We start from the raw sequence: 144,179 nt of genomic DNA on the forward strand, positions 1-144,179 counted from the left end.
CTTCTGGGTTAGCAGTGGTTTTCACCTCACCACTCTTCCATGGATGCCATTATTGCCCAGTGTCTGATAGTGGAGTCATGAACAGTGACCTTTATTGATGCAAGAGAGGCCTGTAGCTCCTTTGATGTTGTCCTTGGCTCTTTTGCGACTTCCTGGATGAGTCGTTGCTGTGCTCTTGGAGGAATTTTGGAAGGTTTTCAACTTCTGGGAAGGTTCACTACTGTGCAGTTTTTCCATTTGGAGATAATGGCTCTCACTGTGGTTCTTTGGAGTCTCAGGGCCCTTGAAATAGCTTTGTAACCCTTCCCAGACTGACGTATCTCAAGTAGAGATGCACCGATGTATCGGCCACAAAGGGAATTTGTCACGCTTTCGGCCATTAGCCAATAGTTTAAAAACATCTGATGACCAGGTCTGATTATATCCCGTCAATCAAAAGAGGGCGGGAAAACACATCGAATTCGTGCTGTGAGTAAAGATATCTCTTGTGTGGAATTACTCAGAATTGGACGACAATGACAAAACTGCCGTTTGTAAGCGCTACTAAAATTTTACACCGCATGGTGCAACAGAACAGAAGCAGTGCGTATTTATTTCAGTGTGCACGTTAATGAATGAGTGCTTTTACACCGGATGCTGCAGCAGTGAAGCAGGAGGTTCGGCGTCGAGTCTAATTTTTATTTTGCCGAGCTGCTCACGCTGAATAAAAGAGCCAGTACACCGTTCAAACATTTAAATCAAGAGGAGTTGACCAAAAAAAAAAGTGTGTGTGTGTGTATTATATTTTATATATATATATATATTATATAGCACAGAAAAATATATTTGTAGAGTAGTAGGTTTCAAATCTAGTTAATGTTAACATGAGTTAATATAAAAAAGAAAGTTTATATAATATATTACTAGTTTGATGTTAATGATGAAGTAGAAATGCTTGTGTTTATGGAGAGTGAATGTGAGACTAACAGGAGGATTTTTACACTTCAGTCGATGTTAATATGAATTACTAACATTCAATAACTTAATAATCTTACATTAATCTTCAGAATCTAGTTCATGTGTTAATGTTAGAGTAATGTGTTAATGTTTATGAGACCAGTTACTGTGAAACAACGTGTTGAAATGGAGAGAATAAAGTTTTCATTTGCATTTCCTTCAGAATTGTGGAATAAATTAATTTAAAAGAAGGTATAAAAGGCAGAACTATTGGTATCAGTCGATATAACTCAATTTAGTATAAGTGCATCTCTAATTTCAATCACCTTCTTCCTCATCATTTCTGGAGTTTCTTTTCAATTTTGGCATAGCGTGTTACTGGGTAAGCCCTTTTAACCAACTTCATGCTGTTGAAAAAGTTCTATTCAAGTGTTGATTTGATGCACTAATCAGACCTGGTTGCATCTAGTCCAGCTGAACCCCCATTATGAATGCAGTTTCACAGATTTGGGGAATTAGTAACTACGGGGGCAAATACATTTTCACACAGTTGGTATTGGATAAATGTTATTTATTGAAGTAAAAAAGTTATTATTTAAAAACTGCATTTTGTGTTTACTCAGGTTGCCTTTGTTTTATCTTAGATTTTGTTTTAATTTCTGAAACTATTCAGTATGAGATACAGACAGAAACAGATTAAATTACACAAAATATATTTATTATATAAATAACAGCAAATCTGTTCAGATATTCTTTTCAGACAACACTGGTCTGAGATACACCTTAATTTTCTCAGTACCCTGGATGGTACCCCAGTATGCACGGACTATGGACCCTATCCTCGCCTTGCACATCTATTGCACTGGAAAGCTAAGCGGTGAGAATTGTATGCAAATTATGTTAAAGCAGGTATTTATGTAAACAAACGACAGAAATGACTTCTTTCTCTCAATAATCTGTCGATCTGACAGAAATTAATCCTGGTAACGAGAACTTTCAATCCTTAAAATCTTACCTTTTGACTCTCCTCCATTTTGTGTTCGAACATGGCATTGAATACTGGTGACCTCGCTGCAAACCAAAGTTAAAAAATATTAGCAGTGGCCAGTTCAAAACTAAAAAACACAACAGAATTATTCAATTTGTACTATCAGCCACACCTGCCAGGATGGATTTGTGCGCTTTAAACTCCTGTCCTCCGACAAACAGACTGCAGTCAGTAAACCTGGAGCCCTCCCACAGGCTGCCCAGGTCGTCAGCCAGCTGACACTCGGGCACCTTCAGCATGTTCATGTTGGACTGACCGGAAATGTTCACCGAGTCCTGCACCACACTCACCTGTGAGCAACAATGAAGCGTGCAAACCCAACATCAGTCATTACAGAACAACAGGACATGCACACTAAATCCTGTTCTAGCTTTAATTAGTGTTGCTGCTGCACTGTTACTTATAACTGACTACAGTACCATCAACAGCAGTTGCCATGGTTTCGTTATTGCTAAGATTTTAGGAAGGACATAGAGTTGCAATCAAAATTATCCAACCCCAACTGCAAATCAGGTTTATTGTCAAAATTGACAGACTTTCAGCTGTTTGCAATGAACAAATCAAACAAAAGCAATTGAAATAGTTAAAAACAAATGCTTCAAGCGGTTTCCCCAAATTCAACTGAAAATGCAACTTACAATGACTTCTCCAGTTTCAAAGTTATTCAACCCCTTGAATAAAATCCCTCACAACAGCACAAATATAAAAAGAGGTGTTTCTCAAGCACACCTGATGCAACTAATCAAGGGCTTCATTAGATGCACAGGTGTGCTTGAGCTGGAACACATGAAATACCTGAACTGGTTAGGGGTAGAAAATGCATGAAATACCTGGATGGGACAGAAAAAGGAAGCTATCAGCGGCTGCACACAGATTTCTGAGAAGGCAGGTTGTGAAAAACCCTCGAGTGACTGCAGAAGACCTGCAGCAAGACTTGGTGTAACAGACACTCAGGTTTCAGTGAGCACAGTAATGTACGTACTAAATGCAGAAGGTTTCCATGACAGAACTCCAAGACATACACCACTACTGACCCAAAAGCACAAGAAACGTCGTGTCAATATCATATAAATAAGCCACAGAAGTTTTGGGATTCTGTTCTGTGGAGTGATGAAACAAAACTGGAACTTTTCGGCACGATGGATCAGCGGTATGTCTGGAGGAAGAAGAATGAAGAAAGAACACTCTGTCCACAGTCAGGCCTGGTGGTGGCTCGGTGATGCTCTGGGGCTGCTTTTCATCCTCTGGCACTGGAAACCTGCAGCATGTGGAAGGCAAGATGGATTCATTGAAGTATCAGGAAATCCTAGGAGAAAACGTCATGCCGTCTGTGAGGAAGCTGAAGCTTTGGCGTCACTGGACCTTCCAACAGGACAATGATCCCAAGCATACATCAAATTCCACCAAGGCTTGGTTGCAGAAGAAGTCCTGGAAGATTCTACAGGGCCGTCACAGTCACCTGACTTGAACTGCATCAAAAATCTCTGGTGGGATTTGAAGAAGGCGGTTGCAGCACGCAAACCCAAGAATATTACTGAACTGGAGGCCATTGCTCATGAGGAATTGGCTAAGATTCCTCAGGAATGCTGCCAGAAGATATGCATCTCGATTGCAGCAGGTCATAACAGTAGAGCACGCTTTTGCTAAGTACTAAAGATGATTGCCACGAAGGGGTTGAATAATTTTGAAACTGCAACTGAAGTTGCATTTTCAGTTGAATTTGGGGAAACCACTTGAAGCATTTGTTGTATTGAACTATTTCGATCGCTTTTGTTTGAATTGTTCATTGCAAACAGCTGGAAGTCTGTACATTTCGACAATAAACCTGATTTGCAATGGGAGTTGAATAACTTTGATTGCAAGTGTAGGCCCGTCACGATAACTACTTTTGTTGATGTACTGTCCCAGAAATAATCGCAATAAACGATATTGTCATTTTAAGACCATTTTATGCCACTGCTATAATGATAATATAATAGCATAATAATGCAAGTACACCCTTTCAAAGAGCAATGAAATTTTAATTCTTAGGAATATACAGGATGTGTTTGGGCGAGTTAAATAACCCGCTAGTAAAGTGCTTCAAATTTACCGTTGTTCATTCAGTCAATCCCTTACATTATTGACTATGACTGGATTATTTGAAACACTACATCTATTCTGTCTAGATTTTTCTTCTTCAAAAAACATTTCACGTGTCATTTTCCCCCCCCAACAGTATGCACAGTTTTTGCATGCTAATGTGCATTTTTATATTAAATTTGACGAATATTTGAAGTTCGAATTAAATTTGATTTATTTATTTAATTGACAGTCCTAGAACAGACGAGAGGACAGAAGCAGCACAAACAGCTACAATGTTGGAGAGATTAACTCTTATGTATACAAACACACATGTAAACACAATGGGGGATATTGAGACCAGCAAAAATGATCGAAGACATGACCATATATTGTATGATAAGTCGAACGTAATTATCATGACGGGTCTACATATAGTCGTATTGGGCTGCAAAGAACATCACCTATTGCATATATTTTCATACAGAAATCACAATACCTCACAGAAAAGTGTTAGCTTGTCATCTGGTAGAAGTCCATTCGCTTCGTCAAGTAAGAAGTCCCGCCTAATAAACTTTTTGAAGCCCCAATCCTTTCCCTGGACAAATCGATATGCTCTTTGACTTTCTAAAGAACAATAAAGCATACGCGATTAGAAAGTACACATACACTACAGACCCCACACTGAATTATTATTTTGTGTGTGTGTGTGAGGGCTCACCCATGGCTTTAGTTTCTTCTCTTTTGGCATTCAGCAGGGAAAACTTGAACTTTGCTCGCACTTCACTTTTTGGACAGTTTACGAGCAGTAAGTAGAGGGACAAATAATCTTTACTCTCGTCATCTAGCCCTTTTGGATTCACTCTTAAACACCTACAGAGAAAGAGAGAAAAAAAAAACAAACAAACAAAAAAAAGACATGTGGATATGGACATTGGATATGGAAATGAATTTAAGGGGAAACAACTGCTTGATGGAAACTTAACCTCACCACTTCATTTTGTCGTTTGGGCCAGAAGAGAAGGTGGAACTTTTCAGCACCTCTCCCATCTCCTCTCGGCAGAAACTGAAGTTGTTTATCGTCCACATGTAGGAGAACTTCACAACCTTGACCTGCCAGGCAAGATACGTTGTGCATCAACAATTAAACGTACGTGATACATTTCTTCTAAACAGGAAATGGGTTCAGAAATTCAAGTTGCTACAGTTTCAAATACTGCGACCAGATCTGTATGCTTCCTACAAGACCAAGCCACTCATCAGAAATACCTGGTCTTTCATGGCGAGTAAACGTTGGGAGTCAAAGCATGTCTGTGTATTGGTGTTATGATGAAGAGAGGTGGTTTCTGGGTAAGTGTAACACTAAAAAAAAGTGCACAGTCACCCCAATACTAATCTGCTCTTTTTGAATGCAATAAAAATCGTACATCCCATTGTAGCAAAATGTTTTTGCATAATTTAAAAAAAACAGCCTTTTACAAATTGCACACTGTCTCTCATTTCAATCCAATATAACAGATTCATCTAATTGCAAAGAGGCCACTATAATGAGCAGTTTTGTTGTGCGGGGCTGCAGCTGGATATTACTTCATATAATAATAATAATAATAATAATTCGTATTACTAGAAATGTAAAGTCTGAAAGTGAACATGCTCAAAGTTGAATTTTAATACGTGATAGCATTGCTTGTCTTTGACTCACAACACAGCATGAAACATCTCTCGGCTGTCTGAACAGCTGAGTCACTGGCTGTCTTCAATTGATGACTAATGACCTTCCTCTTCACCAAGAACTTGAGTTAGCACTTTGTTTTTCCTATTGTTAAAAACTCCTTGTCTTGTTTCCTTTCCATGCTGTACTAACCTCCCCAACAGGGTTTTTAGACTGGTGGTTTTCATAGTCCTGGACTGAATGAACTAGCATGAGGATATGTTTTTGATTTTTAGGTTAAGGATGTCTACTGTGAACCCCAGAAGTACGTAGTGACCCTCAGCATGATCACATGCTGGTACTTTCTTCTTCTCTCATAAAATGTTTCTACAGAACACCACAAGATACTTATTCAATTTTTCATTTTCCGCACCCTAGTAGGCACATTCACATTCGAGAATAATGGTGCACATATGCTATACGGGCAAAGGTTTATGGACACCTGACCATCTCGGCCATATCTGCTTGTTGAACATCCCGTGTTCGTTTAGCCAACAGCGGCATTAGTGAGGTCAGTGTTCCAGTTAATCCCAAAGGCGTTCAGTCGGGTTGAGGTCAGTGAGTTCTTCCACTCCAACCTTGACAAACCATGTCTTCCTGAACCTCGCTTTGTGCACAGGGACATACTGGAACATGTTCGGGCCTCTTCGTTCCAGTGAAGGAAAATCATCATGCTACAGCATAAACAGACAATCTATACAATCGTGTGCTTCGAGCTTTGTGGCAATAGTTTGGGGATGATGGTCAGGTGTTCACATATTGGTGAATATGTGGATACAGATGTATAAACCAGGGGTCTCTCCTTTTTTCTCACCTGTGTGTAACACCAGCTCTCTGCCACAGGTCCTGATGTCATCTCCCCTGGAGGAGGGGGGGTTGGGACCCGTGACATGGCCAGCTTTATCCTCTCACTTCCCTTATGAAGCTTGACCTGCACACATGAATAAAAAAAAAAATGTTATGCTGCAACAGACAGAGAAAATGCATCAATAGATCAAGTCTATAACATCAAGGAATATGAAAACTAATCCCATCTCTAAGAATGGCATTAAATACACAACACTTAATTTTTAATGAAGACGTGGAAAGTTTCTTAGTTAGAACCAGGACAAAATATCAATAGAGCAGGCAACGTAAAACAGGTAAACGCCTAGGCTAATGCCTCAGGTTATTCTGACTTGCTAGTGGTTATTTATTGTATTTATCCCTTACCTTGTGCTCAGAGAGGGACAGGTTGCTCATGCCATCCCTGGGAGCATGCTAATAAAACACAGCACTCCGCACACTGCTCTGATACAGCTTCAACACTGCATGCTGCCTTCAGACTCCTCATAGCCCATCCTACACACATGAAAAATAAGATCATTTTTACCCACAGCCTCTGTAAGCCAGTCCCTTTCTGTGTTAATGATCATCACATGAAAACAAAACATGGACATTATTACTTTCATTTAATAATAATTAAAAAAAAAACCCACAATTAACACCAACTGGCCATGTCTCTGAAAAAGCGATCAATGTGAAAATCAATTCGGTTACAACGATCCAGAATAGGCAACTCCAGAAGTATTGGCACCCTTCAAGAGAATAAGGAAAATGACTATAAAATAAACATGAGGCTTGTATGTACACTAGGCTGGTGTGATATGACTTTCATTGTCTGTACACATGATATATATACACTACACTGGCAAAAATATCCAGTAACGTTTACTTCATCCATATTATATTATATAACCAGACCTGTCATTCTGAACACAATTTACATAGGAGCTCAGCAAATTAATACTGGAGTATGCTAGTACGCGTTATCACTCAAAAATCTACCAAAAGAGCGGTCTGTTTCTCCCAGATAAAATGAACTGACATGTGAATCTGCAATTTGTACAGGTGCATAAAAAACTCTCCATTATTAACGGACCCCTCCTGGAAGCCCCGCCCCTGTCCCCCAATCTCACATGCTATTGACTGGACTCGTTATGAGTTTGTTAGTATAAAATAAATCTATCCATGTAAATCTATCAACTTAGCTAACATTAGACAAGTATAACATTAACAGCAGTTAACTATATTTAAATGGTTAAAATTTAAATGGCACTCCAGGCGTGTTCAAAAAACTGAAAGCAGAGCAGAGAACATACCGGCTATATCGACGTTCAACACCCGATCTGTAAAACGATCATAGAGGAAAATGTACTGCTATGTTTTTGTTGTTTAAAAAAAAACAAAACAAAAAAACAAACAAACAAAAAACAATTCAAAAAAACAAAAACTATTGTGCAGTAATGCAGAATCACCTTAAAATCCACTATCTAGCCGAGTTTTTCTGACTGCTGTTCCCGAATGCACAGCTAGTAATATTATTACTCCCTCCCATACTCTCCAATAAACCTGAAATGGTGGAAATGCTCATTTGTCTTTTTTAAGGCCATCAGCTCTGGAAGATTAAACACTTTATTGCGAGCAGAGAGAGAAAAAATAAATCGCAGTGATTATTTTCAACCACTCAACCAACTGGACAAACTAAACAAAACATTCTCATAAGCGCAGCTTTTTAAATGGTGGTATTAGCCGTAAAACGACTTTTTTTTTTTTTTTTTTTTAAGCGAACATGAAAAGATTCCTTTAGTTTCCTTTCTCCAAATATGAGGCTGCAAGCACGATATCATGGGGGGTGGGGGGTCTACCTATAAAACTCAGGTAAAAGATCTATAAACATCAAGCAGTTAAAACAAAAACAAAACAATGAAATAAAAATATTCCAAATGTCTATGACAGACTAAGAAGATGTATTACTGTATTAATGTACGTACTGCTATTCCACACACACAGAAGGACCCTGGGGTTGTCAAGTTTCAAAGTCAGATATTCGAGGTTAAATTCATAAGAAGCGTTTCAGAAAGAAAACTCTCTCTCTCAAAAAAAAAAAAAAAAGTGAGTGAATGAACTTGCAGCTAGATAAGACTTTACACTAACAGCATGTTTGGCTAAAAAAAAAAAAAAACCAAACCTAATACCAAAAGGAAAAAAAAAACAAAAAAACACCACCACCACCACCACCACCGCATAGCGCTGAAATATGTTGGTGGATTATTGACTGCTTGGGGCGGTTTTGTGGTTAGTGGTTGAGGGTCTTTTGTAAAGATTGATTGCATCATGAATACATGAGACGATACGAGACATATCAGGCGTCACGAGTAAAAAAAAGATACACGTTTAATATATTTATTTTGTAAAGAGAACAAAAACCACCGTAGAAATCAATACATTGTATTGTAAGAAAAGTAGATTTTTATTTAAGGTGCAATTTTCCCCTATTATTATTATTATTAACATGTTATATTAATCCTTTTCCACCATCATAAATGTACTTGATGGCAACATTATTAATATGGAAAGTTTGTCTGGCAGCAGATTGTGCTTTGAATGATTACACTAAATAACACATTAGTGTCATCACCACCGCTCCGACTGCACTCTGACATCCTCCTGAAATGCATGGGCACGTCACACTTACCAGTTGAACTGCTCAGATCAGAAGAACAAACGTGATCGTTATTATACTTTGCATCTTTTCTCATCCCACCCAAGATGAGTTTCTGGTTATGTGCTTCTCAAACGTGAGTGTGACACGAGTCACTAGCGCAGCATACATGCATTGATCTTAAACCGCGTTTCAGACAGCAAAACAAACCAGCCACGATAGAAACCAGAGCGCGTGCGTAAACAATGATTTACGGTAACGGCCCTCGGACGGCTACGCTACAGATCCGCTGTGCATGCTGGATAGCCTGGAAAAGTTGAGCATTAGTGTACTGCGTTCCGTTTCAATAGGGCTGGGCGATATGACAAAAAGATCATATCACGATACTTGAGGACATTTCTGCGATACACGATGCGCATCACGAGATATAATAATAAAGTCAAATCAACGACATCCATTTAATTTGTACTTATTAAAAACGTAAAATAAATAAATACATCAATATACCAACGATATTTCTCCCAGATATACGTTTCAATATACGTTCACGAGGGCCAAACGAAATGAGGATGAGAGCCTTGTGCTTGTAACATGTGCCATAAGGCATTCTTCTGAACTTATCTTTTTGGACTATTAAGTAAGCAAGCTTCAAGGCAGTTAGGTTCCCACCTGCAAACTTCACACGCTGTATGCTACTACCTCTGGTGCTGTGTCCAATGTGTAAGAAGAGGTAGCGCTCATAATATATATTAAACAGGGACAATGTGAGACGTCACAGAAGCAACATTGGTTTCGCAAGTACTTGACGTTCGAGATAACAAAATTCTGCCTTATACCTAATCGTAAATTATGTGAAACAGGATATTTTAGCCCAAAGCATACTTGCATCTTGTGTGAGCTGAAGCCACAGATACATCTTTCACAAAGATAATGGTCGTAGACTTGCATCCAAATCAACACAAGAATGGCTGGAGAAAAAATAATAATCACACCCCCATCCCCCTACCCAATCACCCACAATGTTTTAGAAGGACCGTATCAGTTGGAGTTGGACTACTGAAAATCTCTCTCGTGCAACACTTTGTGCAGATTCCTCATCATGTGCCTTGTTAACACATTACAAAAGATCAGTGCTATTAATCTCTCCATGAACTGCCTCACCAAATATCTTGTGCGTGCCATTGGATTACGCAACTTACAGCATTCAAATAAAAACTATACAATGTGTATACCAAATGTTTTGGCTCAAAAGATCACTCCTTGCATGCATCATTAATATTTGATCATTTTCATGAAGGGTGCCAATTAGAACCCAGTGACTGAATACAGCCAGGCTTGCTTTATCTTATTCACGTACACCGAGCTAACAGGGAGGGGGAAAAAAAAGAGAGAGAGAGAGAGAGAGAGAGAGATAAACGTTTTTTCTTCGTTTTTTAAAGAGTCTCGAAAGAGGTACAAAAGCATTTCCGAGCCTCGCATTTCACTAAAGCACATTAAGAGCCAAATGGAGAACACTTGGAACAGTAATGAATCTTCCAGCCTGCCAAAATGTCTCGAAGGGTACAGCTCAATTATCCAGGAAAATTACAAAGCATCCTAAGAAAACATGCAAAGAATGCTTGGCTTTTCTTGCCTCTGCTAGGTTTCAGTGTTCAGGATTCCACAACCAGAAATAAATTTGGCAACAATGAGTTTCATGGGCAAGCAACAAGAAATGATAATAAAAATAAATAAAAACCACCACTACCAAGAATATAATAGATGCTTGTCTTTTTAGCTAAGATGAATCTGGATGATACCCAAGCCATGCGGGAGAATGTTCTGTGGTCAGATGAGTCTAAAGCAGATTTTCTGGATGCCACGAGTCTTATTATGTCTGGTGGAAAGCAAACAGCATTCCACAGTAAAAGCATCATAGCACCAGACCTGCTGGTGTTACTGCGATGAACGAGACGCTTTGGATAATCCGTGTAGAACACCAGCATGATTTAAACAAAACAAAAAAAAATTATATTATATATATATATATATATATATATATATATATATATATATATATATATATATATATATATATATATATATATATATATATATATATGCGCAAAACTTTTAATTGGTTGAGGCAATGTTCAAAAAACTTAGCATTCCCCAAAGAAGCAATGTGAGGGGAAACAGCTACAGTGATGTGAAAGACTGATATTCATTTAGAGGAAGTGTTATTTCTATATTCAGGTTCCCTTTAGCTAATATTAGATTGTGTATCAACAGATCTGAAAACCTCCAATATGCTAGAACAGCAAATATGCTTGAACAGAGGACTGTATGCAAGCACAAATTGTTTTATAAAATAAATAAATAAATGAACGGAATGGTGAGGTTAAAAGAGATCACTTCTGATTAATCGCAGTGATGGAAGCACCATTCAAACTTGGTCCAGTTTAACTCTGACTACGTTTACATGGACAGCAGTAATCTAATTATTGCCCTTATTCCTGAGTAAGACAATATTCTGATTAAGGTGTTTACATGAGTCGCTTTTATAATATTCCTTTCATGTTCCTGTTTTGCGTGTTACAGAACATAGATCGATTAACGTCACACGTCATTACGTCCCCACGTCATGCCATCTGACGTTCCTCTAGAATTTCACGTATCGACATACAGTTGGTCTTCGTTATGGGACCGTATACAGTTTTGGCGGTTTCATTTTTAATTTTACGAAAGCTTCAAGTGCAGTTAATTATTTGTCGTGCTCTATGTGCAAACAGACGACTGCTTGAAGCCATGGGCTGCGTCCGAAAGCACGTACTTACCTACTATATAGTAGCTGAATTACATGTATTTCACCTACTATATAGTAGTTAAGTACACGGTTTCGGACGCAGCCGTGCTCTCGTTTACCGTCAAACGGTTGAGCGCTGCCGTGTGTGTACGTGTCCTGTCACAAAATGCGGTGAAAACTCCCACACAACGTTAACAGTGTGATTAAGGTGTGTACATGTCTGTAACGCGATTAAAACAGGAATACTCCACACGTCTTCATTCGATTTGTGTTTACTTCGAGTATGACTTCAATCGGATTAAGGTAATCAATAATCGCTGTTTACATGCTAGTTTCTTAATCGGGTTAATATCGGATTATTGTTGTCCATGTAAACGTACCGACTGTGTAATTAGTCTTTTAAAAATGACGTGTCTCACTACACGAGATGACCAATAAAAGCTTTTATTCTATAACAGACTGTCCTCCATACAGTGACGCTCCTCTTATGATAGATCTATGATAAAAGAAAATGTCCACGTTCTGCTTGTGTCATCAGTCAGCGTGATCTGGGCTTGTGCAGAAAATGGGCTTGTATAAACAAAGCCCTCTGGGTAATAGTGATACGAGACGATAACTGTCATGTTACGAGAAAACACATTTTAAAAAGGTAATAGTTTGGAGTCGTACATGGCCGGGTAAAAGAGACACGTCACGTGCGTATTTGTCTCAATAGTTTAAACGAATCCGACGCTGCCCTCCTATTGTTGGCACTGTAGTAGCGTTCGCGTTCTAAAAGGCCAATTCACACTGGATGCGTCGTGAGGTGTAAATTCCACAGAAACCCACTGAAATCCCAAAACCACACTTTCTAATCCCTGTGAACTTTATTTAAAATCACAGTCTATGAAAAAAAGTCCTGACAGCAGCATAGCAAACTGTTTCTACACTACGATACTCATTTTACAGCAACATGTGGAAACAAAATCAACCAAAATATACCCATTGTTCACTGTCCCATTGTGTCATGCCATGTTTGTAGGCGAACGGTTTTGTAATTACAGCTGGCCGACTGCTACAGAAAAAACAAAAACAAAAAAAAAAACAAAACACAGGCTTAGTAATGAAGGCTCGAGGGCAAACTGCATTTCTGCTGCAACCCACTGTACTCTGACCTCACAGGGGAAACAACAACGACCTCCAACACGGAAAAATGCACCGGGACAGACATTCAACTAGGCATTCCCAGTCAGGACATAAACGCTCCTGACATCACAACAACATGGCGGCTCACAGCCAATGATAAAAAGACTTTCTTTTGCATCATTTTCTACTTTATACTTGATGTGTTGTGAAACAAAGTGATGTTTTTCTCTGCGACAACACTGTACAGCCAGGTTAACTGTTTAAATCCCAAGTAGCAGAAGATATTACTCAAAGTTATCAACTTCTGTAACTTCACCAATTAAACATCAGTTATATATGGCTAATTTTTTTGTTATATATATTATATATATAAACACACACACACACACACACACACACACACACATACATATGTACAGGGCTTTGCAGAGGGATTTTTTGTGGTTGTTGCTTGATTTTGCTGCGGCCTTTTTCAAAATTTGCGAGTTTTTTGTGCTTTTTTGCGGAAAACTACTTGAATCGGCAAAAACCACAATCGCGCGAAATTGTTTCACATTTGCTCGGTCTTTCGCAGTGATGCTTGTTGGTAAACGAGACCTTCTTTAGCTGTACATGTTCGACACGTGAATTGTAGAGGGTTTTGTCTGAATGCACGTTGTGATGATGTCACATGGCGCGTCTTGGCCCAAATCCGCATCAATTAAAAAAAAAATAAAATAAAATAAAATAAATAAAAAAATTAAAAAATCGCAAGCTCTTGCGAATATTGCGTCGCTTGCTTGATTTTGCGTTCATTTCCGTGATCGCAAAATCCTGGAGGGACTGATATATTAGTCATCATGTACACATCACTGATTAGTACCACTCCTTAGATATTCACGAAGCCTTCAAGCACATCTTTCTTATTAGTTTGGGGAGACTACCACATCAGTCGGATTTAACGTAACTGCAACGATGACCGTATATGATGCCGTTCTTACAGGAAGGAAGCATCTGAGTTTGTTCGGATCAGTAATTTGCAGGATTTAAGAAAACAAAATGCTTCGATTTGCTGCAAGTCACCAACATCAAAACCACCGGTAATGATTAGAAATAAGGACCAACAGCCGGTAAGGACGGTAATAATTACACTACGAATCATTTACAATGTAAAATGCAACCAAATTACTGTCATATTATACCAGCTCGTAATTTTTTCTCCCAGCAAAAATCGAATCCCTTTTGTGTCTAATACATTTAAAAGGTGTGACCGCTCTGAAACCCTGAAACTCTTAGAGCACACGCTCACTGCATTTGGTGTGCTGATATTAATTAGACTAGGCACCACGATGAGGATTTGCAGACCACAACACTTGGCAGACGAGTGGAATTCTGAGAAAGGCCACTGCCAACAATATGCGAAAGTGAAGCCTGTAATGTAAACACAAAACTACAAAAACTAGATCTTCTGAAGTGTCTTAGGCTTACAGTAAGTATTAGAAAAATCTCAATCAATTACCATTTTAAAATAGGTCAAGACGTAGACAGACATTTAAGTAATGAAGACGCATCAAACGTAACCACACTACACACATTTGACTGAACTGGAGATGTTGTGAATCATGTTAGTATTTTTTATTTATTTATTTATTCCAAAGCACTGAAAGCTCTATTCTTGACACGTAAAGGTGAGAGAAAGCAATCCCGGAACACTCAACACTGGTGATTCATTTGACTAATAATATTAGGCAGAACTGGAAGCTGCCTGAAACACAGCTGTAAGTTTTCCGGAAGCCTCCAAAAAATTACTTTTCCACAATACTTTCAAATATCTGTACTTATAAAACAAGTGATACAGACAAGATGGCTGTAATGCACCACTGAATCAAGTGCTCCGCACCCACGTTCTTATGCAAGCAAGTTGCAAACATCCACAAATACCTCAAAATGTAGATAACAGTTACAAACCAAACACCGTCAGACATCTGACTGGCACTTTTCTTGCTGTTCAAACATGTAAATAACTTCATGATAACAGCAAAACGATCACCCGCAAATCCTAAACACACGCATTTGAGACAGACTGGAAAAATAAAAACAAAAAAAAAGTCAAACAACCAGTCATGCCAACTTAAGAGACTTTGTTACTTGATTTGGACTTTTTAGACCCCTTCATAAAAAAAAAAAAAACATAAAATAAAAAAAGCCTAACATCAAACTTGACTTTTAGCAGATGGTAATGAGTGTCTTCAACTGGATAAGGCTCCCAGCACGCCACAGTTCCCAACAACCAATCACAGCCCGCCACAGTTCCCAACAACCAATCACTGTTCCCAATCACTAATAACCATTGTTCCAACAACCAATTATGACCACCATTCCAATGACCAATCACATGTTACCATTATTTCCACCGACCTATCACAAATCACCACTGCTCCCAACAACCAATCATTGATCACCACTGTCTGTCCCACACTCCAAGTACTAATATTTAAACTGTTTGTTTTTTGGTAATGGTTAATACTTTCTATTAGAAATAAATTAAGGACAAATGCAAGTCTATTCTTTTCTGTTCTACTCGAAGGGAAAACATTCCTCCTTCATGTACCATAACTGATATGCCACTGACCAAGATGAACAGATTCATATGCAAATTAGTCTACGGCGACTTGAGCATACTTTAGCTAACTTTCCTCAAGAGGTGACAACAACTAAACGTAAAGGTAAATTAACTAGATTACCAAATTCACAGCTAAAACAAAAGTTTATTTATGACTTAGATAAACTCTGAACAAACAAGGCAAAAACAGATTAAAAAAAAAAACCCCGAAAAAAACCAAAAACAAAAACCGGTCGTTCATGAAAATATTTCTGGTAAATATTGCTCAGATTCTGTTCAATTCTAATCCATGTCGTGCCAAAGCAATTTAAAAACAAATTACAACAACAACAACTAGAGAAAACCCCAGTCACTGCAAGCTAAAACGAGGTAAAATCTTGGATAACGACGTGCTAGTTAGCGACAGTTTTACTAACCGAGACTAGTTTGTCAGCAGCAAGTTTGAACTTTTATGCAGCGCTAATGGCAGACAAATTATCCTCCAAGCTAAGGTGCTAAATTCAATTAGCTCCATCCGAGTGAGTTTACAAAGCTTTAAAAAAAAATAAACACAAACACAAGAACTGTACAGAATAATAACAGGTCGTTGTTACACTCATAAGGTTAATCCGTGTTTAGGTTTGCTGTGTGGATAATGAGTCAGAGTTAGAGAGTAGAGGAAAAGAACCTAGCCAGCCGAGCTAGCTACCTTGGCCTAGATTTCATGCACGGCCCAAAACAAGTACTCAACCGAAGACAAAAGCGAACCAATCATTTCTATTTGAAATAAAAAAAAACAACAACAAAAAATCTCATCGAACAATTTTTTAAAAAACATTCCCTTTTAATAAGCAGGAAAGCGGTATAGCCTCGCTTTTGTTTCTCTTTTTTTTTTTAATAAAGAAACCGAGAATGCTTTCTGTCTTTGTGTCAGCGAAGAGAGCGGCGTTAAGATGAAAATGTTTTTACAAACCTCTCGGTCAATCCTCACAATTGGTCACGCTAACTCTTTTACAATTATACATATATTCGTGCGCAAACGGGGGACTTTTTGGTCCTTTTCTAGGATAAGGAGTGCTTTTCTGCCTTTCAAAACAGCTCAGCGCGAGCACATAGCGGCGTCTGCGATTCTACCGGAGCTCACTGCGCATGCGCGTCAGCAGCTCAGAACTTCCTCCTGAAACCGTCCGTCCCGCACAATCAGTACCTAAACCAGTAGTGTTCAAACTTTATTCCGCACAGCTGGGGCATTTTCTTACAACCAAATGATCCAAAAGAATTTTCCCTGCAGCGAATTTATATTCTAAAGAAAGAAAGAAAGTCAAGTTTTCTTGTCTTGCTGGCTTTTGTTATGCCTTTTACAGCTGAACCAGAGGGAGGGCGTGGGAAGTTTTTGTTTTTGTTTCTTTTTTCTTCTTCTCCCAAGCAGCTGAATATGAAACTCAGTACTTGATACTGAAAAGAAGATACAAATCGTAAAAGAAAAGCATTCTGTGGAAAGGAAAAGTGAATATATAATACACAAACAGGATCAATTTTCATTAGGGCATGCCAACGTGTCACACTGAAAAGAAAGAAACATTCACCCCACTGCTTTTTTTTTTTTTGCTTGATTTCTACAGTCAAAACCAATCAGCAAGTTTTATTTTAAGCAATAAAAGCTGAATGTGTGTCAGAAGTAAATGTAAACCATCTTTAAAAGTAATTCATGCTTTTTTTCTTTTTTTTTTGCATTTCATTTCACTGTGCAGATTGAAAAGTGTTCACACCGCCATTTGACCCTATAATGATAATAAGTCTTTATTGATCACATATACATATGTACCATGAAATTCTTTTCTTTGCATACCCCAGCATGTCAGGAAGCTGGGGTCAGCCATGATACAGCATCCCTGGAGCAGAGAGGGTTAAGGGCCTTGCTCAAGGGCCCAACAGCGGCAGCTTGGCAGTGCCAGGGCTTGAACCCCTGACCTTCCAATGAGTAACCCAGAGCCTTAACCACCATCACCATTCAATTTAATTCAGTTTTATTTGTATAGCACTTTTATCAATGGACATTGTCACAAAGCAGCTTTACAGAAATATACACATTCAGGATATAAATTTGAAATGCATAAATTTATCTCTAATGAGCTAGGCAGAGGCGACAGTGGCAAGGAAAACCTTCCTGAGACGATATGAAGAAAAAACCTCGAGAGGAACCAGACTCAAAAGGGAACCCATCCTCAGAATGGATAGTGCAGTTATTAATAATTCCCTTCTATAACCGGGTACTACATGGTCAAAAAGTGCAATTGTGTAGCCAGGAAATTCATAACCAAGAGACTTGAGTTCAGAACTGTTCATGCCAACTGCAGCCCTAAAGCTATTGTAGCACTTGTAGTGCTAAGCCATCGCAGCAAAACTGTTCATATCAGTTGGAGTTCAAAGCCATCTCTATGGTTTGTTAAGTTTCCCATCCTCAGTAATCTCATTCACCTTAAGGCTGTCCATGCTGGGTCATCCTCAGCAACAGCGAGTGATTTCCAAGTGATGAGAACTCCAACCAGAAGTATGGCATCAGGATGGATAGGCAGGTCCAAAAGCAGAAGGGGTCAGGATCACTGGTATCTCAGGATTAGCATGTGACAGAGACGCACACATAGAGAGAAAGAGAGAGATCATTAGGTATACTTATTGTAACATAATGATTAAGGACAACGTACTGTGTGTATTGTGTGCAGAGTGCAAGCAGGAACTCTGGCAAGACTTGCTATGACAGCATAACTAAAAGGGAGAGCCAGAAGGTGACATGGGGAGGTCGGAGGTTGGTGGGCGACAGCATCCAAACATCCCAGTTCACCACAACACTCTATGCCCATGATCCCTCCAAATCTGTTCCTTTACCTAAGGAAAAACTATTCATAAAAGGCCTGACTAAACAAATATGTTTTCAGCCTGGACTTAAACACTGAGACTGTGTCTGAGTCCCGAACACTAATTGGAAGGCTTTTCCATAACTGTGGGGCTTTGTAAGAGAAAGTGCTGGAGACTTCATTATTCGAAGTACCAGCAAATAGCCTACACCTTTTGATGCATGGTGCACAGTAGGTATGGACTAACTAAAGCTTGTTTGTGCACCTATTGGAACATTCAGACAGTAAGGCATTACAATAATCCAACCTAGAGGTAACAAAAGCATCGTGTAGTGACATTATAATTCTTATCTTAGCAACATTTCTTAGGTGGTAATGTGTTTGGGTTCATTGTCTTGCTGCATGATGAAGTTCCTCCAAGTTAGATTGGATGCATTTTTGGCTTTTGGCCTTTCCATCACATCAGTAGAGGTTCATCTTGGTTACAGAACCTTTGTGGCTCATCTCTGTATTTCTTTGCAAATTCCAATCCAGCCTTCTGATTGTTACTACTGATGTGTGGTTTGCATCTTGTGGTATGGCCTCTATATTTCTGCTCTTGAAGTCTTCTTCAAACGGTGGATTGTGATGCTTTCACCCCTGCCCTGTGTTGGTTGTAGGTAGTCACAAACTGCTGTTTTTGGGCTTTTCTTCAAAGCTTTCACAATGTTTCTGTCATCGGCTGTTGTTGTTTTCCTTGGCCGACCCATTCTGTGTCTGGTGCTCAGTACACAAGTGGTTTCACAGGAGTGATCAGACTTTGATGAATCCCTGTTCTTTAAATTAAACAGCACGCTCACTCACACCTGATTGTCATCCCAGTGATTGCAAACACCTATCTTTTAATTTCACCTTCAAATTAAACTGCTAATCCTAGAAATTCACATACTTTTGCCACTCACAGATATGTAAAATTGGATCATTTTCCTCAATAAATGACCAAGTATAATATTTTTCTCTCATTTGTTTAATTGAGATCTACTTGGTCTACTTTTAGGACCTGTGTAAAAATCTTATGTTGTTTTGGGTCATATTTATTCAGATATATAGAACATTTTAAAAGATTCACAAACTTTCAAGCACCACTGTACGTCAATGGTTTCATGCTCAGAACTAATTTTTTTAAGCAGGATGTATCTCAGTGAGGTCATATGACATTGTTCGATATATCTGTCTCAGTGGTAGGATGTTAGGAAATGTTAGGATTCCCCAACCCTGAATCAAACCCCCAACCCTGGAGGTGTGGGGCGAACGTGCTAACCACTAAGTCACCATGCGCCCCGCAAATGAAATCCATAAAACCAAATTTAGGCCCTTACCTTTTTAAAAGTTATGTTGATTTCTAAGCAGGGAAGTCCTTGCTCAGGTCAGTAAAAAATGCCTTTCCAAAGTTTTTTCTTCTTCTTTTTTTGTTCTCCACTATAATATTTTCTTTTATCTGACATTATGGCAGTGAAGTAGCTAATATCAAATGCCCAAGTGACTGCACTTGCGTGAGCTCATAACCCTCCCATTATCAAAACATAAACCAATACAACAAAGAGATGTAAAACTAAGCAAATCAAAGCACACGTTTCAACAAAGTATTATACTTGGACGCGCCAGATTCAGATTGCTTGACTGAATTTTTTTTTTTTCATTCTTGTTTTTAATTAATTTGAGGGCCCCCTTTCACCTGGGGCCTTAACTATAACTCAGGTTAACCTGTGCATGAGTTTGGCCCTGTACACCAGTGAAAACATATCAAATGCAATACACAAACAGCATTGCTTTTCATTAATAACATGCAAAAACATGACACAATAAAAATTGCTCTTACATTGCTTTGCTCTTACATTACGTAATCTCTTTAATGAAAAGAAAAGGAAAAAAAACCCAAACAAAACAATCAGCAGGCATTGGCTTTCTAAGAAATGAATGTTGAACTTGTGTCAGAAGTGAATGTATTTATTCTGCTGCATTATATTTCACTTCCATCAGTTTGTAGGAACTGTTACCCATTGAACTACCCACTATAAATGTGATCGGATATTCCTCTGTCATGCCTTCAGCATTTCATTGTTAAAAAAACAATCCCCTGCTGACTGGTTTTCAGCGAAGAGATCACGCAACAAAAGAGCAATGCAATAAAGGTTTTGCTTTTCAGTATCGCATGTTGTCCAAATGTCACTAATGAAAAGCAATGACATTTCACTTTTTTCCCCCCACCATTGTGATTCCTTTTGAATCTATCACTAAATCCTCTGGGTGAGATCTCCAACAAAAACTTTGCATATGCTTGAAATATAACTAAAATGTTTTAAAAATGTGGCCCCGGGTTACAATTTCTGACACCTGTTCTAAAACGTTGGAAGGCAGACCCGCTAGTGACAAGAAATATGCAACGTTTTAACAAAATGAACACATTGCAAACTAATACTACTCCAACACTCTCAATAGAAGCAGTGTTCCAACATAGCATTTCATTGTTCTTTCTCTTTTTGCACTGCTGTGTTAGCTATAGCTGTGCATGCTACAACGACAACAACGGCAAAACAACAATACTAACAACAATACACTTGCTGCCCCACTCTATCAATTTTCAGGCCAAAATGGCATGCACAGAAATCCTCTGATGTTTTCAATTATCACTCCAACACTGAATCAATCACAATGTAAAGAGCTGACTGATCTCATCATCTGGAAGGTGTCTGGAGCAGATTTAGTTGAATAGATAACAGAAGCAGAGAGAGAAGTGAAGAAACAACTGGAGGGCATTACTTAGAAGACATCTTTGATCAACACAGTGCATGATTAAAGTTGGGGAAAGAAATTCTTAAGACATACCATTTTTATAAAAATGTTTGGCAAAGTTCTGCTTTGTTCCGTTGACCTAGAATGCATTTTACACCTGCACACTAGGTGGCGCAACCCACTGTTCAGCTGATCGGCCTATCGTCTTTGACCACCGAGAAGAAGAATCACTTACATGTTGGCGCATAGCAAATTCTTAATATTTAATACATATTTTAGCCTACGGAGGCCACCATTACATGACATGGGCAATGTAAAATGGTTGCACTTGAGCACTCAAAAGAATTAGCTACTAGCCCCGCAGCAGGAAAAGAACGCCAAACTGTGCTGCTTTTGGTTGTAGTTTTCTAGTTCTTGTGTGCTGTGATACAGGGGACATCTGTAAATATAATCAAACCCGTAAGCATCTTGTTAGTGCTTTTTTCTGTATATTCTCATAACATAAAGCTCCTGTAAACTGAGCTTAAAACGCCTAGCCAAGGCATACCCAAAGTAAAATTAAAGCTCTTCTTGAATCATTTGGAGTACATGCATGGTTTTGGTCTCTTCTGAAAGGTGGACTAAATATTTTTACATAATTGGATTGTTTGGACTGTTTTTGTTGGGATGTTATGGATCAGTGGACTAATATGAGGCTTCATAGGTGAGTTGCGTGCGTGTTTGTTTGTATATCTGTGGTCTGACAGAGATGTGAGTACCTTCCTACACACAGGTGTAGATAAGCTGTGTAGATAGTATAGATTTGCTCATAACATGGCGACAGTGCACTGGCAGGCCAGTGGAATTTTAACAGGATAAAGTACACGACAGCGAGATAATAGCTGATAATCTCTAAAATGATTGATATTAGAATATGTTTAATCATAAAACGGTAGTTTAATCCATATTCTTATCATGAACAACAAACGTTCTCGGTTGGCATAGACGTGCAGTTGCTACACCGACGCTATGGAGCGGCTGTGGGTCAGGTAGTAGAGTGGGATGTCCACTGATTGTAGGGTTGGCGGTTCGATTCCCGGCCCACGTGACTCCACATGCCGAAGTGTCATTGGGCAAGACGCTGAACCCCAAATTGCTCCCGATGGCAAGCTAGCACCTTGCATGGCAGCTCTGCTACCATTGGTGTGTGTGAATGGGTGAATGAGACACAGTGTAAAGTGCTTTGGATAAAAGCGCTATATAAGTACAGACCATTTACCATGGATTTTGCCCCCCTCGCCTCCTCACCTCTCTGACCATCTTCATTTTGATGTACATTTTGTGTACTGTGCATGCTGAAGACATGTTTATATCCATTTGAAGTCACTAACCAGAATGCACTGCGACGTAAACAGCAATGGTGGCATTAATCTAATAAGCCATACACGTCTTCATAATCGGGGTTCCCTTTAAAGAATTTTTTGAGTAAATGCAAAGACATTGTCATGCGTTTATATATATGCTCAGCAAAAAAAGAAATGTCCTCTCACATTCAACTGCTTTTATTTCCAGAAAATTTCGAAATATGTATAAATGTTTTAACATAAAACATAAAATGTATTATCATAAAAATATTAAATAACTGAGACATAAACTGAACAAGACATTTGATGAACAGAAAAGGAATAATGAGTCCCTGAACAAAGGGGGGTAGACCGGGGGAGGGGGGGGGGTCGATATTAAAAGTAACAGTCAGTATGTGGTGGCCTCCAGCTGCTTTAAGTACTACAGTGCATCTCATCCTCATGGACTCCAGATTTGTCAGTTCTTGCTGTGAGATGTTACTCCACTCTTCCACCAAGGCATTTGAAAGTTCTCCATCACGTCTGGAGAGACACGGTTACATGTAATTTTCCACTGCAAGGACGATCAGCTGTCCTTCCTGTCTCCCTGTAGCGCTGTCTTAGACGTCTTACATTACAGTTTATTGCTCAATTGTCTCCAGCTTTGTTTATACATAACAGGAAGAGGCTCAGTGCTGTTATTCTTTTCAGGGCTGGCTTCACCAAGTGTCAACTGTAAGTATTCGTTTTAAAATCAATGTTTAGAAGAAAAAAAATGGGCTACTTAAAAAAAGTTTTTGTGTTTGAAATTTTGCCTTTACAGAATGCCCATATGTTTAAGTCTAAAATATAACTCATTGCATATGTTTTTCTTTTTATATATTATTATTATTGCTCAGATTCATGAAGGGTACAAATAATTCTGGAGGGCACTTTTTTGTGGTTTTGTGAGATAGCAGAGAAAGTCTTTTTTTTTTTTTTTTTTTTTTTTTTTTTGCTATTACATTCGTACGGTCATGCAATGTACTTTAATCCATCCATAGTTTTATCACACTGTGCCCAAACCATGTAGGCAGACCCACTTGAATAGGGTTACCTAACATGTTGAGGTATGTTTGCATGATGGTAATTGGTGGTTATAATTGCATTACATGTTGGAAGTTACAATGCAAAATTAAGCACCCCAAATGTGGACACCCTGAATAAACACAGCTTGGGACTTAACCATATAAGTACCTGTTTATTATATTGGTGAAGTCAGATTCCATTATAGCTTGAGCTAAAATTAGTTCAGGCTTTTTTTTTTTTTTTTTTTAATTCCATATCAAGATGACTATGCGATTATTAGCGTTACTTTTTATTTTTTTATTTAATAAATGGTTTCTAAAGACAGATATAATAGAGGACAGAACTGAATGAGTGACCCAAGTAGAGCTGAATGGCCTAAAAATTGATATATTATTTCTTATTGAAGGCCGATTAACAGAACTTTCATAATTCTCCATTCCCTTGACAAAACCTTAAGGATTATAAACTAACTGAAAAAATGATAGCACATAAAAGTACATATTTATGGAACTATTTTACTTAATCACAATATTATTTTATTATTTTCTAGCAAGCAAGTCTTGGTATACCATTCTGTTGGTTATATTTGCCTTGTATGGGCTATCTGAGATTATCTTGTGGGAGAAAGAGATAAAGAGAGAGAGTTCTTGGTTGCATTTTCCCCTCTGGTTTTGAGTAACCCAATTAGGGATAGGAGTTTAATGTCAGGAAAGTTATCTGCATAGAACTTCCTCCAGACTCAGACTGACAGGTCAGTGTACGATCTCATTTTTACAGTGATGCTGTAAATACAACAGTAACATGGAAATTGAATATATATATATATATATATATATATATATATATATATATATTTTTTTTTTTACATAATTTCTGATTTCTTAATCCATGGTTTACTCCTTAATGTGTGTTTGCAGGATAATCTGAAATGTTTGCAGCAATACTTGTAATCTACTTAACGCATGCTCATTTTATGGGTGGCACAATGGGTTGCAATGCCACCTGACAGTTCCAGGGTCACTGGTTTTCCCCCATTACCTGCATTAGGTTTCCTCCAGGTTCTCTGATTTCCTCCCACATCCCAAAAACATAGCCTGTAGCTAGGCTGGTTCTAGATTAGACCCCTAGATGTGAATGACTGTGTGAATGTATGTGCGATGGTGCCCTGAAATGGAGCAGTGTCCCATTCTGGGTGTGTTCCAAGCTTGTGCTCCGTGATCCAGGTTAGATCGGTTACTGGCCAGCAGCTACAGAAGATGTACTTATTTTATAAGAGTAAAATCATTCTGCAATTTGCATGTACTGTATACAGCGGGGGAAATAAGTACTGAACGCATCAACATTTTTTTCAGTAAATATATTTCCAATGGGGTTATTTACATGAAATTTTCACCAGACTTTATTAACTCAAGAAATCCACACATATAAAGAAATCCAAACATTAAAGTCCATAAATAAAGTTATGTGTAATAAAGAGGAATGACACGGGAAAAAAGTATTGAACATGCTAACTGAAATGTATTTAATACTTAGTGGAGAAACCTTTGTTTGTAATGACAGCTTCAACACACTTCCTGTATGAAGAAATTAATGGGCCGTAGTATTCAGGTGTGATTTTGGTCCATTCTTCTAAACATATTGTCTTTAAATCTTGTTCAATTGGACTCACGTCAGGTGATTGACTGGGCCATTCAAACACCTTGATTTTTTTTCTCTCAAACCAATTGAGAGTTTCCTTTGCTGTATGCTTTGGATTGTTGTCCTGCTGGAAGGTCCACCCACATCTCATCTTCATCATTCTAGTGGATGGCAGCAGATTCTTCTCAAGAATCTCCCGGTAAAGGGCTCCATTGATCGTTCCTTCAATTACATGAAGTATGCCAGTACCATGTGATGAAAAACAGCCCCACACCATGATGCTTCCACCTCCAAACTTCACTGTTGGTATAGTGTTTTTAGGGTGATGTGCAGTGCCATTACTTTTCCAAACATGGTGTGTAGTATGTAGTATGTAGTATAATTGCTCTCGTCTGACCAGACTACACTCTCCCAATATTTCATAGGCTTGTCCAAATGAGTTCTTAAATAATGGATTTCTTTAGTAATGGAGTCTTGCGGGGTGAGCGTGAGCAGTGGAGTGCATTGCCTATTGTTTTCTCTGCGACGATGGTACCTGCTGCCTCCAAGTGTTTCTGGAGCTCTTTCCGAGTGGTCATTGGCTCTTGGGTCAGAAATCTTGCGAGGAGCTCCTGTGCATGGCCGGGTGATGACGGAATGATGACGCTTCCACTTGCGGATAATGGCTCCAATGGTACTTACTGGAGGATTCAGAAGTTTTGAAATACGACTGTATCGGATTCCATCAGTATGTTTTGCAGCAATAAGGTTGCGAAGGTCTTGGGAGAGCTTTTTGCTTTTACCCATCATGAGATATTTCTTGTGTGATACCTTGATCGACCATCAATTTACAAACCCAGATGATATTAATTTGCACAGATAGGAGGTATAATTACTTACGTATTTCAGCTGGTTCCTTGTCTTACCCTGCCTTGGAGAACTGCTTTTTCTTAGCGTGTTCAATACTTTTTTACTGTGTCATTCCACTTTATTACACATAACTTTATTTATGGACTTTAATGTTGTGAATTCTTTATATTTCCAGATTTCTTGAGTTAATACTGATGTCTGGTGAAAATTTCATGTGAATAGCCTCATTGGAAATATATTTACTGAATTTTTTTTTGGCACATTCAATACTTATTTCCCCCGCTGTAACTCTAAGGAACTTCAAGTTTTTCCTCTAAAACCTTCGGCTGAGGAACATTTTTGCGCCTGTCAGAGTAAAAAAAGCATCAGCTTAGCTGCGTGGCTCCAGTTGGTGTGTCAGATTTCCCCCATCGCCCTGCCTTATAATTATCAGTCTTAATTAACTTTATTGTTTGCGTTCTGGAGTCTAATCTGGGAAATGGTAATGAGTTTTAAAACCTGTGTGTGAAAGAGAGGGAAAGAGTGTGAGCGAGAGAAAACTGAAAGAGTGAAAGAGAGCTGGCAGTGAATAACCTCCAGATTTTAATGTCAAATTATGCAAGGAATATATAGAAAGACAAAATGCAGACATACAGTGGCATCTTCTATATTTGTATACTCATTTCTAATCTCTTCCTTGTCTCTCCAATCATCTAATCTATTCTAGGGTCACCTAATGTGATACTCATCCAGTACTCAGTTTTAATCCCTAGACTAGACTCGTGCTCGTTTGTAGTCTTTTAACTTTTTCATAGTGATGAGTATTGGGTGTATGTGGGTGTATGAGTGAAAGCAGGACCAAGGGAAAGAAAGTGTTCCCGTTTGTCTATGGGGGTATGCATCTCTCTCTCTCTCTCTCTCTCTCTCTCTCTCTCTCTCTCTCTCTCTCTCTGTGCATATGTAATCTTATTAGACAGAGCATGGGGTTGAGCATGCAGCAGAACCAAGAGCTGGGTACAACAGAGAGTTAAGAGCTGAGTGAAAATCCTGCCTGGAGTAGCTGTCTCTTATGGATAAGTCGCAGTGGTGCTGTGGTGCTACTTCATTAATGACCCTGTTACAGAGAAAACTGCAGAAAAATGGTACAGATGAAAAAGCATGAATCAAAAGGCATAAATCAATACTTTGTGTAATGTTAATTTTGTCATTTAAATAATGGCAAAGTTCGGATGCTATCGTCTGACTGCTCACTCCAAATCACCATCATACTCATTAATTATGGCAAGAAAATACAATTGAGCAATGGAGGGTTAAGGTGCATACGAGGTCAACAGTTTGGCAGTGAACTCTTAACCTTCCAACCAGTAAACCAGAGCCTTAACCACTGAACCACCACTGCCCTTGTCAGCCTAGATCAGATAGCACAGTTGATGTTAACAGCCTTTTTCAATTAAAAAACTTAAGCAGTCTGTTTTACCCCTTGTAATTAAACTGGTCTAAACACAAGATAACATTTAGTTATACAGGCACAGTATAGCACAGGGCAGTAATATGTAATATATGATGTAACATATACAGTACAGTGGGCATAAAAAAAGTCTACACACCCCTGTTAATATGGAACGTTTTTGTGTTGCTAAAATAAAATTAAACCAAGATAAATCATGTCAGATATTTTTTAAACTTTTAATGTGAATAGCAACCAACAGAATTCTAGGTTAAAAACAAATAGAAGCATTTGGGGGGGGGGGGGGGGGTGGTTCAAAAGTATGCTTACCCTTTAACTATTCATCCATCCATCTTCTATACTGCTTATCCTTCCTTCAGGGTCACAGGAACCTGGAGCCTATCCCAGGGAGCCTATCCCAGGGAGCCTATCCCAGGGAGCCTATCCCAGGGAGCCTATCCCAGGGAGCCAATCCATCGCAGAGCACAATCACATAGCCATTCATACACTACGGACACTTTTGGACATGCCAATCAGCCTACCATGCATGTCTTTGGACTGGGGGAGGAAACCCCCGCAGCACAGGGAGAACATGCAAACTCCACACACACAGGGTCATGGTGGGATTCGAACCCCCGACCCTGGAGGTGTGAGGCGAACGTGTAACCACTAAGCCCTACCCCTTAACTAATATTTAATTAAAGCACCTTTTGCTTGTAATACAGCACTCAGTCTTTCTGGATATGAGTCTAACAACAGCAAGATGTTATTGGTATTGGTGCATGATCATGCTGCCACCACCATGCTTCACAGTGGGTATGGTGTTTTGTGCCAAATATATCTTTTAGAATTATGCCCAAAAAGTTCTTATCAGACCTTAATATACTTTGCCACAGTGTTTGAGGTGATTTAGGATGTTTTGTTTTTTTTGTTATGGGAAAGGGCTTCCGTCTAGCCACCCTATACCATAGTCCAGACATGTGAAGAAGACGAGAGATTGTTGACAGATGCAGGGAGTGACCAGTACTTGCCAGATATTCTTGCAGCTCCTTTAATGTAGCAGTAGGTCTTTGGTAGCCTCCCTGAAAAGTTTTCTTCTTGTCATTTTGTCTACTTTAGAGGGACATCCTGTTCTTGGTAATGTCACTGGTGCCCCATTTGCTCCACTTGCTTGATGATGACCTTTACAGTATTCCATGGCACATTGGTTAATTTTGAGTACAGTCACATGCCCCATTATAAGAGTGTGCACACTTGTGCAAATTATGTCATTTCTTTTTTACACCACAAAAACATGCGATTTCGACAGGGGTGTGTAGAATTTTATATCCACTGTCAATTTACAAAATACTGCTCAAGAAGGCAGAAACTGCAATGCTTTGTGAGAGATCATTTGGTCCTGATGTCTCATCCAAATTTGGTGTAGCCTGGGCACACTGTCTGGATAAAATGGGACCTCTGCCAACTTGCTGGACTTCCGTGCACTAATAGATTGGTTAGCTATTTATGGACAGGAAAGACTGCCTTTACTAAACTGCCTTTACAACTTCCTAGCAAGCTGGGATATGTGAGGAAAAGAATTTCACTGTGCTGTAATGTATATGTGACAAATAAAGGCTTCTTCTGGACTGAAACCACACATGTTAGTATGTTCCCATAATTAGTAGCTATATGCATGAACAGGGCTAAAGTGTGTAATGATGTAACAGTTTAAGGAGTTGGACTTATTTTTATATTTTCATCTTTTTGTGGCCCTGCACCAGCATTCTGGCTTACAGGATGTGTGGCTGAAATAGAGAGGGAGATGGGGGAGTATATCCCTTTATGTCTCAGGACAGAACTCTGGCGTACTTCTCTTCTAAAAACAAGTATTTATTAACGCTAGCAGAAAGTTTGGTGGGCATGAATAATTAAGAAACATTAACTGGAGAATACCTGCAGAGTTTGTTAAAGAGAAAATGCTCCATAAGTTAATTACCATTTTGCTGTTAAAGATAAGGCAGCAGAGAAAAACAGCAACATTTGGCTTTATACATATATGGATATAGCTCTGTGCTTGCATGTTTCCTGAAGAACAACCTTCATCTGCATTTCATCACATATTTATATATTCATATTTCCTCATCTCTCCTGCTGCAGCTATCTGTCAGGAAAAAAAGCAGAGCCTTGTGATTGGCGGGAAAAGAGAAGACGCACAAAGCGGAGACAGGAGGGGTGCTTGTGCGATTCTTGCGCCGCCACTGATAACATGCGCACACCATGGTGAAGGCAGCAGTTTTTGACAGGCCTCTGCTGCTTCTGCCCTTTCATCTCAGGAGCTGACTATAGGTAGGGGGAAGTTGCTGAGGTAGTTCATATGTTTTTGCGTTCTCTTGGGGTATGGGAAGACAAGGAATGAAGATAAAAATAAAAATCTCTATGTGAGCTGTCTTACTTATAGCTACTTTCCAAACCCATTACTACTGCCACTATAGATGGGATTATGATTATATGAGTGAAATCTGCCGTACACTGAGAGAACTGGCCAGCAAGTTATGTGTATTGTGTTGCATTAGTGGTACAGTCACACAGTGGGAACTGATCATGCAGAACATGAAATATGAAAAGGTTGAAAGAAATCCAGTTGATGGCATGTTCAAACTAGTTTTGTGGTGGTATGAGGCATGCAGGGGTGGTAGTATGGGACAAGGCTAGTACAGAATTATACATGGGGGCTATACATGAATACCATAACCTGACTTTCACATTAGAAATATGAGATTACATACTATAACATTACTAATATACCTACTTCTTCAGGTAATTCTAGACCCTAACGTTTCAACTCCATAAAATGTTCAATATTTCTAGAGCTCAAGTAAATTGCTTTAATTTTATAGGCTTTTAACGAAGTGCGAAAGTTGACAATCAATCTGTAAACTGTACCCAAATTCCTGTCTTTCATTTTGTGCTTACTTGGTTTAAACTGAAGCATCTAGTGCAAAGCTTTCCAGAATCACACCAAGAGTCTGTTCTCTGCATGCTGCCATACAAGCTTTTAACCACCAGGGCCAAGACATTTCAATAAAGCCACAAAGTGCCATAGCTTTTGTGATAAATACTTTTCTCATATAACTATCTTTCCCTTTCTTTATATACCAAAGTATAATATGTAATTACACTAACGTTTGTGTTTTATTTTGATTGGTGTTAACAATATGGTCAGAAATGATAGCAAAGCTGTCCACAAGATAACACCTCTCTTCAGCTGTGACCAGTTGTTCTAGATTTGAAAACCAACAAACATGTTGATTGTTGACAACCCAAGAAGTAATTATTTTTCACTCTGGAAGGATCTATTATAGTGATTTTGTTAATTTAGTTTCTGCAGGCTAAGGAATGAAAGAAAAAAATAAAAAATAAAAAATAAAAATATATATATATATATATATATATATATATATATATATATATATATATATATATATATATATATATATTAACTGTTTCATCTGTTGAGCTGGCCTCTTAATTCTCAGTCTCGATCCTCATAAGTAAGAGGATCAAACGCTTTTTTCAAAATCAGGTCAACAACATTAGTAGAGTCTGCCATGTCACACTAATAAGCAACTAAGAAATTTACCTAGCTAAATTTCACTTTTCATGTAGTGACGGTTAGCTAGACCGAGAATTTCACCTAGTAGTAGTAGTAGTTGCCATTACAGTCACAGAACACAAACTTTGCAGTTAATCTATCACTGATCAAACAACTTGAAACTAAAGGTATTACAACAAAAACAAAAACATTCTGATGTAAAAAAAAAATATGGGTCCTGGCCCAGGGTGGACTTGTGCATTTGAAAAATGAAAGAAGAGACACGTACACTAAAACACTGGTATACTAATATTTGAATCACTATATTTATATTACCTAACTATAACCAGCCCTTTGCTCAGAGCAGGGGTTCTTTTTTTTCTAATTTGGTTGAAGTAGATTTTAATAAATCGACATAATAAAAAATGTACTAAGTAGATAATTAATGCCCACTTGACACCTGCTGAAACCCCCCACGGGAAAGCAGCTTCCAGTTTGAGGATTGAGGATTAGGCATTTATTCCTGCAATACTAAAGAGCATCTTATGGAGTTTGTAAATGCTAGAGGAAGATGTATTAGATTAATATTGTAGCTAGTGCTGGAGTAGTATGAGAAAGCCAAGGTGTATTCATATAAGGTTTTTGGTTTTCACATCTTCAGAATTTACAGAGGTAGTGTTTAAAAAAAAAAAAAAAAAAAGATATTAGTGTATTAGAGATTCAGTATTTTATACTTAGGGGCACTCGTAGATTGTTTTATGGAGCTTGCTATTAGGATTGAGTAATTTATAAAGAAATTGACTCTCTGATATTTACCTGTTATGACCTTTAAGTAGGCTACCTTGTATTAAAAAGCTAGCATAATAAATACATTAGGAACAGATGTATAGCATACCTTCAAAGATGTACGGCACCTGTGAATAATTTTATGATGTGACATTATTATCTATATTGGTTGAGCATAATTTTAAAGGTATAACTACACTGGTCATCACACCCATATGTGCTTGTTGAACATCTCTTTCCAGATTTAATGCTGTTAGGATAACCTCCACTTTTCTGCAAAGGCTGTCCGCTAGGTTTTGGAGCATGGCTGTGGGGATTTGTGTTCATTCAGCTACAAGAGCATTACTGAGGTCAGGCAGTGATGTCAGGTGAGGAGGTCTGGGGTGCAGTGGACCATGTTTGGGCCTCTTAGTTCCAGTGAAAGGAAACTGTAATGCTTCAGCATATAACAGCATCCTATGCACTTGCATGCTTCCAACTTTGTGGCAACAGTTTGGGGAAGAACCACATATAAGTGTGATTATCGGGTGTCCACATACTTTTGGCCATGTAGTGTATTTCACGCTAGAGTGGACACCTCACAGTATACACTCACTAAACCACCGATGTAAAAGTTCCTTCAATTACCCAGAAATATTGTGGGGTTTTTTTTGTCCATTAGTCTACATGAGATACAAAATACTATTTGTCCCCAAAAATATTAATATGGCCATTACAATAATGGGTTAATTAACACTGACTGATAGGAACATGGCCAAGAAAAGGAGAAAAGAAGCCCTTTAACCCATTATAGTATTAAAGGTATATAATAAATGGCAAATCTGTATTTTCTGCTTCTTTTTCTGCCGCCTCCACATCCACCACTCTTATTTAATCAGTACTTACTGACCTTGTCACCTGTCCGAACCTCCAGTGTATTGGTAGGAGTCTGCATTAAAATTCAACCCTCTGGTGAAAATAAAAGCCTTTTAATTTCCCTGTGACATTAAAACTGCATGGCTGCAGGGCATTCTCTGGAGTGCATGCAGTGCTATGCAAATTCTGAGCAAGTAGCAGTGGCAGTGCATGGCTCTCTTTCAAGACTCAGTGTTGTGCTGAGAAAAATGTCATACTGTGAAAGTTTGCAAGATATAATCTCCTTAAAATTGCTTGTAAAAAAATCAAGGCCTGTCACACAGTTTATAATCTTATTCCCTGTTTCTTCTGTTAGGAGGACAAGCGCACGCATGCGCGCGCACACACACACACACACACACACACATGTGCACACACACACACACACACACACACACACACACACACACACACACACATTTATTCAGTATCATCTCAGGAATCTCTTCACCATCCCTCAATCACATGAGCTTATAATTCAATTGGTGCTGTCACTATGCATGAATGGGCTGCTTGAAAGTAAAGTTCATAACTGACAATCATTTAATTACAATCTAAAAATCAAATGAACTGGAGATAGATTAATTAAGTGACATTTGCATGATGATCTGTGATTGATTGCAGTCCCAGTAAACATACATACACTTGACTTTATAACAGTACAGTATGCAGACAGTGTAATCACTCAAGAGGTTAAACTTTAAATAAATGGCTATATTAGAATACTTTCTTTGTAGAAGAACTTATCTGATAATGTCTCTCCTTTTTCAATTTTTAAGTGTCTGCCTGATCATGGGTTCCTTTATTTCCTTACGTAATATTATTATTTTTTTTTATGTGTTTATTTTATGGACCAGCAAATATACTAGTAAAAAAAAAAAAAGAAACAAATTTTCTTAACACGTGTAAAAATTTGTATGAACATAAAAACATTCAACAACTGAGACATTAACTGAACAAGTTTCACAGAAATGGGATAATGAGTCCTTGAACAAGGGGGGGGGGGGGGGTCAATATTAAAAGTAACAGTCAGTATGTGGTGGCCTCCAGCTGCTTTAAGTACTACAGAGCATCTCATCCTCATGGACTGCACAAGATTTGTTAGTTCTTCCTGTGAGATGTTTCTCCACTCTTCCACCAAGGCATTTGCAAGTTTTCGATCACGTCTGGGGGGACACACGGTTACATGTAATTTTCCACTGCAAGGATGATCAGCTGTCCTTCCTGTCTCCCTGTAGCGCTGTCTTAGGCGTCTTACATTACAGACATTACAGTTTATTGCTCTGGACACATCTGCAGTCCTCATGCCTCCCTGCAGCAAATCTATCGCATGTTCACGCAGGTGAGCAGAAACCCTAGACATCTTTCTTCTGGTGTTTTTCAGAGTCAGTAGAAAGGTCTCTTTAGTGTCCTAAGTTATTGTAACTGTGACCGTAATTGCCCGTAAACTGTTCGTGTCTTAAGGACTTTTCCAGAGGTGCATGTGCAATAATTGTTTATGGTTCATTGAACAAGCATGAAAAACATCGTTTAAACCCTTTCCAATAAAGATCTGTAAAGCTTATTTGGATTTTAAAACATTATCTTTAAAAACCCTTTTTTTCTTTTTGTGCAGCACAGACAGAGTTTGTGTATGCTCTGAGGGCTTACAAAGTTTTTCCATCTACCAGTATATATTTTTTTTATTGTTTTGGATTGACCAGAAGTAAATTTACAATTACCAGAAATACAAAAATAAAAGTTTAAATATCATAAAACCCATTTATGTTTGGTTCACGTGGAAATGATTTTCCATCTTAAGGAAGCTCCGATAAAGGGTGAAGGAAATCAATTTTACAAATAAGAATTAAGAAGTATTTTAGGCCATTTTTATTTTCTATTTTAGTCTCTGTGTGTGTGCGTGTGTGTGTGTGTGTGTGTGTGTGTTTGGCTGTCGGTGTTTTAATTATATCATCTTGTTCCAGTTTATATTTGTGCACTGAGTAGCTAATGGAAAAAAAGAATTCGCACATCTTTTTAACGTGAAATTCACTTAAAATTTTGCCAAAAAAAAAAAAAAGTTTGAATGGGAACAAAGTTGGAGTATATAAGTATATAGCACTTGCAGACTGTACTGCCAGAGGCATTCTTGCTCTGATGTGCCTTTTCACTGAGGGAAAAAAAGAGAGTTTAGCATAATGCCTGACAAACAGGAATAATAGCTAGCACCTTATCTGTGCAATCAGGAGAGAATAGATGGTGTTGTCAAATTCCAGCCAGAGAAGTACACAAGGACTTTTACCCAGTGGAAAACAGCCTGTGCTTATTAACTCTGGTTCATACAGTCAAAGCACCGATACATGAGGCTGAAGCACTTGGTCCTAATCAGTGAGAAATAAATACAGTGAAATAATGTCAAACTGTGGAGAGCTGGGAATCTATTCAGCCTGGAATTACTCAATACTGATTATGAAGCACACTGGATGGAGATTACAGTGTGTGCTCCAGTACATTAACCTATACAGACCTATTGTAAGAATGACGATACTTATATCCATTATGAAACAGCACTCATACTCAAGTACTCGAATCAGTATTCGTTTAAAAAAAATCTTCCATGCAATGTTACATACTGACTCTTAGTCATTTCCTGTCTAGGATGCTGGTATATTTAGCACCCAGGTCACGGTGCATCACGACAGCCGTTTGGAGTGGTAGTTCTGGAGACGAGGAGCCGAGTGACATTGATGTACGATCTCTGTTAAAGCAGTGTCTTAGTCTGTTGATTACCATGGACTGGGACTCCTCAGCTGTTTTTGCACTTGGGAAACACTGATAGTTTTTTTCTAATTAGCCTTAGGAGCATTTTCTGCTCACTGGCAATACAGAAGAAGAAGTTTATTTAATATATGCATTGCTTTCTATTGCATGGCTTTTCAGAGGACTTCACTGATGGCTCCAATGGCTGTTACAACATAAACGGATTTTTATATCAAAGGTTAGATTGTCTCATTCTGGTCAATGGGCTCAGACGTTCACTTCGTTCTAAAGGTTATCACCCTTTGCAGAGGACATTTGAGAACGTCCTGCATCATAAACTCAACATTGCTATAAAGATGTCTTCGCATGACACGGAGACCCACAGATCAGCAGTCCAAGCTGGCCGTTTCCAGGTTTTTATCGGAGCTCACAGCAAGCCCAGCGAGGACGTGTCAGGATGTGCTTCTGCACTCAGTGCATTTACAGCGTGGTATTAAAAGAGAAATGTTCAACCACTGAACATCACCCAGAGCAAAACCATCAAATCTCTCAGGAAAGAAATGGATCAAGTGAAATATAATGTGGTCGCAGCCTCCCTCCAGGCAGTTGCACTTAAAGCCTCGCATTACAAAGTGGATTGCAGCATGGTGCTGAATTGTGTCTGGGTTAGGGAGATGATGAGGTGCTGTGCCAGGCCAGGCCCTGAGCACCGAATGTGACATAGAGAGAGAGCGAGAGAGAGAGAGAGGGGACCAGAGTAATTCTGCCTGCTGGAACGAGTTTTCTCTGCCTGAAGAGCCTGGGCATGTGTCCATCGTCTATCTCACAAAACAGCATTTACACACTCAATTTTTACCCAGAAGTCCCATATTTCGGAGAAGTGTTTCTTTTTCACTGACTAAATGAACGAGTATAGGGAGAACGGGAGATAGAGAAGGAGAGGGAGTTAGAGTGTGCATTTGGCAGTGGTGATAAGACGTCAGAAGTGGGTCAAGGACTTTCGCGGCTCGACAATTCTCTTTAATTACAGAACTCCCAGCACCATAAGCGGGAAGATCAAATCCGACATGCGATTTGGGAATCCATTGTGTTGCTCCCCCTTCTCTCTGTTTCGCTCGTTAGCCGGGCTTTTTTGCTGGATTTATTTGCATAGCCATTTGTAGCCAGTTTGTGTAATTTAGACTGTGCAATGTTCTAAATATAATAAACAAGTCTTCAGTTTTGCAGGGACAATATAAATTCATGGAACCATCCTTTTCAAAAATAAGGGATGAATTTGAAGAATAGTCTTTTTATTTGTATTTTTTTTGTTTTTAAATGGCCATCAGCAAACAGTTCAATTTTATGAGCCACCTAATTCCCACTATTTGAAGCTGAATAGCAATGGCACTAAAGCTCAATGACGGAACACTGTTCCACAGGTAGGACAGCATTAGCTACTGTAATGCTTGCCTCTGGCTCCAATGCAAGGTTGTTGCCTTGACAACACTATTGGCAGGTGGAATTGACAAAGAGGCGTTCAAGCATTAAATGTTACACGTGCAACACTTCAGAAGTTATTGAATATAATACCTGCACGTGATGTGCTGCCTGGGGCTTTAATTACCACTGTGCTTCCTTCAGAAAGCATTTGCAGACAGCTTCGTTATTTTTTTCCCAGCCACAGTCCATTGTTCCGACCTTTGTGGTAGGGGATTTGAACGACAGTCACATTTGTGAGTGTGGATATTCAAGCTGGTGATTTATTATATATATATATATATATATATATATATATATGTATATTCACTCCCTGGCCAATTTAATAGGAACACATGCACTCCTGCTCATTCATGCAATAATCCAATCAGCCAGTCATGTGGAGGAAGTGCAACATATAAAATCATGCAGATACAGGACATGAGTTTCATTTAATGTTCACATCAAACATTAGAATGGTGGAAAATGATCTCAATCATTCTGACCGTAGCAGAGTTGTTGGCACCAGACTGGCTGCTTTGAGTATTTTATAAACTGCTGATCCTAATGGGATTTTCCATACACGACAGCCTACACAGAATGGTGCGAAAACCAGAAACATTCAGTGAGTGTCAGTGATGTGGCTTGAGTGTCAGAAATGGCTTGTTGATGACACTGGCCAGAGGAAAATGGCCAGAGTGGTATGAGCTTATAGGAAAGCTACAGTATCGGAAATAACCACTCTTTATAACTGTGTTGAGCAGAATAAATTGCACTGCTGCCACATGACTGACTGATTGGATAATTGCATGAATGAGCACGTGTAAAGGTACTCTTATTAAAGTGGCTACAGGAAATCTTTGGAGGAGATTTCTACTGCAAAAGAGAGTTCTAACAATTATTTAGGTCCCTAACATTTTTTTTCTTAATGTTTCCCCTCAGCTACAGTAGGATTCTCAAACACTCCGAATCAACGTGTTTGATAAAGATATAAAAATTGTGTTATTATTTGAAATCCAGGTAGATTCACTGTTTTTCTTGCAGCTGAATATACAGAGAGACGCAATGGGCGTTATGTTTTGAGGAAACAGTAAGGCTTGAAAGTGCAGTAACTGGAAAGGTATAAAGAGACAAAAGCATATTTATCAGTCCCTCCAGGATTTTGCTATTTTCTGAACGCAGAAATTAACGCAAGATCAAGATAACCCCGCAATATTTGGAGGAGCTTGCAATTGATCAAAATTTCAGCAGATTTTCCGCAGATTTGGCCCAAGACGCTTCATGTGATGTCATCACAACGCGTATTCAGCCAAAGCCCTCTTTGATTCCCATGCATCGAACATGAGTACAGCTAAAAGGTATCATTTACTAACAAACATCACTGTGAAAGACCGTGCAAAACGATTTCGTGCGTTTGCGATTTCGCAGTAGTTTTCCGCAAAAAAAGCGCACAAAAATCGAAATCGTGTATCGACTCATTTATTAAATAAAAGGATGAATTTTGTTTACCTTCTCACAGGTGATCGGACCATCATGAATGGGAGCAGGAAACATTTCTGTAGAGTCTACTAGAAGTTTCCAATACAAGAAAATGTGTTCATTCCCTATGAAGGTGAGAGGTAGCAGAGATAACAATGAATGAGCAAAGGATCTAAAAGGTTAACTTTTGCATGTTTGTACCTTCCATAAATATGCTTTAACAATCAGCAAAAACCTAAAGTGTTCTACAGTATATATTGGAAAGGGCTCTGAAGCAGAAGTGTAACCAAGGTTTAAAAAAAAAACAACAAACCTTCATTATGAGGATGACAGAAAGCAGCTGTCAACATCTGTGTGAAACATACTCCAGCAAGTGCCATCATTTCCATGACCTGTCCTGGTTGGACAGAAAACCCACTCATAGCCAGTGCTGGCTATCCTCCACGCTGGATTGATAATGCCTGTCTGACTCTGCATGAAATTCAAAAGGTGCCCGGCCGCCTCCTGGTGCAGATGGATTCAGAGAAAATGAAATCGATTGGGTTGTGCAGAGACAAGTCGCTCCAATGGCCTCTATCGCACTTTTGTCAATAGGCCTCTACCTTTATTGATCCTGAGCGGGAAAACTTCTGCTGGCACGCTCACCAGTCTAGCTGATTAAACTGCTGCTGAAAACAAATGAGAGATTTGATTAGAAGAGAAAAAAATGCTGAGGTTTTAAAGCAACCAGTCACTGAGATAAGAGATCTCTTATTTATGATTCATGGGCAAGAGTGGTTCAGAGAAGTTCTTCTGATGCCAAAGATGTAAATTCGGGGACAGACTCACTTTTGCGACAGAAATGGCACTGCAGAAGCACAGGTCACTTCCAAGGGCAGCTATTTTCTCTGATGCCTCTTAGTTATTTTAATATCTCTCCACTAATATTAGGCAATTAATTATTCCAGTTATTACAGAATTGTGTTCATAATGTCCAGGATGGAGACTCTCCAGGACCAGGATTGAGAAATTTAACATGTTCAAAATTCTAAATGATGAGGGTTTTTTTTTCTCAGTGCTGGCAACTATACATTAGGGAAAGTTATTCATGTTCAGACTTAAAGTTACGGAGGTGCTTAACTTGATTGTCTAGTGGACCATTCAGATTCACTGCACCTGGACAGATCACGCTTCCAAGATTGGCAGCGTCACATTGTACAGATAACATGCTGGTAGGTGAATTGAATATCTACCAATGCTGCAAAGGATATGCTTGTTCTTCAATAGAAACAGAGTTTTATGCACATAAGCTAACTCTCCAAAAGTTATAATTTTCCTCAACAACAGCAAAAAGAATCATGGTTAAAACCTTTGCTTAACTCTGAGTAAGAATGAAAGCTGGTGATCGCATGTGAAAAAGAAAACAGCATGTTTGTATGTGTCCCGTGTGCGTAGAACGAGTACGTTGTTATTAGGTGAAGAAGGCGACTCGTCTTCCCTGTGGGTGAGTACTTTAAATAGTGTAGGAAGTGGCAGACTTAATTTCCCATGCACAATTACACACACCACCTCTCACTGGAGCCATCAGGCAAAAACAGAGGAGGTAGAAAAGAGGCTTAATAAAACTTTTTTTTGTTGTTTTTTAATCCCCCATCGTTTTTCTTTGTTAGTTTACGCTGCATGGTGGTCAGAGTAGAGTTATGTTGGTTTAATGTAGCTCAGGAGGTGAGTTGAAATCTTTTACAATGTACTTCTCACAAAGAATAAAACACATTTGCAGTTTCTGAACAGTATTTAATAGATTTTGGTTCTGGTTGTGCCCAGCAGTGGCTCATTTGAAGCAGTTTTAGAGGTGCCTTTATTCGTTCAATGAAGATTTGCCATTTTGTTCAGAAAACTTTGTAGCTGAACTACATCCATGCCACAACCCCACAACTGAAAAGTTGTAAAAAAAAAAAAAAAAAAAATCAGGCATGAGACACAAATTCACCATGGTACAGACGTATTTCTGATGTACGTGTGTACAGACAGTATCCACTCCATAATCCCCCTTTCCCTCTCCTAATCTTTGCAATAGACTGTACATTAGAAATGTTTATTTACGTCATAGACACTTACACTTTGCCTTTGTTTGCAGAAATTTATTTTGATTTAATTTGTGACTGTTTGTTATAAAACAAGATCTTAGTGAGAGCAGAGTATTTTTTTTAATAGTGTAATTTGGAGTAAAAACTGCAACCCTGTCATTAACTCTCTTATCTTCTGCTTCCCCTCACAAAGGCCGCATGATTCCTGCCCAAATGAGCTTGCTGCGGTTTCCATTTGTACGGAATTATATGGGGGCATGCTGCCCCATGATTGTGCAACATCTAGAAAGGCAAGCAAATGACTGGAACACCTGCTATTATCTTATCTTATATCTGTCAAATAGCAGTAAAAAAATTTTTGCCAATCAATAGTATTAATATTTCAACAGAATTTAAAATGAGTTTATGACTTTATGAAGATTAACATTTGTTGAAAGGTTGATATACAGTGTCCTCCACTAATATTGGCACCCTTGGTAAATATGAGCAAAGAAGGCTGTGAAAAATTGTCTTTATTGTCTCTATCAAACAATTGCAAACACAATAAAGGTTTATAAAAAAAAACACTTACAAACCTCAATTATTGGCACCCCTATGAATTCATATGAGAAAAATATATTGGAAGTATATTCCCATTGATGTTTTAATTTTTTTCCCCCTAAACCTGTGGTGACTAGGAACAGGAAATTTTTCAACCACAACTTCCTGTTTCACAGTGTATAAATATAAGGTAACACATAGGCCAAATTCCCTTAGTCATTCATAACAATGGGTAAGACCAAGGAATATAGCTGGGATGTGTGGCAAAAGGTTGTTGAGCTTCACAAAATGGGAAGTGTCTATACGAAAATAGCACAAGCATTGAAAATGCCCATTTCTACCATCAGGGCAATAATTAAGAAATTCCAGTCAACTGGAAATGTTATGAATCAACCTGGAATTAGATGTGTGTCTATATTGTCTCAACGCACTGTGAAGAGGATGGTTTGAGTGGCCAAAAGATTTCAGAGTATCACAGCTGGAGAATTACAGAAGTTAGTTGCATCTTGGGATAAGAAAGTTTCCAAAACTACAAGTGACCTACATCACCACAAGATGTTTGGAAGGGTTTCAAGAAAAAAGCCTCTACTCTCATCCAAAAACCAACTCAAGTGTCTTCAGTTTGCCAGACACTACTGGAACTTCAAATGGGATCGGGTTCTATGGTCAGATGAAACCAAAATAGAGCTTTTTGGCAATAAACACCAGAGGTGGTTTTGGCACACACAGAGAGGTAGCCATATGGAAAAATACCTCATGTGCACGGTTAAATATGGTGGTGGCTCTTTAATGTTTTGGGGCTGTTTTTCTGCCAGAGGACCTGGACATTTTGTTAGGATACCTGGCATCATGGACTCTATCAAATATCAACAGATATTAAATGAAAACCTGACTGCCTCTGCCAGAAAGCTTAAAATGGGCTGTGGTTGGATCTTCCAGCAGGACCAAAACATACATCAAAATCAACACAAAATGGTTTACTGGCCACAAAATCAAGGTCCTGCCATGGCCATCCCAGTCCCCTGACTTGAAACCAATAGAAAACCTGTGGGGTGAACTGAAGAGGAGAGTCCACCAGCGTGGACCTCAAAATTTGAAGAATCTGGAGAGATTCTGTATGGAGGAATGTTCTCAGATCCCTTGCCATGTATTCTCAAACCTCATCAGGCATTATAGGAGAAGACTCAGAGGTGTTATCTTGGCAAAGGGAGGTAGCACAAAGTATTGACTAAAGGGTGCCAAGATTTTTTTTTTTTGGATAATCCTGTGTTTTGTTTGCAATTGTTTGATATCCATAAGAGCAGAGTATTTTTTTTTATGAATTTTCTGAACGAAAGACAATTTTTCACAGACTTCTTTGCTCATATTTACCAAGGTTGCCAATATTAGTGGAGGGCATTATATATACACCAATTAGCCATATCATTAAAACCACCTACCTAATATTGTATCGGTCCCCCTTGTGCAACAAAACAACTCTGACCCGTTTAGATATGGACTCCACAAGACCTCTGAAAGTGTGCTGTGGTATCTGGCACCAAGACGTTAGCAGCAAATCCTTTAAGTCCTGTAAGCTGCAAGTTTGGGCCTCCATGGATCAGACTTTTTTGTCTAGCACATCCCACAGATCTGAATCTGGGGAATTTGGAGGCCAAGTCAACACCTTGAACTCTTTGACATGTTCCACAAACGGTTCCTCAACAATTATTGCAGTGTGTCAGGGTACATTATCCTGCTGAAAGAGACCACTGCCATTAGGGAAGACTGTTGCTGTAAAGAGGTCTACTTGGACTGTAACAATGTTTAGGTAGGTGGTACGTGTCAAAGTAACATCCACATGAATGCCAGGACACAAGGGTTTCCCAACAGAACATTGCCAGAGTATCACACTGCCTCTGTCGGATTGCCTTCTTCCCATAGTGCATCCTGGTGCCGTCTCTTCCCCAGGTACGCGACATACACGCATGATGTCCACATGATGTAAAAGAAAACGTGATCCATCAGACCAGGCCACCTTCTTCCATTGCTCAATGGAACAGTTCTGATATTCACGTTCACAATGTAGGCACTTTTGGCAGTGGACAGAGGTCAGCATGGGCACTCTGATCGGTCTGTGGCTATGCAGCCCCATATGCAACAAGCTGCAATGCACTGTGTGTTCTCATACCTTTCTATCATAGCCAGCATTAACTTTTTCAGCAGTTTGTGCTACAGTAGCTCTTCTGTGGGATCGGAACAAACTGGCTAGCCTTTACTCTCCATGTGCATCAGTGAGCCTTGGGTGCCCATGACCCTGTTCACCGGTTGCCCTTCCTTGGACCACTTTTGGTAGGTACTAACCACTGCATACTGGGAACTCCCTACAAGACCTGCTTTTTTGGAGATGCTCTGACCCAGTTGTCTAGCCATCATAATTTGGAGGATCTGGAGAGATTCCGTATGGAAGAATGGTCTCAAAGTTTCTCAGATCCTTGTGTTTGCCCATTTTTCCTGGTTCTAACACATCAACTTCGAGAACTGACCGTTCACTTGCTACCTAATGCAATATATTCCACCCTGTGGCAGGTGCCATTGTAATGCGATAATCAATGTTATTTACTTCACCTGTCAGTGGTTTTAATGTTATGGCTGATCAGTGTATACATCTTGTGAGTACTTGTCTGCTGGGAAAATGCTACTTGAAAGAATTTCCCTAGAGTGTTGCAATGTTGTCCTCAAGTGAGTAAACCCTGGGTTTGATGAAAGAGCTAGTTTTGTGGTAAGGTGCGGCATGCTGTATAGGAATGATGTATGGTCCTGCGGCTGGATGATGTGTTTGTTTGTTCAGCGCACACGTGAGAAGAATCTCGCTGCGCTAAGACGCTATTAGGACCCAAGCTCACAGTCTTATCTCATCTGATAAGACACACACTGAGCAAGAGATTGCTTCCTCTCAAATGCAGCGCAGACAGAGGAGAGTGGAGTGGAGGAGTGGAGTGTCCTAGAAGATAGGACAGGTGAAGGAGAAAGGCAGCTCTAAGATGGGGTGAATCTCTCTATGATGAACTGTATGGTGAAATGCTTGACACAATCCTTTAGGCTGTTGACTGTCTATCCCGGGTGTCGATTTTTACACCTTATAGCGCGGACTGGCATAAAGGAAAGTGTGTGTTCATGTACTTGATGACAGTGCAGGATGTGTATGAAAGATAAGTGCAAGTATTTTGGAAATAAGTGAATTATTAATCTTGTGGTGAACTCATTTAGAGATAAAATGATTCAATGTCTAAATACGCTTCAGTATTATCTTTTTGGAGCACAATAGGTTCTTTTTAACTTGAACTCATAAATCAATGTACCCAATTTCATATCTGTATGTGGGCGAAGCTTATCGCAGACCTCCATTGGTGCGTTTTGCACTGCTGGAGAATCAAACTACCTGAGGAGTGGGGTTGATTCAGACCTCTCCCAATCTAAAACTCTGCTTCTCGTTATTTGTCTCTGTTGATGCCCCATGTGAGCAGTGTGCAGAATACAGATGAAGGATGAAGTCATATTTTTAGCCAACCTATCAGTTTATTATTTACCAGATACAGACTTGAAAACTGGACAGACTGACCCATTGTTGTAGTAAATGTAGACCACTTAATGTATTGTCTCTGCTCATAAATCCAGAATCTGGTTCCCATTCCTTGATGCTGGAGCCGATGTGATGACGTTTGAAGCTTTTCTATGGACTTATTTCCATAGTTATTTCAGTTTGCATTATATTACCACCTACTGTCTCTTCCATGCTTGTGCAGCCTGCTGGATGTAGCTGATCCGGCACAGCTAGTCATAACGATTGTACTAACTCTATGATGCTACTTGTACACCGCTTGATATAAGTTTGAGTTTGGTCCTGTTCAGCTGGTTGGGACTAATAGAAGATGACAGAAGAGCTCAGTTGTGGGGCAGCTCGCACAGATGTCAGTGACAATTTCACTTAATTTCAGACCAGACAGAAGAGAATCTGACAGATTAAATGACTAAAATGAATTAGCAGAGGATGCAGCTGAGTTTGGGTGACTTAAGCCGGCCCACATTGTTGTCGCCCTGTGATTTGAATATCCGCTCACAAATTCTAGGCAATTCACTATACTGTACATCACTGAAGTTTATGTCCAAAATGTGTGCACGATTCTCTGTTCTCGGAAGATTTTAATTTATTTACAAACCATTTAGGACACAGTTATGACCTACATATCACAAAATAGTTATATAACTGTTGCTGATCCTCATGAGGCATTTTTTTTGTGTGACTGAATTAAGCCACACACAATGTCAGTCCAATGTCTGGATTTAAACAAAATCCAATGGTAGTCAGCCTCAAGAAGAGTGATGGGCCAGCGTCATAAAATAACCAACAACACCAACATGTAAGTTTACAATATAGACAAAAAAACCCAAAAACTTGATACTGCACTAACATAGTGCATAAATGGACTTTTGTCTGTTTTGACACAAATGAGTTCACTTAATCCGTTTTCAATTTTTCATTTTTCCCGTGACAGTTCTCTAGCTGTTTCTAGCCCATTGTACATTTGTTCTGTAAAGATCAAACCACAAAAGCATACACACTACATGTAGAGGCACAGGGCTTGGTTTGAAACAGCACGGCTCTTGCAGCTGGAATGACCTTGGTTTGTCTCAGGAGGTCTCTGAGTTGCATAAGCTGGAGTTGTAGTCTCAACGGAAGAAAAGTCACATGTCTGCATCTCCATCATAGGCCAGTGCTAAAGCCCTTTGGGTCCTGCTGGAGTTCGGATCATCCTTTGGGTTTTTGCTGGTAGAATACAAACACATGCACACATTAATCAAACAGGAAAGAGTATTGCATGCACTTCCAATTTACACCACTAGAGGGTGGCACTTTACTAGGAAATGCTGTAAAATGATCCATGACTATAACAGGGTCTGATTCAAGTTTAGGGGTTTATTGCCACATTTAGCTTTAAAGTCTATATAATATACCTGACAAAATGTATGGCAACATTTTTATTTAGCCCTCTACTGCATGAATTTTTACATTTACATAAAAAATGTTTTTTTTTAATGGATTTATTTTACTTGAATAAAAGCAGCTGGGGGCAGGGTGGGGTAGGGGTAAATTATTGGTAAATTGTTGCAAACAACAGTGTGCAATGGTGGAAAGTATCATATAGTCAAAAATAACACAAAATATATGAGATTACAAGTCCAATTAGTGCATTTTCCAGACTCTAAGTTGCAGAGTTTTTTTTTTTTTTGCCACCTAGTAAGCATGTAAAAGTGATATCTTCTAGAAAGGAATGACAGTTGCAAAAAGTATGTGGATGGATTTACTCACTCAAAATCATAGAAAAATGAGATTCAAACATGTTTTGGGTGAAGTATCTTTTTAATTCTTTCCCTTGAATTTCTTCTTGTGAAACATAAAATTTAGAACAAAAGGTGCAGTTGCAAAATGTCAATTGCAACAGTTTTTCTATCTATGAATGTGAAGAAATGTAAATATGCTATTAGGAAAGCCTAGTGTCTTTACTATGTAGGCCTGTTTCAATTCATGAAACCACAGTTCCATTATCGCATGTTGTTACCATATGGCAACAATTACATTTTACCATTTAACAATAAAATATATGTTAAATGTCTCAGATAGTGTTGAATTTTTTTTCCTTTAAGTAGTTTTGCTTAAATATTGAACAATTAACCAAATTTTGAGAGCCATGCCATGTGATTGCAGAAAAGGTCATCTGACATGGCATTTTTTTGTTATATCAAAGTTAAAACCCCCTTTTTCCAGTTACATAGGAAAATAGTGGTTTCCCCTCAACAGCCCATAGCGTGACACCACACGCTTCCTGGTTGTCAGTGACATTGACTTTGTTTACAGTTACACATGTGTTTTGTTTTGGTTTCTGTCCTGTCTACACCCCTGGTATGCTATTGGTTCTTCCCTAATGTCTCAGCTGTTTTGTGTTATCCTTCTTTGATTACATTAATTATTTAAACCCCTTGTGTGTCTTTGTTCGGGGCGAAGTATTGAGTGTTTCTGTGTTTTCCGCCAGACCCGTACTAAGCCGTTCATCCTCACTTCTCGTTCCATGGTTTTTGATCCTGTTTTCGTCTGCATGTTTCTGATTCTTCTTTTTGTCTAGTATACCCTGTTTGCCAATCTCCTGACCTTTTGCTTGTTTTTGACCACGAGTTTGCCATATGATTTGGATTTGTCTACACACCTCTCTTCTAATAAAGCTCTCACCTGCACTTGCATCTGTCTGCACTCGTGTTACATAACAGTTGGCATACAGACGCCGCCTCTGATAATTTTAATGTCTCACTGATATAACAAATGACCTGATATACAGTAGGTCACAAAAGTGAGTACACCTCTCACATTTCTGTAAATATTTGATTATATCTTTTCATGTGACAGCACTGAAGAAATGACACTGTGCTATAATGTAAAGTAGTGAGTGTACAGCTTGTGTAACAGTGTAAATTTGCTGTCCCCTCAAAATAACTCAACACACAGCCATTAATGTCTAAACCGCTGGCAACAAAAGTGAGTACACCCCTAAGTGAAAATGTCCAAATTGGGCCCAATTAGCCATTTTCCCTCCCCGGTGTGAGGTGACTTAGTGTTACAAGGTCTCAGGTGTGAATGGGGAGCAGGTGTGTTAAATTTGGTGTCATCGCTCTCACACTCCCTCATACTGGTCACTGGAAGTTCAACATGGCACCTCATGGCAAAGAACTCTCTGGGGATCTGAAAAAAAGAATTGTTGCTCTACATAAAGATGGCCTAGGCTATAAGAAGATCGCCAAGACCCTGACACTGAGCTGCAGCACGGTGGCCAAGACCATACAGCGGTTTAACAGGACAGGTTCCACTCAGAACAGCCCTCGCCATGGTCGACCAAAGAAGTTGAGTGCACGTACTCAGCGTCATATCCAGAGGTTGTCTTTAGGAAATAGATGTATGAGTGCTGCCAGCATTGCTGCAGAGGTTGAAGGGGTGGGGGGTCAGCCTGTCAGTGCTCAGACCATACGCCGCACACTGCATCAAATTGGTCTGCATGGCTGTCGTCCCAGAAGGAAGCGTCTTCTAAAGATGATGCACAAGAAACCTGCAAACAGTTTGCTGAAGACAAGCAGACCCTGGACATGGATTACTGGAACCATGTCCTGTGGTCTGATGAGACCAAACTTATTTGGTTCAGATGGTGTCAAGCGTGTGTGGTGGCAACCAGGTGATGAGTACAAAGACAAGTGTGTCTTGCCTTCAGTCAAGCATGGTGGTGGGAATGTCATGGTCTGGGGCTGCATGAGTGCTGCCGGCACTGGGGAGCTACAGTTCACTGAGGGAACCATAAATGCCAACATGTACTGTGACATACTGAAGCAGAGCATGTTCAGTATGCAGTATTCCAGCATGATAACGACCCCAAACACACCTCCAAGACGACCACTGCCTTGCATGACTCCAGACCTAAACCCTATTGAGCATCTGTGGGGCATCCTCAAACGGAAGGTGGAGGAGCACAAGGTCTCTAACATCCACTAGCTCCGTGATGTCATCATGGAGGAGTAGAAGAGGACTCCATTGGTAACCTGTGAAGCTCTGGTGAACTCCATGCACAAGAGGGTTAAGGCAGTGCTGGAAAATAATGGTGGTCACACAAAATATTGACATTTTGGGCCCAATTTGGACATTTTCACTTAGGGGTGTACTTACTTTTGTTGCCAGCAGTTTAGACATTAATGGCTGTGTGTTGAGTTATTTTGACGGGACAGCAAATTGACACTGTTACACAAGCTGTACACTCACTACTTTACATTGTAGCAAAGTGTCATTTCTTCAGTGTTGTCACATGAAAAGATATCATCAAATATTTACAAAAATGTGAGGGGTGTACTCACTTTTGTGAGATACTGTAAATAAGCTATACTTTTTAAAACTTGATTATTTATAACAAATTATTTATGATTATTATGAGTATGATTAGGGCAGTGGCAGCTCAGCGGTTAAGACGTTAATCTATTGCTCAGAAGGTCAGGAGTTCAAGCCCCAGCACTGCCAAGCTGCCACTGTTGGGCCCTTGAGCAAGACCTTCAACTGCTCAGTTGTATAAATGAGATAAATATAAGTCACTCTGTATAAAGGCGTCTGCCAAATGCTGTAAATTATTATGATTTTATGAAAACCTTTAACAATGCTATGCCTCCATAAGTCATTTATTTATCATTCATTTTCAGTAACTGCATTATCTTGACCACACACACTCATTCACATCTAAGGTGAATTAAGAGTTGCCAATCCACCTACTGGAATGTTTTAGAGTCAAAGTAGCACTTTTGTGTCTTTTTCAGTTGTCTTGTTTTTGTGGAGCAGTCATGTTTATTATTTAAGATAAAAAAACATTACAGTCTACAAGCATTGATAGCCCTACATACTGTTAATACAGATTGTACTACTGTATATACTGCACTTACCACAGTAGAAAGGACATTGCGATGATGAGGAGGGTCATGATGAATCCACCTGCCATTAGCCCGTACACCCACAGCCTGACTCGCCCATCTGGTATTTAACAAAAAGAAGATCACCCTTTATCTGCTGATCATCTGATACTGAGCAAATCTATGCCTTGAATAGAGAAAGCTGGTTTTCTAAGACAAGAACTCAGTGGTTTGCAGTCCCAATACTGTTTTTCCCTGCAATAGCAGGAATGATTTAAGAAGATATTAAGCAGAACTTCCAGAACTCAGGATGGTATGTATAGAGCAGGGAAATCATAGAAATAGGCAGTGCTGGACAATGAATGAGAACCACTGCAGTAGTATAAGGAGATAAATGCAGCTTTTTCCACCTGGGCCGAGAGGCTGCAGAGTCCAGGCTCTGCTCTCGTTCTGTTTGTGCATGCGCCTCAGACGTCCCCCGCTTCTCTTCACATTTGCTTTCTTATAGTCTGACCCTGGGGTTCTCATACAGTAATCCAAGAAACCATTAGAAGTCATGACCTCTGTGAAGCCCTTCTCACAGCCACACATCCCACTCTGACAGAAAAAAAAGCAGAAAGAAACTGCTGTCACACTTTTGTGTTGCAGCTGTGATTTTGTTGTGTGTCAAGTATTGTGAGGATAATGCTCAGATGTGTCCAGTATTAATGTAACAATGAGAACTGAAAAAAAAGGTGTAAGTTATCACACCTGATGCTTTACAGATGTAAGATGATTAAAGTTTAGTGTGCTTAGCAATGAATACAAGTCATCTCTAACTACTGTGAGAACTCTGCTTTCACAATCAGGCTAAATCCTAATATCTTCATAGTTTATTATTTTTTATACTGTGCTTTAATAGCAATATACTGATGTGTAATGCTAAAACATACATGCCTGCTTGTTCATTGATAAATGAATCAATATACGTATTTATCTTTATATATCAGCAGGACTACGCAAACAATGATGTGGGCCATTGATGCAAAAATGTGTTGGAAACGAAGTAATTGGTTAAGTGATAAATCTGTCACAGTGCCACAGTATTGGTTACCTGTGTACAGAAGGAGAAGGGCTTGGTACATGGTGGATTGCACTGATGCACAGTGGAGGGTTTAGTCTGAAGAAAACACCCCCCTAACAAGAAAATTATACGTTATCATAATCATTCACTCATTCATCTTCAGTAATCAGAGCCACAGTATGTGTTTGTCTGTTTTTTATAGTAATATGTAAAAGATTAAAACTAGAGATGCACCGATGTACGATAAAGGCAATTTTTCACCCTTTAAAATCATACGATGATCAGTGCCAATTATATCCTTTCAATCAAAAGAGGGCGGGAACACACATCAAATTCGTGCTGTGTGTAAAGAAGATGTCTCTTGTGTGGAATGATGACAAAACTGCAGTTTGTAATCTCTGTAATCTCTGCACTGATAAAATTTTATACCGGACGCTGCAACAGTGAAGCGGGAGTTTCAGTGTCGAGTGTAAATTTATTTTTGCTAAGCAGCTTGAGCTGAATTACAGCTCCAGTACACTGCTGAAAGATTTAAATGAAGATGAGTTGACAAAAAAGCATATAAATATGCTTTACAGAAAAATATATTTGTAGAGTAGTATATTTCATATCCAGTTAATGTTAAAATGAAAAAACGTTGATATTATATATTACCAGTTTGATGTTAATGATGAAGTAGAAATGCTTATGTTTGTGGTGAGTGAATGTCATGGTCTCCCCTTTAGGCAGTGTGCTTGGAGAGCCGGAGGGCATGTGTGTGCACGAGCAAGGTGCGCGAATGCCCGCTCTTCGAATGTGGACAACCGTGACATTATTTACTATGGACATGTTTGTTTTGTTTCTGTTCTGTCGCCCCCATGTCCTGTTATTGGTTGTTGTTTGGGGGTGTGTCTTCATTGTTTTCAGCTGCCAGTGCTTAGCGCTGATTATGTTCGGGATATATACCGCTCGCGTCCCTGTACACCTCGCGGAGTATTATAGGTAATATAGTTAGATAGATTTAGTTAGTTTAACGTTAGATTAGTTTACCTAGACCACACTGGGGTTTTCCGCTCCCAGTTCATAGTCATAGTTCATGTTTCTTGTTTTGTGTTTTGACCCTGTTTTCTGTGACCACGACTTCGATTCCTGCTTTGCCCCGTTTATACCTGTTTGCCGATCGCCCGACCCACTGCCTGTTTTTGACTACGCATCTGTTTCATGTTTTGGATTTGTCTGCCTGCCTCCTTTAATAAAAGCCCCTAACTGCAATTGCTTTCGTATCCTACTCCCTTACGTCTCGCGACGTGACAGAATACTCCGCCTAAACATGGAAGCAGCAGGAGAACGAGGAGAGCATCACGGCAGTAAATATACGGATTACTGGCCATGTTTCTTATCAGTCCAGTTTCCGCAGAGGACTGCCACTGAACTCCCATTGGAGACGTATGGGTTGGAGAGCTACCCGATACTGTTCCTTTTCCACAGCCAGGTATACTTCTCTAGCCTGGTGCATCGCAAGCCTGACAAGAAACAGTGGCTTGGGTTCCTAGTGTCCCGGTTTTATGGCCCGGCCTGTACTGGGCCGAGCAGCTGGTCCGTACAGGGTCCAGTGCCCTCAATAATGTCACTCAGTTTGTGGAACTTTTTCTGGATGAGTTCACGCAGCCCGGGCAGCTACATGACCTGGATTTACTGGGGGGGAGAGTCAATGGGACGACCCAGGCTGACCCGCCATTTCACCTCTATTACAAGTGGATGGACAGGGTAGAATCAGTAGCTTCGCTTCAGGTTCCGGTCAACGTGGTGGAGGTGACACCGATCTGCATGGCTGAGGGTTGCTGGAAAGAGGCTCAGCTGCGGTGTCCTACATGCAAGAAGCTAAGTATCCGGGAATCATTTTTCTGCTCTCAGCGATGCTTCAAGAGCAGCTGGCGTAAACACAGATGGCTACACAAGAAAGTACCTGCAGAGCTCCAGCCTGAGGTCAACGTGGCGACCTCAGAGCTCCAGATTGAGACCCACAAGGAGGTCTCACCGGCAGAGCTCCTGCCAGAGGTCTACGTGGCGACCTCTCGACCAGAGCTCGAACCTGAGACTCATGAGGTGGTCTCACCTGCTGAGCTCCAGCCCGAGGTCAACGTGGCGACCTCAGAGCTCCAGCTTGAGACCCACAAGGTGGTCTCGCATGCTGAGCTCCAGCCAGAGATCAACGTGGCAACCTCAGAGCTCCAGCTTGAGACCCTTGAGGAAGTCTCGCATGCTGAGCTCCAACCAGAGGTCAATGTGGCGACCTCAGAGCTCCAGCTTGAGACCCTCAAGGAGGTCTCCCGCAACTTCGATTCCTGCTTTGCCCCGTTTATACCTGTTTGCCGATCGCCTGACCCACTGCCTGACTACGCATCTGTTTCATGTTTTGGATTTATCTGCCTGCCTCCTTTAATAAAAGCTCTTAAATGCAATTGCTTCCGTATCCTACTCCCTCACGTCTCACGACATGACAGTGAATGTGAGACTAACAGGAAGTTTTTTAGAATTCAGTCAATGTTAATATGAATTAATAACATTCAATAAGTTAAGAAATCTTACTTTAATCTTCAGAATTTAATTCATGTGTTAATGTTAATAAGAGTAATGTGTTGAAATGGAGAGAATAAAGTTTTTATTTGCATTTCTTTCAGAATTGTGGAAAAAATCATTATTAATTTTAAAATAGGCATAAAAGGCAGAACTATTGGTATCGGTTATCGGTATCGGCCGATATCACTCTGAATAATCGGTTATCGTATCGGCTGAGAAATTTAGTATCGGTGCATCTCTAGTTTAAACATTGACAAGCCTTCTCCCACTGAACCCACCACACCCTCTGCAGGAACTACATACAGCGCATTGCATAACTAATCAGCCCTTTAGTCATTAAGAAGCAAGAGACCAATATGATGCTACCGTCACCGTGCTTCACTGTGAAGATGGTGTTCTCTGTGTTTTGAGTGCTTTGAAACTGTATGACTCATAGTTCTGGAAACACATTTAAAAATGACACTCTGAACATTTTAAACACTTTAAGGCTGTCTAACAGTAGGATTTCACTGGAGAACGTTTCACTGTATACAATACTATAATAGTTCCTACTGCAATGCCTGCTTAAGAATCATAAGCTCACATGGACCGTCTACAGGGAAAACTACTCCGACTGGCACTATATGATACTTAAATAATGTACAAATAGCATTACTACCAGTGACATTAACCCCGTCAGAACGCTGACACCACACTGCTCTCTGATTATCTTTCCATTCGCCTGTGACCCACTCATAACTGAGACAGGTTCCTCCTGCACATGGACACACACACACATACACACAAATGTTAATAAGTATGCATTACTTATTTAATTTCATGGATATCCAGCATTGACTGGCAGCTTGCATAATGCCATCATGGAAATGCAACTCTAGTGCATGAGCAGGCTCACGGCTGCCATCTGGCTGATGCCACTAACCACTCACGTTGGCACGGTCGTGTTTCATAGACTTGACTTGGACAGGAGGCCTTGTTCTCTGGGACCTGGACGATCACAGCTCTGGATCGAGCCTGGTGCCCCAACATCTCAAAGCTCCGGCCGTCCAGACAAAGCAGCTGGCACACACTCCATGGTGACCAATTGGTCAGATGACAGTCTCCTGATGAGATGTGACAAGCACGGAATGTGATTAAAGTTTATGTTCAGGGTAAAATCAAAGCTTCATTAAATTAAATACGGTGATTTTACTCCCATATGACATCAATCCTATATCTCCACATCCCCAAGAATAGAGTATATGTATGTCTGTTTATTAACCTAATAAACTGTCTGTTTATTAACTGATCCTCTATCACTGCTCGACTGGTCTTTCAGGGTACAAGGAAGGCATGAATAAAGACTCTTCTCTTTTCTCACAACTAGGTGGTGGAATGAACTTCCTCCAGATGTTGAGTCAAATGACAACTAAAAACCTACCTCTTCCTAAAATACTTAAATTAACACTTTATTAAAAAAAAAAAATCTTATGTTGTCTGTGTGCTTTTCTTAAGATATTACCTCCCAAAGGAGTTTTCTTTTCTTTTAGATGGATAGTATTCTTAGTCCAGGATGTATTTATTGACATGGACAGTCTTCAATGCACTTCTACTCTGGATAAAGGCATCTGCCAAATGCCATGAATGTAAACGTAAATCTAAATATTATTTAGACAGAGACTATTTGTACCTGGGTGAAACTAGAAATGTGTGCTATGTTTTATCAGCCTAGTCCCTCAGTTCCATGTTTTACCATAAAAAAAGACACACTGTTAAAAAGACACACTACCATAAGGTAACAGAGGTTATACACGTAAATACATATTGTAATTAGCCATATTTATTTAATTGCAACTACACAATACTCATGTGTTGGAACACTGTAGTACTTACAGTGGAACAAGGGCACTATAACATAAAGTGGTAATGGACTTTAATGGCTAATGTAAAAAAATTATTTATTTATTTATTTATTTATTTATTTATTATTATTATTATTATTACAGTTTTCTATTAATTAGTAGAATACATGTTGGCTAATATCAACAACAATGACATTAGAAGTGTCTTATTTGGTGAAATGGTGAATATTTAGGTGGGACACAATATCGAGTACTTTATTATTTAACCACAATCTCAATGAAAGCATTCTCTTTCCCCCCCAATATCTTGGCTACGTAACTCGGATAATACTGATTTTGCCTCTAGTTGGGGTCTATTTCCATCACAAAACAGCACCACTCTGGGAATGTGAGTGCTACCCTATTGTTAACTAGTTTGCTAGCAAACTATGCTAATAATTTGTCTTATTAATATCAGTTTACCTTAATATAAGCAAACTTGTAATTTAACTTGGCTACTGGTTCACACAATATAATAGGTAAATATTTCTAGCTTGCTAGTAATTTGTTTTAAACATAATGTAGCCTAAGATCACCTACTGCTTGAGCGGTAACATTAGCTAAACCAACTATTTTTTTGTTAGCTTGCTACAGTGTTTTGGTAGCTTGCTACTGTAGCTAATGCGGCTATATAATGACATGTACGTTTTGTTACAAGGATGGGCTTTTTTGGTGTTTCATGATGATGCAAATTGCTGTATTGTGTGGCCTTCTACAGTAGGTGGCAATAATTGCGATAAAGAGAAGCTTTTGAAATATTAGCCTTGTCATCAAGTAATAATGAGTCTTCATTAATCACATATACATTACAGATCAGTGGAATTCTTTTCTTCGCATACCCCAGCAATTTAGGAAGTTGGGGTCAGACATGATACAGCACCCTGGAGCAGAGAGGGTTAAGAGCCTTGCTCAAGGGCCCAACAGTGACAGCTTGGCAGTGCTGGGACTTGAACCCCCGGCCTTCCGATCAGTGACCCAGAGCCTTAACCACCAAGCCACCACTGCCCCGAGTAAGAAAATAGGAGAGCTTATTCTTTAAGGCACTAGCAACTGTACCTCATATGGAAACTGCTGTCTTTTTTTTTCCAGGATAATGTGTAAGTAGTGTAGGTGAGTTTTTGACCTGGGCAGGGGATGGAGCAGGGCTGATGTAACTCTGTCCCGTTCGCTTTGCTTAGTCTGTTCTCCACGCAGTGCTCCTCCTTCACTGCTTTGGGATGAGGAGGCCCGGAGATGGAACCCCAGTGCACCACACACGACACATTCCTCTCTCTCACCCCGTCACCACACTCCGCACCCTAAATATGTGCATACACACACTGGCAGGTTTATTATGGTAAAAGCTTCATGATATATTTGAAATGGTTATCTGGACAGTATATTGGAGGAGTACTATGCACAAGGGTTTATTAAGGGTTCTGTGGATAATTAAAGGGTGTTTTACACTCGCAGAACATAAGAGTGATAATCTGTACACTTTGTGCACCCTTAGTATGTCTTTTACCAATGAAAGGTGCACATAGTACTCTATCCTTCAAACTAGTACCCTTTTTTCTTAGCGTGTACTTGGAACACTTTCTGAAAGTGAAATCCTCTGTTGTAGGATAGAGTTATTACACATTATTATGAAAATATTTCATCACTGACACACCAATTTACATCCAGAGTTATAGTAGTGTTTACTGACACATTCTACTTTGTTTCACATTTGCTATTTTCTCATTTTGGACTTTTATGTCTGCAGTGGGCTCGTATGAGATTAGAGCTGGAAAAATTTACAAGGTACATATACTTCAGTATTGCACTTAAGGGTATAATCTGTAATTTTTTAACTTCTTTGAAACTCACAACAATTCCAGCCCATTCCTTCAGAATGCCGCCAAAGCCATGCAACCAAATCACATGCAAATCACATAGTTAAATAGGCAAAATTTTTGTGCAACATGTAATTTTTCATAAAGATATTAAACACAATTGAAAAATAATTATGAATTTATAATGTGCACATTAGGCTATTTAAATTTGTGCTTGAACTCTTGGACATCGTATTATAATCGAAGTATTGGACGAAGTATTTTAATCTTTGATTTGCAAAGATTACATATAAAGGTGTAAGATTTATTATTTGATTCCTTAAGGCACATGAAAAAGGCCATGGGTCATTGGTTTTCTCATTATCGGAATCAGTCACCATCTCCCGCTCTATCATGGATAATAAGGATGAATAATCAATACTTCTGATAGGCCAATAATAATACATGCAAGGATTAATATTATTATTATTATTATTATTATTATTATTATTATTATTAGTAGTAGTAGTAGTAGTAGCAGTTTCTTATTTTTTCTCTCACACTGAATGTGCTGCTCCTCTCTGCCACTCACTGAACAGAGTAGCCGCAGAGAGAGCTGCACCTGCGGCAGGTAAACAGGACCTCACGGTCGTGGGGCAGTACTGGTGACTCTCATCTACAGAAAGTAGCTAAAGTTTGTAAAAAAAAAAGCTAAAGGAGTCCGGAGCTGTCTCATTCATGATGAGTAAGTGAATAGTGGGAAGAGAGGGAGGGGCTGCATTGAGGAGTCATATTTTGAGTGAAAGGATCATATTCATCTTCTATAGAAAATGAACACTTTAAAGTTTTAGCGATTTCGTGTTTATTGACTTTTTATAATTCAAACACTTTTTAAGCACCACTAGATAAACAAATGGCTATTTTCCAGTACTTAAATTTAACAAAGCCAAATTCAAGTACTTTGAGGACTTCAAGCACCTTGTACGAACCCTGATTTAAGCACTTTAAAATAGACAGAGTTACTCTGCCCTCCACTAACATTGGCACCCTTGAAATGAAAGCTGTGAAAATTGGTCTTTATTGTTTAACCTTTTGATATTTTGTTCAAAAGATTCATAAAAATACTCTACATGGATATCAAATGATTGCAAACACAACACAAGTTTATCAAATGATTGCAAACACAACACAAGTTTTATTTTTTGTTAAACATAGGTGTGCAACAATTATTGGCACCCCTATGAATTCATATGAGAAAAAATATATTTGAAGTATATTCCCATTGATATTTAACTTTTTTAGTACACCTGGGTGACTAGGAACAGGAAATTGTCCAACCATGACTTCCTGTTTCACAGGGGTATAAATATAAGGTAACACATAGGCCAAATTCCCTAAGTCAGTCATAATAATGGGTAAGACCAATGAATATAGCTGGGATGTGCGGCAAAAGGTTGTTGAGCTTCACAAAATGGGTCTATAGGAAAATAGCACAAGTATTAAAAATGCCCATTTCCACCATGAGGGATAATTAAGAAGTTCCAGTCAACTGGAAATGTTACGAATAAACCTAGAAGAGGACGTGTGTCTATCTAGTCTCAACGCACTGTGAAGAGGATGGTTCGAGTTGCCAAAAAAACCTCAGAGAATCACAGCTGAACAATTGCAGAAGTTAGTTGCATCTTGGGGTCAGAAAGTCTCCAAAACTACAATCCGAAGTCACCTACATCACCACAAGTTGTTTGGAAGGATTTCAAGAAAAAAGCTTCTACTCTCATCCAAAAACAAACTCAAGCGTCTTCAGTTTGCCAGACACTACTGGAACTCCAAATGGGATCGGGTTCTATAGTCAGATGAAAGCAAAATAGAGCTTTTTGGCAATAAACACCAGAGCTGGGTTTAGTGCACACAGAGAGGTAGCCATATGGAAAATTACCTCATGCCCACGGTTAAATATGATGGCGGCTCTTTAATGTTTTGGGGCTGTTTTTCTGGGATTTTCTAGGATACATGGCATCATTGATATCAACAGATATTAAATGAAAACCTGACTGCCTCTGCCAGAAAGCTTAAAATGGGCTGTGGTTTGCTCTTCCAGCAGGACAATGATCCAAAACATACATCAAAATCAACACAAAATGGTTCACTGACCAAAAAATCAACGTCCTGCCATGGCCATCCCAGTCCCCTGACTTGAAACCCATAGAACACCTGTCTGGTGACCTGAAGAGGAGAGTCCTTGACATTTGAAGGATCTGGAGAGATTCTGTATGGAGGAATGGTCTCAGATCCCTTGGCATGTATTCTCCAACCTCATCGAGCATTATAGGAGAAGACTCAGAGCTGTTATCTTTGTAAAGGTTAGCACAAAGAATTGACTAAAAGGGTGCCAATAATTGTGGCACACATATATTTAATGAAGATATTTTTTGGATCAATCTGTTTTGTTTGCAATTGTTTGAAATCCATGAGAGCAAAGTATTGCTGTGAATTTTTTTTTAAGGAAAGATCAAAAGATTATACAATAAAGACAGTTTTTACCAAGGGTGCCAATATTAGTGGAGGGCACTGTATATTAAATAAGACTTATACTAGTCAAGTATAAATCTATCACCACTGTATACACTCACTGGCCTCTTTAATAGAAACACCTTCTTCTCAGCCAATGCAGATACAAGTCAAGTTTCAAATACTGTTCTCATCAAACACCAGAAAACAGGGGAAGATGTGATGTCACTGATTTTGGCCATGGAATGCTTGTTGGTAGCAGATTGAGTATTTCAGAAAGTGCTGTTTTCCTGTGATTTTCACACACAACAAAAAATCTCTTGAGTTTTCACAGAATGGTTCAAAAACAAAACAAAAAAAAATCCAGTGAGTGCCACCCCCCCCGACCCGTATCTGCATGATTTTATGCATTGCGCTGCTGCCACATGATTGGCTGATGGGATGATTGCACGAATGTGCAGGCGTTCATTCAATAGGAGTTCCTATCGAAGTGTATGCTGAGTGTAGTTCGTTATTACTATTAACTTCTGTAAACGGTGACTTTTACAACAAGGTGTAAACTGTTATTTCCTGTGAGTGTGTATGTGTGTGTGTAAACAGGAATTGCACTGGTACCTCCACCCTGCAAGAGTTCCAGTCTCCCAGCATCCAGCTGTAGCAGGGCCTAATGGGACACGGTTTTGTCTGAGAGAGCTGAGAGGGACAGGGCCTACCACCTTCTCCTGCCTGGTGTAGAACTAATCTGGAGCGTGCCATCCGACCTGAATAACCACACACACACACACACACACACACACACACACACCATTATACTCCCAGCAGCAGCATCATTATTTATGTAGTTAGTTGTAATAAGCACCTGGGGAAGTTTCCTCATTGGAGTGAATCGAGGTCCACATGAGTCGATGCTTTAAAGGATTATGAATCTATGTGGCATTAAAGCTAATACTGTGTTTTTTTTTTTTTTTTAAATATCCTTAAGTGCATACACATGCTCAGCCAGATAAAAAAAAAAAAGAAAGAAACATTAATAGATTTTAGTGCCATATAAGTTCGCATTATTGCAATGATTTTAGCACAAGCTCATTTTCAATGAGAAGGAATGCTTACGTGCACCGTAAACTTGTAGTATATTTTAAATTGTGAATATTTTAAGTATTTGCAACACTACAAACAATACTTAACCCAAGCATTAGCTTTTACGCACAATACACTTTTTAAATACTTTTGACTAAGTAAGAATAAGACTGAGCATTTATATTTATATTAATATGCTATGTTTGACTAGTTATCCTCCCAGAACAAAAATCACACAGTTATTAAATAAAATACAGTTATGACAGCTGACAGTGCTGCTTGAAAGTTTGTGAACCCTTTCGAATTTTCTATATTTCTGCTTAAATATGATCCCAAACATCGTCAGATTTCCACACAAGTCCTAAAAGTAGACCGAGAAAACCCAATTAAACAAATGAGACAAAAACATTATACTTGGTCATTTATTTATTGAGGAAAATGATCCAATATTATATATCTGTGAGTGTCAAAAGTATGTGAACCTTTGCTTTCGGTATCTGGTGTGACCCCCTTGTGTAGTAATAACTGTAACTAAACGTTTGCGGTAACTGTTGATCAGTCCTGCACATCAGCTTGGAGGAATTTTAGCCCGTTCCTCAGTACAGAACAGCTTCAGCTCTGGGATATTGGTGGGTTTCCTCACATGAACTGCTTGCTTCAGGTCCTTCCACAACATTTATTGGATTAACACCAGGACTTTGCCTTGGCCATTCCAAAACATTAACTTTATTCTTCTTTAACCATTCTTTGGTAGAATGACTTGTGTGCTTATGGTTGTATCATTGTTGGCTGATCACTCCTGGAGAGGGTAACAGTGGTCTTGAATTTCCTCTATTTGTACAAGATCTGTCTGATCGATGGAGTCCAAACTCTTTAGAGATGGTTTTGTGACTTTTTCTCACCTGATGAGCATCAACAACTTGTTTTCTGAGGTCCTCAAAAATCTTGTTCATGCCATGATACACTTCCACAAACATGTGCTGTGAAGATCGGACTCTGATAGATCCCTGTTCTTTAAATAAAACAGCGCGCTCACTCACTCCTGATTGTCATCCCATTGATTGAAAACACCCGACTCTAATTGCACCTTTGAGTTAAACTGCTAATCTTAAAGGTTCACATATTTCTGCCACTCACAGATATGTAATATTGGATCATTTCATCCTTAATAAATAAATGACTAAGTATAATATTTTTTGTCTCGTTTGTTTAACTTGGGTTTTCTCTGTCTACTTTTATGACTTGTGAACAATCTGTGAAAATCTGATGATGTTTAGGCCATATTTCTGCAGATATATAGAAAAATCTAAAGAGTTCACAAACTTTCAAGTACCACTGTATGTGTTAGACTGCTAATTTTTAATATGTGTACTCTATTCAGCATATGTTTAATGACAGATGACAGAAAATACTCATTTCTGATTGGCTGGGAGGTGTCCATTATTATCTTATTTTCTTAAGGAATTCCTTTAACACATATTTGGTCAAAAATGATTGCATTTCAAGTAAGTGCTCCTGACAGTCATTTTCTACTATACTGAAATGCAACCAAGACACTGAGCATAATTAACATCTTGGGCTGGACCGATATTTCTGTTTGCCTATTCAATCACTATATGAATATTAGTAAAAAGGAATTTCAAGAATGTATGCAGCAAGTAAGTATGTAATAGACTAAAGCAGATGGAAATGTTTTAATTAAAAGTGATAAGAACATAACACTCTTTGTAACCACAACAGCTATACAGAAAAAACAGTACGTACTGATGTGGCAGTGGATGTGAAAGCCAGGTAAATAAAATAACACAGAGTTGCTCTTTTAATTATGATTAATTAAGTGAAACATTAATTAATGTTTGTTCATTTAAATGATGGTAAGTTACACCAGCCAAAGCATCAGAACATAATAAGTTGCTTCTTTGCCATTGCCTCATCTGTTATTTTCTATTTTTCATAATTATTGGGACACTATGTTGGCTGTTCATCATTTACAGTATTTGTACTACAGTATTGTTAAATTCTCCAATCTGATTGGTTTGTCAGTTTTCTATGACAGCAGCTCTGACAATAGATACATGTGTAATTGTTCATGGGGTGGTTTTCTGTGAGGAGATGTTTATTTGGCAGTTTTGGAAGAAGTCTTATGAACTTTTAAAGAAAAATATTAGGCTGGTGAGACTGGGAATGACTCTTTAGAGCTGTTATAACATATGTGCTAACAGGAACTAACTTCTTATGAACCTCTAATTGTTCCACAATGTCAAATGTAACTAGACTGTATTGCCAAACATATGTGGTCACCTGACATACATATGTGCTTGCTAAACATATTATTATAGATTTGGTCCCCCTTTAATAACCTCTAATTTTCAGGGAAGGCTTTCCACTAGATTTTGGAGCGTGCCTGTTAGGATTTGTGCTCATTCAGTTACAAGAGCGTTGGTGAAGTCAGGCTGATGTTGGGTGAGGAGGTCTGGGGTGCAGTCGGTGTTCCAGTTTATCCCAAAAGGTGTTCATTGGGGTTGAGGTCAGGTCTCTGAGTTCTTCCACTCCAACCTTGGCAACCATGTTATCATGGACCTTGCTTTGTGCACAGTGGCACTATTTTGGGCCTCTTATTTCCAGTAAAGGAGAATTCATAATGCTACAGCATACATATACATCTTATATAATTGTGTGCTTCAAACTTTGTGGCAACATTCATCCTTCAATCCATTTTCCATACCACTTATCCTACACAGGGTCACAGGGAGCCTGCAGCCTATCCCAGGGAACCTGGGACACAAGGCACGGGACACTCTGGGTGGGATACGAACCCATCAAAAAGCACAATCGCACACACACTCACACACCCATTCACAGACTACAGACAATTTGGAAATGCCAATCAACAGAGTACCTGGAGGAATCACCAAAAGCATGGGGAGAACATGCACACAAGCTCCATGCACACAAGGCAGAGGCAACATTTGAGCCCCAACCCTGGAGGTGCAAGGCAAACATGCTAACCACTAAGCCAACCTGCCTCCCCTGGTGACAACACTTTTGTTATCTTATGGACACATATGGGTGTGATGATCAGGTGTCCACATACTTTTGGTCATACAGTGTATAAATGGAAAAAATATAGAGGAATAAAACACAATGGGGCATGCTGTTACAGGAGAATAATCAATGGTGGTGTGGTGTGATGCCACCCTGAAGTTTATACCATTACCTATGCTAAAAATCTTTGCTATAAAATCTATATATAAAATAATAATTATAAATTAATGATAAAAAAATATGTATGTCAAGTGACATTTCCTAGGTGGTACTAAGTGTGTAATAAAAAAGAATAATAATAATAAAAAAAACATACACAAGAGCATACAGCAGTGTCAAGTGCCTGACAAGCAGAAATTAGTATGTAATGTGAGAAGACAATATGGCAGCTGTCATGACAACAACAGGACAATCAGTGCCATACCAAAATCTGTCAAAACAATACTATATTTGAAGTAGGATAGGATTAGAATAGCAATAACATTACAAGGAGCATTTAAAATAAATCTGCTGAATTGTGTCATCATACTTTGCGCTCCACAGGTGTGTGAGCACTCGGACCAGAGTGACCAGTCAGACAGCAGACAGTCCACAGGACAGCTCACTTCACATGGAGCAGATAGCTTCCCTCGTGAAGGACCCCACTGGTGTTAGATCACAGACAGGAATTGTATAGTTCAGTGTTTAAAATTCCTCACATAGACACATTGACAGAAATGATTTAGTAGGACGTAAGAACAAAATAATGGTAAAATACTGGAATGTAATGTGTTCGTCACCTCCTTGCACATGCTGAGTTCCACAAGCTTTCCATCACTATCGATGCAGTTCAGCAGGCGCGTCTTCGTTCCTTGGCCACATACTGCATTGTCACTGAGCTGACAACTGCTCCAGTCTTTGAATCATACACACATATATAGTATAGTACCTATAACGTTATATTATAATAGTTTATAACACTATTAGCATACTACTACTATAAACACTACCACTAGCAGTGGTTGTTCAGTGGTTAAGATGTTGGACTTCTGCTTGGAAGGTCAGGAGTTCAAATCCCAGCACTACCAAGCTGCCACTGTTGGGCCCTTGAGCAAGGCCCTTAACCTTTGACTGCTCAGTTGGATAAATGTAAGGTTATCTGGATAAGGGCATCTGCCAAATGCTGTAAATGTACTAATTTTATGGAAAGAACAGTGTGTTTTTGGGTACAAGTACCTGAATAAGCATAGGAATATGAGAAACAGGTAGTGTTGGTACAGAATTGTGTCTGATTCAGCTCAGGGCAGGTGTGTCCTCTTCTTGGCATCCTCAGTACTCTTTTACTCCTCCATCTTAATTCCTTCTCATTACACCCCTGTAGACACACACACACACACACACACACACACACACACACACGGACATATGTCTTAATAAGCTACTTAATGCTACTCTACACCTAAATCTAACCACAACCTTAACCTTGCTAAATCTCGCCACAGAAGTCAAAACTGTCAGACATTCCCTATCCTTTCAGAGACGTTGATATAAGAACATCAATCGGTCACTCACCATAGGGCATTCATTCCACGGGCTCCATTCTGATGTAACGCATTGGCCAGGGCAAGGCAGGTAACAGGCTTGAGCAGTGATTGGCCGATCATCCTGGCCACACAAAGAGTCATTCACACTGCTGCGTCTGTCCTCTTCCTTCCTCACACACCTAAAGATCCCATCATGCAATGGAAGATTCATGAAACTTTATTCATGAGCACAAAGGTTTGTCTTCATCAGTGGTCACCAAACCACTTGCTTGAGATCTACTGTACTTTCCTGCAAGTTTCTTCTCTAACCCAAATCTAATACAGCTGTTTTAGTTGATCAAGAACTTCTAAAGACAAAGATGTTAGTTGGGCACCATTATGGTTGGAGCTAAAGTCTTCAGGAAGGTAGATCTCCAGGAACAGGTATGTTGACCACTGGTCTAGGCAATATAATCATAAAGACAACAAAATAAACATTCATAGAATGAGTTGTTCCTCTTATAGCATGTATTTAAATTAAAGATAGTGATACTACAAATATCTGATCAGTAGGATGCTGAAACATCCTACTGATCCTACTTAAATTATCCTATGTCTTAAGGAAACCTAACTCGCATGCTAAATAAGTCTCAATGTCATAGATGTTGTAGCACCAGTTGTAACTTTAGTCCTTTGTGAAAAATAGGACTTTGTCCTCATCAATCTATTTGTCAGTGTTATATCCTGTTCTCCATTTTGAACACAGATTTATGAGCCTATCTATTCATATGACATGGACAGGATGTCTCCAGCCTTTTTTTTTTATTTAAAAAAAAAAAAAAAAAAAAATATTTAAAGAGCTGAATTTCAATTAGGTACAGCTGTGGTTAAGAAAGTAATTCTCAAAGTCAGAGCACACAGCAAAAAACTCACTGATGAGTATCGGCTTAGCCCAAGGGGCTGGGAACACTTTGAGCATCGGTGATGATGCAAGAAAATGGCAAGTGGGGCATGGTGATGAAGTGAGCTCACCTGATTTTCCGGGTCTGGACACCCTCTCCACATGATGGCTGGGTTTGGCTCATGATGCTCATAACGTTGGGTGGGTTGATAACACACATGGACCACGGCTCAGCATCCCAACTATACTGATTGCACTCAGAGTAACAAGGCACTACCTCAGACACCTGGGAGAGAAATACATGATTAATCACACCAGCCTGGCCAAAAACACAGATGCCGACATTCATATTTGGAACGGCAGCATGCATTTCTGAGTATAATCACTAACCTGAGCCTTTGTAGATGTCCGTACAAGCAGTGTGAGAAGAGGGAAAAGGAGAGAGAAGTTTCCATGAATGACTATTTTGAACTTTTTGTTCGCTTTCTTGGTGACCTTGGGTCAGTCTTTTAAGGGTTTAGTTATAAGAGTGAAACTGAGCTGGGAAAATGTCTCCTGGTTATAATAAAACATTAATGTAGTTCCACCTGGCTCGATGGAGCACAGCATAGGGCAGTAAGGTGCAGCATATAAACAGAAGAGACAGAAAAGAGATGATGTGCGATGAGAACTCCAGAGAGACATTAACTTATTTAGACTTGCTTTACAACAAAATGACTTCGGAAACTTCCGGTCGACGTTTAACAGTGGGGGCAGCTAGGGGACCAGCTTGATCATAACGTACCAATAACTGCACTTTCACACCCCATTCTCTTGTGTGCGGTTTTCTCTCATACTCACACAGACTTGTAATGCACTCATGAAACTGTTGTTCTATTTTCATCCAAGCACAAGCATAAGCAATTTTTATTACTTTTCTCCTCCAGTTGCTATTTTCATGGGCAGAAATACACACATCCGAGCTGATGCAGGTCGTGTAGCAAAACAAGAGACATTCGAAATCTGTCAGCACAGTGGGATTTTTGGACCAATATTATATTAACCTTTTTGGGACCCTGTCTTAGCCAAAACAATGCTTGACGTCAAGCAAAGCCTTCTCGTCCCATTTCATACAACCCGACTAATAACTAAATACAACTGGCTCAACTGTTTTATCTGTACAAAAATAAGAGCAAAACTTCACTGCAGCTTCACACATCGAACATCATATGATTGTTGTAATTAATATGAGGCTAACAAAACTCACCATGTTTATTACCATCATCCAGATAAGAAATTTACAGATATAAATGCCATGTCCTAGAGATTCACAGAGATTCACATACAGTATTTATTGTATGTTCTGCCACCCATCTAGTTATTTCAGTGGGTGGCAATTGCATTGGTGTAGGAGCCATTATACATGGGACGGGACGGGATGGGACATAATTCTACTAAAAAAACCCCCAGAACTTTCGCTATAATAAGCGCAGAGGTCAGACTCTAGCAGCTAGGGCTCGCTGAACCGTTTGCCTGTTGCCAAGCCTGACGAGAGCAAAGTATCTGTCGCTGCAAGGTAACAAGCAAAACCTAGTATGATTTTGCAAAGAGGTGGCTACTCTTAGACAGTGAAAGCGAAATGGATTGATTTGAAGATGACTCGAATATTCCGTGACCATCTGTGACAAAAAACCTCACGTCCTGAGGTGAGAGCGGTTACAACACAGCATTCAGACACTCTCTAGCACACTAACGTATAGCTGAATGATTTACCACTTTGTATTTGAGGTAGGATATCGTAGCTATTTTAGCCCACGAAATAACTGATTGCTTGCTGGTTTTGATCGACAAGTTTGTTGTTGAAATAATTATTTAGCCTATGAAACTGTCAAATATGCATAAGTTTGCAAACTAGCTAGCACACCAAAATTGTGTGTATGTGTCATTGCTATATGTCCATAAATGATGTAATGGTAATGTTAGTCAAAATGTTCACACAGAGATGAGCATGCTACAATATGTTAAGAGGAAGAGGACAGGGGAGGATGAACAGCAGGTCATAGGAGTAGAAAAGACTGAGGAGGATGAGCTTGTAAATTGTATGGAAAGCTACCAGTTAGCCAGCAAGTTCATGTCACACGATGTTGGATGTTTGGAACGCTTCAACTCACCAACATAAACAGCAATCCTCACAGGATAGCACCCATGCCTCAAGAAGTACTGCGGCTAGCTACATTAACTAGCAGCTGTTCTTAATGAGTATAGTAGCTAGTGTTTTAAATGAACAAGTCTCTGTTTGGAGTAATATTAATGAATAAATTGAACTTCATTCAGTGACATACATCAGAACATCGTATCTCCATATTTCGTCATTTTTATTTATTTTCATAAATCAGTGCTATTGGTCACCCTTTACGTCTGATTGTGTGATTTTACAAATATTTAACCAATGAAAAGTCATTAGAAATGAGCATTTAAGTGCTTTATCTAAAAAAAATAATTTCGGGGGCGCATGCCCCTGCATCAATGACATACTACAACAATGACATACTGCATCAATGACATACTACAACAACATACAACATACAAAATCAACTGATGAAGGTGCATCACTAAATGTACAGTATATAGGCATTATTTCAATAAATAAATCAGATTTGATCAAATCTACAGTGGGTCTTGAAGAGGCAGACTAAATTAAAACAATATATAATGCAGGCAGATGAAAACCATAAGGAAGGTTATGCAGCTCATAAACAGTATTCCAATAGGAATATTAAAGGTCCACTGCTTTTTATAGATTTGCAGCCTTTATGTTTATGTTCTGCCATTTAGTTTCTTGTAGGTTTATTTTATTAGCAGTTACTGCAACTTTAAATAAATTCTGTTCATAAAAAATGGCTGGTGGTGGTTGGGTTATTGTTTGTTTACGGTTTACGTCCTCTGGGTTCTCTGGTTTCCTCCAACTGTCTAAAAACATGCAGGTGGATTGGTGACTCTAAATCGGCCCAAGATGTGAAAGAGTGTGTGAATGTGTGTGTGTGTATGGTGCCTGCGATTGACTGAATTCCCATAAGGGCTGAATTCTTCCATCTTGCGCCACTATTCCCGGGATAGGTTCCGGATGCAACACCAGGATAAACCCTGACCATGTTAAAGCGGTTAATGAAGATGAATGAATGAACAGTAGCATCATGATTGTTCAGTCTGTTAATCAGTGGTGTAGTGAAAGAGGACCAATCCGACCTAAACACCCACCTAATAAGATTAAGCAGAAATTTACTTGGAGCAACGCTATTCTCACCTGATTTTTGACATTCAGTTTTGGACAGGGTCGTCCTCCATTAAAAGGCTTCTCTCTTAACCAGCGAGCACGCACTTTTACTCCCCCACCACAGGGGGCGCTGCATGAGGACCAGGCAGACCACTCACTCAGCCTGCAGTCGAGAGGACAGGGCACTACACACTTTTCCTCTTCAACACCTGGAACACAATACCTGTTAGTATTTGCAGAGGCCAACAAACATGTGCATCTTATTATTCAGAGAAAAATTATAGACATGTATGTGGAATCATAGACATATACATGCCTAAATTATTGAGTTTACAACCACGAATTGCTTTTATTTCTGCAGCTATGCAAGATTTCCAAAAGCCAGTGATTTCCAAAAGGACAGTTTTAGAGATTTAGAGCTTAATTTGCCTTGTGGAGCTTAAAAAAAAGTTACAGATACACATTTATTGACTGCTGCATACAGTGCCTCTAGGCTTCCATTATAAGTGGGTTATGAGTAAATGGGTTTTCCCTTCTTTTCTCAATACAGAGAAAAGTCTGGTCAAAATTCTTATTCATGGTAATCACCAAGATGCTACAAAAGCAGTAGACAAAGATTAGGTTGAAAACATGTCAAGTATTATTTTAAGACAACACAAGAATTTAAAACAACGATTAATATTGTCATACCGACTACATCATTTGAAGACACTAACTAACAAACAAACAAACTAACTAACTAACTAACTAACTAACTAACTAACCAACTAACTAACTAACCAACTAACTAGAGTTTTTGCAATAATATTATGTTTTTGTAATTATGATGCTATTACTGCAGGAACGTTTCATATTTAAATTTTTGCCGCACAACTCCACTTCTGATACCAACAGCATTCAAAGAACCTTTAAAAAGGTTTTCATTCACCCACATCTTATGAACAGAACACTTCATGTTGTATTTTGAATAATTACAGCCCCCCCCCCCACCAACGTGTTTCATTGCCTGTAATTGGTTTTACACTTGAGTTTCAGGTTTAGTTTTGAGAGTCTAACGAGGACAGTCAACAGACAGAAATTATTCTAATATTGTTTTCTCCCCTCCCATCATTGCAGATAACAGTCACTTAGGCAGTTATTCTTTGTATATCACCTGCCAGCCTAACCTCAGATGCAATTTATAATTTACATGCAAATTAGTGCAGTTTGTTTAGAATCTTAGAAAATTAAAGCTGATGTGTATACAGAATAAATCAGGTATATATCAGTTTCATATATGGGTTTATCAAACAGCTGAAAAAAAATTATATATTCAGCATTTGTGTATAAGTAGTAACTGAGCAAAACTTTTTACTTTTTTAATTTTTATTTTTATTTTTTGTAAATGCTACAATATTTTTTTCCTATTAGTGGACAATGGTGTATATACCCTACTGTATACCAGGTAAATGACTTGGGTAATGCCTCACCGCTGCTATTGCAAAGAGCAGGATTAACCAGATGCTCAAGATGGTCCAGACATGCCAGGGCTCTATAGCGCCACCCTTGCCCACACTCCTTGCCCTCTCCATGTATATGCCAGCCTTGGGTGATCCTCTGAATCAGATGGGAGCCCCTCTTAGTAAATGGATAGCCCACAGGTTGGTGGAGCTCAGGGAGCAGGCATGGAGACCATGGTCCATGGACTTGTGTATGATACTTAGAGCAGGGACATGCTTCTCTCTCCACGAGTGTCTCCTGCTGGCAGCGCCACCATTTCTTACTGCGGCCTGGAGGATAACAGGGGACATGGGTGGTGTCATTAGAGAGATGTTTTCATTACTCAGTCTACTCTAAAACTGTCTTTTTTTTGGGTGAAGAAAATGGTGCCCAAATGAAGACCAAAAACAGACCCCCTCTGCAACAACCTGGTGATTTCAGTATCAGACACTCTACTAGTATATGCAGGGCTATATTACTGCTTGCTGCTGCAAACAAAACTTTATAAAGACAACCTCATAAACTTTTTTTAAATGAAAAGTTGTAATGGTGTTCAAAAAATAGTCAAAAGTTTCACTATTACTCTGATGAAAGCACTGCGCAGATGTCAATGCGCTAATAAGATTCTGTTAGTTGTAGCCACGTACAGTATGTAACTGTACAAGTCAAAAACTATTATATTCATTTATTATGCGTTTACTCTAGTTACAAACAAGTTGTTTCTACAGATACACAATTTCAAGTGTTAATTCTCTGCATTTTAATCATAACTATAGGCTTACAAAAAGATGGACTGGTATCCCATACAGACTATATTCCTATCTTGCACCAAGTATTGCCAGGATACACTCCAGATCTACCACAACCCAGACCAGAATATATGAATATAGGCTGAATAATGAACTAGACTATGTATTTACTATTGTATAAAAAAATCCTCCAGCTTCCAGCTTACCTATTTTGCAGAACATTCACATTATATATATATATATATATATATATATATATATATATATATATATACACACACACACATACATACCACACACATACATACCATACATACCACAGACCTGGCAAGCAGACATGTGTCAGTGTCTGTGCTTGCGTGTGATACTGTACCAATGAGTGAACGAGTGCGAGTGCGCCAGCCTCCACAGCCCTGGCACTGGGAGAATTTGCTCCAGGAGCTGAAGATGCAATCATCTTTGCATGCCACCCTGCACTGCTGCACTGCATTGGGCATCACCCCAGCCCACCACACACACTCTGCCATATCTGCAGGAGCATCGTCTATCCCAGCACATGTCACTGCTATGGAACAGAATGACAGATACCCAGAGTAAAAATGAGCAATACTGACGAATGAGCAGAAGGAATGAGGAACTGTTCATAATTTGAAAGTATAGTTTTTCACCACTAAAACATAAAATGAAATACATTCTTATCTGATGAGAAATTTCAGAGTTAGTTAACAATTTCAATCCCAATTTGTTTAATTCTCATTCACTAGTTAGCTTTCCCCTATAACATGACTTTACCATACAGGAATCAGGGTGAAGACTAGTATATGCATCCTCCAGAATATGTAAAGCTAGTCACTGCATCTTTTCCAATTCACTTTTCCAATTTCCGTGGAAAAGGTGTTAGGGCGACCGCTTATCTGATGCGCCATTCAGGAGCCAGTTAACTCCTTCTATACAAACACGACACACACTCAAACACTGGCAGCTGCTCAACATTACAATAATTCTTGTTGCTAGGTTTACATAGTTGGCTACATCCCTGGTGTGTGCTAACTGGTCCCTATTTACATTTAAATGTGCATAATATGCACCGTGGGCCTAATTACAGTGAGACAGCATGGTGATGATGAGCTATGTAAAAGTTTCTGTTTCAAAGATAAAGTCAGTCATTACTTTCTTAAAGACCATATATATACAGTGGGGAAATGAGTATTGAATGCATCAACATTGTTTTCAGTAAATAAATTTATAATGAGGCTATTCAAATGAAATTTTCACTAGACTTTGGTATTAAGTCAAGAAATCCACACATATAAAGACATCCAAACATAAAAGTCCATAAATGAAGTTATGTGCAATAAAGTGGAATGACAAAAAATATTGAAGACACTAAGAAAAAGCAGTTCTCTAAGGCAAGGAAAGGCAAGGAATCAGCTGAAATCTGTAAGTAATTATCTGTGCAAATTAATATCAGCTGGGTTAGTAAACTGATTTTTTGTTACCAAGGTGTCACACAAAAAACATCTCATGATGGGTAAAAGCAAAGAGCTCTCCCAAGACTTTCGCAACCTTATTGTTGCAAAACATATTGATGGATTCAGATACAGATGTATTTCAAAATTTCTGAATCCTCCAGTAAGCACCATTGGGGCCATTATGTGCAAGTGGAAGCAACATCACTCCGTCATCAACCGGCCACACACAGGAGCTCCTCGCAAGATTTCTGACCCAAGAGCGAACGACCACTCGGAAAGAGCTCCAGAAACACTTGGAGGCAGCAGGTACCATCGTCACAGAGAAAACAATAGGCAATGTACTCCACTGCTCACGCTCACCCCGCAAGACTCCATTACTAAAGAAAAGGCATGTCGAAGCTCGTTTAAAATTTGCTACAACTCATTTGGACAAGACTATGAAATACTGGCAGAGTGTAGACGAGAGCAAAATGTAACTTTTTGGCTGCCATACTACACACCATGTTTGGAGAAGAAATGGCACTGCACATCACCCTAAAAACACTACACCAACAGTGAAGTTTGGAGGTGGAAGCATCATGGTGTGGGGCTGTTTTTCATCGCATGGAACTGGAAGACTTCAAATAATTGAAGGAACGATGAATAGAGCCCTTTACCGGGAGATTCTTGGGAAGAATCTGCTGCCATCCACTAGAATGATGAAGATGAGACATGGGTGAACCTTCCAGCAGGACAATGATCCAAAGCATACAGCAAAGGAAACTCTCAATTGGTTTCAGAGAAAAAAAAAAATCAAGGTGTTAGAATGGCCCAGTCAATCACCTGACTCGAATCCAATTGAACAAGATTTAAAGACAATATGTTTAGAAGAATGGGCCAAAATCACACCTGAATACTGTGGCCCATTAATTTATTCATACAGGAAGTGTGTTGAAGCTGTCATTACAAACAAAGGCTTCTCCACTAAGTATTAAATACATTTCAGTTAGCGTGTTCAATACTTTTTTCCTGTGTCATTCCTCTTTATTACACATAACTTTATTTATGGATTTTAATGTTTGGATTTCTTTATATGTTTGGATTTCTTGAGTTAATACCAAAGTTTGGTGAATATTTCATGTGAATAACCCCATTGGAAATATATTTACTGAAAAGAATGTTGATTCATTCAATACTTATTTCCCCCACTGAAGATATTCATTGTATTACTGCATAATGTGTACAGATATACAGGTTTCTTATCTTTTTAAGAACCAAAAATGTGGATTTTATTGCGAACATTCATTTAAAACATTTGAGCAGTAAGTCAACCACCCTGGTAGTGCTGGTTTAATCCAGAAATTACAAATATTCACTCACCTCTGGTCTGCAGACCAAGCCCACAGGTTTCACTATGGCTACTGACCGCCTGTCTCACTGAATCAGGGACCAAAATGCATTGATGCCAACGGTGTGTCTGCCACCTGCCAGAAAAAAAAACAGTTCTGAAACATTACAGTAAGGAACATTACAGCTCATAAAAATCATACAGTATGTGCATATAGATCTGAAAAATACTAGGGAGGAATAATGAAAAATCCAATGGACAAAAATAAAACTAGTCTGCTACTATGTGGGTGTCACAACAGATACAGGACAGTAGCCCTCCCCACCAGCAGAGGTCAATGTCTCCAGAATCCTAGTCAGTTGCTCATTTCCTGTTTCCTGTCTACTTCTATATAAGTACATGCCTTTCAGTTATTAATCGCAAAGTATTGCCATTCATTTGCAATTGTATATGTTCTCAGGTGTGTTTTCCCTGATTGCTATTTCTGCAGTCCCTAATTGATGATTAATGCCTAATATGACTTTTATAATCTCTGCACATAGATCCTAATTCTTCTGCTGAGTATGGACAGACCGTTACAGTGTCTATGAACCAGAATTCTAACTTGAAAAGATATGCATCAGAAATGTTACTGCAATTTCAGTCATCAAACGTTATATTTAACATTATACACAATTATTATTTCATTTGAGCTTTGTAAACATATATTTCATGGATATATTTCAGCTCCAGATTGCACCTGTATGTTGGACACAGAGGTTGCGGGTCACATTCTCTCTCCTCGAACAGTGTGGCTGGACATTCCTGACCACCACTGGCTGGCCTCTGAATGATGATCCTATGTCGGGATTGGGTGCTAATGGTGGTGTTCACTGAGAAAACAGGTTCTGATAGTAATCAAACACACAAAACTGGATAAACATTGTACATTTACCTATAAACAGATTTGTATCTATATTTACTTGGTGAGCAGGAGGTTGGACAAGGACTCCATTCACTAAAAGGTGTAACGATGCAATCCACCTTGCGTGGAAGAATACAGGAACGCTTCTGGTCTGGACGGGTTGATTCAGGACAGCTAGAGAAGTCAATCATATGAACACATGTGGATTTTAGTTTTGAAGTTATACAAGAACCTGACGTTTTTTTTCCCCTTCCATTTTCACTTTCTGTCTGAGTCTCTGACTGGAATATGCCACTGATGTTTAACAGTTAAAATTATGCATTTATTTGGAAACAAATAATTCACAATAAAAAAAAAAAGATAAGGTTTGGTTAAACAGGAGGCTGTATTCAGGGGGCTGTATTCAGAGTTGGCAACTAAAGTTGGCAACCTAAGTCCTAAAATATGGTCCAAAAGTAGTCAATATTTATGCAAATGTGTTTATTCAAAATTTGGCTCTGCACCTGCTTAGTTATCCAAGATGAGGTTTTCAATTAACATCTAGACCACTTCCTTTAAACATAAGTACTTGCCTTTACAACTGAAAAAAAAAACAACAACAAAAAAACCAAGGATAGAAAATATGGACTGAACAAAGAAATAACAAAGTTTTTCATTTAAGTTTTTTAAAATAATATATATATATATATATATATATATATATATATATATATATATATATATATATATATATATATATATAATATTAGTAGTAATGTAGTAATTATAATATAATTACTACATTAATCACTGTGTCACAACTTAATGAACCATGAGTTACTAAATCAAAGTCATGAAATCCTAATGTGTGCATGGCATATAATTTTTTTTCAGCAAATTTTTAGTTTTGATTTGTCAAATGTTTCATTCAAAGCACTTTTCTAGATGGCGGTTTCAAGGATACACTGAGCAAGCATTCTTCTGGTACGTTAAAAGTTCATTTCAAGTGTCGTTCATAATTTTAACCATATTTATTCTAGAAAAGAAGTCTCCAGTAAACATATGTGCTCCATGCAAAACAAGAACAACAAACAAACAAACTTTTGGTGCACTTAAAAGGAACAATATACATAATAATGACAATGAGTCTTTAATGAATTAATAGTGAAAAAATTGATCAGTCCATCCTGGATTACGGGATTTTGTGGTCGCATAAATGAATGCAAAATCAAGTAAACTCTGAACTATTCGGAAATAAATAAATAAACAAACAGATAAATAAATAAATAAATAAATAAATAAATAAATAAATAATCAGCTTGCAATTTTTCAAAATGCACATAGTTTGTCCGTAGATTTGGATCAAGATGTCATGTGATGTCATCACAACGTGCATTCAGTGAAAGCCTTCTTCAATTTACATCTTTCTAACATGAGTAGAGCTTAAAGGGTCTCATTTACCAACAAACATCACTGCGAAAGACCGTGCAGAATAATTTCGTGCAATTGCAATTTTACTAATTCAATAGTTTTCTGCAAAAAAGCACAAAAAAGTCTGCAAGTTTCATTGCAAATTTTGAGAGAGAAAAAAGCCACAGCAAAATCATTTATGGCTGCAACAATCACAAAAAAACTCCCTAAAATCCTCTCCAGAATGATTTATGTACCTAGTATTAGCCTTGAACGGAATTTCATTAAAAAAAAAACAACCAAGTGTATTTACATCCCAAAACATGAATTTCAGAGTGACACATTTTGGATAAATCAGACTGTTGCACTGGACTTGCAGCCCAAAGAGAGAAAGAAAGAAAGTTCTTTATTGTTATACACATACACTATAATGAAATGCTTTCTTTGCTTAGTCCAGTTTGGAAAGGATGTTGGGGAGTCCCTGGAGCAGTTGAGGATTAAAGACCAAGTTCAAAAGTCCAACATTAGCAGCTTGGCAACACTGGCAACACTCTCAACCTTAGGATCAATAGCCTAGTACCTTAACTGCCCTCTTCAATTATCTGTTTGGCAACATTGCAGGCTTGTAGCCAAGTGTTTCCCAAGAAACTTTATATTTTTATTTATAGCATTAGCGCTATAAAGACTCAGTAGAGTAGATTTTTAAGAGACTAGTTTATGAATGGACTTTGACCCCATCAGGGCTGTGAAGAGAACAGTAGATATGCTTAGATATGTCTTTAGGAAATAAAATAATATATTTGAATATCTTTATCAACGAATGACAATATAAATAGAATACATACAGTATAATAGAAAAGCTGAAAAGTTAGTTAGTTAGAAAATTGTGGGCATTGAATCCACATTCTAGCTACAAAACCTAGACAATATACTGCAAAAGCAATGACATGGAACACATTTATTAATTAAATTCACACCAGTGCATCATGTAAATCATGTAAGCACTATGACTGCACCTGTATCCAGAAAACTAATGGCCAAGTGTCCAATTTTGTCGATAACTTGAAAATTTTTAATTATAACATAGCTCAATAAAAACATAACATGAGACAACGGGGCACAAAAGAAACTGCAAATGCATCTCTTTTGCGTTACCCATGAATATCACTACCATACACACACTTTGCTATTCAAGGACAGATTGCACAATCATGACATCTTTGTAGATTATGAGTTTAAACAAAGATAAAACAGAATAGTGAACATATGGTTGTGTTGTTTCTGCAGAGCTTCACTTGCACATGTGAATGACAAGCAGAATATAAAACATACGCAATGTAACAGGTGTGTCTATGTTTTATATGCTGCTAATGCAGCTGGTGTGGATTGAAATGTTTGTTTTAAATGGATATGTCTGTGATGTAAAAAACAAACAAACAACAGAATTAATGAAAGCAGTTCCTTCATTTATTCATACAGATAATTATTGAAATTCAAGTTATTGTACTATCTAGCCAGTTCACCTGATGACAGCCTTTGCATAGTAAAATGAGCATATTCTTGTACTGCACACATTTCTTGGTGAAAGATGACTTATTTACTGTCAGTAAACAAAAAGTTTTTACTTTCTAAATGTAACTAGAGTAATGAATTTGAAGCGGTACTTTGACTGTTACAAGTATTTGTTCAGCACTTTTACTCTAACTTAAATAAGACATTTACTGTATGTACAGTATTTGTACAACGTCTGACACCCCTGCTCTATATTCCTTGTAGTGCGTACCTGTTTGGCTCCACCTGTCCACCATCGACTCTCCTGCAGGACACACGGCGAGTCTGTATCCCAGTGCCCCAGGCCCGTTCCTCCACCTCTTCCTGCTCTGTGCTGTTCCTGTATGTGCGAGAGTCTGGAGTGCAGGGGCCCCACGGAGAAGTATACCAGTGGTACACTGTGTATGTCTGGGTGCCACAGGCTCTCCATTGCTCCAATACAGGTGCAGGCAAGCATCCCTTTCCCTCTGTATTCACAAAGTAGGCTCACTGACTAATGCAATACTTTTACATTTGCAGTTCAACCTGGTGAAAACACACTCTATAGCACACTGTATAGTGTGACATAAACAATGAAGTCTCGCTGAGAGGTAAAATCTCTCACTGGGTGTTAGGAGTGTACATCGAATTTTCAAATCGAATTCCATACAGTCGGGTCCATAAGTATTTGGACAGTTACACAATTGTCATAATTTTGTCTCTGTACACCAGCGCAACGGGTTGGAAATGAAGCAATGTAGATGTGATTGAAGTGTAGACTTTTAGCATTAATTCAAGGGGTTTAACAAAAATATTGTATTAACCATTTAGGAATTACAATATATATATATATATATATATATATATATATATATATATATATATATATATATATATATATATATATATATATATATATATATTACAGAGTACCTCCTGTTTCAAAGGCTCAAAAGTAATTGGACAAACTAACATAAGCATAAATATAAGGATTATTTTTAATACTTGGATGCAAATCCTTTGCAGTTATTAACTGCCTCAAGTCTGGAACCCATGGACATCATCAAATTCTGAGTTTCCTTCAATGAGATGCTATGTCAGGCCTTTACTGCACATAAAATACATGAATTGACTTGATTACAAATCCACTGTGGTAGTTTACAGAGGCAAAATTATGAAAATTGTGTCACTTTCCAAATATTTATAGACCCGACACTATATGGCATCACAACAGTTATATATCACTACAGTGTATATATAGGTCTAAATGTGTAAGAAAAGCATTCAGATACATTTTTAATTCAGCTGTCAGTAAACAAAACATTTTATCTCGTCTTGAACAACAGCACTGTTCTACAATCCACTAAAATAAATAAAGTGGGACAATCAGTGATGTCCATTTCCTTTTCAATCTTAGACATAAATAAGAAATGTTTCTACTTTCATGTATGTATAGGTATGCATGAGTGTAGAAATATGTGACTCTTTCAAACATTCTAGCACATTAAAATACTGTGTAACTCACTAACTGTGCATAATACCGACAATTATCCATAAAAGTATTCTCTCCACACATAATATTTGCCAATATCTACTGCCTAATAGCAGATACCATTTGTGACACGTTGCACTTTATGGATATAAAAAAAACCTCAACAAACTAATAACTGCTTTCAGACACAAGACATGCAAACAAGTTTATTTGCATGTTATCCACCCACTGTTTTTGTTTGCCATCCATTATTTTGCCACAGGACTGGCAAGTGGTGCATTTTAATTTGAGCCCTCAAGCAAATCAATAATTTAAGGCTAGTTTCACACTTGGTGTTACATATTCAGTGCAGTCGTACTTGCCATAAATTATAATTAAGATTAGTTGTCCAATACTGTGGCATTCGTGATGTGTTTTAAGAGAGGTAGAAATGTCTTACGCTCTCCTGAAGGTGCGAGAATGACACGGGAGCGGTTTTGTTTGCCCTGCACTTGTTTCCTGGAGCAGCAGTAGGAGCAGGAGGACCAGGAGCTCCACTCTCCCAGCACGCAATCATCAGGACACAGCATCTCGCATGGCTTCTGGAGTGGTGGAGGATCCCCTGAACACCGCTCAGTGGGAACAACGTCTCCTGTAGGATGAGAACGTGTTATCAAGTCTCTGCAAAATGTTCTATTTCACTTGTTGCATTCTTACTTTCTTTACGCTAGATTGTTATCTGTGTTAGAACTGAGGGCTTTATTGACATGAAGAATCAAAAATACAACAAAAGGTGTGCACATCCAACGCGCCATAATTGGGCTCAGGTGCAGGACAACAAAAATAACAATATGGATAAAAGAAGTGTGATGTCCACACACTGAATTTACAGCTCCAAACAACTTTTTATTAAAAGCACAACGTTTCGACCGTCAGGTCTTCATCAGACACAATGTTCCTGATGTGCCTGATGAAGTGCCTGATGAAGACCTGACGGTCGAAATGTTGCTCTTTTAATAAAGTTGTCTGGAGCTGTAAATTCAGTGTGCGGACATCACGCTTCCTTTTTCCATGCTATAGCAACGTGACTATTACATCATTTACAGTATTGCCAAATACATTTTCTACAAATAGCAATGAATATGGTCACAGACACTTGCATTTATACACTCAATCTTACACACACAAAAGAAGTGAGATCAATATCATACATACTGGCACATAGAAACAAATCACGTGTAGAGGGATAAGCCTCTTATTCAGTGGCTCTACTTGTCTTTAGAAACCCACAGAGGGTAACATCTCTCCAAGTACTAGTCCTCTATGGTTACAAAAAATGTGCAAATGGAGACCTTTTGTAAAACTGGAAATCAATTTGAAAAATGTGCCATACTAAAATGTAAATTTTATGAGCCCCGAAATTACCACTGAGTCTGTTATTTTATAAGGGTGTAATTTAATTCCTCTCTGGAAAATAGCACAGCGTCTAGATTTTTAGAAATGGCTGTGCTGGACAGGGTCGTTTTCCTGACTGATCAAGGAGAAGGATATTAGGCATAAATCATGGAGGCACAGGGGAAAATGGATAGAGAATGTCTGTACACAGAAAAAAATCCACATAGTCTTGTTTGGTATCGGTTTCTCTGATATTTGTGTAAAAAGAGGTTAGCTAACTGCAGAGGTAGGTAGAGTAGCCAAAGATTTTACTCAAATACAAGTAAAACTATTCATAAAAATAATTACTCAAGTAACAGTAAAAGTAATAATGTTAATAATTACTTGAGTATGAGTAATAAATTATCCAATGAGAAGACTACTCAAGTAGCAAATTACATGTTACTTCAGATCTGATTAAAATACTTCAGATCTGATTAAAATCTCTCTCTCTCTCTCTCTCTCTCTCTCTCTCTCTCTCTCTCACTCACTCACACACACACACACACAACAACAACAACAACACACACACACACACACACACACACACACACCAAAATGCAAACATTTTCCCAAGAGTTGACTTTCTTAACATGTTAGCAACACAAGTTTGTCAGCATCTGCAATTAAACAAGACAACAGAGAACAAAAGAACAGACTATGGTGAGAAAGTGTGTGTAGCGCGAGAGAGTGAGTGTTTGTGTGTGTTAGTATGTTTGTTTGTTTGTGTGTGTGCATGCATGTCCTGCCCCCGTCGACATGCTCGCTTCTTCCCTCTCTGCAGGACTGAGCCGCTAAAAAAGTTAGCAGTTGTTGCGTTCGCATTCAGACCACTGGAGCGTAGTGCAGACTCGCGACCTCATTTTACGTGATATAAACTAATGATTAAAATGACACATATTCATTAATATTTAACAGTAACGGAGAAATGCCACTGATTGTAGCAAAGTAAAAGGACATTTCTGTGATTAAAAATTAACTTCAGTAAGAGTATGGCCAGTTTGAAACAGTGCCAAAAGTTGAAATACTTGAGCAAAACCACAAGAAAAATGAGCTTTTTCAATTATTTATTCACAGAAATATCAGTAGATGTGATATTCTTCTGTGGAAAAAGTAAGTTGGCCTCAGATTCTAGTATTGCCCTCTTTAGCAGAAATAACTTCTTGTAAGCATTTTGCATAATTGTCCACCAGCCTCTGACATTGCTTGATGGAATTTTTGACCACTCTTCCGTGCAATATTCTTTCAGTTGCAAGATGTTTGAGGGTTTTCTTGCATGTTCTGCCCGTTTCACACATTTCACACAATCCCCCCACAACATTTCAATGGGATTCAAATCCAGGCTTTGTGTAGGCCATTCCATAACCCTCCATTTCTTCTTTTTGAGCCATTCCTTGGTGGATTTGCTAGTGTGCTTAGGATCATTGTCCTGTTGAAAGGTCCACTTTCGGGTTCAACTTCAATTTTTGGACAGATGGCCTCACAGTATCTTCAGGCACTCTTTGATATGATGCAGAATTCATAGTTGAATCAATGAATGTAAGCTGTCCAGTCCATGAGGCAGCGAAGCAACCCCAAACCATAACATTTCAACCAACCTGCTTCACAGTTGGTATGAGGTGCTTCTTCTGAAAAGCTGTCTTTTGTCGGTGCCAAGCATGTCTGCTGTTACTGTGGCCAAACAATTCTATCTTTGATTCGTCTGTTCAGAGCACATTATTCTAAAAGGCCTGGTCTTTGCCTATATGCTCATTGGCAAACTGTAGTCTTGCTTTACTGTTCTTTTTAGACAACAAAGGCTTTTTTCCTGACACGCCTCCCATGTAGGTAAAATTTGTGCAATCTCTTTCTGATTATAGAAGCATGCACTTTGACACCAACAGTTGCAAGACTTACTAGCAGATCCTGTGATGAAATTTTGGGGTTCTTGTAGATGGTCTGCTCTTGGGCTGAATTTGTTGGGACGGCCAGTCCTGGATAAATTGGAAGTCGTCTGAAATCTGCACCACTTGTAGATGATTTTCCTTACAGTGGAATGATGTATTTCAAATAATTTGGAGATCTTTTTAAATCCCTTGTCAGACTCATAGGTATCCATAACCTTTTTTTCTGAAGGCCTTACAAAACTCTTTAGATCTTGGCATGATGACACCACACACCTCAATAACAAAGGTAACACCAGACACTAGATATGAGAAGGGTATAAATTAGACTGGTTCCACCTGCACTCCCTAAGCGGGTTCTAATCACTGGCACCCAATCTTGAATTTTAACGTGTGATAAATGTAGGGGTATACTTACCCCTATCCCTACAATTTCATTGTATATTTGTACAATTTCATGTCATTTGATTGAGTGAATCACCTTTATTAATAGTCTTTGTTTCAAAGAGGATCAAATGTTTGCTTGTCCAAATATGTCAAAAAAGCCAACAATTTCCATGGGGTGTACTTTTTCACATGACTGTATATATTACAGGCTATACAGGTTAAACACAACATGTGACAAAACAGAGAACTTACAGTATATAGGGGTGCTAATTATGGGAATCACGAAACGAGTATGGGTGATTACAGGACACATCATGGGGTCATGGGATTTGCAGGGCTGCTGGGAAATCCTGGGAGTCCTACAACAGTGCTGATGTGACACCATCTCCTACGAATTCATACAGTTTGTTGGATAGAAACATTTAATCACAGTATTAAATGTCTGTAATGATTTGAAATAATGAAGTGGATCTAGAGATACATAAATGTCCATTGCGGAGATGGTGGATTGTTTAATATGAACATTAATGGGATAATGAGTTGACATCAGAACCATGATGTTACATTCTAATAGTGAAAGGCGTTAGTAAGAGATTGACTAATATTGCAACATGTTTGTTTAATGATTGTCTAAGTGTATAAATGAAGAATATTTTGCATATTGAATTACTGTCACATTCTTACTGGAATATATCATAAAAAAATCCCTTATTATGGAAAATCCCTTATTAACATACTAAATATAAATAAGATCCCAAGCAATGCTAGCAACCCCCAAAGCTGAAATGAAGCCTACATCATGTACAGTCACGGCTGATCTGAGCATGAATGAAATGCCTTAGTTGGATTTTTTTCCCTCAAAAAGAATATACAGTCTATATTTCCTGCAGTGACCATCCATATTTGAATGATATTTGGGGAGGTTTGTGACTTGCTTCACACACTCAGAGGGTTTAAAAGTGTCTAAAGTGCTTGCATAGTGTGTGTGTGTGTGTGTGTGTGTGTGTGTGTGTGTGTGTGTGTGAGATAGAGAGAGAGAGAGAGATGCTACAGACAGTCATGAGACATCTGTGCCCCTGACTGAAACCCCAAAGGAGCCTTCAAAACATGGCTGGAAGCCTTTAGCTATCATCTCAGGGACAAAATGTATGGAGCTCTGCTCACGCTGGTCACAGAGGCTACTATATACACGTCTCTTTGTGTCTAATGACAGTCATTAGCAGAGTGTCCCATGATGTCCTGCTCTCTCAAAATCAGTGTGTATTCTGATAAATGAGCCACATTTATCTCTGTGGGGATGAGGTCAGTCGGGCCAGCGAAAGACAAAGAGGATGAAAGCAGAGAGAAACATGATGTCTAATATCATGGATGCAACTCTGTGTATTTAGGATACAGTCCTGCGAATTAAAAAAAATAGCCATGGAAGGTGGAATGAAAGGACAAAAGAGCAAAGAAATTTTTTTAAGTGTGACGTGTACCTGTCACAGCAACACATTCCACTGTCTGCTCTTGGGCTCCATGGCCACAAGCTCCATCCTGAGGCATGCATGATCCTTGTGATGTCACACGCCACAGGAAGCTTATGGGGTGATCACAGGTCATCGCTTCGCTAACATGAGGGCAACTCTCGGACTCACCCCGGGGCTCCTCAACAATAAAGCGCATTCTGAACTTGAAACCTGAGAGAGAGAAACTGGATCAGTGGCGTGATGTGTGTGTGAGGTGGAATGCAAGGCGTGATAAATGACAAGGTAAGTATGAAATGGGGAGCTGCAGACGTCAAAAACCAGGAGCATTTTTCTCATTATACTCATGCCATTACATTCAAATTTGAGCAATTTGAAAACAACAAACAATCCAGAGGAGATTGCACTCATCTAATGTCTCACACAGAAAGCAATCTGAAGCTGCAGATGAAGTTTTACTTTTTAATGTAATTTTTTTTTTTATACTTGCATAATGATTTAACTGGTACAATGAAGACAAACAGCAGTGAAAGATCAATGCAGACTAGTGTATGAAAAGAGAACAATGCATTTCGTAAGTCAGGGGAGAAATACAGAGAAAGCTGCTAATTAAGTATAGACTAATTGACCCCTGTCTACACATCATAAAGATCAAAAGTTCTACACTGAGTTGTGTTGAAGCATAGTTTGAATGTAAATGGCCACTATATTCAAGTTACACCAAGTAACAAAGTTTCAACACAGTTATAACTTAAAACTTAAACTTAAACCTACCCCCTAATAGGTGTAATGTTCACAGCAAATAAAACTACATTCTGTTCACAGAGAACAATGCTGTCATAAGTAGAGTAAAAAAATGCATTTGCATGTAGTATATATCCTTTTTTGTTTTCTTTGTTATTTTATTCAGTTGGATATTTATGGCATGTGATCAGAGGACATGGAACATATAAACTGCAGAGATTATAAGACTTCATATAGGCAATATTTTATATATCAGCCAGTATAGTAAACTCTTTCTACTATAGTGCAAAATATCATCAAATTGAGATATGGGCATGGTAACAAACACTACAAAATGCTTTAAAACTATTATTACAATAAGTGTATTTTATTTTTTTTTTTAGATTAAATGTGCAGGTGTTATTTTTTCATTGCTATGCATCATTACTAAAATACAAATGCAAAATTAGAGATGGATAAATTTAGTCAGTACTTTACTGTGGAGCACAATCTTTTTTTTGATTTTCTCCATTTTAAATATAACTAGCTTGAAGTAAATACATTACACTAAAGAAAAAGTCAGACAGTAACCACTTCAGTGGGTCTCGATCCCAGATATAGTGGACCTATTTCCTGTTTATGTTGTATAGTGTTTCTGATGTTCCAACACTGTGCAACAAAGTTTTGATTGACGATCACTTTGCTAATAGTTGCAACGTACCTTAAGTGTCTGTGGTTCAACTGAAATTTTACACCATGCCAGTTTTAAACTTACTAATCTCAACATATTGATTAGGATAGACTTTTACACCAGGACTAACAATCAACCTTAAGTTCGGCTGACGCGAATGACCACAAGGTTAAAAAATCCCAAGTGATAAATGACAAATAGAGGTACCTTTTATCCTTTAATGTGAAGAAATGTATAATTGGCCTATAATTCTTTCCAATGCAATATTCAGTATTGCTTTAAGAACTTTGTCATACACTCCCTTAACAGTTAACAGTCCCCCTTCTCATATTCTTTTCATTTTCCCAGACACTAATCACATCTTTGTTTCACTATGTGTTAACATCTTGTTATACGTGATATATGTCTTGTAAATATCATACTGTTTTTGCTGTTATAGTAGTTATCTGTATTGTTAAGCTTCGACTTTTGATTTCCTATGGTTTCGCGACATTGTCCAACATACAGCCAATAAAACTCTAAAATAGAGAGACAGAATAAACAGGGGTTAGGAGTATATGACGAGGAGAATTCTGTACTATTGACATTAGCTCAACCTCAACAGGAAATTAGTTTGTGCTGGAAAAGTGTGCGTGTACTTAGATTAAATTCTCTCATGAGCTTTGAGTGGGATGGTTCATCTCTCACCTTTTATTCCAGGATGATCTATACTGTTGTCATGGATACAAGGTCCCCAGGGTGACCAAGGGGAGAGTTGGCAAGGTTTCGAACAGGGAATGGAACAAAACTGGATCAGTGATGGAGGCGGATTAGAGCAGAAGTTCTGCCCAACAGGTCTGGACACTGTGCAAACAGAGAGACCGATGTTATTACATTAATACAATATAATAACTTGTTAAAATATAAGCAGTCCTGCCTTTTCTGAAGGTCACTATGAAATAATGTTTCAGACAAAATAAAACACACTGTATGACCAAAAGTATGTGGACACCTGACCATTGTACACATATGTGGGCTTTCCTCAAACTGTTAGCACAAAGTTGGAAGCACACAATTGTATAGCGTATCTTTTTATGCGGTAGCATTACAATTTCCCTTCACTGGAACTAAGAGGCCCAAACCTGTTCCAGCATGACAGTGCTCCTGTGCACAAAGCGAGCTCCACAAAGACATGGTTTGTTAAGGTTGAAGTGAAAGAATTTGAGTGGTCTACACAGAGTCCTTACGTCAACCCCACTGAACACTCAACTAGAATGCTGACTGCACCCCAGGCCTCTTCACCCAACATCAGTGCCTGACCTCACTAATAGTCTTGTGATGCTCCAAAATCTAGTTTAAAGCCGTCCGAGAAGAGTGGAGGCTGTATTACAGCAGAGGGGGATTAAATCTGGAATTGCATGTTCAAAAAGCACATTTATTTTATTTATTGTAAAAATATAAATAAAAGTTTTTAAAAAATTTATAGTGGCACTAACTTTATGAATGTGTTTATACTTGACAATATGTACCACAACAAAAACCTGAACTTTATACTGTCACTTTTATTTATCAGTGTTAGTAAACTCTTAAATAAAAGTTTATTAGTTCAATAACATTTTTTGGTGCCCAAGAAATCTTTGATTAATGGAGCATTTTTGTTGTTGCCACAGAGAACACTTTTCCCCCCACCATAAAGGTTACAATGATTTGGACATACCTTTGTTGTGAAATATAATTCTTATGTGATTATTATGTTCACTGTGGCAACAACAACAAAAATGGTTTTTAGGAAGTCAAGGAAGAGAAAATGGCTGATAAGTGCAACTTATCAGTAAAATAGTCTAAACTGAGAACTTTGTCCAAAGTCCTAACACCACAAGACAAAACAAACAAACAAACAACAACAAAAAAAATATATATCCAATTTAAGTAACCACACGTTAACCAGTATCTGAACAGAAATCACATCCACACCCGTGGCAGTGCTGCAGTATCATCTTTCTGAAATTTTATTATATAAAATGATATAACTCCCATATGAAGCTAGCTGTTATGATAAGAGTGCGGAATAGCATGGTGTTAAAGAGCCATTTCATGAAACATTAAGGAACTGGCCATGCAATCATAATATTCACAAGAACACATGGCACTGCATAACAATTCAGCATTCCTAACTCTCAGGATTTATGTAAAGAGTGATGTTCTTACTGTTAGATTTTGTTGTGTTGTCAAATATCCTGACACAGTAGGCCTCCCGGGTCTGGATCCCACCTCCACATAGAAAACTGCTGTTACCATGGCGATGATCCTGCTGACTGATAAGAGGTCTCACCTGACATGAACCCCAGTTTGTCACCTTCCAATCATACCTACATTATGGACATGTGAGATAATTCCAGTGTGTTAGGAGCAAGGTAAACACGGAAATGTGAAGTGTAAGGGAAACACACACCACACCACACACAAGTCAGAATTTTAGGATGAAATAATTCTATACAGTGGGGGTAATAAGTATTGGACGTGTCAACATTTTTTCCGCAAATATATTTCCAATGAGGTTATTCACATGAAATTTTCACCAGATATCAGTATTAACTCAAGAAATCCACAAATATAAATAAATCCAAATATTAAAGTCCATTAATAAAGTTATGTGTAATAAAGAGGAATGACACGGGAAAAAAGTATTGAACACGCTAACTGAAATGTATTTAATACTTAGTGGAGAAGCCTTTGTTTGTAATGATGGCTTCAACACACTTCCTGTTAGCCATTTGGCCCATTCTTCTAAACATATTGTCTTTAAATCTTGTTCAGTTGGATTCAAGTCAGGTGATTGACTGGACCATTCTAACGCCTTTTCTCTGAAACCAATTGAGAGTTTCCTTTGCTGTATGCTTTGGATCATTGTCCTGCTGGAAAGGTTCACCCACATCTCATCTTCATCATCTTGGAGGATGGCAGCAGATTCTTCTCAAGAATCTCCCGGTAAAGAGCTCCATTCATCGTTCCTTCAATTATATGAAGTCTGCCAGAACCATGTGATGAAAAACAGCCCCACACCATGATGCTTCCACCTCCAAACTTCACTGTTGGTATAGTGTTTTTAGGGTGATGTGCAGTGCCATTTCTTCTCCAAACATGATGTATGATAGCCAAAAAGTTACATTTTGCTCTCGTCTGACCAGACTACACTCTCCCAGTATTTCATAGTCTTGTCCAAATGGGTTGTAGCAAATTTTAAACGAGCTTCGACATGCCTTTTCTTTAGTAATGGAGTCTTGCGGGGTGAGCGTGAGCAGTGGAGTGCATTGCCTATTGTTTTCTCTGTGACGATGGTACTTGCTGCCTCCAAGTGTTTCTGGAGCTCTTTCTCAGTGGTCCTTGGCTCTTGGGCTACTCTTCTGACTATTCTTCTGACTATTCTTCTGACTCCCTGGTCAGAAATCTTGTGAGAAGCTCCTGTGCGTGGCCAGTTGATGACGGAGTGATGTTGCTTCCACTTGCGGATAATGGCTGCAATGGTACTTACTGGAGTATTCGGAAGTTTTGAAATCTGATTCCATCAATATGTTTTGCAACATTAAGGTTGTGAAGGTCTTGGGAGAGCTCTTTGCTTTTACCCATCATGAGATGTTTCTTTTGTGATACCTTGGTAACAAAAAATCAATTTACTAACCCAGCTGATATTAATTTGCACAGACAGGGGGTATGATTATTTACAGCTGGTTCCTTGCCTTACCTTGCCTCAGAGAACTGCTTTTTCTTTGCGTGTTCAATACTTTTTTCCTGTGTCATTCCACTTTACTACACATAGCTTTATTTATGGACTTTAATGTTGTGAATTCTTTATATGTCCAGATTTTCTTGAGTTAATACTGATGTCTGGTGAAAATTTCATGTGAATAGCCTCATTGGAAATATATTTACTGAAGAAAATGTTGACGCGTCCAGTACTTATTCCCCCTACCGTATATAATGAATATTTCTGACAGTTTACCTGGGACAAAGGGGAAGTAACTCTTCCACTGAGTTACAAGTCTCTACTTCTTCTAGGTCAGGACATTCTTCTCCTCCATCAATAGGAACTGTCCTCACACTGCGCGTCCTGCTCCTAAAGCCTGGTGATTGGTCTGTTGTCCTACAGGTTTTTGAGCACAGACTCCATGCTGACCAACCAGAAATGTCACAATCTCTAGGCATCACGCAAGAGCGAAAGTTTATAGGGGTGCCAGCATGGTCACAAAGACTGGAAATGGAGAAAAAAAGCTCATGATCATTATTCACTGTAGAGAACTGCTCCAAGTCTAAAAGCTTTGAAGTGTTATATAAAACTTATTGATACTAAATTCCAAACTATATTTCAATATAAGGCAAATATTTGTTTTCTGGGATCTGGCACATCAGACAAAAGATTGCTTTAGAAAAAAAATTGCATTAAAGAAAATAAGTGAGGTCTCAAACCTGAAATGTTCTGCATGCCCACTATACTTACCTAGGTACCACTAAAAAAATGTAACTTTTGGACTTAAGTTGTAAATCTAAGGAATATGAATGTGCAAACTGTTTATATATGTTCATGTATCAATTGTAATGTGCTATAGAGATCAGTTTTTGTTCCAAAGAGCTAGGATCATCCTGAGCCGAGACATCGAGGTTTCCATAAACAGATGTATAACCAACATTTGTTGTGCGCCATGACTCAGAGATAGCCGTCATAGTTAAAGAAAGTAAAGTTGAAAGAAAACTGATAATTTTGCAATTCCAATACATAGAGATAATCACTCAAAAAAATAGAAAAATTAAAAACAGTTGAGCACCCAACTTTTCAATTATTGTACCACTTGAGATCCAATAAATAATAACAATAAAAAAGGGTCATAAAAAAATTCACTTTGCTTTTTGATTTAGTCCTGCCCTGAAAAAGCTATTTCACTGATGTTTACATTTAGTTCACAAGACACAATAATAACTGTATTTACACAAATGAACTAATTCAAAAGTTTACACATGCTTGATTCTTAATACTGTGTGTCATTATTTGGATGATCAACAACTATTTTTATGTTTTATGATAGTTGTTTGTCTTGAGCAGTTAAATTTCTTCAGAAAAATCCTCCAGGTCCTGCACATTCTTTGCTTTTCCAGCATTTTCTGCATATTTGACCCCTTTCCAAAAGCGGTTATATGATGGTGAGATCCATCTTTTCACACTGAGGGACTCGTATACGACTATTACAAAAGGTGCCAACATTCACTGATGCTCAAGAAGATAGAACAATACACTAAGAGCCAGGTGGGGTGTAAACTTCTAAACCGGATGATCAGTGCAAATTGTTATTATATTGTTTATTTTGTCCCTGCTAGACATGACACGTGTAATGATATTTCATTATTAAATGGTATATTGGCATCGGAGCAGACATATTTAGTCTACTGCAAATTTATGAATACTGCATGAGCCTAATATTTTCAGGTGTAGTAATTTCTTTTCAAGATAACATAAATACATAGCTATTCAGAGGAAAACAGATAAGATAGGAAAGACTTAATTCTGCATTTATTATTCTAATTTTGTGAATATTCTTTTAGTTCTTCTGAAAAGCAAATGTGATGCAAGTTATGATAATAGTAACAGCTAATACAGTTTATAGACACAATAAAGACATAATTAATCAGGATAATAAACTGATTGGGCATTTCCAAAAAAGTTAATGACTTTCCTCAGTAATTACATTATAATTTATAAACTAAGAACAACTAAATTTGGCAGAGACATTCAAATTTTTCAGTGTTAATATGATTAAGCATCTGCTTGAACATTTTAATAGGTATGCTAATTAACTCTCATAGAGTTTAATTTAAGGATCAGGAGAAAATGTAGGAGTTGTACTCAGTAGTTAGTTTTGGTTCATGGAAGTCTATATTGAAAAATGTAGATCATATATTTTACTGGTGGCATCTAGTTTGAGGATCCTGAGTTTTGAGACATGCTAATAATATGCATGTTGGATCAAATATTAGCTGAAAGGATATGAAAGCAAACACTGATAGATGCACTAAATGCATGGTTCAGATAAAAAAAACAAACTATTTTTTCATTATTATGCTTGAATGCTTGAATATCTCTCTCTCTCTCTCTCTCTCTCTCTCTCTCTCTCTCTCTCTCTCTCTCTCTCGCTCTCTCTGTTGAGCTACACAAGTTAATCCCGAGATACCTGAGATCCTGACCCCTTCTGCACTCCGGACCTGCCTGATCCATCTTGATGCCTACTTCTGCTTGTAGTTCTCATTACTTGGAAATCACTTGCGGCTGACACGGACATCCTAAAGATACATGAAGATGCCTTTGGACTCCAATTGATATGAACAGTTAAGCTATGATGGCTTAGGACCACAATTGCTAGTTTTAGAACCGTAATTGTCACGAACAGTTTTGCAGTCAAGTCTCCATCGATGAACAGTTGATAACTTGAATTTCATGAATTTCCTGGTAACACAATTGCACTTTTTGACCATCTAGTACACAGTTATAGAATGGAATTAATTATAATTGCACTATCCATTGTCATCTAGATGAGGATGGGTTCCCTTTTGAGTCTGGTTTCTCTCAAGTTTTTTTTCCTCATATCGTCTCAGGGAATTTTTCCATGCCACCGTCGCCTCTGGCTTGCTCTTTAGGGATAAATTGATACATTTCAAATGTATATCCTGAATTGATATATTTCTGTAAAGCTGCTTTGTGATAATGTCCATTGTTAAAAGTGCTATACAAATGAAATTGAATTGTACTGAATAGCATCTTTACATATTTGCATTTCACATTTTATTTGAAAATTTCCTTGATTTTTCTCCCCAATTTGGGCACCTGCTAATCCCCACCAACCAGCAAGCTCTCCCCTATCATACGACAGCTTCTAACTAGAGAGGGTTAAGCTAACACATTCTTCCTCCATGACACATATACCATCCAACCAATCTTCATTTTCAACTCTTGTTTTATCCATGCAAACAGCAGATACTGTTGATTCATGTAATGTTGCTTCATTCGTACATCCTACGCATTCATATTGAATAATGCTAGCCAAACTGTTTTGTGTGTATTTATCATATTACTGTCTGTGAGAAACAATATCTTAGTAGAAAATGGAGAAAAATGAATTTTTGGTGAGTATGAAAAACCTCATAATAAACATATAAATGTACACACATACACAGACACACACACACACACACTGCACACACTGCACATTTCATATTAGACCTGTGAGAAGACTAAGAACTGCAAACAGAACAGAGAGAAATATTCCTGCAGTCAGTTGGCATTTTCCAAAACAGGCACAAACAGTGGTGAGTATTAGCTTTACTGAAAGGGCTTGGATGAATTGCTGACATATACAAGTGAGAACAGTGTTTGTAATAATCCAGCATGCAATAAACTGAAACTAAACATTCAAATTCATAGAAGATTGGAAGCTAAAACATAGATAGAAGACTGTATGTAAGTCACCAAGTTACAGAAAATCTGTTTGGTCTGTTAAGTGCATCCTGGAGGATATAGATTGACTAATTTATTAATTTATTGATTATTTTAACTCACCTTAGAATGGCATTCTTGCCATCACTTCTCGTACAACGAACTTGGCGTGTTTGGTAGCCGACGTGAATATCCCACGATGCTTTGAGGCTTCTGTGGTGAACATGGTGATGATGCTGAAAATGGATATTCTCAGCATGGTGCTTGACTGTATGTGATGATTTTACCACTATGTGTCCACTCAGACTATTACTAAAGTCCACTGTGGTCCTTCCACTGGGCATTGTGCCTTTGCGTCTGCAAGGACTCCAAGGTCCTGCCCACAAGCTGTAGCTGTGCTTCTGTTGGTCGGAGGGACAATGGGCAGTGTTATGGCTGCAAGGACGGACCTGCGTTAGACTCGGACATGCAGCTCCACCATAAAGAGGCGGGGCCAACACCTGCCGTATACGGTACTGTAGAGCAGGAGCACAGGTACGGCTGTAAGGTGACCAATGAGAGAAAGTTGAAACCACACAGTCGAGCGGGCATGGCAGCAGACACGCCCGCTCCAGCTCTGGTGTTGGAGAAAATGCTTCACACATGTGCGAGCTCACGGTAGTGCTGTTCAACTGAAGTACACACATTGCAGTGCGCCTCTGCAGGCCACGCTGTGCCATCACACACTGCTCAGCAGGCAGGGGAGGAGCTGGAGAACAAGGACCCCATGCAGATGGTTGCCACTTAAACAGCTGGCGCTGCCACTCACACATCTTCACACATGCACGCTGGAGAGCTGGGCGCTGCCAGAGGTAACAGTTGGACTGGTGTGTGCTCCAGCCTTCAGCGTGAACACACCACACAGAGCGAACCTGCAGGCCTGTAGAGCCACACTCGGAAGCTATGCACCCACCCCACATGCCTTTAATGGGAGACAGAGAGAGAGAGAAACATACAGTAGCTGTTCTTATCCTTAGTTCTGTTCATGACCTGAAAGGTAGACCTAAACTTCTTAATATAAGAAAAAAAACATGCACAATTTAATAGGAACACCTGTACACCTGCTCATTCATGCAGTTGTCCAATCAGACAATCATGTGGAAGCAGCAGAGTGTATAGTCATGCAGGTGCAGGTCAAGAGCTTTAGTTAATGTTCACATCAAACATCAAAATGTGATCTCAGTGACTTTAACCATGATATAGTTGTTGGCACCTGGTGGGTTGGTTTGAGTATTTTTTTTTTTTTAAATGCTGATTCCAAGGGCTTTTCATTGTCTTCTAGCTGATCCACCTCAAGGTTTAATGTGTTTCTGAGATGCCTTTCTGCTCACCACGGTCATTATTTGAGTTACTGCAGCCTTTCTGTCATTCTCATCTGACCTCTCTCATCAACAAGGCACTTGTACCAACAGAACTGCTACTCACTGGATGTTTTTTGCACCATTCTGTATAAACACTAGAGACTGTTTGTGTGAAAATCTCAGGAGATCAGTGGTTTCTGAAATACTCGAACCACTCTGTCTAGCACCAAAACCCATGTCACAGTCAAAGTCAATGAGTGCACATCTTTCCCCATTCTGATGTTTGATGTGAACATTAACTGAAGCTTTTGACCTGTACTTCAGCTGTATAATTTTATGCATTGCACTGATACAACCTGATTGGCTGATACAACAGGCTGATTGGGTAATTGTAATTACTATGCAGGTGTACATGCATTCCTGTGAAAGTGGCTAGTTAATATATATTACATATGAAAACATGAAAATCATGATACTAGATGGAAAGGAAACAATATTATATTGTAAAATATTACATCAGTGAAACTCAGCCTGCTATATCAGATTAGTGTCGCTGTAATGAGAGAGGAAGGGTGTGGGCTATAGAGGTTATAGGGGTTATACAGAAACTGTATGCTTCCCAGAAACTAAGAAAGTGACATCATCATCTGCTAGACCGCATGGAACATTAAGGCCTGAGCCTCATATCACTCCCAATTCCCAAATCACAGCCACATTAAGGAGGTCAAATCAGAGTGTGAAAAAAGATTCAATAAGAAAGAGAGGCATATGGAGATCACATTACTATTGTCAGCCTTAAATGGGCATCTCAACAAGGATTTGTTCTTGTCTAGATCATCAGTTATTCAAAAAATCTCTTTCTATTACCCTTTGATACAGTATATATGATCGTTCTCTACATGCAAAATATTTCAACCACAGTCATCTGGCATCAAAACTTTTTTGGTTATTAAAACGTTGCACCCACTCTTTTAGAGTTAACATGCTAATTACTATCTTAAAACAACCTCCAAAGCATTTAACTTTCTGCTCACTAGAGCCTGCTAATTACTCCTAATGAGCTCTTTGTGCTTCAGTCTAATATTATTTGAATTGTACTTGGTTATAGTTATAGTCCAGTTAGTCATGATAATAACACAGGGACCTGCATTAAAGCTAAAGTTGGCTGTTTGAGTGGGACATGACTTTTCACTTTGGGTTTGGACATCATTTCTGAAACATTTCGGACAGTTTCTAAGCTATGGCTGGGCAGTGTTCATAATTTCCGGCCCATTAAATCTCAACACTGAGATTTAGTCTGACCATTCCATCTATTCTGAAGGAAAATACCTATCACATGTAATGGTTGTAAATATACTGCTAACAATGGGTGAAGGATGCACCTAAAGCTTTGGGAAGCCGTAAAGCTAATAGAAAAAGATGTCTGATGAAAGAGAAATTTCAGAGTGGCTGAGTCTACAAGAATGCCAGCACTATACAAGCAGAGTAGTTTATTAATGAATACTTGAATGACAGAAGGCACATTATCAAGCCCTAAAGGCATTACTTGGTATTCTTACTCTCACTAAACCTTGGCAGAACATTCAATTCTACCCTGCAACAGTTCATTTGGACTCAATTTCAAAAGTCTGAACAATCCTTTATAGCCAACTTTCTTACAGTATACCCATGCATGTGGGCTCTGATTCTCCAATGCTGACCTCCTCAATATCTCTTACACCAGGCAACTGACAGGTGAAATTACATCACTCCATGCTCTAGGATTTAAATTGTGGAATTTGTTTGGCACTTTACCTTTTCTGGTAGAGGAAGAGACACCCAGAGGACCGATGATCAAATGCTATTTTACTGAACAAATACAGATGGGCTACAGTCATTAACTATGTTTATCCCTATAAAGTGTATTTATTTGGAAGGTTTACCTGATAAAAATCTAATCAGCAGAAAATGTGGCTGCATACAAACATGGACCAGAGGTTCAGTTGTTGTACAGACCAAGCAACATAATGTTGAGGAAACAAAAGTGGCTTTAACTGTGCAATGATTGTTAGGGCCAAACAGGCTTTTTTTTTTTTTTTTGGTAACTATATTGAGAAACTGCTGATCTCCTGCCATTTTCCACACACAACAGTCTCTAAAGTATGGTATGAAAAACAAAATACACTGTGAACAGTATTAAAGTCAGAAAAAATGCCTTTTTAACCAAATGAAACAGAGAAAATGGACTTGTCAGGACAGCACTAGTAACCAGGAAGGTACCAGTAAGATAAATAACCATACATTGTGTGTAGAAGAGCATATGTGAAAGCACAATACACTGAAACCTGAACCTTCTGTCAGCTAAGAATAGGAAACTGATGCTACAGTGCACATGGACTCTCCAAAAATGAATAGTTGAAGATTGGATTTTTTTTTTTTTTTTTGTGTGGCAAATCTCAATTTCTGCTGCAAGTAGCATGTGGTAGGGCTACACCAAGAATTTGATGAAACAACATTAAACATGGGTCCATCCTTCAATGTGTCAACACGCTAATCTGGTGGTAGTAGTATAATAGTGTTGGGAATGATTTCATGACATACGTTAGATTCTTAATATCAGTTGAATGTTGTTTAAATGCCACAGCTATTGGTGCTGAGCATGTGAATGGTTTATACCCATTTTCTAATGGCTACTTCCAGGAGGTTAATTTGTCACAAAGCACATAACATGTTAAGCTGGTTTTACAAGCACAACAATGAGTGTACTTGCCATGAATTACCCATCTCAGCTCACAGCACAGCAAGCGCTGCTAACTGTTTTCAGGTTTCCACATGGTATTTATTTCTTTCTTTATTTATTTGGTTCCAATTTCTCCTCCCCTGTTAGTTCATTGGTTTTCCCTGTGATTTGTTATTAGTTAATCATACATGTGCATATATTCCTGGTTTATGTTCCTAGTCATTATGTGTTCTTATTTCTTGTTTTATGCTTCTCACCTATCTAGTTACCTAGCGTGAGTGTCTTTTCTAGTGGTCCAGTTCTTTCTTTCTTTTCTTTCTCTCTTTTTTTTTTTTTTTTTTTTTTTTTTTTACAGTTGTTTTCTTTTATTAAAACCATTGTGTACTTGTGTCTTAGATTGCTTGTATTTCCTTGTTTTAAGTCATCATAGTCCTTCAGTGAACCTACAAAGTAACAATAGTATATTGTGGAACAAAAAAATTGCAGCATGAGTGTACAGCCAACACAGAATCATGTCATCATTGGCCAGAAACTCTAATAAATGTTCCCAGCATCTTGTTTTATCCATACCATAAATAATTCACTGTGGGCTTACAAGAATGCAAGAAAGGCAAACATTATAAAGTAGCAAGAGTCCAGGATAATCCTATTACCTGAACTTTTTCTGTACAAGTTCCTATTCTATACTGAATAATAACTAAATTTAGGATACTGCTAAGAATTATCTGTGGTACTACAACAAACTATATTTATTGATATTACATGCATGAGTTACTCAGTGCTTTTTTGTTTATTAGAGTTTATTTTCATTTTTAACAAGCCTTGAGACAAGTACTAACTCGTTCCCCTCCTTGAGCTTCTCCCAGCAAAACAAATATGTAATGTTTTACTATCACTTACTTTAAAACTATAATAGCTTACCTTATTAGGCATGTAACAAGTGGACAATGGAGTCAAATGATCAATTGCTGAAGGTCAATTGCAGTAGAAAAATTGTAGGGAACACAATTTTGAAAGTGTCTGGCAGTTTCATGTGGAATTAACTTTGCGGTAGAAGTAGAATAATTAATGAATAGTAATTAGAGTATAATATAAAAAAAATAGACAAGGTGAAAAATTATCAAATTCTTTTTTTTTTTTTTTTTTTTGTAAAATAGGTGTCCAGCTTTTGGAAGTGAGGCATGGTCTGATGGCTCCTTATCTAACATAACAGCTAGCAAAATCCATGACCATTTTGTCAATCAGGCCATTGTCATGGTAGCAGCAAGCAGACAGATGGAGAGAGAAAAAGGAGAAAAGGATCATTCTCTTGCCAACGTGCATGTTACAGGAACAGAAACTACTGCTTGAGGCAGGTGAAAGGTAATGATAATTATGTGCAATGGAGACAGCAAAGCCTATACTACAGGGTCCTATAAAGCTTAGTACACCATCTGCTGAGAAACCAGGTTTGTAAGGTCTGTGTGTGTATGGTTTACTGTATATTAATTATGTAAGCATAGCTAACTCTGTAATTGTGTGTGAAATGGAGAAAGATTATTGCAAAAAAGACCTGATACTTATAATTGATGAATTTTGACAAACAACATGAACAGGTCTATCAGGTGAGAAGCCTTGTGGTGTGATAATGTTTAATGTAATGTTAACAATAACTATAATTAATAATTGTATTTTAAAACCTGGCTTACATAAACTTAATCTCTTCTTTTTTGGTTGCTGTGAACTTGTAAAAGGGCTTTTGTTGAATGTGGTACTTAGAAGTGGTGGGGCCACTTGGGTGGCCAATCATATTTCGATAGGGGTTGGTGCCCCATTGACCCTTCCTATAGATCTGTCCCTGGTTATGCTAGATGGAAAAAAATACCACTGGTATAAGGTATAATATATACAGTGTAAAATGACTATCCCAGATATTTCTTATCAAAAATAAAACCGCAAGTCAAAACAATTATAAATAACTTATTTCTCCACAGTCTGTGTGGAGAAATAAGTTATTTATAAATAACTTTCTCTCTCAGGTGTGTTGCACTGGCTTTTGTTAAGACTTCTTGGTGCTGCAATAAAGCTTAGCCACATGATTATGTGAACAGGTGAATAGGTGGAAATAGGTGGGAATAGTTGGGACAATAAAGAATATGTGTATGCTGCCTTCCAAAATCAGAGAAAGGGGTAAGGACTAGGAATAGATGACACCTACATAAGATCTACATATTTAACAACTGATATACAGTCCCCTCTGAAGCTATTGAAACAGAAAGGCCAATTCATTTGTTTGTGCTATACACCACAGACATTTGGGTCTAAGATGAAAAAGCGGATATGGTATGAGAGTTTAGGATTTCAGCTTTTATTTCCTGGTATTTACATCTAGATGTGTTAAGCAACATAAAACATTTGAATCAGCCCACCCAATTTTTAGCTGAGCAAAAGTACAGGAACAGATAAGTCTTGCAGTAAATTAAAATCTATAAGACTTAATATTTGCTTGCATAGCCCTAGCTTGCAATAACTGCACCAAGACTGTGACTCATTGACATCACCGAATTGTTAGTTTCTTCTTTTGTGTTGCTTTTCCATGCTTTTACTACAGCCTCTTTCAGTTTTAGGGGGTTTCTACCTTAACTCTCCACTTCAGGAGGTGAAATGCTGCTCAATTGGGTTAAGATCTGGTGATTGACTTGAGCAGTCCAAAACTTTCCACTTTTCCCTCCTGATAAAGTCCTTTGTTGAGTTGGCAGTGTGTTTTGGATCATTGTCTTGCTGCATGATAAAGTTCCTCTCGATTAATTTGGATGCATTTCTCTGTTAACTGGCAGATAAAATGTTTCTGTAAACTTCTGAATTCATTCTGCTGCTACTGTCCTGAGTTACATCATCAATAAAGATTAGTGAGCCTGTTCCAGAAGCAGCCATGTAAGCCCATGCCATGACCTCCACCATGTTGCACAGATGATCTTGTATGTTTTGGATCATGAGAAGATCTATTCTTTCTCCACACTTTGGCCTTTCCATCACTTTGATAGAGGTTATTCTTGATTCTAGAACTTTTGTGGCTCATCTCTGTATTTCTTTGTGAATTACAATCTGGCTTTCTGATTTTTACTGCTGATGAATGGTTTGTATCTTGTAGTATGGCCTCTAGATTTCTGCACTCTAAGTCTTCTTCGAACGGTGAATTTTGATACCTTCACCCCTGCCCTGTGGAGTTTGTTGTTGATGTCACTGATGGTTGTTTTTGGGTTTTTCTTTACAGCTCTCACAATGTTTTTGTTATCAGCTGCTGTTGTTTTCCTTGGCTGACCCATTCAGTGTCTGTTGCTCAGTACACCAGTGATTTCTTTCTTTTTTTAGGACATTTCAAATTGTTGTATTGGCTATGCCCAATGCTTGTGCAATGCCTTTGAGTTTCCCTCTTTTCTCAGCTTTAAAATGGCTTGCTTTTCTACCATAGACAGCTCCCTGATGTTCATGTTAGCTGATCCTTTTTAAAAACAAATGCAGTCTTCACAGTTAAAACTGAAGGGTAAAACCAAAAGTAGATGTTCAGAGCTGTTTATTATTTAAACAATCAATCTAACAGTGCACACCTGGGTAACAGGAAATACCTGTCAGTCACATGTTCCAATATTTTTGCACACCTACAAATTGGGTGGTCTGATACAAAATGTGCTATGTTCTATGCCATTTAACACATCTACATATAAATACCAGGAAATAAACGCTAAAATTCTAAACTCTCTTCTCATATTCATATCGATCTCAACCCAAACGTCTTCCCAAATGGCCTTGCGATTCCAGTAGTTTTGGAGTAAACCCATATAAATATTTTTAAAGCCTTATTTCAAATCTTTCATCAGTTTTTATGTCAAGTTGACAAAACACCTTAGTATGTTCTTTTTTACTGACATAAGGTTCTGTTATGACAATTTCTGAGCGGACAACTGACTTTGCCACTTTGTATATTTATGGTATATTTCTGATGAGATATTATGAGTATGTATAGTAATGTCATAAAACTGTTGTGACATTCATTCATTCATTCATTCATTCATTCTCTTCAGTAAATGCTTTATCAGCTGCACCACCATGCATCATGAGAGAGTTATTTCCCTCTTTTTATTGGCCCAGATATACAATGCATTTTATATTTCTGCTTACAAGTCTTCTGTGAATACTTCAGACATGATCCAGAGCCTTTCTGGCTCCAAATACAGCATCAATGAACAGCATTTATTATGTTTGAGGCATGCTTGAGGAATTATGAAAACCTTGGGCTATATCTAGTGTTAATTGGGATATGTTAAATTTCTGCTGTGAATTTCCTTGTAGTTTTTTTTCTGCTATTATTTTTGCCAAACATATAAATGGGGAGAATTTGTAGTCAAAGCAATAGCTGTGTGTCATGGCCCCCAGGGGCAATTCCACCACCCTGACTGTCCTTGCAGAACTTCTTCTTCTGTTGTCTTACTGATTTCCTGTCTCAACCATTCCCACCTGTTTGTTATTTCTTGATTAATTGTTCTATTTAAGCTCCTTGTTTTCTCTCTTGCTTTGCTGGAGCATTATGTTCAGGTTATGTTGTGTTTTGTGTTTGTTTCTTTAGTTCCATTTGACGTTATTTGTACTATACATAGTCTTTTTGATAGTTTAAGTATTTTCTAGCCTTGTTTAAATAGTACTGCTTAGCTTCTGGTTGTTTTGGTTCTCTGGTTTTCTGCTGTTCCAGGTTCCTAGTGTCTGTTTCCCTGTGTTCTCTTTTTTTTTTTTTTTAAATAAAGAAGTTCTGCATGGGCATCCACCTCCATGGACTCTCCCCTGTGACAGAATGCTCCAGCCACTGAAAATGATGCAGCAGAACTTCGCTGCTCGGCTTCCGTGTTTCGCTGAGGTCACCACTCGGCTTCCGTGTTTCGCTGAGGTCGCTGTTCGGCTTCCATGTTCCCCTGGGGACGTTATTCGGCTTCCGTGTTTTGCCGAGGTTGCCGCTTGGCTTCCGTGTTTCGCCAAGGTCACTGCTCGGCTTCTGTGATTCGCCGAGGTTGCCACTTGGCTTCCGTGTTCCCCTGGGGATGTTGTTCGGCTTCCGTGTTCCCCTGGGGACATTATTCGGCTTCTGGGTTCCAATAAGGACGTCACTCTGCTTCTGTGTTCCGCTGAAGATGTCGCTCTGCCTCTGTGTCTTGCTCAGGTTGTTGCCCTACTTCCCTGTCTTGCTGAGGATGTTGTTCCGCCACTGTGTTCTGCTGAGGACATCACTCCGCTTCATGGTCCCATTAAGGTCATTCTGCCTCCCGTCTCAGCTGAGATCGTCACTCTCCACCCTGGCCTCGCTGTCATTGTCGCTCCCCGCTCTGGCCTTGCTGCAGTTACTGCTTCAGGTCCCTCTGACTGGTGGCGCTTCAAGGGGGGCTCTGTCATAGCCCCCCAGGGGTAGTTCCATTCCAGACCACTAGAGGGCACCATCGTTTCCCATGCAGAACTTCTTCTTCTGTTTCCCTCATTTCCTTTGTAATACCCATGTGTTATTTTCCCTGCTTGAATAGTGCTCTATTTAAGTTATCTGGTTTTCTCCTCAGTTGCTGGAGCATTACATCAAGTCAGGTTATGTTTGTGTGTCTCATTTTATTACATCTGTTCTTGTTAATTTATGCACTTTTAATATCTATCTATCTGTCTATATTTCTTTTTTTTTTTTTTTTCCCTAGTTTTAGTTTTTTTTCCCCCATAGTTTTCAGCGTTTCTGCTTGTCCAGGTTCCCTAGTGTTTCCTATTCCTGGAGTCTGTTCCCCGAGTCTGTTCCCCTGTGTTTTGTCTGTAAAAAGAAGTTCTGCATGTACATCCATCTCCCTGGACTCTCCCTTGAGACACTGTGCCTTTGAATAATGTTAATGTAACAATGTAAGTTCTTCAATGCTTTAAAATGTTGCTGTTGGTTACTAATGTTACAATTGTAAGATAATTATTGTTGTTGTTGTTGTTGTTGTTGTTCTTGTTATTATTATTATTATTATTATTATTATTTTTAAAAATTTTTATTTTATTTTATTTTATTTTATTTATTTATTTATTTATTTATTTATTTATTTATTTATTTTTCAGTTCCAAAAAGTGTGTTAATACATGTGCAGAGTATGTGGTGCAAATTATTAGTGTCAAGATGATTTCTTACAGAATGTTCTGCATATGTGTGCCTGTAATTATAAGAAGCCTGTCTTGAATTATTTACAGTCAGCCATTGTGGTGTACTGTTATAGCGTGGGTAATTTTATACTCATAGAAGACCCTTAGCACCAGATGTCAAGTATTCATATCAAATTAAAAATAACTAACTACATTGCATCAGGAAAATGGATATGGCCTTGCAGGTGTAGTGGGAAAACAGTGCATACAAGAAAAATATAATGAGATGCAAAGTGCTGAAACTGTGAAAGGTTTTTATTTTCTGTGGAGAGTTATTTAGTCCACTTATTAAACAAAAACCTTCAATCTTATTGAAATTACTGGTATGTAAATTACTGGTTTAATCAGTGCTTTTAATCAAGCCTTATTCCAGTGGTTCTCAAACTGGGGGCTGCTAGATGGTGCCGGGGGGCGGCACATAGAAATAATGATCATTTTTTTTACCTGTATGTAAATTGGGATTGTGATCCTTTACACTATGATGTACATAAAAATGAGAAATCTTAATAAATGAAATCAATTATACATTTCACACTACGACACACCAATCAGAGACATCTGTTGATATACTAGTGTACAGTACTGCTAGCCACAAGCTGATAAATCCTATAGACTATTTAAAATGCATAAGTTTTTAGATTAGAAGACATAGCCTCTTAAAAAAAAATCTGGCCACAAAGGGATGCACACTACACAAGGGGGGCCTCACCCTGAAAAAGTTTGAGAACCACTGCCTTATTCATTAGAGTGGAGTGCATATTTATAATCAACTAACTTGTTCCACTGCTTTCACTCTTCTTAGTATGAACAATATTTAAGTTTGTATTATCTGCTATTTGCATAATTACTTTAAAAGCGTTCATTATTATGCATTTAACAAGCAGGCAATGGAGTCAAATTAGTGAGAGCTAAAGGGTGATTGCTGTAGGCGAGAAAAGTGGTAGGAAACATGATTTCAGAATGATGATGAAACAAAGTCCCACTAGAAGAAATATGCAATGCAGAACATTAATTAGAGTATAATGTAGAAAATCTTTATGGTGATGGTGTCCAGCTTGTACAGATTGAATTCAGGCTTGAGTGACCTTGTTTTAGTATAGTGGATAAATAACGTGTCTCAGATGTGCACGATATTTCATCCCTGCTCTGTCAATCAGGCTGTTGTCATAGTAATAGAAAGCAGACAGATGGAGAGAGGAGGAAAAGGAAAGATGAGCATTCACAGAGTCACAGAGGGTTAAAGCTGAGTGCTTTGATAGGGTTAGTGTGAAGACAGCAGAGGCATGCTTGATACTGATTGACTGAATGGGTCAGATCATTGGATTTCAAATGGTGTTAAAGGAAGGAAAAAAAAGGTGTGACTAGTGTTATCTTTAGATGATTCAGTTACATTTCATATTATATCACATAATGCTGTCTGCTTTTATAGTAGAGAAGCAATTATGTAATTTGTATTATTTGTATGCTTGGAGGTTCTAACCAATCACATCAACCCTGACTTAGGTAGCTAGCTGCAGTTTCTTTTTCAAAATGGTTCATCCAAAAGCATTGCTTTATCTTATTAGACAAGTGATGAAAGCATCAGCCTGAGTGTTAAGCTGAAAATTGATTCAGTATTCTCAGAGTTTTTCAGAAGCAACATGTTGAGAAGCAGCACAGCTAACTTACTGTCCAAATCAATCCCCATTTACCAGCAGCAGGTTTTCTCATAGAAAGCACTGTAAAGGATTAAATCATGTTAACTTTCTTATTGTGTTAGTACAATAAGTGAATGATTTGCCAACAGCGAAATCATGTAATGATGTGTGCTTACTAGTTGGTTGTGCAATATGGGGCACATGTTTGCGGGTGTGTATAACAAAATGTAGCGTTGGGTCTGAGTCTACCTTTGTCGAGTTCAAGTCGAGACCAAGTCCATAACCAATCAAGTCCGAGTTCAAAAAGAGCTGAGTTCTACTCAAGTCTGAGTCCTTAATGGCCGAATCCAAGTCGAGCCCGGCAATTTGAAATTACAATTGTAAACTCAACACTGAGCTGTTAGTTGGTTGTGCAATATGGGGCACATGTTGGGGGGTGTATATAACAAGATGTAGGGTTGGGTCCGAGTCCAGTTTTGTCGAGTTTGAGTCGAAACCAAGTCCTTAACCAATCAAGTCCAAGTCCAAAAGGGACGGAGTTGGAGTCAAGTCTGAGTCCTTAATGGCCAAGTCCGAGTCGAGCCTGGCAGTTTGAAATTGCAATTGTAAACTCAACACTGAGCTGTTAAATTAATATTTTAACCTTCACAAACCAGTGGCAACATAAATGTAACAAAAATACCACTATTAAATCTTGCCATTGCCATTTAATATTTTTAATATTTTTATTTCATGTCATCAACACCTCAACTAGTTTCCTATCAAAAAATGTTTTCAAAGAAAAAAAGGGATATAGAGGTATATGTAGAACTTTTATTATATTACAAGTGTATGAAAACGTTTGTGTATGTGACATCATGGAAAGCCAGACAAACATAACCAGATTGACTGACACTTCTTCTTTCACCAATCATGAAGCCCATTGTCAATATGGCATTAAATCATATTTTCAGCGAAAAAGAAATTGCCAAGAAGATGAAGAGGGCCAAAGAGCACCACAGTTAATGTTAATAGGGATGCCATGATGAGGAAATGTTCCCACCAGTTAATAAACCCATGAGAACACTGGTGGAACCGGTAACACTGCTCACTCTCTTCATTCTCTGACTAGCTCACTCGACCACCGCTGCTCTCGCTCTCTCTCGCTCCGTGCTGTCAGCTCACTTTCTCATCTTTTTAAAAATTATATGTATTGAAAATGGAAAATGTATTTTAATATGTTGTTAATTATTTCTTAAAAGTTTTTTTATGTTGACATATAGGTAGTAATTTATTTTGAGTAGTTATTCAATTACAATAAATAGTTTATTCATAAACCTTTGTTTGACTAGTTTATTACTGAACCTGCACCATCACACACCGTGCCAACCACCACCACAAGTATATTCTCAACCTGTGGGAAACACTGTATCATTATAGTAATGGCTTCCAGAAAGTTAAAGTATCAGTGGCAGGTAGACAGTAGTTCGGCCGAACATTGCAGTGTCCCGTTATGTGAGACCTCCTCAAAGTTCAACTCTTAGAGTCTGCCATATTTAAATGCATCTTTCATTTTTTTTTACTTTGCAAGTGAGTAAAATGAAATGTAATGAAGGTTAATGTTTTATTTAAAAAAAAAAAAAAAAACTCAAGTAAAAGTACTACGATTTAACTATACTCAAAAAGGTACCATTACAGTGAACCATGAACTCAAGTTGTCATGGACTGGAGGAGGAGGTGGATGCAGTGGATGCAAATTTTTTGTATAAAGTAAATATTAATTAGATAAATAAATAAATACAAATAATGCAAAGACAGGTATGAGCTGTCAGAAATGTAGACTTAGCTAAATTCACTAGTTGGATATAGCATGAGAATACTCACCCTCAAAGTCATGTAACTTGAAATATATCATTTGAAGCCCTTCAACTTTTTACTGTTGGGTGTAACAGCTGACTGCATGGACGTAGGAGGCATTATACATGGGGGGGTCCCCCCACGTTTCAAAATATAGGTTTTACCCCTCTAATCCACCCCCACTTTTTCCTAATCTCAAATTATATTTCACATTGTCTGCCTGTCTCCAAGGATTTATGAGTTGGACAGTCTCCAAATAAATCCATTCCGCAACTTTTAGAAACATAATTCCAAAAAAAAAAAAAAAAAAACTTTCCCTATAATAAGCGCAGGGGTAAGACTCTAGCAGCTAGGACTTGCTGAACCATTTGCCGGTTGCCAAGCTTGATGAGAGCAAAATATTTGTCACTGCAAGGTAACAAGCAAAACCTAGTATGGATTTTCAGAGAGGTGGCTACTCTCACACAATGAAAGCAAAATGGATTCATTTGGAGATGACTTGAATATTCCGTGACCATCTGTGGAAAAAAACCTTGCATCCTGAGGTGATAGCAGTTACGACACAGCATTCAGAGCACACTAACGTATAGATGAAAGATTTACTCATTTGTATTTGAGGTAGGATATCGTATCTATTTCAGCCCATGACACTACTGATTGCTGGTTTTGATCGACAATTTTGTTGTCGAAATAATTATTTAGCCTATGAAACTGTCAAATATGCATAAGTTTGCAAGCTAGCTAGTACACCAAAATTGTTTGTATGTGTCATTGTTACGTGTCCATAAACAATTTAATGGCATCCTACAATATTTTAAGAGGAAGAGGACAGAGGAGGATGAACAGCAGGTCATAGCAATAGAAAATGAACTTGTAAGTTGTATGGATAGCTACCAGTTAGCCAGCAAATTCACGTCACACCGTGTTGGATATTGGGGATGGGAGCACCATCATGTGAGGATCGCTCCCACTGTTGGTGAGTTGGAGCTATGAGTTAGAGACTGTGTGTTTTCATTTTCTGTCATGATTCTTGAAAACGTCGCCAACAGTTATCGCCAACGGCTTCCGGTGCGGCAAGATGTAACTGAGCTGGCTGAGACAAAATGTGGAAGCGATCGTGCATAGAGTCAATTTGGTACTGTTACGAAGCGAGACTCGTACGGAAGCAATTGCAGGTTCAAGTCTTTATTCGCAAAGTCAATAAGAATGAAACGGGGAACGAGGTCTAAACACGAAACGAGAACTGCGATCACGAGCATAAACAAGATTCAAGGCTTGAAACATAAAACTAGCACAGGACACGTGAGCAAGACCGCTTAGCATCAAAGTAGCTGACACAGACATAGCATAAGTAAACGTATTCACCCATAGCTTCATTTAATACTGTGCCGATTGCACAGCAACACGAGGGGTTTAAATAACAAATATAATCACGCTTGAGTACAGACAGCTGGAACCAATAATGACACACCCTCGAACATCAACCAATACCTGAACAGGAAGAGAACAAAACCAAAACAAAGGCATGTTTCCATAGAAAACAGTCCTTATTATGTAATCTCGTGCACGCGCACGCCCTTTGGGTCTCCGTGCACGTCGCAGCCGCAGCACCCTCTGCAGGGGAGATCGTGACAGGTACTCACACTTGAAACGCATGCACAGAAAGCCCCCTGGTCAGGCAAGGAGACATTCATTAATTTCTTGTTATTTTATGTTGTTATTTATTTTTATCTTTCATTTCATGTTACACATGCAAATGACACGAGTCCATTTCAAGTTCAAGTACAAATTTACCCGAGTGCGTGACAAGTCCGAGTTTGTTCATAATTGGAATCGAGTCCAGGATCGAGTACCCCAACTCTAAGAAGATGTTATAAGATGGACATAGAGTATAAACACAATCAAGGAGTAATACTGCATTCATGACCATGTGGGAACTGGGACATTTACAACCCCAAGAAAGAAAAATCTATTTAAATGGCTATCTACATTGAAAATCTCACTCTTTATGATCACTAAATACAGAATGACATTTGGATCATTTAATGTGTTTTTGTATGTTCATGTTTTTTTCTGTGCTATTAACGGTGAATTGCTGAATAATCTATAAAGAAAAAAAATAAAAGCTAGAAAAGTAAAATCTAGAACCCTTAAAAGTTTTTGGCTGTCGCTATGGAGGAACCCTTTAAGGATCTACATACTACTATATGGCCAAAGGTATGTGGACACCTGACCATCACACTCATATTGTAAGTGATTTTTCAACATCACAATCCAAGGTTGCACTCCATTTGCACCTATAACAACCTCCACTCTTCTGGGAAAGCTTTCCACTAGATTTTGGAATGTGGCTGAAGGGATTTCTGTCCATTCAGCTACAAGAGCATCAGTGAGGTTGGGCACTGAAGTTTCATTTTATTCATTCCAATTTATCCTGAAGGTGTTCAGTGAGGTTGAGATCATGGCTCTCTGCAGGCCACTTGAGTTCTTCCACAACACTCTTGGCAAATCATGTCTTCATGGACCTCTGTGCACAGGGCCACTGACTGCAGGAGCATGTTTGGACCTCTTAGTTCCAGTGAAGGGAAATTTTTTAAGCTATTGCACACAAAGATAACCTATACAATTGTGTGCTTTCAACTTTGTGGTAACAGTTTGAGCAAGGCTCATATACTGTATGTGTGTAATAGTTAGGTGTCCACATACATTTGGCTATATAGTCTTATGAGGCTTAGCGTGTAGTGAGGGCAGAGGTGCAGTATAGGGCCTTTTGTCCCTGAAAGGAATATACATTGTTAAGGATCTTGTCAATGATCTCAAGGCAGCTGGGACCATAGTCACCAAGAAAACAATTGGTAACACACTACGCCGTGAAGGACTGAAATCCTGCAGCGCCCGCAAGGTCCCCCTGCTCAAGAAAGCACATATACATGCCCGTCTGAAGTTTGCCAATGAACATCTGAATGATTCAGAGGACAACTGGGTGAAAGTGTTGTGGTCAGATGAGACCAAAATGGAGCTCTTTGGCATCAACTCAACTCGCCGTGTTTGGAGGAGGAGGAATGCTGCCTATGACCCCAAGAACACCATCCCCATCGTCAAACATGGAGGTGGAAACATTATGCTTTGGGGGTGTTTTTCTGCTAAGGGGACAGGACAACTTCACCGCATCAAAGGGACGATGGACGGGGCCATATACCGTCAAATCTTGGGTGAGAACCTCCTTCCCTCAGCCAGGGCATTGAAAATGGGTCGTGGATGGGTATTCCAGCATGACAATGACCCAAAACACACGGCCAAGGCAACAAAGGAGTGGCTCAAGAAGAAGCACATTAAGGTCCTGGAGTGGCCTAGCCAGTCTCCAGACCTTAATCCCATAGAAAATCTGTGGAGGGAGCTGAAGGTTCGAGTTGCCAAACGTCAGCCTCGAAACCTTAATGACTTGGAGGAGATCTGCAAAGCAGAGTGGGACAAAACCCTCCTGAGATGTGTGCAAACCTGGTGGCCAACTACAAGAAACGTCTGACCTCTGTGATTGCCAACAAGGGTTTTGCCACCAAGTACTAAGTCATGTTTTGCACAGGGGTCAAATACATATTTCCCTCATTAAAATGCAAATCAATTTATAACATTTTTGACATGCGTTTTTCTGGATTTTTGTTGTTGTTATTCTGTCTCTCACTGTTCAAATAAATCTACCATTAAAATTATAGAATGATCATTTCTTTGTCAGTGGGCAAACGTACAAAATCAGCAGGGGATCAAATACTTTTTTCCCTCACTGTAGTCTATGTACTTCCAAAAAAATGTAAAAAATTTCCAGGAAGACATTTTAATCCATAGGGTCACTCAAACTTTTTTGATCCATTCTTTTAAGCACAGCAATTTTTCACATCTTCTTACATGTTTCCAGGTCATTATTAATACTAGAAACTGCAAATTTTTAAGGACCTTTGACATGGCATTAATGTGACACTTATTTTGCAGAATGGATTCAGTTTGTCTTGCTGTGCTGCACTTTGCCCACCATGATTCCCATTCAGTTTCTAAATATCACCTCTCCAACTGAGAACCCCTTTACTGGTGCACAGCAATTTAGGGCACTGCATGCACTTTCTTACTGAATGGTCTTTCTTAGTGAATGGCTGAAAACTTTTCCCTTTGCAGTAAAAGTATACAACTGTACTTGAACTGAGAATTTCTATCATATACTGCATGTGCTAATGGATGGTATGAACTGTTTTTCTTCAATTTTTGCTATTATAAGTTACCACCTATAGTCAGGTATGATTCTTAATTGCTCTCACCATTCACTTTATTAGGAACACCATACTATTACTGGGTTGGGCCTCCCCTTTGCTCTCAGAACCCTTTGCTCTCAGAACATCATCACATGTCCTCATGACATGGATATCACAAGGTGTTGGAAATATTACTGTAAGATTCCGGTCCTTGCTGACAGAATATAATTGCTGCAAATTTGTCAGTGCCATATTCATGCTGCGAATCCCTCACATCCTACAACATCCCAAAGGTGCTCTATTGGATTCAGATCTGGGGAGTCCATTGAAGTACACTGAGCTCATTTTCATTTTCATGGAGCCAGTTTGAGATGACTTTGTGACATGTGGTATTTAAACAATGTTTGATTGGTATTGGACCCAATGTGTACCAAGAAAACATTCCCCACACCATTACACCACCACTACCGCCACCTCCACCAGCCTGGACTGTTGACACAAGGGAGGTTGGGTCCATGAATTCATGCTGTTGACACCAAATTCTGACCCTGCCATATACATATTGCAGCAGAAATCAAGTGGCATCAGAACAGGACAAGTTTTTCCGGTCTTCAACTGTTCAGTTTTGGTGAGCCTGTGCCCACTGCAGCCTCAGATTCCAATGTTCTTGGCTGAAAGAAGTGGAACTCAATGTGGTGTTCTGCTGTTGTAGACCATTCACCTTAAAGTTTGACCTGTTGTAGTGCCCAAGATGCTTTTCTGCTCACCATATTTGCAAAGAATGTTTGTTTGAGTTACCATAGCCTTTGTGTCAACTTGAACCAGGCTGTTCTCCTCTGACCTCTATCATTATCAAGGAGGTTCTGCCCACAGAACTGAGGATGGTTTTTGCACAGTTCTATGTAAACTCCAGTAAAGACTGTTGTGCATGAAAATCCCAGGAGATCAGCGGTTCCTGAAATATTCAAATCAGTCTACACTAGCAACAAGTCACTGAGATAACATGTTTCCCCATTCTGATGTTTGATGTGAAGCTCTTTCTTTGTATATGCATGAAGAGAAAACTGGTCAGGGAGTCTGCCAAGAGGCCTACAGCAACATTAAAAGAATTGCAGCAATTTCTGGCAAGTACTGGTTTCTCCCTACATGTGACAACAATCTCTCGAATTCTTCATATCTCTGGGCTATGGGGTAGGGTGGCAAGGTGGAAGCCTTTTTAACCAATAAATAAAAAAAAAAAAAATCCAATCTCCCAAAACAATGTGGAATAATGTGTCACGGTCTGATCAGACCAAAGGTGAACTTTTTGGCCATAACACCGAAAGATATGTTTGGTACAAAAAAAAACAACACATCACACCACCAAAAAAACACCATCTCCACGGGAAAGCATCATACTCTGGGGCTGTTTTTCTTCAGCTGGAACTGGGGCTATAATGAGGGTGGAGGGAATAATGAATAGCTCCAAATACCAGTCAATTTTGGTACAAAACCTTAAGGCTTCTGCTACAGTAAAACACTTTAGATTAAGAGGCATTTCACCTTTCAGCATGACAACAACCAGAAGCAAACCTCCAGATCAACAAAGGAATGGCTTCACCAAAACAAGTTCAAGGGTTTGGGATGGCCTAGCTGGAGTCCAGACCTAAATCCAATCAAAAATCTGTGGGGTGACCTGAAGAGGGTTGTGCACAGGAGATGCCCAGTCAATTTGACAGAGTTAGAATGCTTTTGCAAGGAAGAATGGCAAAATATTGCTAAGTTAAGATGTGCCAAACTGATTGACTCTAACCCCAAAAGATTGAATGCTGTGATAAAATCTAAATGTACTTCAACTAAGTATTAGTTTAAGGGTGTGCACATTTATGCAACCAAGTTATTGTATATTGTACTCTTTTTACTTTTTACCCTAAAATGAAATGTTTCTTACTGTTTTTCACTTTAATTAATAGGGCACAATTTCTCAAGAAAGGTAATAAAGATTCTGACATGATTTTATGTTGCTTTCACTTTTAGCAATAGCAGTATCAAAGGCCAAAAACAGGCGTTGTACAAGCAATCAACTAAAGGGCAAAACTATGCAAAGGATGAACAATGAACAAAGGCTCAGTACAGTACTGGCAGCAAACACTGAAAGCAATACTTTGCGATGTAATACAGAAACACAAGGGTATAAATAGACAAACTAATCAAAGTGGGGAACAGAAACAGCTGTGAACAATGATGACGCATAAGGGAAACAACCAATCACAAAACAGGGGTGGAGACCGGACAGAAACCAAAACAAAACACACATGGCAAAGAAAAAAAGTCACATCAACCCGGAAGCACACTGTCTTATTACAGGCAGCTAAGTTTCGGGAAAAGGGGGAAAATACCGGACACTGCCATTTTAACAGGGGTGTGTAGACTTTTTATGTCCACTGTACATAAAGACAAACATATTTTTTATTATGTTAATGTAGTGGGGTGTGTGTCGTGGTTAAAATGTCACCCTTATTAACTACGTGGCCAATGAGCTATCTTCCTACCACACTATATAAGTGGTTGTTTAGGCCTCCCAGAATGCGTCATGGTCGAAAAACCCGCCCCTTCCATTCGTTGCTATGGACTACAGAGGTATGTGTTTTTAGCTTTGTTGCTTAGCTATTTGATGCTAGTGTTGCCCCTTACCATGCGATTTACTTGTTTAGTGTGACGTTGGGCTACCCATTCTGTGTGCATGGCTCATATCTGTGAGGCTCCATCTGTGTAGCACGCTAGTTTAACGTAGCCCCGATCGGAGTGCCAGCTGTTGCCGTCACAACTATTAAAGAAGCTATCATGATTTTCGTATGTGCCATCGTGAGAACTATGTCATCGGATCACGGTAGGTAAATCGTTTAGTTCAATTACTCAAGCTAAATGATTTTGCATACTTTCCAAAGTGAGGTTGTAACATCTGTTTGTTCTTAGGGTCCTTGATTTTGCATGTGTTAAGGCAGGCTGAGTGAGATGTGGTCGTTTCGGTATAGCTCCTCCCCCTCACTTGCAGAGCTGCTTCGGTTTGCTTTGCTTTTACTTTGCACTTGTTTGGTCTTGTTTGGTTTTGCTGCTTTGGGCTGCTTTGCTGCTTTGGGTTACTTTATTTTGTTATTTTGATTTATTTATGTTTGTTACTGTCACTAAGATCAGTTTTATAGAATTCAACTGTTGTAACAGTCTTTATCAATTATGCTGATCCCGCTATGTGGTAGTAGTGGTTTTGGTCAGTCTTGGTAAACTTGCTACCTGTAATCAGTTTGAACTCGGGGTTATCTCTGTGTTTTTGTGACAGTAAGTTTGTCTTTGTTTTGTTTTATTCTTTTGTTTGTCTGCTTTGAGCATATTGTAATTGATTTTGTTTTTGTTTTCTCCTTGTAGGAGCTGAGTGCTTCCTGAGGCTGGGGGGGAGTTCTTTGCTGCACCTTAGGTTTTACCTAACTAAGGGTCTTTATTATTGCTGTGTTTATTTGCAGTGAATTTTGTGGGTATGATTCTGATTGGTGGGGTTCTTTTCCCTTTTGTACAGCTGGTGCTGTCGTACTAGCCTGCCCCTCATACAGGAAGCCTCAGTCCTCCTATGATTGTAAATTTCTTCTTGTGACTGTTTTATTTGACCAATGCCTGACTGTGTTGGTTGCTTTTTTTTTTTTTTTTTTTTTAAATTTTTGGCCAGAGGTGCAATATCCATCTCAATTTACAACAGTGGCATTTTCACGTCTACATTCTACTCAGATGTTTTAGTGGTAGAAATATCCAACTAGCTGGAATAACCTACAACAAATGTGTTTTTTGTTTACCCTGTTACTACTCTCATATTAATATTTTAGTGGTAGTGGCATTAACACTGAGATATGGACACAAGTGCCAGCATTTTTCTACTGAAAGCCAACAGTCCACAATCATAGTTGAGGTTTTTGTACAAATAAGGAACATTAAATACACGTGGAAATCAACTTGGTCATTAAAAAGGAAGCAAAGTGGAGAGTTCTGTGAATGTTTTGGTTGATCCATTTGTTCATGGTCTTTAGCGGAACAGTCTTTCTTGTATGGCTGGCACATGGTGGCGTTGGTTGTCATAAAATCACATCCTCTATTGAAAACCTAATAGTTCATCAAGATAAAAACAATTTAGTGTTTAATTCAGTTATTGCAGGGCACCCCATGCTTTATACATAATTTCAAGGTGTGACGACCAACCCCATGCTCCCTATTATCACTTATACTCAGTTAAATTAATTTTCATGTCAACATGTTCCTCCTCACCCTGAGCCTTCTTCTGCGGTGGCACCTGTGACTAGGGGAGGGCAGTTTCATTCCATGTGGCAGTTGGAAAATTAGTTCCCATCAAACTGCAGAGCCATAGTTTGGTTGGGGAGTCTATGGGCTCCATTGTGAATCATGCAGATTCTACACCTCACTTAAATTCATCTTGCCCACATCTTGTTCTGCTTGGTGGAGTTTCGATTCCCTGTTTGATCGATGCAGGATCGATGGTGTCAACTTTCAAACAAAAAGTTGTTTTTGTAAATATTTTTAACTGTAAAAAGGGGGGCATTTTAAGGGGGGCTTAAAACATGTCAGTGGTTACAGCTTCGGGCAGCTAATGGGCTTGAGATATCATATATTGGATATGTGGAGATGGATGCAGAGCTTTGTGGTAGTTTAGTGCTGAACTGTGCCGTGCTGGTGGTCAGGGATCCTGCTGCAGGGCTGTGCACCCAAGTCCCTGGAGTACTGGGGATGAACATGCTTCGGCGGTGCTACCAGCAACTCTTTGGGTAACGTGGCCCTGCATTGTTTAGTTTGCCAGTGGCCCCAAGTGTCATGGTTCAGGCTCTTCAGCATTGTTGCCAGGTTAGTACTCAGCCTGTGCGAGAATCATGGTGGTAGGGTTACAGTGTGTGGTTGCTGGACCTGGTGTATTCCTAGGAGCACGAAGAAATTAATGGCCACAGCATGTTCAGAGCAATATGCTCATGCTACTGTGCTCTTTGAACCGATTCAGATGGGTTTACATGTTGGTTTGCTGGCTTCCCCTGCATTAGTTTGAGTTATTCGGGGCATCGCTTATGTGCCCGTGGTGAACATAGGGACCCTAGATATCATGGTATTGTGCTTGTGGTTGTGATATTGTGGTATTCCCTTCATTGGTAGCACTGAATGTGGTTGAAGGTTGATGTGGTTGGAGATCATTTTGAGCCGTCTGGTGCATGAAGGGTTAAAGGCTAAGTTGGGGAAGTGCTAATTTTTTTCAGAACAAGGTTTTCACAGTGGACCCAAGTAAAGTTGAGGCAGCTGCCCAGTGGTACTGTCCAAAGACTGTCAGTGAGTTGCGGTTATTCCTGGGGTTTGCAAGCTACTACCATTGCTTTGTGGAGGGATTTGCCAAATTGGCAGGTCCCCTGCATAAGTTGCTGGTTGTTTGTGGGGAAAGACCTGGAAAGTGAGCATTTGAGAGCCAACAGAGTTTTGAGGGGCTGAAAAGTAGGAGTAATAAAAATGCGGATGCCCTTTTGAGGCAGGACCCTTCAGAGTGCAGTGTGTTGGGGTGACAGCATTCTGGCACTAAGGTACCGGGGAAGTACAGCAAGCTATGAGTGAAAAGGAAGTAGCCCTTCCAGCCATCTGAGCTGTTATGTCTTTCCCGAGTCACTCTTCTGCCAAGTTGAGATCATTGCAGAGGGAGGACGTGGTCCTTGTAGAGGTCTTGGGGTTTTGGGTGAGAAAGACTTTCCCCAGTGGTGAAGCGCTTCGATTGCTCTTCAAGCCAGCGTTGGTCCTACTCCATCAGTAGGATAGGTTGGTAGAGAAGGATGGGGTGGTTTATCATCGTGTCCTGATGGAGGGGAAGAGATCTTACAGGTACTTCTCCATCATGCCTTGCGTGACAAAATATTGATTTTGTTACATCAGGAGCATGGGCACCAAGGGCTTGAGCGTACCACTGAATTGTTAAGGCAGTGTTGCTACTGGCTGGGTATGGCTCAAGAGGTGGCCCAGTGGTGCCAGGAGTGTGAGAGGTGCCAAGTGGCCAAGGATGTTGTTGGCATCTAGGCCTAATGAGACTTTACCCTACTGGAGGCATCCTGGACAGGAATAGAGGATGTTTAAGTGATGACTGATATCTTCACTAAATACACAGTGGCTGTTCCCACTTGGCACTAGCATGCTGAGACAATAGCTGAGGTACTAGTGGTGGAGGGGTTTTATAAGTTGGGGGTGCCTAGTCACATGCATTCCAACCAGGGCTGTAATTTTGAGTCTAGTTTGATGCAACAGTTGTGTAGTGTCTAAAAGGTGGAGAAGTCTCACACTACAACTTATCATCCAGCCGGGAATGGCCAGTGTGTGTGATTTATCCACACTTTGCATAATCTTTGGCGTTTCCCTGTGTCAAGGAAAAAGGATTGGGTATCATGTGTGCCACAAGTGTTTTGTTATAATACCACTACCCACCAAACCACCAGCGAGTCTCCAGATTTCCTTATGTTCGGTCAAGAACCACGTCTTCCAGTGGATTTCCTTCTTGGAAGGGTTCAGGAGTTGGTGGCCGGTAATGTGCATGAGTTGAGTTGTGGAGCACCAGGCAAGGATGCAAGTTGCGTTTGAGTGGGCTCGGGAATGGCTACAGAATGTGGCAGATTGTCAAAAGGCGAACCATGATCAGCACGTTCGGGATGACCTGTTGGTGGAGGGTCAGTTGGTTTACCTCCAGGAATGTGTTATGAAGGGTCATCACAGAATTCAGGACCTGTGGAGCTCTGTAGTGTATTGGTAGTGAAGGCACCGAAGGAGGGTGGCTCCATTTATTCAATTGCACCAGTAGGGGAACTAAGTAAGATGAAACATGTTCATCATTCTTTGTTGAAGCTACGAAATCTGAAAGTCCATCTTTTGCAAAGTCCTCAATGTGGTCCTTCAGCGCAGCGAGTGCTGTCGCAGGAGGAGGAAGTAGATGAGATAGACTGGTTAGTGGTGATCTCTGGGGAGCATCAAGCTCCTGTGGAATACGTAGTTGAGGATCCAAGAGCGGGGGGTAGATTGTGGCATGAGTTCTGCCTGAGTTTGCCTGACATTGATGACATCATGAACGTATGCCATGAGTGTATATAAACTGTAGGAGGAGGCACCATTTTCTATGTTATCACTCTGTTTGCTGCCCATTGCTGGAAGCCATTGACTACTCTAGGTATGATGATGAAAAATTTATTGAGTGTGGAATGTAATTGAGGCATCTGAGCAAAAATTTAGTAGGTTGCCTGTTTCAGCGTTTTGCTTCATGTTTGTTCCAGCTTCCACTGGGAGTGGCTGATATTATAGCCGTCTCAGTGTCCCTCGTGTTTGTCTGTGCTCTGCTGAGAGGTTATGCACTTGTCTTCCAGGTATGTATTTTTGGTTGTGAGCTTATGTACAGTATCGGCTATTTTAATAGCGTGATTTAGTAATTTGTGCTTTATTTTAGTTTAATGTTATCATAGGTGGGCTGTTGCAAATAGGGAGTATTTAGCAATTTGGTTATATCCAGGAACCCACAGCTTTTGCCTACAGTAGGTTTGAATTCCTCTCTTTTTCTTAGATAATGTTGAACATTGTTTGTATTTTAATTCAGTGTACCTCTTTTGTGTGAATTGGAGGGTGAAGGCTGTTTTTTTTTTTTTTTTTTTTGCAGTGGCATTACCACTGTTTTGTTCCTTCTCTGGTCTGTATTGTTCTTGTGTGTTTTGTTAGTTTTTTTTTTGTTCCCGTTGGGCCCTCAGTTTGGAGAATACTCAACTTCAGTGGGGCCACACAGAGTGTTTATCTTGTGTAGTTTTATTTTAAACTTTGTTAGTTTTAATAATTTTTTGTGTTTATTTGTGAAAGCAAGATAATCTTGTTTGAGTGGTTAATGTTAATTGTTATTGTTTGTTGTCTTGTTTTAATTGATTTTCAGTTATTTTTAATTTTTTGCTTCATAATTAAGTATTTCAAATAACTACACATCTTGTCAGATATACTCAATGAACATTTATGTGAGTTATTTATTGGAAATGTGAAGTGTTTGAGTTTGTTTAATGTGTAGATTTAATTGTTTTGTTAATGAGCCTTGAGCCTTGCGGTTTGCATGTTTTAGATCTTGCTACCGACAGAAACGCCTTTAATGTGTGTGTATTTTCTTTTTAGGAGCTGCAGGCCTTTGTTGGTGTAGGAAGAAGGATTGCTTTCCTGCTGGTGGTGCTGTGTGTGCAGTGTACACCGGGGTTCTTTGCTCGTGTGTGGGTGATGAATGTAATGCTTAACTTTTTGCCCAGTCTGCCCTGGAGCATTGGCTGAAGCTCCATAAGTGTTCTATTTGGTAATTGTGCAAATTTTATTCAGAGGAGATTTGGGGCTTTCTCTCCTGTCCTACTGAAAGTTTTTATTGTGTTGTCTTTCTTGTAATGAAGAATTTTGTATTTGGGAACCGATACCCGTGTCTCCATGTTCTGTTCTTCCTTGGGTGGGGAACCTGTGCATAGGCTTATGGGTAAACTCCTTGGGTGAAATTCCCAGGGTGGTGTAGTTGGTTATTAGTTTGTTTGTTTTTCCTTTTTTTTGAGTTCTATTTTTTTTCTTTGATCCCAAGCTCGGTTACATATATAAACTTATACTGTTTGCAGAGCGTGCGTATTGTGTATAGTGTAATAAATGGTTATAACTATTTATAACCTAACTGATTCAAATAGCATTGACATTACAACTTATGACAATGCTACAGCCCAGCACTGCACAATGAATATCATGATCCACATAAATGCATTATTAATGCAGGACATTGGAAATAAAATATGCAAGAGCCAAATAAAAGAAACACAGTCACTTAGACTTGAGTCTTGAGTCACTTAGAGAACTGTCAAGATAGACAAATCGCATCCGACCAAAAATTCATAATTGTGCAATAATGCTTTTAATGTGAACATACTCCAAAATGTGATTAACTTCAGGTTAATTGCTGAGTATTAATCGAGTCTAAAGACCTTTATTTAGAGCACAGGAAAGCTGCTTTTCTAATTATCAGAGTCCCTTGAGATCTCACTATTAGAATATTGGTCTCTCTTGGTTTCTACCTACATGGGGAATGTAAATGACATTAAAAACAGAGACAGATGAGAACCCTCAACAGCAGCTAGAAAAACAAAACAAATTATAGTTTTCACAAGAACAATAGGTCTCTTTATGTCACAATGGCTTAGAGATCTTTGAACAATTCTCCCTTGTACACACACACACACACACACACACACACACACACACACACACACACACCAGCTGGGACTGTTTGAAGAATAGGATGCCAGCTCTTGTCAGTTGTAACAATAGAGCAATGACAGAATAATTACATAGTAATGGTCATAGAAGCAATTACAGTGCTCATTTTCTCACACAGGTTTTGGCAGAAAAGATGTGGATACTTTTATCTTGTCACTGGTGTAGGGAGGGTGGAAAATGATGTCTAACTGGCTCAGAAAAAAGGCATGTTAAGAGTCTTAAATACGAGACTGACCCGCGCTGTGTGTGTTTACTGTATGTGTGTGATTAGATTAAAAGCAATGTATTTTAAGGGTACGAGTAATAGTTTATTCTACCTCATATTATTCTGCTCATATGGACGTTTATAATAAGTTGATAAGCTGTTGAAATGTAGGTAAACATAAAGCTGTAGACTGCAGGGAAAAGTATTGTTCATTGTTCTTGTCCATTGTAAAGCTATTACAAGCCAATTTTTATAATCTTCACAGCTCAAGTACAGTTTGTTAGATGTATGCATGGGAAAACTAAGGGGTAGCCAGGGGTGAAGCATGGCCACCCCTCTGGCCATGCCGAGTAGCAACGAGCTAGGGTGAATTCCCGGAAACTACTGAACACAATGAACAAACAGCTGAGCAAACACTGGTCAAATGTTTTACATTAATGATATTCTTTATTTCTAGGCATAACATTATTTTTTTTACTTCATTATTAGCTACCATTAACTAATGATATTGGTAATACTCTTAGCTAAATTGTAATGCTAGTGATCATCACACCCATATGTGGTTATTCCCCAACTGTTGCCACAAAGTTGGAAGCACACAATTGTCTACTGTAGAATGTCTTTGTACTGTATGCTGTAACATTAAGATTCCCTTCACTAAAAGGCCCAAACATGCTCCAGCATTACGATGCCCCTGTGCACAAGTAAGCTGCATGAAGACATGGTTTGTCAAAGTTGGAGTGGAAGAACTTCAGTGTCCTGCACAGAGCCCTGACCTCAACCCCACTGAACACCTTCAGGATGAATTGGAATGCTGATTGTACACCAGACCTCCTAAACCTGACATCAGTGCATCAGTGTATTAAAACAAAATCTAAGATAAAACAAAGTCAACCTGAGTAAACACAGAACATAGTTTTTAAATGATAATGTTATTTATTGGAGCAAAAAAGTTATCCAATACCAACTGGGTCTGTGTGAAAATGTATTTTCCCCCGTAGTTACTAAGTCCCCAAATCTATGAAACTGCATTCATAATGGCAAATTATGAATTTGACAAATATTACTGCAAACCCTGTTCAATCAAATCAAAGCATGAAGTTAGTTAAAAGGTCTTACCCAGTAACACACTACGTATGCCAAAATACTACGAAATGTATGAAATTATATATATATAAATCTATGAAACTGCATTCATAATGGCAAATTATGAATTTGACAAATATTACTGCAAACCCTGTTCAATCAAATCAAAGCATGAAGTTAGTTAAAAGGTCTTACCCAGTAACACACTACGTATGCCAAAAGAAATTCCAGAAATGAAGGTGATTGAAATACATCAGTCTGGGAAGGGTTACAAAGCTATTTCAAAGGCTCTGGGACTCCAAAAAAACCACAGTGAGAGCCACTGTCTTCAACTGGAAAAACTGCAAACTGTGAACCTTCCCAGAAGTAGCCGACCTTCCAAAATTCTTCCAAGAGCACAGCAACTACTCATCCATCAAGTCACAAAAGAGCCAAGGACAACATCAAAGGACATACAGGCCTCTCTTGCATGAATAAAGGTCACTATTCATGACTCCATTATCAGAAAGACACTCTGCAAAAATGGCATCCATAGAACAGTGGCAATGTGAAAACCACTGCTAACCCAGAAGAACATTAAGGCTCGTCTGAATTTTGCCAAAACACACCTTGAAGATTGTGGAAGCGGGGACATGCTCGAGAGCCAGTTTGTGAATGGGAGGCGGAGTTGTAGAAGGTGAGTGGTATGGATTGCACAACTGCAGAGAATTCTGTTATGTCAAGGCTCAAAATTGCGACTATTTTGGTCTCATATGCTCCCGTTTAATCTGTGTGACCTTAAAATATGTTTGGGAGCATTTGTGTAAGTGCAAATAGTTGTTGTGGTCCTGTTTTCATTTCTCTACAAAACATTTACTAATTACTGCACAGTATGTACCTGTTGTGAGCTGATACTGTGACCGGTCCACCATTCTATCCAACATTACATAACCAATTAAACTTCATATTTATATTCTAAACTTTAATGCATATTTTAGATTGGTTAATATTAGCAGTCAATCACTCCCTTTCACTGTGCTCCATTGTCATGTGACAGGGAGCTAACTAGCACACAAAATGTAAAGAGCTGAAGAGAGAAGATGAAAAGAACACTGAGAGATTTCTTTTGTAAGCTGTCTAAAGTCACAGATAATGTAAATCTTGGAGATGGTGGTAGTGATCATGTGATGAACGTGGATCCACCAGCGGAAAAGAAGTCTTACAGTTTTCAGAGAGAGAGCTGAAAGACTTCGAGTGGCTCCACTATGAAAATGGCTCAATGCACTGCATTCACTGTAAAGCCTATGGGACAGATGTATGGCGGCAAATCCGTGTCAAAAATCAGAGTGCGTTATTAATGCTTGTGTGTGCGTGTCATTGTAGCTCGCACATGCGTTATTGGAGCTCACATGCACAAACATCAATTATGCATGCATGTTATCAGAGCTTGCGTGTGCGTTATTGACGTTCACGTGTGCGAGCTCCAATAACGCGTGTGTCGAGCTTCAATAACATTACAACCGTGAGAGGAAAAATAGATGTTCTTTTAAAATTAAACAGGAAAAATCTCTGTGTTCTGCTCACGCAAACTTTTTATTTTTGTCAGCAGTGTGCGGGTCCAACTGGCTTGACTGTGGCCTCAAATATCGTTGGCTAATTAATTTTTGGCAAATTTTTGGCTAAGAATTGGCTGCCTGCCACTGTGGCGAACCATTAGCGAAGTTACCTGTTCTTTCATTCTCTCAGAACTTCATCCATGGACTCTCTTCATATTTTTTTATTGGTTGATAGTTTTTTGGCACGAATTTGCCACCATACATAGTTTGCAGGTAACACTACATATTATGCGTATATATATATATATATATATATATATATATATATATATATATATATATATATATATAGTAGCTGTGGTGCTCGTCAATTTTCGGTGGGTGGTCCTAAATTTTTGCTGGTGTTCCTAACTTTTTAAAGTTGGGAGCACCAGTGCTACCAATAAAAAGTTCATTTCGAGCCCTGGATGTTCTGTGTTGCAGTGAGCAATGGCGAAGATAAAGATGGGAGAAAACTCTGCCCTGAGAGAGAGAAAGCTGGAGAGAACAGGAGAGCTGGTTGTTTGCCCATCAGGGAGAGAAAATACAATGCACATAGCTGAAAAGTGAATCAAAGGAGAGCGAAAGTAAAAATAAAAGCTGCTTTGTGGACTCAACCACAAGCCTGCCTCACGCCTCCTCATTTCCCCAAGTCAGGGAATGGTACACTAGTGCCGAAACAAGAGAATAAGTGAGGAGGAATGCTGCTTTGGAATCCTCACTGCTGGCCGCTATTGTCAAGTCCTGCGCTGGCCTCCACCGAACCCAGCACCAAGCCCTCCTGGAGCTGTGGAATGATCAGGAACAACGGTTCCATGCGCTCTTCCAGGTGGAAGTCGAGGACCGGCAGGCATTCCAGGAGCTGGTCCACACTATATGTGCACCATTTAATAAAGGGATATTGGCAGATCCCCTTGACTCCCATATCACGTGAAAAAATTGCGTTTTCCACTCCGTTTGGGTTACATCAATTCATGACCCTTCCTTTTGGGTTGTTCGGGGCCTCTGTGACATTCCCGAGACTCATGGACAGAATCCTCTGTTCACGCAATGCTTATGCTGCTGCCTATTCAGACATTATTATCTACAGTAATGATTGGCAGTACCACATGCAGCACCTGAGGACTGTTCTGAGATCGCTGAGACTGGTGCTACTCACGGCAAACCCAAAGAAGTGTACGAGTGGGCAGGTGGAAACACCAAATTAACTTTGCGCAACATTTATTTGCGCATGCACCAGGAGGTTGCTCATGTGAGTCACAATGGGCAAGAGAGAACCAGAACTATAATCAAGCAGCTGTCTATACTGTGTTATGTCAAAAGATTAATTTCTTTGGTTTTTGTCACAATTAGCAAGGATAATTTGCAGGATGCATGTGCAGTAAAGAGCTTTAATAAGGAAATCAAGCAGACAAATCCATAACGTGAATCAGTAATGTGGTCAAAGGTCAGGTGATCGGCAAACTTAAACCATAACAAACACATACAAAAAAACAAAACATAAAAAAACTTACTCTGGCTCTTAAACCTGTAGTCTGCACACTTTGCTTTTCTAGAACTCAATAAAAAGAACTTGTATGGTAGCACTACTTGTATTGTTCTCTGCTTGATATATCGCTTTGCTTGTATTCCCTCATTTGTAAGTCGCTTTGGATAAAAGAATCTGCTAAATGATTAAATGTAAATGTAAATAAATGCAAACACACAGGTCGAAAGTAAATAAAGTCAATATAACTGAACCCGGAAGTGCGTGCTGTCGCGCCTCGGGCTTCAGAGCGCGCTGCGTGCTCCAGCGCTCTGTGTGAGGGGAAATCTCTGACACCTTAAAATTTGTAAAAAATATTTTAATCCTGATAGCATTCCCATTTTTTACAAAATGTACCTGTGATCTGATTACTTTGTTTTTTTTTTAAGTAACTGTAACAGATTACAGTTACCAGCTTTTGTATCCTGATTACATAACAATGTTACAAGTAGTCTGTTACTCCCCAAGCCTGGACTCAGAAGGCCAGACTGGAATTCACAAAGAAATACAGAGATGAGTTATAACTATTCTGGAATCAAGATTAACCTCTACTAAAGTGATGAAAAGGCCAAAGTATGGAGAAAGAATGGATCTGCTCATGATCCAAAACAGCAGTACAAGCCAGGAAAAGCAACACAAAAGAAAAATGCAACAGTTTGGTGATGTCAGTGGGTCACGGTTTGATGCAGTTATTGCAATTAAGGGATATGCACCAAGTATGAAGTGTTATTTAGTTTAATTTACTTTATTTTTAATTTATTTACTATATATATATATATATATATATATATATATATATATATATATATATATATATATATATATATATAGTGTGTGTGTGTGTGTGTGTGTGTATATACATTTTTTTTTCAATGTAGAAGTCATGAAATAAAAATCTATAACAAAGTTTGCACTAAAAATATTGGGTGCATAAGAATTTTGCACAGTACTGTATGTGTATATATGGATATATGTGCATATGGAGAGAGAGAGAGAGAGAGAGAGAGATGGAGTTCTGATCTTAATATTATGACACAGATTTTGATATTATAATAATACACAATGTTCTGTGCTATTGGGTTTTATATATCCAAATACTATATATGACAGCTAATATATCTTCACTATTATTTAGAAATGCAATATGATACACTTAATTTGAAGAATATTACTTCAGCTGCATTGTACTTTCTCCCAAGGGCGACCAGATTCTGCTGCAAATTCCTCTCCTTTCTACCTCTGCTCGCTGTGTGCTACATGTGGGCTTTAATGTGTCAAATGTGATATATACTTACGAGGCTGCTGAACATGGCAAAATGGCATATTCATATACTTTATAATGCATACTGCACCAAATACTAATGCATTACAAACAGATAACAATATTCAGTAAGAGATTATTATTAGGCCTACATTACATCGAACATTTTCCATGTTCAAAACAACATATTTGTCTTGTACCCCTTAAGTAGTGCTTGTCATTTGATATTCAGGCTCAGAAAATATGGCAGACAACAAAGCAGAAATCAGAGTTGAATGTAATGCAGTAAAGGTAAATCTCTGTCTTCACATTTAGTGGCATAAGATCAAAATGTAATCTTCAATAAAACTACTCTCATGGATATGTGCGCCTCCGCTTTCCAGTACCAATTCATCCTTCTTACGTTCTCACTGCTCACTGTTTTGATATGCTTTGTCTATGGGTGCAACAGACACACTTTATCAACCACTCCTGAAAAACATTAAACCTAAAAGTCAACTTTTTTGTCGGGTACGGCAGAATCACACTCTTCTAGTTTGGTCTACCAGCATTCTTTTTCAATCTAATAGCTACCGATAGGTGGATGGGCTGGTTTGAGTATTTCAGAGACTGCTGACCGCCTGAGATTTTCTGCCATAAACATCTTACACAGAATAGTGAGGAAAACAAACGAATGTCCAGTGACTGGCAGTTCTGTTGGCAGAAAAGCCAGGTTGATGAAAGAGATCAGGGGAGAATGGCCTGGCTGGTTCAAGATGACAGGAAACAAGAGTAACTCAAATAACCACTCTTTACAACCATGGTGAGCAGCAAAGCATGAAATCTTCAGGTGGATTGGCCAAAACAGCAGAAGACCACATAGGAAGCCACTGTTCTGGGCAGCTGAAGATTGGCGATGTCACCATTCAATGATCATGGATATATTGTATAGTATTAAATTAGATAGCTTAGATTAGATAGATTCAGATGTGTTCATGTAGTGTGTAATGCCACACACAATGCACTGGCATGGCAAAAAACACTAAGCACACAAGTCATTCTACCAAAGAATGGTTAAAGAAGAATAAAGTTAATGTTTTGGAATGGCCAAGTCAATTTCCTGACCTTAATTCAGTAGAAATGTTGAAGCAAGCAGTTCATGTGAGGAAACCCATCAACATCCCAGAGTTGAAGCTGTTCTGTACTGAGAAATGGGGAAAAATTCCTCCAAGCCGATGTTCAGGACTGATCAACAGTTACCAGAAGCTTTTATTTGCAGTTTATTTGCTGCACAAGGGGGTCACATGAGATACTGAAAGCAAAGTTTCACATACTTTTGCCAGTCACAGATATATAATATTGGATCATTTTCCTCAATGAATAAGTGACCAAGTATAATATTTTGGTTCTGTTTATCTACTTTGAAGAAGTCTGTCATATTTATGCAGAAATATAGAAAATCCTAAAGGGTTTAAAACTTTCAAACACCATTTTAAATCAATCATGGAAATATTCAATGATGGAAATATTCATGTTGTTCAAATACAACACACTATATACTGCTTTTGGCCAGAGTTTAGTATGTGTAGTATGCATAATATGCCAATTTTGAACACAGGAAAACCTGCTGATTTGTTGCCCACCCCTGCCTCCGAAAGTCTTGGCAGCAATTCATAACCAGTTAAAATTGAATACATCTGCCAGTAATGTTTGGTTCTTCTTGAAGAGTATGATTAGCTGAAACAGGTGTGTAACATTAGAATTGATCTCTAACTTTGCAGGTGACAGATTTCCAGCAACTGTGATGACAAATTGAAGTGGTGCAGAGTATTTCAATCTCAAACTCATTTCAGTTCTGAAATCATCTTTAAGACAGAACCAGACAGTAATAGACAGTGTTAATTTAAAGGAACCTTGCGCTCTATGTCCATTAAATATTACAATTTCAAGACCAATTTGGTAAGTAAATACATCACCAAAAATCCAAACCCAAAACCCTATGAGTGTGATGTGTGTCCTGCTACATAATGACCTGTTTATATATATCCTTAAAATCCTTAATCCAGCAAGATAGTCCTGACGAAGTGCATTTAATAAAAGCTATGATTCTTTTTTAAAAATTGAAAAGGTGAAAGAATACCACTGAATCCGCTATGATATGATTCAAATTAGTATCCTCCAATCAATATCTTACCATCTTTAGGTAGGACAACCATTAATTATTGAATGATGATAACGTACATAGGCGAGGACATTACATTAAACATACAGTATATTAAGCATCAGAGTTATGGGCAAATCACTATGCAACCCTATTTAATTTATTTACACAATAGTTTAAAAAATATTAATTATTTTCCTGCACACTAGTTGTCTGTCTTGTTTTAATAATTATTGACTTATAATCAATCATAATCAACAATAATCAGTTTATAACCAATCATATTCACTAAAAATCTATTTATAATTTTTGGCTTGATTGTTTCAATTTCCATCGTTGTGTTTTAAACTGATACATTGATTCAAATTGTCTGATCATTACACCCCAAGCAGTTGTACACACTATTTTTGTTACAGTAAAGTTGTTTTGACCTTGTGAGGACATTTGGTTACTGATTTTAAGGTTAGGGTTAGATGTAGGTGAAGCATTGCATTAATAATTATGTAAGTAGAAGGTGCTTACAAGGATAGTAAGAAACACACATACTTTACAGCTGTGTGTGTGTGTGTGTGTGTGTGTGTAGGTTGCACTGATTATTTCTTATCCCTATTGCAATAATTAATGAATCAAACAAATTAAAGGGCGTTCATGCACTTAATTAATAAAGCAAAAGGAAGACAAAATACAGACAGGGATAATTGCACTGTGAGATGTGTGGGTTTTATCATGTCTCATTTGATTGTCCCTCCAATTTTTTTTTCTATACTGAGGGGGCTATCTTTTTTCTCTCCCATTCTGTCCATCTCTTTCATGCTCTCTGTTACCCACAAATGACAGAGGGACAGACAAAAAAAAAAAAAAAAAAAAAAAAAAAACATCACAGAAAAAAAAGGTGTGGTAAGAAATGTTCAAAAATGGAAAGGAGTTAAATCTAGAATTATATGTGAAGCTCAGCAGTACCATTACAGATGTGCTTTCAGCATGTCCTTCCACTTGATCTTTCATGTCAAATGAGACAGGCCATCGTTGCAATACTGAAGTTGTCATGGTGATGGAGATGTCTCATTAGCAGAGGGGATGTTTGCCTGGTAATGAAATGTACATCCACAAAGACACATGGGACATGCAGAATGAGGTGGAATGGTGCATCTTTTTCCTACTGACCACATAAACAGAGCTGCCAGTCAAACCTAGGCTTTTAAGATGAATACATTCAAAATTTATGTTATTCTTTTCTTTTATATGCAGATTAATTATTAGTGTTGTCTTTCCTGCTGTAGTAATTCTATAATAGCTGGAGCTCCTGCCCAATAATTCAGCTTTCTTTTAGTTTAAAAGAGAAGGCCATTTACAACATACTGTTAATTGCATCAGCCAGAGTGAAGGGGCTCTTGAGTAGCAAAACAAACCCAGCAATGGCATCAAAATTTTACTTTCATTTGCATGTCTCCTTTCCTTCCTTGCCCTTTGATCCACTTAATCCTACCATTGGTCAGCTATGTGCAGTGAGGAGAAAGAAGTATTCAGAATTTTTTTTGTTATTTAATATATTTTCAGTGCATACATACTATATCCCCTTGAAATTTACACACATAACATGTTTTCAAAACACATTACATGCATAATTTCTTTTGAAAAGAGAAAGTATGTATTTTTACGCATTAACAAAGATCTGCATTAACAAAAATGAATGAAATAGACTAATTCCCAAAATTAGTACATTGCTGCCAAGCCATATTTGGCAATTATATCTTCAGACATGTACGGTAAGGAGTAATTAGATTTTTGCAATATTGAGGCTCGGTTTTGACCCATTCCTCTTGGCAAGCCATCTTCAATTAACCTTATGGACTTGCAAATTCAAAATCCTAATTTTTAATGAGATTTAATTCATGAAATTTCATGATCTTTTGGCTGTATGTTTGGGGTCATTGTCTTGTTGAAACATATAGCTTCATCCCAGTTTCTTGGCCACTGGAGAGTAAAATCTCTCCATTCAAGTTTTCCCCAATGACATTTAATGCCCCAGTACCTTGTGCAGAGAAGCAGCCCCATATCATGATGTTCCCACCTCCATGCTTCACTGTGGGTATGGTGTTCTGGGATCATACATGAAACCCATCTTTTATCTTTAATCAGAGTTACCAGAGTTCTATGTTTGTTTCTAAGGACCATAATATATTGTTTAAAAAGAGTTGTGATTTGTCTAAATACTTTTAGATGTACATCTCTGTGCTTTTTATTATTATTATTATTATTATTATTATTATTTTGCAGAGACATTTAGGGGTGTAGGAATGATCGTGGAGATGACTGTGGTGAAGTTCAATGCTTATTGTTCTCTGTGTAACTGCAACACAGTGCTGCCCTATTTTGGGTAAATCATATGCCTTATTTGCATCCATGCCAGGGTATCTTACTTATTTTGAGTAAATTTAATATGTTTTTTTTTTTTCTGGGGTTGTTCTTAGCTTAATCATTGATCTAAACATGATGAACAGTAGCTATTAAAATGTAACGCATTTCCCATAACACAGTCACATAAACATGGATGAAAGGATACTAATAGCAACATTCAAAGCAATATAATTGTGGGAGTTCCTAAAGAATAGAAGCAGCACATATTTTGGAGCCACTAAACCTTCCAAAATGCCCCTGTGAGACAGTAAAACCGTGTCCAATTGGAATTCAAGCAAACAATACTAATTCACCAAGAATGGTTCGTATTGTCCCAGTTGTCCTTCTTGAAAGATACACTAGATTCCATGGTGCTAAGGAGCTGTGTAGTATGCTCATTGGAGCTCCAGCTGGGTTGTAGGGTCTGGGCACTCTTCTCACATTACACGCACAGATGGACTGACGCGCTAACTGTAATTCGACAACTGCTATAGATTCACAAATGATCCAGGAGCTGTGATGACAAGGATCAATACTTCTTTGTAATTATTTGCTATGTACATTTCTTATATACCTTAGAGAACATCTTCTCATGTCTACACTCTTGATATGCACACATCTGTCGCGTTTCAGTATTTGGGAGTCTCTTTGAGAGCTGAACTTGTTGTTACATGTTTTATATGTAGTGTAAACCACATTTATACATTGTTTCCTCCCTCTATGCTGCATGTACTGCATGTAGCATAATTCCTGCAGTTATTATAATCACCCACATCATGGCCACAAGGGAATGAAATCGAATAGGAATTATTTTGAATGAATAGGATTGCACAAAGAAGTCATGTAAGTGGTAAGTATTGATTTAACTTTCATGTGGGAGTAGTGTCCAAAAAGAAGCTCATTAACATACAGCATTCATTTATTCATCCTTAGTAACTGCCTGGTCAGGATTGCAGTCATTTAAATTAGGTTACTGGTTTGTTTATAATATGGGAAATAAAACCAACTAAATATATTTTGAAAATCTCACAGGCAGGTACAAACAAAAATAATAAATGAGCAAGCCAGATTAAAAAACAATCTTACACACATCTCATAGGGATTTAAAAACAACAACAACAACAACAACAACAACAACAACAAACCTAGTTTAGGCCATACCCACTTCCTGTTTAAATCTGAATACAGAAACAGATATTTTGGAGCACTACACAGATACAGACAATGGCATTGTGCAACACTGTGGAGGTTTGAAGCTTACAAAAGTATATGGATTTTATATACATGTCACACTTAATACACTTGTTTATTTGTGCTGTATTTTATAAATCTTTATTTTGCCTTTAAAAACATATAATACAAAATGATAGGTTACAGTTTTGAGAAAAGAGCCCTAAAGACAGTACAAATCCAAAATTCAAATAACAGAAATACAGATTATGCCAAATATGAAGAATCCAAGATTCCCAGGGATATGTTTTTATGTTCTACTCAAATAGCTAGTTTTCTACAGTGTTGTTAATGACTCAGTGCTTAGTATATGCTCATGTAAAAGTTTAAGTAATGTTAGTTTACACTAAGCTATCATTACCTTGCTGGTAAGAGTTAGCTGCTTAATATGAATGAACTATTTCAGTAGAACAAAAAATTTAAATGCACTCACTTCTTTACAATTCATATATTCTGTTTTGACGCCATTGAACTTTCCATGCATCGTCACTTCATTTCACTTTGCAGTCATGAACATAAGCATGGCAGATGCCTGTGATTGACTAAATGCCTACTTTTTTCCTGGGTATCTCAGATGTGTAATTTTTGGTCTAATTTCCATAATCAAAATTTTGAGATTTGAATTTAGGATTTTGAATTTTCATTTAAATCTCAAAACTATAACCTATCAGTCTGAATTCTGTTTTAAAAGGCACATCTTACTCCTAACAAATTCACAATAAAAATGTCAAATTTATTAAAGACACCACAAGAAAAAAGGTAATACGTATAGTATAATTCAAATATATGAAATTAATATTCAAATACTTTTGTCAGCTTCCAAGATCCATACTACAGACCTAATGCTGAAATTGATCAAATTACACATGTAAGAAAACAAATTAGTCCCCTTTATTTGGGACTCAAATATCTGTTTTTCACTGTAAAGCATTTTTAAGAACCTTTAAAGAAGTTATGTATAGTATTTATTTATTTATTTTATTTGTGGTGCACATGCTAGATGCTAGAAAATGCAAGCAAAATAAAAATGTTCCAGAATCAGCAGACCTGTTATCTTGGAATGTGTTATTTTTCTGGTTAGTCTGGAACACAAGTATGCTTCTTGACTCAAAACCCAAACAGATGGACTCCACTGAAAACTGTACTTTTTTGGTTTTTTTCTCCACATTTTCAACATTGATGGATGAAAGACACTGGGATTGTAATGCTTCCAAAATCACAGCTATTATATACAATTTCTGATGTGTGAATTCATGCACTTAAGCACTTTTTTTTAAACCAAAATCCACCAATATCTCCAGATCCTTAGAATATCTGCTTGACTAGTCTCACCAGAGCAGTTACTGTAATGTCAAAAAATTGAGGCAGACAGAAAGAAATGAAGTCACACCTGTTTTCCATGAGAATGGACTCTTCTTTGGAACATCTGTGCTTGCTGCAGTGGCAATTAGGGAAAGGCAGAGCAGAGAGTTCTGGATGGAGCAGAAAAAGACCAGGCCATGCTTTAGAAACCACATCCTCCCTCACGCTCTGCTTCTTCACACCTGAAAAAGACAGAAGCACATGTAGCAGTGAGATTTTTGATCAGCAGTCATTAATTACAGTCCTGCAGAAATAACTAATAATCTAATAATCTGTGATTATAAAATAAGCAAGAAGCAAAGATTAGTGTGCTATAATCATTTGTGATACCCAAGTTAGTTAGTGGACCTATGGGATGTCGAACACATTAAGAAAAACAAAACAAAGAACAAAACCAGAAACCTTCTCAAAAGGCCAAATGTGCAATGTGCAAAAAAATCTAACTGTCAGACACTTAATGATTAATCAAGAATGAGAAACATACAGTCACATTTTAGGAAAAAAAAATAATGTGCCTGCAGTCTCCTGGGCCAGCCACAGAAAAGGCTCTCTCTGTTGGAGAGGTGATATTTAAGAATTGAATAGGAAACTCAGTGAGAGCAGAGCAGCATGCTGAATTCATTCAGCCAAAAATGCATGAGTCAGATTCACACCATGCAAAGACTATAAGACAGAGAGAGATAACATGCTGCCATGTCATTAAAAGGCTCTGGTTTTCTCTTGCCCACAGGAACACTGAAAGTACAAAGTACACATAAAGTACACTGCTCATTAATCCGATGTCCTTCTGAAAATGTTTTTTAGACTAGAAGCAGACAAGCGATGCCAAAACCAATTGGAAAAAAGGATCTATTTTTTTGGTAGTCTTGTTGATGTGATTTCCCTACGTCTGCAGATGTCTGGTTAACATGATTCTCATTTGAAATGAGAAAGGAGTATGTGTCAGTTCAAACTCCATTGGATGACATCAAATCAATGATTCCTGGTTACAAAGAATCAATACTGAATCTTCTTCTGTGTTCCTTTCAATACACATGGCAGCAATTTTAAGCAAGTCAAGTTTCCACAATAAAAACCCTGTACCATCTTTTAATGGAGAAGAGAGAGCCAAATCATTTTGTGCCATATATTATAAGGATAATATGTGTAGAATTTTCTTCTGTAAAGAATTTATGTGCACAAGAAGAACCATGGCTGATTAAGCAGAAGCTAGATAGAAAAATAAAGGAATACGTGAACTGTGAGAGGAGGAAAACCACAATAACCACAATATAAATTTTGTGTATACAAATCTGTTGGACAGTAACTATTAATTTGCTAAATTAGTTGTTATTCCACATGTCAGATTTCTGCAACCTGCACTGGGTGTCCTTGTCCTTCATTTAAGGAACTTGGAAAACCAGATGAACTATAAATTAGCCTGAAAATCATCAGGTTGAGTATTTAAGTCTGCAAAGCCTTCACGTGTGTCTGAGTCCTATCAGACACATCCAATTAAATCATTGCAATGGTGTTTTGTGTTTTCTCTCTCTCTCTCTCTCTCTCTCTCTCTCTTTGTGTTTCTCTTGCGCTCTTCTACGAACTAGAATCTAATCTAGTTGAAATATAGTCATCTGCATTACATTCATACAACAAGGCACATTTGGACTCTTTTCTTCGAGGAAAACTAGACTTTTAGTTATTCCAAAGATCCTTTGGATCTCCTCTAATCTGTCTCTTGAAATGAGTTCATGTGATCCCATTCCCAGTTCCATGCCAGCTATCCTTCTCCTTTCTCCTCACATCTTAAATGCCTGCTGCAAACACTTATATGCTATTTTGTCCTCCACTGTTTGAGAGCAATATTCAAGTCTGTTTGTGGAGTTCATACAGGATTTCGCTGACTATTTTTGTGACTGTTGCAGTCAAAAATGCTTGATGTTGCTGCAGCTTTTTTCAAAATTTGCGATGCAGAGTTTTTGTGGGGAAAACGTCTGGGTTACGCATGTAACCCTGTTCCCTGAGAAGGGAATAAAACGTTGCGCTTACTCAATGCTGTGGGAAGTGCTCTGGCGCATGACTGGCATCTGAAGCTTGTGTAACATCATGCCAATTTATAGGCCTGCCGTGATCAGGTGACGTGGTAATTAAGCGCGATATATATATGGCACCTGTGAACCACGCCATCAGCCTCTATTATCTGAAGCGAAGACGCAACTCGCAGGCATACCCCGGTGTGACAAAGCAATGCAACGTCTCATTCCCTTCCCAGGGAACAGGGTTACATGCGTAACCCTGACGTTCCCTTTCAAAGGGAACTCCACATTGTGTTTGCTCAATGTTATGGGAACAAGAATACCCACTCCGTCATACTGAGGGTACGGCCTGTTCAAAAAGACCCAAGCCCAAGGGTCACTGCAAGACACTTGAGCCCGGGGAGAAATGAATATCCAAGCTGTAATAACAAATGAATGTGTGTAGTGTAGACCATCCCGCAGCAGAACAGACATCCTGTAAGGATACCCCTTTGGACAAAGCCTCCTAGGAGGCGACCCCCAAAGTGGAATGAGCCCATATGCCCAGAGGCGTAGCGAGACCACACACCTTATAATCGATAGAGATTGCTTCCACTATCCAATTAGAGATGTGCTGCTTCGACACAGCATCACCTCTACTGTCACTGCCAAAGCAGATCAGCAGCTGCTCTGACTTACTCCACTGGCCAGAGCAATGGACGTAAGTACAGAGAGCCCTTACTGGACACAGTAGGTGCATTCTCTCTTGTTCCCGTGTGAGGAATGGAGGAGGCCAGAAAGCCTGCTACAGGCTGAGCAGCAGATGCAGGCACTTTAGGAATATAATCCGGCCTAGGATACAGGATGGCCTTGCGTAATCAAGGGGTAAAATCAAGGCAGGAATATGTCAGGGCCAGCAGAAGAGATACCTTTAGAGTTTCTCAGAGGCTGAGTCTAAGGGCTCAAATGGGGCACCTGACAGACCTTCCAGGACCACAGAAAGGTCCCAGATGGTGGTCTGGAGATGGGCCTCAGCCGCCTGACACCACACATAAACCTCAAAGTTAGTGGATGTTGCCCCACAGAGGCTCCTTCAATAGGGTCATGGCTGGCCAAAATGGCAGCCATGTAGACCCTGATTGTAGAAGGAGCCAACGCCGCTGAGAACCGTCCTTGTAAGAACTAGAGTATGGTGGCTATTGTGCAGTTCACTGGGTCTAGCTGACATTCCTCACACCACAAGACAAGAAGTTGCTACTTGAGCGCATACAATTTCCTTGTGGATGGTACTCTAACGTTCAACATGGTCTCTACAACCTCAGTTGTGAGACCAGAATCTATGAGCTGGTGCCCCTCAGGTGCCAGACCCACAGTTTCCATATTTCTGGCCGAGGGTGATAAATCAGCCCTCCGGCTTGAGACAGTAGATCCCTGTGGATGGGAATCTCCCAAGGAGTGCCATCTAGCAGGGATATTATCTCTGAGAACCATATTCGTGCTGGCCAATAAGGTGCTACTAGCAGCAGAGGTAGACGGTTTTGGCAAACTCTGGCTAGAACTTGTGGGAGCAGAGCTATCGGGGGGAAATCATATAGATGCAACCTCAGCCATATGTGCACCATGGCATCCAGCCCTAATGGTGCGGGAGGAGTGAGGACGAACCACAGCGGGCAGTTTGTTGTCCCCTTGGAGGCCGAACCTCCGCCATATGGACTCCACCACTTGTGGATGGAGCCTCCAGCTCCCGGGCCTCAGCCCCTGCCTCGACAGGATGTCTGCCCCCACATTCCATCTGCCCGGAATGTACATTGCACTCACTGACAAGAACCTTCCCTCTGCCCAGAGAAGAATTAGTTGTGCCCGCCTGAACAGGGGGCGTGAACATAACCCTCCCTGGTGGTTGATATATGAGACCACCGCTGTGTTGTCTGTCACAACTAAGACATGGTGACCTCTCAATTGAGGAAGAAAGAACTTCAGTGCTAGAAATACAGCCTGCATCTCTAAGCAATTTATATGCCACTCCAGATGAGGGCTGCTCCAAAGACCGTGAGCTGGACAGCCATCTAAGGCCGCACCCCAGCCCGTGAGGGACACGTCTGTCATTACCATCTTGCGATAAGGAGACACCCCTAGAGTGTGACCCAAGGCTAGAAACAGGGGACCCCTCCAAATTCTCAGAACACATAGGCATCGCCACGTGACACTGATTACTCTCAGAGGTTTCGTCCTCGGACAAAACCCCTGGCTTTTCAGTCACATGTGCAATAGGCCCAATTGTATGACATTGGCTGATGCTGCCATAAGGCCCAACAGTCTCTCGTAGAGACTAGAGGGGATACCCAGACCCAGCTTTATCTTGCTCAATGTTGATAGGATTGACCCTACGCCTGTTGGGGTTAGAAAAGCCCTCATCATAGTAGAGTCCCATATAACCCCTAGAAAAGTTGTCCTCTGCACTAGAATAAGCATACTTTTCTTGAGGTTCAAGCAGAGCCCCAAGCTCCTCATGTGGGCGAGAACAACATCTTGATGTTGAAGCGCCAGTTCCCTGGATTGTGCTAGAATTAACCAGTCATCCAGGTACACAGATGCCCTGGAGTCACAAGGGAATCAGAACAGCATCCATGCACGTTATGAAGGTGCGAGGGGATAAAGCTAGCCTGAAGGGAAGAACCTGATATTGGCAAGCGTTGCCTCCAAACGCGAACCTCAGCAACTTCCTGTGACTGGGCAATATTCCTATGTGGAAATATGCGTCTTTTAGATCTATCATTACAAATCAGTCCTCAAACTGAATCTATGGGATGATAAATTTCAGCGTCAGCATCTTGAACCTGTATGTCCGAAGAGTACAGATGACGCAGGCATAAATTGGCCGCATACTCCCATCTTTTTTGCGGACCAAGAAATAACAGCTGTAAAAAACCTCCTTCCCTTAGGGAATGGGGTATATGTTCTATGGCCCCTTTGTCCAAAAGGGATCTTACTTCCTGCACTAATGGTGAGCTCTGCTCTGTGCTGACTACTGTGGTGAGCACACCTCTGAACCAGGGGGTCGAGCTCTGAACTGGACCCGGTAGCCCTTTTCTATGGTAGACAGAACCCATGGAGACACATTTGGCAGTAGTTTACACACTGTCAGATGGTCTTTTAGCGACGTCAATGTTTCACATTCTGTTGGTGGGAAAGCATCAGATATTCATTGCCATGTGACAGCTCGCTGACCAGAGAAGACTGAAAACTTGGGACTACCTTGGCTAGGGGAGGCCGTACAGTAGCACTGGGGCTATCTGCCCTAACAACCTCACGTCCCCTGATACATCCCTCTGTGGCCCATCAGGACCACTCCTTCCTTGCTTGCTTGGCCTTCATGATAATTCTCAGATCAGGCCTATAAGCAGGCTGTGACTGTGGCCGCCCAGTCCCCCTGGCTCTCCGTGGGGGGAGGTGGGCCGCCATACTTGCCTTCTGTGCCTCCCTCGCACTAGCGCTGACCCAAGCTCCTCTCATGGATGCCCGGGCGAACTCGTCATGACAAGGAAGGAACTGGCTGAACACCGCCGTTTGCTGTTTTGCTTTGCAAAACCTGTTGGCGATTGCATTAACCGCACCGCCAAACAAGCCAGAAGGTTTAACAGGGGCATCCAGCAAGGAGACCTTATCTTTGTCTGCCATCCCTGAGAGATTGAGCCACAGGTGCCTCTCCGCTACACATTGAACGGCTGATATGACGGGCCGTTTACTTGGTCACCCAGAGAGACAAATCTGTGGCACGGCGTAGTTCTGCCACTGCCTCTGGCCCAATTCCCTCCCCAGTGTCAAGCTCACTCAGCAGGTCTGCTTGGTAGGCGTGCAACACTGACATTGTATGCAGTGACCCACAAGCAAGACCTGCTGCCACAAGCAAGCTGGCCCCCCTAAATTACCTGCTGTCGATGGAGAGAGGTGGCTCGCAAGTGCCTCCTCCACCTTCGGCATAGCTAAATAGCCATGCTGTTCACTCCCCACGATTAATCAGATGTCGTGGGGTTATAAACGTGGCTAGTGTATGGTTTTCCCCAGAAGTGTGATATTTTATTACACACTTCTGGAGAAAAGGTGAGTTTTCTGCGGTGTGAGGGAGATTTATTTTCACTGGGGAGGAAGCGCTCATCCAGTCTAGATTTAGTTTTTCAAATGCTCTAGTAATCACCTCAATCAGGTCTTTATATGCTTGAGAGCTGCTGTCTGTTTTTGGTGCAATGGCACCCCCTACTGGCTCCTCAGAGTCAGAGAGGGTGTTTTGGCTTTCCATTGCGGAAGGAGGAGTCATGACGTAAGCTCCAAAGACCTGGAAGACAGAGCAAGAGATAGAGCAGCGCTCATCTGTCTCCTCTTCCAGATCCATATGAGATCCCCAGGACCTGAGTCAGCTGGCCCCAGTCAGACCCCTCGAGGGCTGCTGTGGCATGTTCCACCCCTAAACACTTCACATAGAAAGTGCTAACCCCCCTCCCCCCCACCGCCCACCCCGTGATGGGCAAAACAACACAACTCAACGGGAGCAAGGTGCAACACACTTCCTGAATTCTCTCCTGCTCTTTCTTTTTTCTTCTCTTTTTTTTCACAATAAAGAAATTTTTCTTTCTTTTTTACTTTTTACTTTTTTATTGAAAAGATAGAGAAGAAATGAAGCATCTTTTTGCAAGCATTACACAAACGACCGACATGCAGTCTCACTGAAGATAATAAGGCTGATGGTGTGGTTCACAGGTGCCATATATATATATATACGTATATATATATATATATATATATATATATATATATATATACATATATATATATATATATATATATATATATATATATATATATATATATATATATATATATATCCATCCATCCATCCATCTTCTACCGCTTACTACTTTTCAGGGTCACGGGGAACCTGGAGCCTATCCCAGGGAGCATCAGGCACAAGGCGGGGTACCCCCTGGACAGGGTGCCAGTCCTATATATATATCACGCGACGTGCTTAATTTCCACATCACCTGATCACTGCAGGCCTATAAATACGCAAAATGTTACACAGGCTTCAGATGCCAGTCATGCGCGAGGGCACTTCCCACAGTGTTGAGCGGGAACTACTGAAGGGGACTTTGAAACTACGGGAACTTTGAAAGGGAACTACTGCAATTCCGCGAAATTGTTTTGCACAGTCTTTTGCAGTGGTGTTTGTTGGTCAATGAGACCTTTTAGCTGTACTCATGTTCAAGGCACACTGAAGAGGGCTTTGACTGAATATGCGTTATTATGATGTCACATGTGTCTTGGCTCAAATCTGCAGAAAAACTGTGGTAATGTAGAAAAATTGTAAGCTCCTCTTAATATTGTGTAGTTTGCTTGATTTAACGTTAATTTTTGCGATCACAAAATTGCAAAATCCTGGAGGGACTGTTCATAAGTAGAGCATAATTACAGAAGTTATTTAGTCTCATGCATGAGACAGAGAGGCTGGTAATAGCCCTCTTCAGCTCTCAGTCCTTCAGATTTATTTCTATCTGCCTGCTTAAAACTAAGAGGCTGCAGATTGACACTTAGCATTGGCCTAGACATTCTAGGTTCACAAGATTCCTGGCCAAGCCTGAGTGATTACAAAGCTAATCATTTCAGACACGGACCCATTCACAGACACATGCACAAAGAGGGGCTAGGCTCTCCAAAACGTTGCATGATTAAAACTATCAATCTCTTTTTAATTAAATTGATTTTTAAAAGAGGAAGTATCTGTCAGAAAGTTTGATTAAACAGTTTGTTTGACCAATTAAAGGGACACTTCCTGTTCATTACAGAAAGCCTCTAAATAAATGTCTTGTGGGTTGTTAGGAAAGGGTAGTGCAGAGAAATGAATATCCACTGACCTGTTTTTTATGTTTTATGGTGTACACAGAAGCTGTCTGATCAACACGTGGCCAGATACTGTATTCCAATTGATTATTCTAGTATGCTTGAACACTACAGAAAAGGTGTCATGTTAGTAGACACGTTTCCTCCACAGTGCTGATATGTTGTTGAATCTGATTTGTCAGATGATGTTAATTTTCTATAACAGCAGCTCTGATAGCAGTGTTGATTGTAAGGCAAATGACAGGTTTTTTATTAATATGCTTGTTCTAATATGTATTTGTTCTTATAACAGTAGCTAATTCACAGCAACTTGCAAGGGAGATGCTCCAATTTAATGCAATTTAAGTCTAAGAATAATAAATGAATTAAGGAAATGGATTGTTATTTAATAACGAAAGACATAATCATTTACAGTGAATATGAAAACACACCACTGGTCTACATACCCGTTAAAAGGTTTTTGTGCTGTAAAAAATGAAACGAAGGTAAATCATGTCAGATCTTTTCCCACCTTTAATAGAATAGAAATGTTTTCCGGGGGGGGGGGGGGGGGGGAGAAAACTTACAATAACTTGGTTACACAAGTGTGCACCGATTATAAGGTTTTTTTTTTAAAGAACGGTTATTTTTTGTAGGATTTTCTTACTATCTTCTTGCTTTCATCCAACTGCTGACACCATGTTCCACAAAGAGCTTAGAAATCATGTACAGGATTTCATTGTTGTAAGGTATCGATAAGGAGAGGGGTACAAAAGAATTTCCAAGACATTACATGTACCCTGGAACACTGTGAAGGTCATCTGTTATGGGGCTCAATGTGTAGTGTGGGCAGAGGTGCAGTATAGAGCCCAGTTGTCCCTGAAAGGATGATATATCATTAAGGAAACCAACAGCGAGAGCAGGGCGAACAAGCAAGTGCATGCCAGGTGTCAAACAGCGCAACAAAAACCGAGTGTCTTAACCGAGGCACAAACCAAGTAACTTTTATATGCTGCTACCTAGTGATAGCCACCAAGCTGATTACTGGAGCAGTGCACGTGAGGGTAGTGGTGCTTATTTGACACGATGAGGAGTCAGAAATGTGGTAGCTTCAGAACATTAGGCTCAACACAAGAGTACGGGGGTGAGGCAGGAAACAACAACTCAAAACAACAACTTCCACTAGGGCATACTTCCCTAGTCAGTCATTTGAACAAACATGGCTTGCTAGTAGATACAGTAGTTCTGCCAGGACATATACTGTATACAGCATATATTTTTTTGCCAACCAAACGGTGCTGTTTCTCGTACTGAAGCCCATGATCTGCTTGTGTTTGGCCTGCAGATCTGTGAACCATTTTGCAACAAGCAGAAGATTAAACGTTGTCAATCCTGAAAAAAATGGATTGTGTGGTCGGTTAGATTTAAAGGGGTCATATTATGATTTTTAAACATGTTTAAACTGTAATTATGTTGTTTATTGGGTGTAATAAAATAGGACAACATGCTTTAATGCTCAAAAAACACATTATTTGTCAAATAATGTACATTATTGCAGTACCTGTATTCCCAGGCTGCCTAAAATGCTACGATTTCTTTAAAGCCCCTCCATCCGAAAAGCCCAGAGTGCTCTGATTGGCCTGCTGACCCGTTGCATTATGTTTGGCCAAAAGTCTTGCATGTCTCAGAAATGTAACCCTTAGCTTTACCTTTAGCCTCCAAACCTTTTAAAGCAATTCTAAGCACCTAAGCAACATGTCATCAGTTTTACCGTATCAGTTCGAGCCCGAGTCAGATTCAGAAAATGCAGATGATCAAGTAGAACCAACTTTGCAAACATGACTTGATCAGAATGTTTCACAATGGTAAGTTTTTATTTTGTAACTCTCTTACCTTTCAGATACAATGTAAATTCTGACCCCTCTGGTGGGACTAACTATGCTATGTACACAGCTTCTGTATGAACATGGGTATTCATGCAATATATCTTTGGAAAGCAAGGATTCTTGTCATTCGATTGATATAATCCATTTCAAGATACAATCACAACAGCTACAATCAATGTCTCTGTCAAACCACCAACATAGAAACAAACACAATACTGAGGCAATTTATATATTTTAACAGTCAGTGGCAGATACTTCATAAAATAATCAAACACACATACAGGTTCTGATTCAGAAGAAAAAGGCTGTCTGAGAAATGTGGGAATTGCCCCACTTTTCAGTAGTAGGCTTTGTGTGTAGCCTGCCTCGTTCTCGCCCAGGTTGAGGAAGCTATCCTCCATAAAATGTGCTCTGCACAAGCAAACATTTGGGTTGTACTGGACAGGAACACCATTATAAAGAAAGAGTAACCAGTGATTCCTAATTTGGTCCCTTTTCGGAAGGCTAAACAAAGGGATTTTGCTTTTGCACCAAAAAACACGACATGGTGCCTGAATTCGCTGAAGCCTCGAATGAATTCACTGAAGCCTCGCCTTCTTTATTTTGGCTGACTTTGGGCAGGATCATGCTGATAGTGCATGCTGTGACATAGACAATTTACGGAAGTAAATCTGGACTATGAATGATGTGTTTCGGGCAGGTCTGGAGCAATGTACTCTATTAGAATAAATCCCTTTGAGGGAAAATATGAGTTTTGGGACTTTGCAGAGCTTATACATAC

General features: G+C 39.1%; 2 protein-coding genes across 2 annotated transcripts in view; both read right to left on the minus strand.

The window, feature by feature from the left end:
• Window positions 1-17,024, minus strand: part of spoplb (speckle type BTB/POZ protein like b) — a 21,837-nt gene extending 4,813 nt beyond the window's left edge. Inside the window, exons 1-8 of the mRNA XM_053634938.1 lie at window positions 16,705-17,024; window positions 6,969-7,097; window positions 6,571-6,687; window positions 5,037-5,158; window positions 4,767-4,918; window positions 4,545-4,672; window positions 2,097-2,274; window positions 1,952-2,007 (exon numbers count right to left, since the gene is read on the minus strand). Of these exons, the coding sequence (XP_053490913.1) occupies window positions 1,952-2,007; window positions 2,097-2,274; window positions 4,545-4,672; window positions 4,767-4,918; window positions 5,037-5,158; window positions 6,571-6,687; window positions 6,969-6,998 (783 nt within the window). The 5' untranslated portion in view covers window positions 6,999-7,097; window positions 16,705-17,024. The remainder of the gene's footprint in view (window positions 1-1,951; window positions 2,008-2,096; window positions 2,275-4,544; window positions 4,673-4,766; window positions 4,919-5,036; window positions 5,159-6,570; window positions 6,688-6,968; window positions 7,098-16,704) is intronic.
• A 28,790-nt stretch (window positions 17,025-45,814) lies between these two features.
• thsd7bb (thrombospondin, type I, domain containing 7Bb) lies at window positions 45,815-94,561 on the minus strand. The gene is made up of 27 exons (XM_053634953.1): window positions 93,726-94,561; window positions 90,126-90,374; window positions 88,334-88,494; window positions 86,834-86,989; window positions 84,745-84,945; window positions 80,023-80,214; window positions 78,345-78,579; window positions 75,231-75,346; window positions 75,008-75,140; window positions 74,301-74,404; window positions 71,843-72,034; window positions 70,711-71,010; window positions 69,272-69,450; window positions 66,379-66,384; window positions 66,120-66,274; window positions 65,137-65,287; window positions 64,801-64,939; window positions 64,365-64,480; window positions 64,115-64,229; window positions 60,079-60,224; window positions 56,286-56,460; window positions 54,212-54,385; window positions 53,941-54,036; window positions 50,754-50,836; window positions 50,071-50,257; window positions 49,694-49,781; window positions 45,815-46,001 (listed from the first exon to the last, which is right to left on the minus strand). Exons 1-27 carry the CDS (start codon window positions 94,559-94,561, stop codon window positions 45,920-45,922), a joined length of 4,767 nt encoding a protein of 1,588 aa, XP_053490928.1. The 3' UTR covers window positions 45,815-45,919.
• Window positions 94,562-144,179: the final 49,618 nt, after the last annotated feature.

This window comes from Ictalurus furcatus, chromosome 10 (assembly GCF_023375685.1).
Source record: "Ictalurus furcatus strain D&B chromosome 10, Billie_1.0, whole genome shotgun sequence".
NCBI lineage: Eukaryota > Metazoa > Chordata > Actinopteri > Siluriformes > Ictaluridae > Ictalurus > Ictalurus furcatus.

What these genes read in the sequence shown, in the direction of transcription:
- thsd7bb (XM_053634953.1), bottom strand. Translation starts at nt 94,561, where the DNA reads ATGTGGGGTGGGTGCATAGCTTCCGAGTGTGGCTCTACAGGCCTGCAG. An exon ending in TTACTTCCCCTTTGTCCCAG is followed by an intron (nt 88,495 to 90,125) that starts GTAAACTGTCAG and finishes TCCATAATGTAG; the next exon opens with GTATGATTGGAAGGTGACAA. An exon ending in TGCTCTTTGCAATAGCAGCG is followed by an intron (nt 69,451 to 70,710) that starts GTGAGGCATTAC and finishes ATTGTGTTCCAG; the next exon opens with GTGTTGAAGAGGAAAAGTGT.